At 43.4% G+C, this 144,179-nt stretch overlaps 3 protein-coding genes across 6 annotated transcripts; 1 reads left to right on the forward strand and 2 right to left on the reverse strand.

Moving 5' to 3' along the window:
- Window positions 1-16,334: 16,334 nt before the first annotated feature.
- On the reverse strand, window positions 16,335-64,503 carry gatad2ab (GATA zinc finger domain containing 2Ab). 4 transcript variants are annotated; one of them, XM_080734806.1, is made up of 12 exons: window positions 64,373-64,503; window positions 49,156-49,275; window positions 38,338-38,646; window positions 27,719-27,842; window positions 26,622-26,753; window positions 24,540-24,611; window positions 24,110-24,226; window positions 23,646-23,846; window positions 22,940-23,183; window positions 21,321-21,760; window positions 20,745-20,979; window positions 16,335-19,246 (listed from the first exon to the last, which is right to left on the reverse strand). In XM_080734806.1, the coding sequence occupies exons 2-12, from the start codon at window positions 49,260-49,262 to the stop codon at window positions 19,113-19,115; spliced, it is 2,115 nt and encodes a 704-aa protein (XP_080590932.1). In that variant the 5' UTR covers window positions 49,263-49,275; window positions 64,373-64,503; the 3' UTR covers window positions 16,335-19,112. The 4 variants fall into 4 exon arrangements, with proteins under 4 accessions (XP_080590932.1, XP_080590934.1, XP_080590933.1 ...); XM_080734808.1 differs by lacking the exon at window positions 49,156-49,275 and having other exon boundaries at window positions 64,373-64,502; XM_080734807.1 differs by lacking the exons at window positions 49,156-49,275; window positions 64,373-64,503 and adding an exon at window positions 63,356-63,459.
- Window positions 64,504-72,194: 7,691 nt separating this feature from the next.
- LOC308284588 (MAU2 chromatid cohesion factor homolog) lies at window positions 72,195-88,292 on the reverse strand. The gene is made up of 19 exons (XM_080725254.1): window positions 87,705-88,292; window positions 87,053-87,290; window positions 86,108-86,191; window positions 85,866-85,961; window positions 85,348-85,442; window positions 84,274-84,301; window positions 83,957-84,112; window positions 82,740-82,886; window positions 82,268-82,358; window positions 81,568-81,671; window positions 80,945-81,022; window positions 80,271-80,336; window positions 80,056-80,139; window positions 78,093-78,142; window positions 76,249-76,326; window positions 75,542-75,653; window positions 75,165-75,255; window positions 74,099-74,226; window positions 72,195-73,472 (listed from the first exon to the last, which is right to left on the reverse strand). Exons 2-19 carry the CDS (start codon window positions 87,284-87,286, stop codon window positions 73,398-73,400), a joined length of 1,797 nt encoding a protein of 598 aa, XP_080581380.1. The 5' UTR covers window positions 87,287-87,290; window positions 87,705-88,292; the 3' UTR covers window positions 72,195-73,397.
- Window positions 88,293-88,689: 397 nt separating this feature from the next.
- On the forward strand, window positions 88,690-118,662 carry LOC308293792 (mitochondrial coenzyme A transporter SLC25A42-like). Its single transcript, XM_080736422.1, has 8 exons — window positions 88,690-89,331; window positions 90,006-90,135; window positions 92,898-93,009; window positions 93,292-93,317; window positions 94,668-94,834; window positions 95,377-95,493; window positions 114,008-114,159; window positions 114,811-118,662. Exons 2-8 carry the CDS (start codon window positions 90,058-90,060, stop codon window positions 115,134-115,136), a joined length of 978 nt encoding a protein of 325 aa, XP_080592548.1. The 5' UTR covers window positions 88,690-89,331; window positions 90,006-90,057; the 3' UTR covers window positions 115,137-118,662.
- Window positions 118,663-144,179: the final 25,517 nt, after the last annotated feature.

Consider the following 144,179-nt stretch of genomic DNA (forward strand, 5'->3'; position numbering starts at 1 on the left):
TAGGGACATAGGGTGCTATATCTAAGAGAACTGTAAATAGTACAGTAGTCTATATAATTTTGAGAACATTTAGACTAGAGTATGCAGTTGTAAAGACAAATTTAGGTTAATTCTTATCTACAGTAGCTACTTTACTGTGAAGAAGATTGTATCTGCACTTTCTTGAAATCATTTCGCAGGTACAGTATAATCCATTTTATTCCGTTTATAATGTCAGACCATGCTGGTCTTTCGTAGCACACTTCAGTTTACAGGCCTGGTTGATGGGGATATTGTTTTATGAAGTCAACAAAAGGCAGCTGTCGTCTCTTAATAGGTTATTCTGATCTGTTGGTTCTATACTGTAGAGATCGATGTACAAAGAATCACCATCACCCATGATTAATTGCAATCCAATGATGATGATTCATTGCAAGCAATCCAATCATCCAAGAAATAGAATCGCACACTCCATCTCCCTTACAGGGTGACAAATATAAAATGCTGAGTGTGTGCGCACAGTGAAACAGAGCACGCTAAATATCAATGTTTATAAAATGTGTCCACCCATATCACCTTGCAGTTGACAAAGGTACTTCTGCTTTTCACCTTCCTCCTTCCCAACTGCACCTGTTAGATGTGTCTTTTGGCACATGGGGCAATGATGAGGCATTATAGGTTCTAATCTGATGATACATGTGCAGCAGCAAGTGATCAATCAAAGTACATCCAAACCTGGAAAATAAAATAAATAATAGGCTACTGCCTGAAATCAGAAAGAGAATTGCATAGGGGGAGGGGGGGACAGTAGTTTTTTTTTTTTACTTTTACTCTTTGTGGTTTAGAGAATTAGCATCCCTATTCTGGGTCAAACATTTGGAGAAAATATAAGATCACAATGCTTGTAGATTGTTGAAGACATTTGGTGTAGAGGGAAAAAAACTACTGGCCCAGCTATAGGCCTACTATACTCAAAAGGGTTTAAGAGATAAAAGACAGTTTCTTTTATGCATGTTGTACAACTGATGTCTAAAGAGTCTTACCAGCATGTACAGTCATGAATTGGATTCCTGGAAGTGATGGCTCAGGCTTAGCCAGGTGCACCAATGAACACAGTTGGTGTTGTTTGCGGATGCTCTCCTGGTGAAAACTCCTCGCTGTCAGGTGAAAAATAGCTGGTGACACAGGCCAACAGTGTAAACAAAATGGATGGTTACTTATGTGTAAATTAATTGTGACAGTGGGATGTGGGAAATGGTGTTTCTTTGATGGATACTGAATGATGATGTAATTGATGGGCAAACGCTAATTCAAAGTTGATTGAGAACACATGAATGAACAATCAATATTCCACACAGAGCTAAGATTCATGCTGCAGACACCAGGGGGCATTGCTGTATCCAATGTCACGGCTGTATTACAAACCATACCATTTCAAAGCTAAACAGTACACATTTATGAAAATATTTGAGGTGAGAAATTGTCTGTACATATTTGATCAGCACTACCTAGTGTGACAGTTTGCTTACACTTTCTATGAAGTCCCTGTATAAACATAATTCATTGCATTATAATCTGCTTATAAAAGTGTATACTAGTTATATCTGTAAGAACTCATATGTTGCTTTATAACAAAGGTCTTAACACAAACACATAAATAAGGTCAAGATCCTAATACCTCATTGCGACCGTAAGGTCGCAGTTTAGTATGAAAACCTCCACCGGCCGTCCGTCGGTCACACGTGCGGTCGACCGCACGTCACACGTGCGGTCGACGTGTGATGAGGTCACGATGAGTCATCTATGCCCAAATATAGATTTCTAGTAGTAATTGTTGGTCACTCTTGATGAGGCGAAATTATAGTATTGCGACCGTCAGGTCGCAGTTACTATCAAAACCTCCACCGGCTGCCTGTCAGTCTGTCTGTCTGTTAGTTAGTCTGACCGTCACGTCACACTTTTCCCCTACTCATATCTCCGGCACCGTTGCCCCTATCCATGCCAAACTTTGCACACACACTCCTTCTCCTCCTCATTTCTCACATGGCCCTCTTCTAGCGCCACCATCAGGCCGATTTTTGCTAAACACATTTTTGGACACTGCTCCTACAGATGTTGGCCTAAAATCACGCAAAGCCGTACACAGTATCTCTAAAATCATGTTACCAGTAAGACTCCCTAATCGGGAGATAAGCGACCGTTGGTCGCTTATCTCCACAAATAGGCCAAAAGTTTGTTTTACCAATTATCAAGACATACGGGCAGTTGACAGTTTGCCATGGTTACTCATTGACGTTGAATCTTGATGATGTGGCGTGATGTCATACAATACACAAACAAGCCCTACAGTATAAAGGGGCAATTCTTGCCAGGAAAGAAGCATTTCTTCGACTCAGACCTTATCGCCAGGGTTGGCTTATAGCAGCTGTCGGTAGGACCATATATGGATTCTGTTAGTGTGGATCTCCTAACAGGGCATCATCTGGGATACAATCCCTTTTATGCCCATATATGGAGATCCCTAACAGAATCCCTTTCATGCCCATATATGGAGATCCCTAACATAATCCCTTTCATGCCCATATATGGAGATCCCTAACAGCATCCCTTTTATGCCCATATATGGAGATCACTAACAGCTAACAGAATCCCTTTTATGCCCATATATGGAGATCCCTAACAGAATCCCTTTTATGCCCATATATGGAGATCCCTAACAGAATCCCTTTTATGCCCATATATGGAGATCCCTAACAGAATCCCTTTTATGCCCATATATGGAGATCCCTAACAGAATCCCTTTTATGCCCATATATGGAGATCCCTAACAGAATCCCTTGTATGCCCATATATGGAGATCCCTAACAGAATCCCTTTTATGCCCATATATGGAGATCCCTAACAGAATCCCTTTTATGCCCATATATTATGGAGAAATCCCTGCTCTGAGTATCTGACATCAGTGTGATGTCACCTGTTTATGCCCATATATGGATATCCCTGCTCTGCGTATCTGGTTGCTATGGTAAACAGTTGGTTGCTAGGGTAAAAAAACATGGTTGCTAGGGTAAACAGTTGGTTGCTAGGGTAAAACCATGGTTGCTAAGGTGGTTGCTAACGTACACTAACAAACCAGCAACAACGGTAGGTTCCGTACGGAACCATTGTTTACTTAGAGATGGAAGGATGACCTCCCACTTGGGTAATGTCGCCCCCTGGCGATCATTCAGAGAAACTACTTCAGCTCCCGTACTAACGTAGGTAGGAAGGGCCTGTCACTCAAACCGGAGTGACCCGCCTCCAGGCTATATAAGCCCCCGGAGGCGGAAGTAACATCCTCTTAATACCACTCTCTGCCACATTCAGTGAAACAGAGGGGCATTATGTGGGAGGTCATCCTTCCATCTCTAAGTAAACAATGGTTCCGTACGGAACCTACCGTTTACTGTCAAGATTCCAGGATGACCTCCCACTTGGGATTCTTAAACTCCCCTCTAAGCCACAACCTACTCTCATACCCCCACAAACCCCTCATACGGGTGAGCACAGCCCAAACGGGCGTGACCCATCACCCAGAAGGTCCCAGGCCCACCGGACCTGGGTGTGAAGGAATGAGAAAATAGAGAGAGACCCCGACAGACCGAAGTCCGCCTCATTCAACTAAATGAAAGGACAAGTCCGCCTTATAAGTAAGACACACTATATAAGGAAAACACAGGGTCCCCCCCAAAATACCCTAGGTGGCTACCTGCCCACCTATGGGAGGGGAAGATCCGACTCCTCTATGACGTAGAGGAGGCAGCAGCACCCAGAACCGAATGCGCTAGCGAAGAGGATTCGATATCCAGGTGATAGTAGGCTGCAAAGGTAGAAGGCGAAGACCAATTCGCCGAAACACAAATCTCCTGAACGGAGACTCCCTTTGCCAGAGCCCACGAAGTAGCCACACCCCTAGTGCTACGGGCTTTAAGTGCCGCCGGCACTTCCACTCCCGCACTAGAGTAAGCCAGCCTAATAGCATCCACAATCCACCTCGAAAGAGTGGGTCTAGACACCGGCTTTCTGACAAGAACATTGCCCATTTCCACGAAGAGCTGAGAAGAAGCTCTAGAACCAGCAGTCCTGTCACAGTAGGCCTTTAGCGCCCTGACCGGACAAAGGCAATTCAGCCGCTCATCCTCCACCGAGACAAACGGAGGAGGATGAAAAGCCAGAAGAACAACAGGCTCCTTAGGGACCACCATGTTCTTAGGAACAAACTTAAGATGAGGCTTGAGCAACACCTTGAGATCATTGTTCATAAACTGCATGCCCTCCGAAGACACTGAGAGAGCTTGCAGGTCACCAACTCTTTTGGCCGTGGCCAAAGCCAGCAAAAGAGCCGTCTTGAAACTCAAAAGTTTCAAAGACATCCCTACAAGCGGCTCAAAGGGAGCCCGACACAGGCCCCCCAGAACCACCTGCAGATCCCAAACTGGGAACAAAGACCTAGTCACCGGCCTCAAACGTACAACACCTTGCATGAACTTGATGACCTCCGGGACTTTAGAAGGTGCCTTGCCCGCCACCCCCAGGTGACAGGCATTAATAGCCGCCAAATACCCCCTAAGGGTAGAAAATGCCAGACCACTTTTCAAGCGGTTCTGCATAAATTCCAGAATTTCCTGGGCTGACGCCACATGAGCCACCACAGGTGGAACACGCGACTCACACCAGTCCTCAAAGGCATTCCACCTTCCATCATAAGACGCCCTCGTAGAGGGCGCCTTAGCACTCTGAATGGTAGCAACCACTTCAGAAGAAAAACCGGCTGCCAGCAGGTTTAACCTTTCACGTGCCAAACCCACAGGTCTAGGACCTGCGGGTCTTGGTGGAAGATCTCCCCCCTGGCCCGGCTCAACAAAGCCCTGCACTGAGGCAGCTGCCAGCCTGGTTCGCAAAGGAGAGGGGCGATCGCCGATCTCCACGTGCCCTTGTAGGGAGCCACCAGGAGCATCTCCAGACCGAACCTCCTGACTCTCTCCAGAGTGGGACGGATCATGTCGAAGGGGGGAAACGCGTACAGTAGACCTCTCGGCCACGTGTGCGCTAAGGCGTCCAACCCCAAGGGAGGACTGCCCTTCACCGCGAAGAACAACGGACACTTCGTATTCTCCGCTGACGCAAACAGGTCCGCCACTGGCTGACCGAACTTGCGAAAATCCGTCTCGCCACCCTGGGGTGGAGAGACCAATCCTCGTAGCGAGGACCTCCCCTGGACAGGAGATCTGCTCCGCTGTTGAGGAGACCCGGGACGTGTAAGGCCCTGATTGACTAGAGGCGCGACACGCACCAAACCGTCAGTTCTCGAGCCAGACGATCCAGTGGCAACGACGACAGGCCTCCTTGTTTGTTGACATAAAACATGGCCGTCGTATTGTCGGTCCTGACCAGAACGTGACAATGCAAAATCCAAGGCTCGAAATGCTTGAGCGCCCGGAGTATAGCCATCAACTCCAAATAGTTGATGTGACGACCCCTCATCTCCAGAGGCCAAAGCCCCTGCGCTGTGGGCCCCTCGAAAGTGGCTCCCCACCCACTGAGACTGGCGTCTGTCGTGATCGACATGTGGGAAACCACCTCGCCAATCGAGACTCCGCTGGTGAGGAACCCCTCCACCAGCCAAGGAGACAGGGCGATCGCGCAGGAAGGGGAAACCGTAACCTTCTTGTACTTCAAGGAGGGCGGGATCCCGAGGGATAACATCCATCGTTGAAAAGGTCTCATATGAGACCTGCCCAAACGCAACAGATGTACTGCGGAAGCCATCATTCCCGTCAGTACCATGCAACTCCTGTAAGTGACCACCTGGCCCACTTGAAAGGAGTCGAGACATTCCCGAAACCTGTCCACCCTCTCCTCTGAGAGACGGGCCGACATGTCGGACGAGTCCAGAAGGACCCCAATGAATGTAAGACGACGTGCTGGAGTCAGCATGCTCTTGCCGTGGTTGACTATGAAACCTAAGGCCTTCAGGTGAGCCAAAACCACTTGTGTGTGACGCGCCACTTCGTGGGCGGAGCTCGCTGAAATCATCCAAACGTCGATGTACGTCGCCAACCTGACGCCCTGCTGTCTCAGCGGGGCGATGGCTGCTTCGGTCACTTTCACGAAAACCCTCGGGCTCAGTGACAGACCGAAAGGGAGTACTGTATACTCGTACAGGTGACCCCGAAGGCGAACCGTAGGAAATTCCTGTGTGGGGGATAAACCTGAACGTGCTGATAAGCATCCTTCAGATCCACTGAACAGTGGAAATCCCCTTGCCTGACCGACCGTAACATGGTGGGTACAGTTAGCATCCTGAAAACGTATTTCTTCAGGTACACGTTTAGTGCCTTTAGGTCCAGGATGGGACGTAGCCCCCCCCCTTTTTGTGCACCAGGAAATAACGGCTCCAAAATCCCATGCGGGATTGGGTCCTGTCCAGCTCCACTATAGCACCCTTGCTTAGCAAGGAGCTGATCTCTTCTCTCAAAAGATTTGCTTTTAAACCACGCGCCCTGGCATAAATAACCCTGCTCGAAAGCGGGGGTATGTCTGCGAACTGTAACCTGTAACCCCTGGTTATCGTTCGAAATACCCAATGGCTCGGGTTGCATAACTTCCACTGGCGCGCGCAGCGTGCTAGCGTGTTTTGAGAGAGAGAAACCCCACCACTGTGCTTCCGTGACGGCGGAGCTATTTGGCGACTGGACCGGAAGCGGGAGACCTGCGTATCCGTATCCGGAACGACCGGATGCGGAGCGCAAGGGTTCAATAGGCCGCATGGCGGAAACACCTTCTGGTTGTACCGCTTGACTAGCGGAGCTATTTTGCGGCGGGACTGGAAGCGGGGAGCGAGCGAATCCGTATCCGGTGTCACCGGAAGCGTTCGCACTTCGCTCGATAGAGAGACAGGAAGAACAAAGCGATTCGACTGATAAACAGACTCGCCCACAACTAAAGCATTCTCCCCTGACAGGAGAGGAACTTTTACGTTTAATACCTGCTCTAAGGCCTTTATGCTTGTCCCTTGACTCGGGCTCATAGTAGGCCGACAGAATTTCTGACTCAAAGTTAAATTCATAGCATTGCTCACGCGAGGGAAAGCCCACTCGCGCGCATGAGGAACCACATAATTGTTTGACGTTAACATTACTGGTTGCTGATAAAACCTGTGATTGATTAAGGAGTCCTGACGGGACTTCATCATTCTTACAGGAGGCATGCATAAAGGAGTCATATTGTCGACGCGAGGGATATTCCACTCGCGCGCATGAGGAACCACATAATTGTTTGACATTAACATTACTGGTTGCTGATAAAACCTGTGATTGATTAACGAGTCCTGACAGGACTTCATCATTACTACAGGAGGCATGCATTTATCTTAGCCCCTGTCCTAAGGCCTTTATGTTTGTCCCTTGACGAGGGCTCATTAGTAGGCCGGCAGAATTTTGTGACTCATTGTTAATTCATTGCATTGACCACGCGATGGATATTCTCCTCGCGTGTAAGGGGAACCATCTAAATGTTTGACATAACATTACTGGTTGCTGATAAAACCTGTGATTGACTACAGAGTCCTGACAGGACTACATCAATTTTACAGGAGGCATGCAAGATGGAGTCGTCTGTGCAATAGAGTTGGACAGAAACAGACTTGTTCTTTCAACAGATTTATCTGGGACACAAGCGGCATATACATTGACATTCTCATTTTCATTTCCCCGACGCGGGGAAGGCCTTTATGTTTGTCCCTTGACGAGGGCTCATTAGTAGGCCGGCAGAATTTTGTGACTCATTGTTAATTCATTGCATTAACCACGCGAGGGATATTCTCCTCGCGTGTAAGGGGAACCATCTAAATGTTTGACATAACATTACTGGTTGCTGACAAAACCTGTGATTGACAAAGGAGTCCTGACAGGACTACATCAATTTTACAGGAGGCATGCAAGATGGAGTCGTCTGCGCAATAGAGTTGGACAGAAACAGACTTTGTTCTTTCAACAGATTTATCTGGGACACAAGAGGCATATTCATTGACATTCTCATTTTTATTTCCCCGACGCGGGGAAAATAAACGTCCTCGTTTGGGGGGAGGGGAACCGGGTGACACCACGGACCCCTGCCCCAACACAATCCCCCTCTACAATGTCCGCAACTAAAGCATTCTCCCCTGACAGGGGAGGAACTTTTACGTTTAATACCTGCGCTATGGCCTTCATGCTTGTCCCGTGACGAGGGCTCATAGTAGGCCGACAGAATTAGTGACTCATCGTTAAATTCATTGCATTGTTCACGCGAGGGATATTCCCCTCGCGTGTAAGAGGAACCATATAAATGTTTGACATTAACAATACTGGTTGCTGATAAAACCCGTGATTGATTAAAAAGTCCTGACAGGACTTCAACACTTTTACAGGAGTCATGCAAGATGGAGTCATCTGTGCTAGTGCAATAGAGTTGGACAGAAACAGACTTTGTTCTTTCAACAGATCTATCTGGGACACAGGAGGCATATACATCGACATTCTCATTTTCATTTCCCCGACGCGGGGTACAGAAAATAAACGTCGTGCCCACCACTCTATACTGGGGTCTGACAGAACCCAGAAAAGATTGTGCTTGTGTAACTTCCATGAGGATTGTAGCGCTTTAGTGAATCCAACATCTCCGTTGCAGAAAACCAACGTCCTCTGCCATCGCTCCACCCGCTCCACCCGCCTGACTGGCGGGTGGAGGGGCAGTTGAAGTGCTGGCGCCGCATGGGCCTTACCTTTCACTGTAAAGACAGGGCGAGAGCCATCCTCCTCCGCCATGTCCTCCTCCTTCTCGTCCTCAGAGTATCCTGAGTACGAACCCTAGCTCTGACTGGAGCTCAGGTCCGATTCGCGCCTGAAGGATCGGACTGTTTTGCTAAAGTTCACGTCGAAGGGGACGTCCCCGACGGTCACATCACAACGCTACTCTTTAGGCACCGCGCCCGTAGGAGAAATGGTCACCGGAGGGATATTGTTAGACTTCTTAGTCACCTTCCTCGCGGTAACTCCGCCAGACCCGCCAGCTCCAGTGACAGTGGAGCTAGCTGCGGTCGGCTGCACGGCAGGCGGTGTCTCACGTCGCTTGGCGCCATCTTGACCAAGGCGCGCTGCTGAACAAGCGGTGCCCCGGACGGCAGCGCCGCACCTTGACTATCGGTGCGGGCCGCCTGGGGCGGACAGCCTGGGCTGTAGGATCCAGAGCGTTAAGCCCTCCTGGTGGAGCGCAGGCTCCGAGGCCTGCCCTAGCCAGGTGGAACCGATGTACCATAGCGAAGCAGTGTAGTTAACGTTAACAAGGAAGCTGTCGAGCAACGAGCTAACGGCTAATGCTAGGCCAAACTTGGTACAGGCAGAAACATACATTCCCTCGGCAGAATGCAAGAGGGTTCATAGCGAAGCAGTGTAGCTAACGTTAACAAAGGAAGCTGACGAGCTAACAAGCTAACGGCTAAAGCTAGGCCACGCTTGATTCGGGCAGGGCCTGAACAAGCGGTAAGCAGTGTAGCTAACGTTAACAAAGAGCAGACGAGCTAACAAGCTAACGGCTAATGCTATGCCACGCTTGGTTCGGGCAGAGGCCTGAACAAGCGGTAAACTTCTTTGTTAAAGCAGTAGAAAACCGTCGGTTTAAGACGGGACAAGAATAAATATTCTTAGGTACGGGTTAATTCAACACTCGCCGGTGGGCGACTCCAATGCCACCGCTTTAGGCTAATGCGCGAAGAATAATAATACAAAGGCTGAGTTTCAACTTATCTGAATGTGATATCGCAGAGAGTGAAAAGAGGATGTTACTTCCGCCTCCGGGGGCTTATATAGCCTGGAGGCGGGTCACTCCGGTTTGAGTGACAGGCCCTTCCTACCTACGTTAGTACGGGAGCTGAAGTAGTTTCTCTGAATGATCGCCAGGGGGCGACATTACCCAAGTGGGAGGTCATCCTGGAATCTTGACAGTAAACAGACTGTTGCCAACAGCAACGTACACAAAGGTTTGTGTACACATGTGGTGTGATGTCATACTGATGCGGAGATATGAGCAGGGCAAAGGTGTGACGTGTGACCGACGGACGGACGGACGGACGGACGGCCGGTGGAGGTTTTCATAGTAAACTGCTCCCTGACGGTCGCAATCAACATAGGATATGTAGGGAGCAGCTACTACACTGTACAAGCTGAAGGTCACAGCTGCCAGCAGAAGAGTGGGCCTTTGATTTACGTTTCACACAGCTTAGTAGAGGATATCAAATGTTTTAGCCAATTATGCCGACAGTCAGGAAGAGGGAGTCAGTCTTGTCTTATGTACTCAACTCAACTCAACTCAACTTTATTTATATAGCACATTTACATGACAAGTCAACCAAAGTGCTGTACAGGTTAAAACAAAAGCAACATTGCAGTATCATACAAAACAGCAAGACAAGCATGCAGTAGGAAAATAAAAATAAAAATAAAATTACAACAAACAGACATTTAGCAGCAATAAGGGAAATCAAGTGTCACTAAAAGCCAGGGAGAAAAAATATGTTTTTAACAGGGATTTAAAAATAGCTATTGATTGGGCGGCTCTGATATGTATGGGCAAATTGTTCCAGAGCCTAGGGGCTGCCGCTGCAAAGGCCCGATCGCCCCTTGTTACTCTGTTCGTGGGTAACTCCGACAACAGCAGCTGGTCGGCCGACCTTAAAGCTCTGGCTGGGGAGTAGTTAGAGATGAGATCAGCGAGTGAAGGGGGTGCCATCCCATTCCTAATTTTAAAAGCATACATTAAAATCTTAAAATCTATTCGGTAGCGGACAGGAAGCCAGTGGAGCGAAGCTAGGACTGGGGTAATATGGTCGCGCTTCTTTTTGCCGGTAAGGAGGCGTGCTGCTGCATTCTGGATCAACTGTAGGCGTCTGAGTTGTGATTGATCTATACCGGCATACAGAGAGTTACAGTAGTCCAATCTCGATGAAATAAATGCATGGATGACCTTCTCAAGGTCATTACGGGATAGGTATGGTTTAATCTTTGCTAATAATCTCAGATGAAAGAAGCTAGTTTTGACGACAGAGCTGACCTGTTTATCTAATTTAAAGGCTGTGTCCAAGATGACCCCAAGGTTTTTTACAGAGGTGCGTATGTAGGGACTAAGGGGTCCTAGGATGGCAGGGGCCGGGATTGAAGAATCTAAACCAAAGGTGATGATTTCGGTTTTACTGTCATTGAGATTGAGAAAATTTGAAGCCATCCAGGATTTGATATCTGCCAGGCAGTTTTGCAGTAGCTGTAGTGGGTTATAGACTGTATTTTTGTGTTGTGACTTAAGAGGCAGGTAAATTTGAATATCGTCTGCGAAGCAGTGAAATGATATATTATGCCTAGTTATAATTTCTCCTAGGGGAAGAATATACAGTGAAAATAGAATGGGGCCCAGGATCGAGCCCTGGGGGACCCCACAGGTGAGAGGGGCTATATTGGAAGAAAACTCCCCGAGCTTCACGGAAAAGCTCCTATTGGTTAGGTAGGACTTGAACCATTGTAGGGCGGTACCAGTAATGCCTACTCTGTGTTCGAGGCGAGATAATAAGATATTGTGGTCGACCGTGTCAAACGCGGCCGTCAGATCGAGAAGCACCAGAACAGCTGGGATACCGTCGTCCACAGTTAAAAGGAGATCGTTTAAAACTCTTAAAAGTGCCGTCTCCGTGCTGTGGCCTGGTTTAAAACCGGACTGAAATTTCTCTTGGATACCATGGGTGGTTAAAAACTGTTGCAACTGTGCATAAACAGTTTTTTCGAGGACCTTAGACAAAAAAGGCAACTGTGAGATAGGTCTAAAATTTGATAAAACCGAGGGGTCCAGACTTTTTCTTTTTATTAAGGGCTGCACCACAGCATGTTTGAAGGCAGCTGGAACGCAACCTGTGATAAGGCATTTATTAATTAATGCTAAAATTGTAGGGCCAACAGAGCTAAAAACATCTTTGAGAAGGCGAGAAGGAATACAGTCGGATGGACAATTAGTAGGACGTAGGTGACTGACTATGTCCGACAGTGCGGAGAGGGAAATAGGATTAAAATTAGTAAGAGGTGCATGACATAGGGAAGGAGCATGGGAAAGCGTTGCAGGCGTAGGAGCTGACCTAAGGGTTGCAATTTTATCGATAAAAAATGTTAAAAAACGCTCACAGAGGGTGGTTGATGGCACAACGGATGATGTAGTGCAGGGATTAATTAGGGAATTAAATACATTAAACAGAACCTGGGGTTTATGGCAATTTGTTGACACTATGGTGGAAATGTGTTCGGTTTTTGCACGTTTGACCGCTTCCTGATAATCAGTAAGACAGCCCCGTAGGATCTCTAAAGAGACATGCAGTTTATCTTTTTGCCACTTTCTCTCTGCTTGCCTACAAGCTTGTCTAAGAGCTCGAGTTGTATCATTGAGCCATGGCTCATAAAGTGCCTTAATGCGTGTAGTTCTGAGAGGAGCAACAGAGTTCAAAATATCAGTACACGTAAGGTTAAAACTGGTAATTATTGTTTCTGCACTGAGATCACCAATGTCATTAAGAATGTGCATCGGTGAATCATTAAAAATGGCGGAGAATCGTGATGGAGTTGAGGAGTTGATTGCACGTGAACGGCGTGTGGGAGCAGATGAGATAGGCTCTGCACATGGAATTGAAACCGTGAATAAGACAGGAATATGATCAGAAATGGTTGAAGAAATAGGGGACAGTGTAATGGGGGAAACAGAAAGTCCATAGGACAAAACAAGGTCCAATGTATGGCCCTTTATGTGAGTCGGAACATTGACAGACTGAGTGAGATTAAAACCATCCAAAAGATTTAAAAAATCCTTGACTAAGGGTTTAGACTCGCAGCATACATGCACGTTAAAATCACCAGACAGAAGTATGTAATCATATTTCACCATGATTCCAGAGAGAAAGTCATTAAAATCATTGATGAAGTCCTTGTTATATTTAGTAGGCCTATGTATGTGTAAATGTGTGTGACTGTTAACAACATCGTTTCTTCTGAGGTCAAGGTTTGCTGATCTTTTGAGTTTCAATTCCGCTATAAACTCTTAAAGGAGTAGGTCACCCCCAAAATGACTTTTTTTCTATTGATTAGTCACGCCATGGAGACTAGAGTTCAATAATATTTTTTTAAGACAAAAATGTGTTAACAATAAATTTACCCCCATTCGTTCCAGATGGCATCCGGAATCAATGGGGGTTAAATTTACTCAAATCAAATTTCTGTCTTAGGAATGTGACAAAAGGGGCGCCCGCTGGCCACATGGTGCATACCACATACTAGGCTATGATGCCTGCTGGTGTCGCCGGTTCGATTCCCGATCCGGACGACCTTTGCCACATGTCATTCCCCATCTCTCTCCCCATTTCCTGTCAGTCTACTGTCCTATCAATAAAGGCATAAAAAGCCCCAAAACAAATCTTTAAAAAAAAAAGGAATGTGACAAAAAACAAAAAATATTATTGAACTCTACTCTCCATGGCGTGACTAAGCAATAGAAAAAAAGGCATTTTGGGGGTGAACTACTCCTGTATACGTAGGACTAAGGAATGCCAAGAAATGAATGGAGAAATTGATATAGGCCTATATGTTCACTGATCACAAGTGACAACTTTGATAAGTTCCTGTGTAGGTCCTATAGGATTTTCTGATACTAGTGCAGGCGTTTCGGGCAGTATTTTGATGTAATCGTGCACTTTATGAAAGAAGCATGAAATTTGGCACACAGTTAGAACATGCCATATGGAACATTTCTGGCTATAGGGGCATCGCAGATTTGTCTTGGGAAACTTGTGGGAGCCAATTAAAGTTGGGCTCTCATAGACTTTACTATACAGTAAAATAATACAAAAAATAAATATGCTTTAAGTAGCATGTAAGGGGTCAAACTAGGTGTTTTTCATGATTCTGAATCCAATGCAAACATTTGTTTTACAGGAAAAACATTCCTTGGGCTAAAAACGGACACCATAAAAGTGATAAAACTATGGTTTATTGATGAGTCATCACTTTTCACAGTTTTTTGGCGTCCGTTTCTCGGAAAGGAATGTTTTTCGTGCAAAACAAATGCCTGCATTGGATTCAGAATCCCGAACAACACCTGGTTTGACCCCTCACATGCTACTTAAAGCATGTTTATTTTTTGTATTATTTTACTATATAGTAAAGTCTATGAGAGCCCAACTTTAATTGGCTCCCACAAGTTTCCCAAGACAAATCTGCGATGCCCCTATAGCCAAAAATGTTCCATATGGCATGTTCTTACTGTGTGCCAAATTTCATGCTTCTTTCATAAAGTGCACGATTCTTGCCTGAAACACTATACGGTCTCGTATCAGAAAATCCTCCGGAGGGCAGTAGTGGTCTTCTTTACTTGAGTTGTTGTCAAATCAGTAGTTTATGACCACATTATCTGACTGTATATATGCACTATTTTACATGACAGGTTTGCAGTCTTTGGTGTACAAACTCTAGCCTCATAGCTACTTTCAATGTATTGTAATGCAGCACAATTAACTGACCTGACAGTGTGCAAAGGATCCAGGAAGTCAACGTGGACGTTGATTAACCACATGTTGACTGTGAGAGTGTGAGCTATTTTCACAAGATATTTTGGCTTCGGGTACAAGCGGCCGAAATGAGTTTTCTCAGAAGGGTGGCTGGTATCTCCCTAGGGTGAGAAGTTCAGTCACCCGAGAGAGACTTGGAGTAGAACCGCTGCTCCTTCACTTGGAAAGGAGTCAGCTTAGGTGGTTCGGGCATCTAGTACGGATGCCCCCCTGAGCGCCTTCCTAGGAAGGTCCTCGATGCACGTCCCACTGGGAGGAGACCCCGTGGCAGACCTAAGACCAGATGGAAGGATTATATCTCCAGACTGGCCTGGGAACGCCTCGGTATACTCCCAGAGGGAGTGGAGGAAGTTGCGCAGGATAAGGAAATCTGGAAGTCTCAGTTGGAACTGTTACCCCCGCGACCGATTCCGGATAAGCGGTTGAAGATGGATGGATGGATGGATGGATGGACATCACCAAAATTGCAAATAATCCCCTTTTTGCTGATAATCTACCGTTCTGCAGAATCAACATTCAACGGGTGGGATTACTTTGGCATGAAAAAGCAATTGATAGGGCTAGCATTTACCCTGTTGATTGGTTAATGTGGGCAGCCACATAGACATAAAAGGGCAAATTCAATGTTATATCCTGTGCAGGTACCATGTTACCAATGATACCAATACTGAGGCTCTGATCCAGTGTAGCAGAGCTTTTCCATTTAGCCAACATGCACAATAGCAGCACCCTTATTCTGTCTGTTTACCTGAATGGAACACACCATTAAATAGTAGCTATAATTGCCAACACGTGCAGGATGTAACATTACCCTATTAATTTGTCAATATGGCTGCAGTGAAAAAGTTATACTGTGCACAATATTTTGCATGTGTTGTTCTTCTTGTTCAGTGGGAAAGTATGTGTATTAATTTATAGCAACGATTGGAATGGAAAAATCAAAAGCACAAGCTATGTGCCCCCGATGGCCTACTTGTCTAGGCACATATACATAGGCTTTGTGTAGCCTGCAGCGGGTCGCTGGTTCGATTCTCAAGCCAATCCAGGTTTGCTGCGTCTCTCTCCGTCTCTATCCCCATTGCCTGTCCATCTACTGTCTGTCAATAAAGGCATAGAAAGCCCCAAAACATATTGGAAAAAAGGGCACAAGCTATGTTTAAATCAAGTAGTTGGAAACAGCCCAATTGTCCTATCGTAACCATTAGTTTACAACTGGATCAATGTTAGAACTAAGATTTGCAACGGTCCGAGCACTTAAAGATATAGTAGTTAGCCTCTGAAATTGAGCCAAGAAATGTAAGTTATATTGGCATTGATATACTGTATAGAGTCCAAAGTGTCAAATCATGTCCATTATCCAACATCTGAATACTGGACAAAAACTACTTGCACTGTTAAGACGTTCTAGACACCATTGTAATAGACATTTTGAAATTCCACTGGTTTTCAGTTCAAACAGTGAGGTTTTATTTACTTCCAACATCGATGACAGAGCAATGAGATGAATTAATGAATTGGAAGATAATAAAAATGGGGGCTTAAATGTATTGTGTGTCAAAACTTTAGCCCTGGCTTGCAGAGGTTGATCTTGCATGTGACGGGGAGCTGTGATCTCCCCTGTGACTCAGAAACAAAGTCAATGTTAGGAAATGGAAAGCAATGCATGTGGAGCAGATACAAGTAAGGGGTTAGAATTAGTTTTATTATTATTACTTGATAGAGCAGAAAAAAACCCAAAAAACAAACATTTCTTGTACACTTTCTTTTTCAACAGGGTTGCAAATTGCATTTGACAGTGCTGGCACCCCAAGAAAACGGAATGGTGTTCTCGTTGTCAGACAGCAGCAACAGGCAGTAGTCAGAAAAGCACAGGGTTACATTAAGCAGGGCACGGGCACTGTAGGCTTGCAGACAATGTGCAATACACAGATCATCTGGAATATTGCAGATACCACTTTCATAAAGAAAGACTTAACTAGTGCACAGATGGCTGAATTCATCCGATCTCCGTTCACATAACACATATTTTTATTGAGAATTGTACACTGCTGCACCGTCCTCAATGTAACCCTGGTTTATTGAGAGATAAACCACAGGACGTGAAATAATATATATAGACCTACAGTGTGTCATGTCCTAGCACAAAGCCTAATCGGCTCTCCACACCAAGCACTTTAACTATAAACATATTGTTTTAAAAATGGCTCCAACTCCACACTACAACTATAACGTAAGTATAGTGTAGCGTATGGTGCTTTTTGTGAATGGCCCTTAATGCTACAGGCACTGCAGACAAGTAGGGCCCCAGTTCTTTGTGAAATTGTATCCGTTACAACATAAGGAATGGGACATTGGGAGACAAGACCCCAGGGTTTCTGGTCATAAAATAATGGGTGATGATGATCAGCTCGATTGTTTGAATGTAAAAGGAGATGGAATATAGCTTGGTGCAATTAAAAACAAACTGCAGACACCTTCCATACTGACAATGTCCCCTGTCAGTACAATTAATGGCCGGATCTGAAATTTGGACGATGATCACACAACTCCAGATGTTCTCGGCGGAACAATGCCTGTGTAAGAACATGATTTACAACACAAATTAAATGCACTGCTTTTTGTTTTATAATTACCAATTCATTTTACTTGTGTTCCTGCTTTTCTTTGTGAGAAAGTCAGTGTAGTGTGAAAGTGGTTGAGAGTACAGCAACTGAACATCCTCTATGACACCTGAACAAGACGACAATACTCTGTTCTAAAAAATAATAATAATGGAAGTTCTGTAGGCATAGAGTATGTCACTGCTATATATTAGAGATTTTATTTTCACCACTAGCTTATCCTGTGCTGCTGCTTATAGAACCACAGCTTACGTGAAACGGCATAGATAGCTCATTTTAAGGATCGGACATAAATCATACACACTTCAATGTAAAAGAAAGACTAATAAATCCATGTCATTTGTTGCTATAGGGGGGTTTTTGCATAACTACATTCTGAAAGCTGTCCAGCTTCTTTTAGACCAATTAAAGGGTGCTTAGGAACAACTGGACACACAGGAAAAACAAAGTCTAAAGTGAAGAAGATCCATTCAAACTCAGGGCATAAGCGTATATCTTAACTAACGTGACCCTATAAATAAACCCAGAGACAGAGTTTGTCTATAGAAGAAAAATAATGCACCACAACCTATGACTAAAAGCAAATCAATGTCATAAAATATGACATTACTTACACCCTCTCCGTTTAGCATGAATTCATCTTTATATCCAGAGAGGGTTCAAATAAAACTAGAAGCCTTCTAGTAGAAGGGATTCCATTTGGGCTCCACTAGTTCTTTGGAAGGTTTTAACAATATTCAAGAAGAATACTCCTCCAAACATATGGCCGTGTTTTATCTTTTTTTTTTCTTTTTCTTTTTTACATTAGTCAGTGAAACCATAATCTGTATTTTAACTTCATCTTAGAAAACTCTTTAAAACTAGGCTAAAACACGTAACCCAGCAGATGTAAAACCACCTCAACAGTAACATTAGCCTTTCAATTCAGGCCTCAACAAGAGGCCACTTCCAAAATATCAGGGAGCACAATATCTCAACACAGTATATGACTTACAGAAGAAAGAAGACAAAAAATTCTAACATTCAGCCATACAAAATGACCCGACACACCAAGTCTGCTTCTCAACTACACACCATAGGTTAAGGAGAAGAGGCCATCTGTGTGCGGATAGAGAATATTCTTTTTTTTTTCTTTTTTCTTTTTACAGTCATTTGATTATATTCATTTTTGCAAAGCTGAAGCAAGTTCTTAGTATTTCGTGGATGGTCCTCAAAGCTCCACCACAATCCCTGCCATGAGGTCTTAAGTTAAGTTCGGTCCTGCCACCGTTTTGGGCCTGAGTCCAAGCCATCTCAGACTGGAGAGGAGTAGGAAGTAAGGCGAATCATTCACGGTGTGTATGTGTGATAGTGACCCTCTGACTGTCTGAACCAGAGACAGGGAAGGGCAGTGACCCTGCAACAACTCTTGGTGCAAACAGAGTTAAACTGACATACTGGGAGGGAAAGGAAGGAGTGGCGACACTAGTGAGGTCTGAGAATGTACTATTATGTGTCCATGTTCAAGCCTTCCAGTTACCCTCAGTCCTTAGGACAATACAGTAATCCTTGTATCCCAGAGGCCCGAGTTGTCTCAATATGTCTCCATATCGGGATGAAAGGCTCAGAAGAAGAAATTAAAAAGAAAGATGGTGGCGGAAAGAGCAAGGGGAGAGGTGGTGGAGAGACTTTCTTTCTCCTTTTCTTTCTTTCTTTTAAATCATTGGTCAAAAAGTCGATCCTCCCCAGCATAGTTTTTGGCAGGATGCAGTGTCCGTTAGGTTGATAATGAGAATGACTATTATTGATATCATTAATAATGGGAGGGGTGATGATGGTTAATGGTGGGAGTAAGGAAGCATGTTGTATTATTTCCATGTGTTGGCTGTCTGGGAGATGGAGCGGGAAGGAATCATGTCCAGCAGGTACTCTCGTTGACGCTCCACAGCGGAGGTGGTCTTGTGCGCAGACAGGCTGGGATTCACGTAGGCCATGGTCACACCTGACAGAGAGAAGCACATTAGACGGTCAAAACCTTGAAGATCTACGTTATAAGCTCTCTATTTAACACTTCTGCTGCCTCTTACTTTGAAGGGATGAATTTTCCTTGGTGCCGCGCCGCTTCCTCCATAGGCCGCCGCTATTATTTTTGAAGGACCGGGCGGGGTTGTTTTTGCGCCGATGGATTATCACTTTACTTCAACGTTTACGTCATCTAGTCAAATGACAGTGTGTCTCTATGAAAGTGTCATGGCCGCGCCCAGCCGAGTGCAGTTTGTACTGTAAACCAGCAGCGTTGAGATCAAAATGTATTTCTTTGAGTAAATGAAGTCTCTTTATGGGTCTCTCAATGGATTTGCTATGGAGGAGCTTTACGTCACGTGCACGCCCAACGTGCGTTGTAAACAAATCGCGGACATTACCGATGCAAACTGGACCGGAGCGACGTACAGTAAGTAATAATACTTTTAATGTATTTACAGTAACAGTGACGAGGTGACCCGTCAACGGCGTCATGGTATTAACCCTTTCGTTGATGAGCCGAGATGTCAACGGCAGCAGATGTGTTAACAGTGACAGAGATTCATTCTAAAAGGGCCGTTTCACAGTGATATGAAAAATAAAATACTATATGAACATTCACCCAAAAAATAGGGGGCAATTTTAAAACCTTTCACCTGTTGGACAGGCTGTTTGCATGATTGCAGATAAAAAAAGCTCCCAACGGTGGGGGGACCATACACCTAGATGTAGTTTCCCAGATGTCAAGTGTGTTTGTATAGCCCTTAATCACAGTTACAAACAGGTTTGCAGGCCCAAACTGAAGGAAACAAAACAACATCCCAGAAGAGCTTACAGAAGAGAACCCAAACTAAGATGACTAGCGTACACAAGACTGAGATAGTGATAGCATTTGTATAGGTGAGATAATAGCAATCACTCATAAATTGCAATGGCTCCGATTAACTATGTGTTGCCACAGAAAGCTAGTTTCGGACCATATGCACATTCACAAGAGATCATAGAAGACGAACATGTGTTCATTATAAAAAATATATGTGCATTTCTTCCCTGCAAAGAAACCGTATATGGTGTGAAAAAAAAATGAATTGGTGGTACACCACTACAACTGACAAACATCACTGTTTAAAGGACAATAGAAAATAGATGGTGGAGAGAGACAGTGTTGTCCGGTCTGATTTGAAGTCTATAAAAAGATGTCACCCCAGAATAAAAGACGCTGTTACCTCTCCCGACTTCTGAGTTTAGGACATGAAAAATAAAGACGTACAATCTGAAACTATAGGGATACTGACGTAAGAAAGAGCAAGGATTGGTGAACGAGAGGTGACTGTGAAAAAGGAAGGCAAAAGGAAGCCACCTTAAGGTACTGTGAGAGGAAGCGACAGACAGGCCCATGAGGGAGACGGAAGGAGTGAACTGGTGGCGGAGTGGAAGAGTGTTCTCAGGCTATAGCCCTGGTCTCAACATTTATCTACCTGTGTTCCCGCCGCTCTGCTTCCTCCAGGCGGCCATGTTGGCCTGGTTACTGCTGCTGGTGGCGCTGACCATTGCCCCCTGCTGCAGCGGGCGTGCCGCGGCATGCTTACCTGGCCTGCTGACCAGCCCGGCCGCCGACACGGCGCTCTGCAGCTGGGAGGAGGAGGAGAAGGAGTGGGCCGTACCACGAGAGCTCACCACAGACTGGATGCTACGGGACAGCTGACCGGGACTCTGGAGGGTGGGAGGGAGAGAGAGAGAAAGGGACAGGAAATTAAGTCCCTTAAATCAGTGGTTCTCAACCTTTCCAGGCCGCGACCCTCAAAATAATCATATTTTAACTGGGGACGGGAGACACCCCCCCCCACACACACACACACACACACCCTGAGAGTTGAGGCATTACATTTTGTATAACACGGTTCTATTGTGAAAATAGCCGATCTACATGCTCACAGAGCATGTTTTCACAATTTCTTCCTCTAATATTTGACAAGTTGGCCAATGTTTAATTTGTCATTTTAGAGGTATTAAAAAGTTCTTAAATTGTCACTTTAGAAATTAGCAGCACTCACCTGTTTGATTGTGGAGTGGTGGCGAGAAACGGGCGTTCCTCTATGCTGCTGTTGCTGCTGCTGCTGCTGCTGCTGCATGGCAGCCCTGACTTGTTTGTACTGCTGGGAGACCAGCGCATGCTGCTCGCTCTTGGACAAAGAGGGGGAGGAGGTGGTTTTGGAGACGGAAGGGGATGAAGAGGCGGCCTCTCTAGCCTGTTGGAGGATGCGCTGCTCGATCTCCTGCTCCTGTTGGAGGGCCTTGACAAAGGCTGCCTTCAGCCTATTGGTGTGCTCGGCTTTCAGGGCTTTCTTCTGATTGGACGACATGCACTGGTCACAGAGGATGGACCCGGCCTTCTCTTGTCGCCAGCGGGAGGTAAAGTCTGTCTTACACTGAGCGCAGGTGTGGGGCTCTTTGGGGAGAGTGCTGGCCAATGCCGCAGCCAGGCCCACATTACCTGTGTGATAAGAAAAGTGGCTCAGTTGTAAAGCAGCTTAAACTCAAGATTCCATTAGAGCATAGGTATTCAACACAGGGTCCTCAGAGTTACTACAGGGGGGCCACCAAATCTTGTGGGGGGGGGGGAGCATTTGTGGAAAATAGCCGAATAGCTGACCAGCTATTTTAGGCAAAGAGATTTGGTGTACACTGTACACTGAAAAATAGCTACAGAGCCAAAGCTAAGGTTTACTATGTATTGAAGGTTTACACGCCAACATAAATCCTACATATTAATAGAAAAGATAATGTGTAAACAAATTAACATGAATTTAATGTGTAAACAAATACATAATAATTTAATGTGTAATCAAATAAACATTAATTTAATGTGTAATCAAATAAACTGAATTTAACACAACACTGATGATAGAGCTGTCAAGTATACAGTATAGCCAAGTTTAATCTGTAACACAGCGTTGAGACGATACAATATCTCCACGATAGGCCTTTTCAGAGGTATCGTATATCGTTATACAATTGAGGGAGCCTTGGTAAAAAAATCCTGTTTAATCGTTAACTCATCTAGTGCCATTCCCGAGATATCTCGTGAAATGTACTCGAGTATCTGTAGTGCCATTCACGAGATATCTCGGGAAAAGTAATATATTACTGTAACGGCGAGTACATTACCGAGAAGAATGGCCGGCGGTCCGGAGACGAAATCCGTCGCTGATTTCGCATCATCACGGCTCCACGAGCACAAAATAGTCCCATCCATAACATTGAGGTGGACGGGGGATCTCATCTTTAATGTCCATTATCTCAAAACTACACTTTAGAAGCTAGGATGGAGGCAGATGCTCGCTTATGTTACACAGTTATAAAAGCTCCCGGTCGGCCATTACACAACTCCACGTGGACACGGATCGGTTCCGGCGCACGACCCGATGACGTCAGACCGGAAGTGATTGCGCTGTGGACTTCTGGCCTTCAAAATAAGATAACGGCGGTGATGCCAGCCTGAAGGTGGCATCGTGGACTTTATAATCCGTTAATTTCATGGGCACTAAATGAGTTAATACAGAGATTCATTGCAGAATTCAATTTAAACCTAATTTTGCTGAAGACAGTACTTTCGAATATTTACTACAACCCGGGGCGGGCAGTTTGTTAAGAGTGAAGGGGCTCTACCCACCTCTGCCGTGAATCTCCAGCAGTTTCTGTACCACCTCTTCCAGCCCCAACAAGTAGATGAACTCATTATTGGCTGCCGATGGGAGGAAGTTAAACTCTGGGGCAGACGGTTTGGGAGGAGGGATTTCCAGCAGGGTCTTCTCCAGCTGTTTACGCAGAGCCAGTTTGGCAGCTGCCTGCCGTGCGGCCGGCGACTCATTGGAGTTGGACGACACTGGCGAGCCCTTTAGGTTGGTTGGAGAGGCCTGGACAAAAAGCACACGTAATGTTTTTCTAATCTGGTTATACAGACAAAAGGAGGGGGATTCACAACTTGTATAGGGGGCTTTATTATTGCAAATGCAGTACCAAATCATGCAAGGGTTGCCCTGGAAAACAAACATTAACTAACAGGGAAACAGCTGTTAGCAGAACAGCTAGTCTACAAAAAGCACCAGAGTTTCTTTTAATAGATTATTAGGAGTAATATTATCGTTTTAACTCTGCTGGTGGTGTAAACATTTCACCGGATGTTTCCAAGGGTTTCACATCAAAACAACGTGTCCGAATAACCTAAAATGAACAGAGCCTATTCAGACATAGTGGATACAGAAAGCGAGCTGCAGCGCACAGGTGGCATTGGCCAGACTAATGGTCTTCAATGAAGACCATGGTTATGGTTAGCAATGAAAATGGTGTTCCACAAGGGTACTGGGTTGTGTTCTCACCTGGGGGATGTTAACCATGACATTGGTGTTGGCCACATTAGCCACCCTGATGAGACCCTGCTGGATGATCCTCTGGCCCTGCACCTGGACATTGGGCACAGAGGCCCTGGGAGCCAGCAGCAGGGGCGGAGGGCCAGAGCCACTGTGCTGCTGTTGATGCTGGCGCAGACTGGCAATCTGCTGAGGTGTCACCGCAATGGGCTGACAAAGAAGCAAAAGCAAGATGAGAGAGCAGTGGTAAAAAGGGCAGGGAGATGAACAGATCAAGTCAGCTTTATTTCATTGGTATAATTCAACTGTATGTAACAAAAAGTTTAACTTTCTGTAATCAATGAGCATTATCCAAAGATGGTATGAAAGGCTAAACATTCAAGTGGAATTGGAATACAAATAAAGAAAATCAGACATTATTATTACAATTGCCTTGTAACAATTATCATCAGTCATCATCAGCTGACACCAACCTGTGCACCTCTGACCAGGGGAGGCATGATAACCTGGGAGGTCTGTTTGGACGGGACATGCTGCCCACCCCGCACCAACGGTGGAGGGATCACTGTGCCTGAGCTACGACCGGACACCTGAAAACATAACATCACATTACTTCTAAAACAATAAACGCATTCTCCAAGCTGATGCAACAAAAAACTCTAAGTAGCAAGTTATTACACCTCGATTTCTCTCCTCTTGTGTTATTAAAGAGGCATATTCAGGTCAGAAAGGAAGACACAGGTACCCATGCCTGTGTATACTAAACCAGCACACAACTTCATCCATGGTTTTACTTGAATACCACAACTAGAGAATCTACCACTGAATATTGTAGCTAAAATAGACCCGTGTGGGAGAGTTTGCAGAGACAATAAGCAGCTGTAGTGGTAAGTAGGTGTTCACCTGGAGGGGTCCTTTGCCTGGTGTGATGCTACCTCTTACCAGAGGAGGAGGAGTAGCCACAGAGCCAGTCGACTGGAAACAAGAAAACAAATATGAAGCGTGAACAACACTCAGGGGTTGTTCGCTGCCAAAACATTTCACAGAGGCTTAAACAATCAAACTAAATCAACAGTGGAACTTGGGGCAGGTGGTACCCCCTTACGGCTAAATACAGAAACGTCATCACAAGGCCCAAACAAATAAAAGTAAGACAGGCCTCATACCAGGATGAGTCACCTTACCACGCAAAGCGGTACACGGTATCTCTAAAGTCATGTCATCAACATGGATCTGTCCCATTTCCCATATTCCCTCCTAATTGGCTACTATTGCCTTCTAAAGTTTGTGTATGCAACCTGAAGGTCGCTATCTCCCGACTAGTCTAAAGTACCATGCATAGTAATACATAAGGACCGCAAGTCTACACTAGAAACGGAGGGGGAGAGTGATTTAATCCGTTAGCTCCGTAGGTCTGTCCGTTTTTGTCTCTGTACGTAACCTTACGGACAACACGCAACCAGACGGATTAAAACCGATAAAAACGTACGTACGCATGAACTACCCGTGGCGAACTTTTGTCAACCGTGGTAGTAGTGAGGAAAATTACTTATAAGACAGCGGTTCTGAAACAATATGTCCCAACAATAAATATATTTTAGCAAGAAACGGGACAAAAGGAACGTCATTGCAACCACTGGCGAAGAGGACGTCTCGACTCCTCACAGGCTCAAACGGCTATATTGGCATGAGAAAACATACACACAAACGCGCGCGCACACACACTCACACCTCCAACAGTGAGACGGGTGCAGTGCACTGTTTTGTTATTATTAATCAGTCCGGGTGGTTAAATCTGTACCCTCGCGGAGTTGCATTTACAGCGATAATGTTGCCGACAGACAGCAGCTGCAGAACCAGTCCAGACTGTTACCAAACATCACGTCGGTCGTCGGGTCAAGAAATTCTGTGGTTCTACATATTTTGGCTAAATAAAAATGCTTCGGTTTACACGTGTGTGCTGTGCAGAACCACCTCCATGTGGCGTGCGGCCCAAACGGGAGCAGAATTGGAGCGGAGAGCGGTCGGTAGGGGTGGGCGATATGGAAAAAGACAATATCACGATATTTTCTCAAGCTGTATCACGATACACGATTTCATCACGATTCTTTTTCATGTTGTTTTTTTTGTGGTTATTTTTCAAGTTACTTGACAAAAACTAGACTCTCTGGGTTCCTTTTGGGATGTCTAAATTGAACTTTACAAGTATGTAACTGACAGTATACAAATGAATGGTAAATGGTAAATGGTGCATTTATATAGCGCTTTTTATCCAAAGCGCTTTACATAGATTGTGCATTACATTCACCCATTCACTCACACATTCATACACCGGTGGCGGAGGAAACCAATGCAGGTCCCCAACCTACTCACCGGGAGCAATTAGGGGTTCAGAGTCTTGCTCAAGGACTCTTCGACATTAACTCAGGGGGAGCCCGGATTCGAACTGGGAACCCTTCGGGAACCCTTCGTTCTCTAATAACGGTTTCTCTACCCCTGAGTTATGCCGCCCCTGTAAAACCAAATGGACCCGTAAGGGTCCATTTGGTTTCATTTGTATACTGTCAGAGTTAAGTGGAGACCTTGACATTTTAAAGTTTGAGAACTACTGATTTAGACAAAAATTAGGTTTAAATTGAATTCTGCAATGAATCTCTGTATTAACGATTAAACATGATTTTTTTTACAAGGCTCCCTCAATTGTATCACGATATATAAGATACCTCTGAAAAGGCCTATCGTGGAGACATTGTATTGTCTCAACGATAACTATCACCACATCGCCCACCCCTAGCGGTCGACACGTAAATAACGTAGAGAGGAACTATGCATGTCGACGGATCTACCGTACGTACTCTCTCGCCCAAAACCGTACACAAAATCAAGCATACGTAACTATAAACGCCCGGCCCTTTACTGGTCTAGAATCAGTCCTTAACAGGTATAATCAAACTCCTACCCTGTTCTGTGCGTGTCTGCATGTACCTTCTGTACGGCGCTGTCCTTCTGGATCTGGCTCTGTCGGAGTTTCTTCAGCAGCACCAGCTTGGCCTCTTGCAGTCTCAGCTCCTCCTTAAGCTGTTTGATAATGCGCTCCCTCTCCTCAGGACTGCTCTTCTGCACACGTACACGCATGTACACGCACGCACACACACACACACACACACACACACACACACACACACACACACGCACACACACACACACACACACACACACACAGAGACAGAGGATGTTCAGATTCCCTGGGGCTGTCCGATTTATCCAAGGTGTTGGGAATATCTTTATGGATTTCTCCCTCCGACAGCACGGTTGCACCATTTTACAATGTGGTGTCTATCAGACACACGTGAAGTTCAGAATCAACTGTCGTATCACGTGATTACAGGTCTAAGAGTGGGTGAGATTCTTTTTTTGTGCAAGCTCTCAATATTTGCAGCTACAAAGAAGTGTTAGAATAGAGAAGGAAAATAACAAAATAAACATGTCACGGTGAAACTGAATTCTTATTGATGGAGCCGGTTGACCTTTTAGTAACAGACTGATACATCAAAGTTCATAAGTAGCCATTGTGTCGCCAAACACCAAGGACGCATTCATCCTGATAATAACGTCAGCTCATACAAATGTGCACGTAAAGAAGAATGCTAATGTTTAAGTAACCTTTTAACAAGCAACACATGTCTGACACAATGGGTTGACATCTCAATTATGAGGCTGTGATGAGATAAACCTAAGGTTAACTGTCATTTATGCTGTTTAACATGTTGCCTTGTACAGAAAAGGTTAACAATAGCAAAACAAGATGATAGAAACCATCTACATTTTGCCTGTGTGGTGGCAGATTAATGTGGCATTTCCCATGTACTGATGCAGTCAACAAAACACCAGTATTTATTTTGAGCACTTAATTGCGAGTGTGGCAGACATTTTTGTAGTTATTCTGCTTCTGCATTTTAGATCACAACACCCATCATCAAACAAGGCTTGGGATAACACCTTTTTGATGTATAAGAGTTATGACTGATGTGTATGGTCGTGTTTAGATCAATGTGCGTTTTGTATACATTCAACGGTCTTACCATAAGTTTATCTGTGTCAGTCTTCACGAAGCAGTGCCCATTCATAAGCGGACTGGAAGGTTCGTTGTCCGACAGCACAATCACATCGTCTGGTGACGGGGGCTGCCGTTCTCTTTTCACGTCACTGAGGAGAAACAAACCAAAATCATTAATATTATCATTACGAGCTTCACTAAGATGCGACTTCAAAGTGTGCATACTCCTATGCAGCAACTTGTAGCTTTGTACTTTGTCCAGTAGATGGCGTTAGATAAACATTTCTGTACCATCTTGGGACAGATGCAGAATGGGACACATGAGGAGGGCAGATCTAAAGAGATCAATAGTGCTGTAATGGCGGCGTGGGGAGTGAGAGCCTCACTACCGTGCTTCTCCCCCTTATCTTCAGCAAAGGGCAACGCAGACGGCCCTCCCACTCCCTCTTCTCCGCTACAGATAGCAAGATCATAGTCACGGACTGCGTGCGAGACAAGGCCAAAGGGGAGTTGCTCTTTAAAGGGTAGTTGTGAAGACACGTACAAATCCTTGATAAAAATCAAGACTGGTAGCTTTCCAGTGTGGTTTTCCTACAGTTTGAGGAGACCGAGGGGGACGTGGCAAACTATATGCATCCTCATTATGTGTAGAGGAGTTGTGTTGGAGATTCTATAAGTGGTGGTGAAAAGACAGAAGTGTGTTCGCTTCCACCAGAGTTCTTGTAAAAAGTAGAATCCTAAGGATTAGAAATGGTTGTATAGATGGTGGAGAGGGATGGGTTAGGTAGGCTATGGTAGCATTTCATAGGAAATAGTCATTTCAGAGGTGTAAAAGATAAAGGTATGTTTCGCTGGGTTCAGGGGGTTCATGGCTGCATGCCTGCTGGGTTCAGTGGGTTCGTGACGTGCATGTATGTTGGGAGTCGTTATGTATGCGTGCATTTAGCAACATGGAGCCGTTATGTAATTGTCCAGGGCCTGTTAAGCCAGGGGCGTCGGAACTCTGCTTAAGGCCTAGTCTGACTACCACCCAGGCAGGGCCTCCACCCCTCCCCTCCCAGAGAAGGACCTTTAGGGCCTAGTGGGATCGGCTCAGCCTGGGCCTCGGTTCTTCCCTCCCTCCCGGCGGCTGACACCAGAGCCACAGAGCAGAGTGGAGCACGAGTCCGCAGGACACACTGGAGAGAGAGGGTGACAGGGTGGGGGAGGGGAATACATGGCCAGGAGCCAACCTATTGTGTACACATTCACTCGTTCACCCACTGAGTCCGTCACCACTTTGCCCCCCCCCCCTCCTCCTCCTCCTCCCCTGCTTCCCGCCTCTCTCACTCTCTCACCTTTTATTCCCTTAACTTGCTCACTCACTCAATTCTTCACCCTCCTCCTTCAACCACCATAAGCACCGTCCTCCTCGCTCACTCATCTTTTGCTATACTCTCCTCCCACATAATATATACAAACACGCCGTTATGTGACTCGTGAAGAGGATAGAACAGGGAAAAACAAACATGAAGGTTGGACTCTACTGGCATGCTGAAATCAGCATTACTATCAAACCGACGACACAAGTGATACTTAACCGATGTTAGTTAACATAATACTTTATATGATGCCAAACATAACACGTTCAACCTAAAAGTTTTAGATATGGTAAGCACAAATCCCAATAAACTTTGAGAGGCACAATGTTGTTTTCCATAATTCTGGTAAAATGCCACTGATCTACGACAGACGACATTTAAGCTACAACTTCCTAGACCAGGGGTCTTCAACGTTTTCAGGCCGTGGACCCCTTAGTTGAGAGAGAGATGAAGCAGGGACCCCCCCCCCCCCCCCACAACAACAGAATGTCCCTGATGCTCAGTTTCTCACTCAAATGTAGGCAGAGAAATATGCCTGCTAAACCACTTCAAATGGTTTAAAACCAATACTCTCTTTATGTACAGTATTTAGTGATTCTTCAGCTATGAGCAGATGTACCATTACAAATTATACATTACACTGATCAGTGGGAAGCAGGCTACTTTGACAGGCACACAGACATCAGCGAGCATAATGCTCCCTCATGCCGATATTCGGGGGACAACAGTTTAATATGAAGTTGTCAGAGAAAATGTTGCGGTCACTCTGGGTACGAGGGTTAAAACATGTATTGGCCACCCACACCATAAACCAGGGGTTCCCAAACGTTTTTGTCTCAGGGCACCCCATAAATATTTTCTTAATCCGAGGCACCCCTACATTATAATTTTCATTCCCAGCACCTTATATTTATAGCATATCGTCGTTGTCGGGTGGAAACCTTGTATGGCCAGAACCTTTCGTTTTGTATTTATCATCTATAAAATGTACTAAACTAGTGAAAACAGCAGATCTACAAGCACACAACGCCTCGCGCGCCTCGCTGTGTGCTTGTAGATCGGCTGTTTTCACTGGTTTTGTGCGACAGTCTTGTATGATGAAGCAGGGCAAAAGAAGTACACATTTGAAACTTGGAGATACGAGGTTTCTACCTGACAGTGACGATATCTTAGTGATTATGTTGCGAGGAAAACGTTGAGATAATAGCCATTTTGGTTAGAACTGACTGAAAATAACTTTGTACGTCAAGTTTAAAATGATACTAAATATAAGTGTCCAAATAAATTCCAAATATTATGAAATTATCTCGCGGCACCCCTGGACTGCTGTCACGGCACCCCAGGGTGCCCAGTCACCCACTTTGAAAACCCCTGCCATAAACAATGACACAGTTAGAAGCAACTGTACAATTAGGCTAATAATTCTCTAACAAAGAGGATAAACTGACCACATTTGACCTGAGCCTAGATGTCCCAGCAGCACTCAATATACCTTTTTCTCTCCTAAACTGTTATTGATGTTAACTCCTTTGCTGCATTTTAAAAATGGCTGCCAAAGTCCCTGGATGCCACAAGTCTCCATAGACTTCCATGTAATTCATAGTGCACGGATCACGCCCATGCACCACGTGAGTGAGTGCACGCACAGCTTTCAAATAAAAAAATCTGCTTGGAAAGCCGTTGAGGCATTCATGAGATAGCAGCCATTATGTTTTCTTCAAATGTAAACAAACATGGCTGCCATGTTTGAAAGATGGGGTTGGTATGGGGGTCAAACATGCAATTTCATGATCGCGATCATGCCTAGTAGACAAAAAGAGGTCAAAAAAGATGTTTAAAAAAAAAAAAAGGAAAAAAACTGACGAAAACGAAATAAAAACGAAATAAAAACTAAGCTGTGATGACTAAAACTAAGACTAAATATATTGACAATTCGTCAACAAAATAAAAACTAGACTAAAAAATTAGGGAGGGACTAGTGGAAAAGACTAGTGGTTTTATGTTGCTCTCAGGTATTGCATGCTGAAAATAGCATATCTACAAGCTATGAGCTTGTAGATCTGCTATTTTCAGCAGACAACCAAGTGTAAAATCAGTCATTACAATGCCATCAAGGCCTGCCAAAATACATTTTAGCTGACTAAATCAACTGTAGATTTAGTCGCCTAAAATCTTATATTTAGTCGACTAAAATTAGACTAAAACTAAAACTTTTCGGGTGACTAAATTATGACTAAAACTAAATGACATTTTATTCAAAAGACTGACTAAAACTACATCAAAATTTGCTGTGTCAAAAACAACACTGCTTTCAGGGGTCCAACAACTGAGAGGCACTAGCCTTCCATTGAGACGTGGTGTGTTCTACTGCTCAGCTGACAGCAGCTTATACAACTAAGTATCACAACAACACGCACCAGCCTGGTTATGTAAGGTCCAGTGTTTCTGCACGCCTCAAACTCCAAGTTCAAAGCGTCACATTGACTAATACAGTAATGATGAATTAGACATCAGAGTGGGGCGGCAGTGGCTCAGGGGTAGAGTGGCCGGATGAGAACCGCAAGGTTCCCGTGATTCCCCCAGAGTTAAGTGTCCTTGAGCAAGACTCTGAACCCCTAATTGCTCACAATGTGGTGCCTTGCATGGTTTCCTCTGCCATCGATGTATTAATGTGTGTGTGAATGGGTAAATGTAAATGCACAATCTATGTAAAGCGCTTTGGATAAAAAGTGCTGTATAAAAATGCACCATTTACCACAATTTATACAATGGCTACTCAATTAATGTGTGTGTGAATGGGTAAATGTAAATGCACATAAAGCGATTTGGATAAAAAGTGCTATATAAAAATGCACCATTTACCATTTTATACAATGGCTACTCAACTCAAGAAACAGTGCAGACATTCTTTTCAAAGCCACCGGCGATGAGGGACTGGACTGCTTAAACTTTGGCCAATATTTGATAATCTCGTTATGTAGCGTTTGATTCAGGCTGCATTATTGCCCCCCTAAAAATTATACATTTGCTGCATGAGACCAAATGACCCCTCCCAATTTACCAGGAATAAAAATTCTCAGTGTAATTTTCTCCAAACCGTCCCTTCACTCATTTGATCATTTAATTTAGCTTTTTAATTTTGTTTTCTGTGAACTAAAACCCAGGACGTTAATGAAACCTCACTGCCGATATTTAACATGTAACACCACGTGTGTCTAATTTGGCACAGTGAAATGGTTAGGTTAGGGATGTGACACTAAAAATGTCATGTCACAATTATTGTGGCCCAAATCAAGATAAAGAAAATATGCTTAAAACTCCACACAATGCTTTGCGATGCATGCTTGTAGATCTGCTATAGAGACCCAAGTACAGAGCCAGTGTATATCACAATATCACGATTAATGATAATCAACACAATATTATTGTGCGTGTTTTTTATCATGACAAACAATAATGATATTGTCCCATCCACAGGTTACGCTTAACCAAAACCATGCCCATTTAGTCAGGGAAAATTAGCAGAATACCTGTCAAATCTGGGAATAAATTCCTTACCAAACAATTTCTTCACCAATGTGTTGGTAAAGGTGTCTAGTAACACATCTAACAAAGATTGAAATTCAACATCCCTAGCAAAATATTTGACAGCTACGGTAATTCTGGGTCTCATTCACTTACTATACACTGTACTATAAGGGAAAAAAATCACTCCCAAAGATTTGCTTTAAGTGGGATGTGAGGGGTCTAACTAGGTGTTTTTAATTATTCTGAATCCATTGCAAGCATTTGTTTTGCACGAAAAACATTCCTTGGGCCAAAAATGGACCCCATACACCTTGTGAAAAGTGATGACTCATCACTAAACCATAGTTTTTTTGCGTCTGATTTTGGCCCAATGAATGTTTTTCGTGCAAAACAAATGCTTGCAATGGATTCAGAATAATTAGAAACACCTAGTTAGACCCCTAACATGCTACTCAAAGCATATTTTTGGAGTGATTTTTTTCCTTTATAGTACAGTGTATAGTAAGCTGTCAAATATTTTGCTAGGGATGTTGAATTTCAATCTTTGTTAGATATGTTACTACTACTAGACACCTTTATGAACACATTGGTGAAGAAATTGTTTGGTAAGGAATTTATTCCCAGGGTTTTATTAAAATTCCCTGACTAATTATAAAGAAGTTGAATAGAAGATTGAAGGTTGTACGATGCTACAAGAACCATCTAGAGTGTACACAATTGTACTGTGCAGTACCGTGAAAAACGAGAGCGGGTAGTGGAAAACATAGACTTGAGGTGGAAAAAGGGGGATCAGTTCCAGCGTTGCCATGTCTGCTTATTATAAGCGACTTGGGGCTTTTTTCCTCTGTAAAGTTTCTTGTAAACACTGGTAGTGGCAGGTTGTGTTTTTTGGGCTTATTTTTAAAGTACAGTTGCTTATTTGGGTGTCCAACTTCTTTTTAAAGTTTAAAAGCTAAATTAATATGCATTTGCCTACAAACCCCCATCTGAAAAAAATAGGGACCCCATGTAAGATCTTTGAATTTAAAAGGTTTCAAAAATACAGATCTACAAGCTCACAACATGTCCCATCCTGAGCTTCTAGATCTGCTAGTTTAAAATAGCTGGTGTAATACAGTAGGTCGTGCTCATTTGGCCTAATCGCTTCTTGGGGACTCGTTTTCGTAGACTACACCAAGGGTCTTCAACAGGGGTCCAGGACCCCTTGGGGAGGTCCTCAGAGTTACTACAGGGGGTCCTCCAAATCTTTGTGTGGTAGAAATGTGTTTTTTTTTCTACTTTTTTATATTATCCACTGAACCCCTATAGCGTCCATATTCTGAGAACTTTAGCCAAAAATAGCAGATCTACAAGCTCACAACGCCTCGCTTTGGTGTAGAGGGGAAAAAGAGCAGACTAAGTGCAGCGTGAAAGGTCAAGATATTTAAGTATTGACGGTTCAAGTGGTTAATTATCTGAAAACACAAGTTGACATGATTCCAAAATACACTGATGATTGTGCTGTCAAACAATGAAACTATGGAATCTATGAAAAGGTTGTATGGGGGTCCCTGCTGCTTCATCCCGCTCTCAACTAAGGGGTCCTTGGCCTGAAAACGTTGAAGACCCCTGGACTACACTGATCAGTTCCACGAGCCCATCTCTCTCCATGTCCAGTGTGCAGTGTGCATACAGTGCACTCATTGATTAACTTGCCGCCATGTTAACCGCCACAGGCAGCATGTGGTTGTTTCGGCTAGTGTTGTATGGGAGTTACCGTCTGGGTTAAGTTATCCCCTTTGGCCAAACTAGACTTTTTAAAGCTGCAATCTGTAAGCTTTATGGTCCTACCCGGGATTCAAACCTGGGCTTCCCACTGAGAGACCAATCATCTCTCATTCAAGATTCAAGATTAATTTATTTGGTCCCGAAGGAAATTTGTCTTGGACATGCAGGCTGCTACATAACATACAACAGGACAAGACAGACAGAAAGTAAATTACAACGAATAGTGCACAACACACAGTGCTGACATACAGGTCAAGTGCATACATTACAAAACTAGAGTCATCACACCTTACTAACGGCCTGAGTTTAGCAGATTAACGGATATGGGAATGAATGAGTATTTGTATCTGTTCAGATGTCTTTTCTTGTTTTTAACTGGGACTCTATAACGTCTACCCGAGGGTAGCAGTTCGTATTCTGCATGCAGAACGAGAGGGGTCAGCAATTATTCTCTTAGCTTTCTTAACTACACTTTCCTCAAATATTGCTTGAAGGGTGGGGTGCTCCCTCACACCCATCACCTTCAATGCAATCCGAGCTAGTCTTATTAATCTGTGCTTTTGACCTCACAGTCAAATTACCAAACCACACACAAATTGTATAACGGAAAATACTCATGCAAGAGGCAATCCCCCCACTTGGCCAGGGAGGATATTGTGCGTCTGAGCTTCATACAGTACTACTTACAAACCAGTAGGTGCCCTACCCAACATCAGGGTCTACATTTCACAATGGAAGTACTAGGGAGACCAACCATAGATCTACTAAGGTATATTGTATTAAACATACTATACGATACAGAACAGATTGGTTAAAATACATTTGTATTCATTAAAATGAGTTCCGGATTGTGGCTTTAACTGTGTAATTGAATTTTGTCTAAAACAGCTTCACAAGAACAATGTTCACTTCAGGGATGTTAAAATGTGTTGCTGAAAAGACAGACTGTTGATACTTAGTGTAACTGTATTATGTATTTTTGTGTAATGGGCTATTCAAAACATTCAGCATGAGCATAATGATATAATTTGCACAAAAAGTAGGCAAAAGTAATCTAAAAAGTTCCTTTTCTCTGCAGGTAATCCTGTAATATAAATTATGAAGGCAGTAATCTTGTAACTTTAAATATTATTACTATTATTATTAATATTATTTTTTTTACCATGTTGTCAGTTTAAAGCAATGTCTAGACCAGGGGTTCCCAAACTTTTTTGTCTCAGGGCACCCCATAAATATTTCTTTTATCCGAGGCACCCTACATTATAATTTTCACTCCCAGCACCTTATATTTATAGCATATTGTTGTTGTCGGGTGGAAACCTTGTATGTCCAAAACCGTTCGTTTTGTATTTGCATCTATAAAATGTACTAAACTAGTGAAAACAGCAGATCTACAAGCACACAACGTGCTTGTAGATCGGCTGTTTTCACTAGTTTTGTGCGACGGTCTTGTATGATGAAGCAGGGCAAAAGACGTACACATTTGAAACTTGGAGATACAAGGTTTCTGCCCGACAGTGACGATATTTTAGTGATTATGTTGAGGAAAACGTTGAGATAATAGCCATTTTGGTTAGAACTGACTGAAAATAACTTTGTACTTCAAGTTTAAAATTATACTAAATGATATTTTTTCAAGTGTAAATTCCAAATATTATCGAAAGATCTCGCGGCACCCCTGGACTGCCATCGCGGCACCCCAAGGTGCCCCGTCACCCACTTTGAAAACCCCTGGTCTAGACAGCAAGCGTCTGAGATGCATGTTGTCCTTGTGTAACCTGCATTATATGTATTGTGTATCACTTTCTATGCAAAATATATGAACAATCATCAATATACCTGATAAATATATGTATTATTTCTAGTATAAAGCCTACATGGAGAACCCATCGACACTCTGCAGTTGGTCGTTTTGCCAACAACATTCCTCGTAAGAGTTAGTAAGCAACATGGAGCAGGTTACAAAGGAGCAAAGGTCACACCTGGGCAAACTTGCGACATATCAACATGAAATCAAACCGATCCACACACGTCTGAGTCATCTCCCTCCTTCCATCACCACAGTGTATGTGTACAAACCTTCACTCTCCCAAACACGTCACATGACATCACACATATTTCCGTGTGGTCATGTGACACACCCACCGATCATGCCCGCCCCTCCCTCCTCCGACTGCTCCTTCCAAACGTGGAAACCATGGAAACAGCTAGTTGGAACCAGTTTGTGACACATAGCCTTCATTTTGTGGTAAGTGTGAGTCTGGGAGGCCAAGTTCAGGTGCTGCTGAGAAAATGAAACTCAGGCCTCTGGAGCCAAAGTTCTCTAAATGGGGCAGTGACAACTACCGCCAACCACACACTGATTTCCTGTACAACTCCTCCGTCAGACCACTACTAGCTAGAGCAGTGGTTCTCAACTTTTTGAGGTCGCGAACCCCAAAATAATCATATTTGAACTGGGGACCCCAGAGTGGAGGCATTACATTTTGAATAACAAGGTTCTATTGTGAAAATAGCAGATCTACATGCTCACAAAGCCTCGCAACGCAAGACCGTTGTGAGCATGTAGATCGGCTATGTTCACAATTCATGCCTCTAATATTTGACAATTTGGCCAATGTTTAATTTGTCATTTTAGAGGTATTAAAAAGTCCTTAACTTATCACTTTAGAAATGTGCAGATACCCTTTATAGACCTAAACCTTCTGTTGGTTTATTTACTATATAGAGTGATAAAATAAATGTTGCACATTAAGTTAATCATCTGGGGACCACCCAAAATAATTTGGAGACCCCCCTGGGTGTTCCGACCCACACATTGAAAACCACTGAGCTAGAGCAATAATATGCATAGAAACACCAGTAGCATTAGCCGAATGCTACTGGTATTTTGAGACAACATCGGTACCACCAAGTATGCAGCCGATGTGTCACGATTCTTTATCACTTTCAATCTGGCCTCCCTAATTTGAGCATGCAAGCTTTCAACGCATTGTAATGAGACGCAGTGTGAGCATGTAGATCTGCTATTTTTAAAATATTTGAATGGGGAATACCCTGTAAGTGGTTTATACACTTTTATTTTATTCATTTTCACAAACATCACACACGCTCCACATCTGTTGTAAACTTACTTAGCCTACCTGAAGATCTTGTGCCCGCTATCCATAAATCTTCCCAGTACCAAGTTCTCAAATTCTGCCCAAACCCTTGGGGCGCCCGCTGGCCTACCGCTCCAGGTGCATACCACATAGGCTGGGTGTAGCCTGACAGCGTGTCGCTGGTTCAATTCCCGATCCCGACCAACCTTTGCTGCGTGTCACTCCCCATTTCCTGTCAGTCTACTGTCCTATCAATAAAGGCATAAAAGCCCAAAAAACATTGTTTAAATCTTTAAATTCTGCTCGAATCCGACACTACCTGAACCCAACCCTACGTTTTTGGGTCGGGCCAAGCCTCGGGTTCCAGAAACGTATTACCCCCACAAAAATAAAACGTCAACTGCCCCTAACAGCCTAGCGGTAAGTCCAGTTAGGGACGGGTCTTGATTTTCAGGCCCGTTGAGAACTCTACCCAAAACTCACAATTCAACTAGAGCCCAACCAAATAGCGTTGCTGCTACAGCACTTGTTGCATTCAGTTGACTTCAACAAGCTTGTTATCTCCTCCACCAGGCTGAACTAAGGTGGAGGTATTGTTTTTGCCCCCGTTTGCGTGTCACTGTGCATAATTTTGTTTGAGGGGCCAAAAAGCATTTTGGGGGGTGGGAACACCACAGTGTTAAGACTATACAGTTGCTAACTTTTCTTCAGATTTGTACTGAATGACTTCTTATTAAGAGAAAATGTTTCCCTGGTGTGTTCACAGTGAATGTGTGTGTCAAGCCATGCTGGCATATTTGAACATTGATTTCTGCATGAACATCCAAGGACAATCATTACAAACTGATGATGAACAGGTGAACACCTGGAGGGAAACCTCATCTCACCTCTTGTTGGTTTTGCTGAAGTCGACTGGCTCTTCTCTGGTCTGTACTTCCACCTTGATAGTGGCCTTCACCTCCCCGGTCTTCAGGATACTGGCTGCTACCTTAGCAGCCTGCTCACTCTTCACCATCACTCCCCCAGTTTCAGAGCCTACCAAGGACAGGGGCTCTGCCGAGTCGCCTTTCTCCAGCTTCACCCTCTTATTGTCCGACTCCTCCATGGACTCGGCAGGGTCCCCATGGTCCCTCTCCAGAGCCCGCTTCTGGCTGCGCGTCTGACGCACCGCCTCCTCCGACATGGCTGTGCTCTCCCTGGAGTAAGGCAAGAGGGAAATGGCGGGTTAAGGATGCATAACCATCTTAAAATATCTAAGCACACAGGATCTGTCACACCACACACTAGATCTAGTTTTATGGTCACTGCTGCAGAAAATATACACGAAACAAGATGCAAAGATTTTTTTTTTGTTCACTGGCCACAATCGCCATTCAACAGTAATACCCAACTTAATGTTTCAAGTCAAAGTAAAGTAAGCCTTGCCGAGCTATGAGGCCCATAGGGCAGTGGCCTATCTCCTGTTTCTGTAGCATGAGGCAGCTTAATGTACAAGTACACCCCCTGGACATGACGCTAGTATGTCGCAGGGACTTAACCCCCAATCCAACCCGTGATGCTGAGTGCCAACTGCCAAGCAGGGAGGCACTGGGTCCCATTTTACAGAGTCTTTGGTATGACCCGGCCGGGGATCGAACCCCAACCTCCCAGTCTCAGAGCGGACACTCTAACCACAAGGCCACTGAGTTGGTATGTTTCAAGTCAAAAGGCATCTCTAAATAATGCTCAGTAAAATAGACGGTGGCTTTCAGGGCAGAGAAACAATACAAGCTAAAGATTTTGGCCGGTGGTTTCCTACATTTGCATTATTATTTATGTGAAAACAAGCATAAAGAGTAAACAGCAGGCAACACTATAGAACACACACTGTTTCATTAAATGGGTAGGGCCAACAGTAAGAGGGACAACCCAGTGGTGTATAGGCCTCTCCTAGCTCCCTAGATGCTGACCTAAATCCTACTCATTACAGTAATAGCACAGGATGGAGAGACCCACTTAACTTGGTGGGAAACCTATTACACAGCAGAAAGATAGACCCAACAAAGTGCAAATATGCCGACCAAAATACACCAATGCAGGATTCATACAGTAGTTAAAGTAAAGAAAAGAGGCACCTCTGTATTAGGACACAGACAGAAATACTGTGTGTAGACTGTCACTTTAGTACACATTTAAATCCAAGTTTAGAGCTGTATGTCTTTGGGTGGTGGGGGTGATGGAAAGGGGGTGTACACGTCACCTTAGGTGTTTTTACTTGTATTTATTTGACAAATACAAAACTGATACATTTTGTATCAGTTCCTGCAACTTTAAGAACAAAAAAATGCATGAAAACAGACAGTTATGGAAGGAGGATTTGGGCTGAACGTGCCTCCCTGCGTGCACGAGCGCTCACACATCCCGTCTCACACACATGCATGTGTCGTGCACGCCACACACACACACACCATCTTGTATTTCTGATCCAGAGAGCTGACTCAAGGTCTTTTTAGTCCACACAGTCTGTGACATCACCACGCAGCTCCACATGACCCTTCCCAAGATTCCATGGGAGACACAAAGCACTTCCCTGAAAACCGGTTTAAACCGGTCTGCGGTTGAGCGAAGGCTGGGGCAGGTTTACCCCTGGAGAGACGGACTGGCAGAAGGGGACAGAAGAGGGGAAGGCGGCCGCGGCCACTTCAAACACACAGGGGGGAGGGAAAAAGAGCCATTGCTGCCGGACATTCCTAAGCATACCTTAAGAAGCATCACTGACATGACTAACTTCTGCCAGGTCAAGACCTGACACCACCTCAGTGATAATCCATCATCCAGTCATTCACAATTCACACATCATGATCCGTTTTGCTCATAAATGGAGATTTTCGCGCTTTAAAACATCTGTACTGCCATTCACGGGGTGGCAGTGGCTCAGGGGTAGAGTTGCCGTCTTACCCTAGGGCTTCACTAAAATGACGGCTTCGTGCCGGCGTCAGACGGCTTCAAAAAATTAACCGGGGCAAATTTGAGCGTCCGACGCTGACGTTGAGGTCGGCAGTGGAGCACCCTTCATTAATTAAAACGGGAGAGTTCCCAACGTTGACGCGACGATCGACGCGCCCGGTGGAGCCGGGGGGTTAGAACTCGGAGGGTTCACAAAGGGTTCTCAGTTCGATCTTGGGCTCCCAAGAGTTAGTGTCGAAGAGTCCTTGAGCAAAACTCTGAACCCCTAGTTGCTACCGGTGCAGCAGGTTGGTTGGTGCCTTGCATGGTTTCCTCCGCCATCGGTGTATGAATGTGTGTGAATGGGTAATGCACAATCTCTGCAAAGCGCCTTGGATAAAGGGACTATATAAATGCACCATTTACCCAGATGATCATTAAAGCTTGTCCGACTATTTCACTCACCATCAATCCATCCATAGAACAAAAACAAATATAGAGCCTGTTCTCCACCTCAGCATCTGCAATACGGCTGCAGTATTAACGTATCATCATCCCCGCGCATTCATTTAGCTTATGCCAAGATAATTTGTTTCAGAGGTCTTTGTAGGATTTGTAATGTTGTGGCAATAGCTAAAAACCATAGCCACGAGCTGGGTCAGGTGTTAGTGAGTGTGCACAAGGCCCCAGAGACACCCAGTGTGGTACATAACAAGGACAGAGGTGCCCTGCTGTACCATCCCTGAGCACAAAGGCCATCTATCTGAGTAGGATGACAGCGTGTGTGTGTGTGTGTGTGTGTGTGTGTGTGTGTGTGTGTGTGTGTGTGTGTGTGTGTGTGTGTGTGTGTGTGTGTGTGTCTGTCATTCATATGCGTAGATGATCCCCCGCATTGCACACAAAGCTCCTACTCGTTAAGATAGAAACCAGTTTGCACACTTATAGAACCAGGGCATTCCGCACTCACCAGTCTTGCAGTCTCATGTCATTACGGTGAGCACCACCAGCCTCAACAGTGACATGTGCAGCTTGTAGGGTTCACTACTAACTAGGGTTAGTTACTAGACTTGTGCCGATTGACAATGACATTGACAAACTCAGAGGATCGCAAACGCCACTTCCGTGGATACATTCCATGCAGTTTAATAGAATCAACATTTCACATGGTACACTGGTTTGATCAGGGTTTAACGCATCTCACTTAAACAATAATGTTAGATGCTCTGCACCATGGTTAGATGCTCCTCTTTTTTATTGCATTCAAATTGATCTTCATAATAAATAAATAAAATCATATTCATGAAGACGGTCAATTTGATTGAAATGCTGAATACAACAAACAAGTGGAGCATCTAACCCAGAGGTCAAGCCCCGCAGCAAGACATTTCTGGCCTGGCAGATTATTTTGAGATTATTATTATTTTTTTTATTTCTTTTCGTTTTTCATTTTACAATTAGCAGTGCAGTTTGCAGTTCTGATTTTTATTGGTCACGAGTCACGACTCACTCGAGTAAAAATCCCATTTTCTTTTCATACAATAAAAAAATATATATTTCAAAAGATTGAAAAAGAAACAAACAAATACCATGAATATAAATTCCCAAAAAATAAGATGATTATAATTAAGTAGACGTAGTGAAAATGGACGATCTACAAGCTAGGAACGTGGCACGAAGCGACGCGTTGTGCGCTTGTAGATCTGCTATTTTCACTAGTTTGCGTCGACCTGAAACGTTTGGAAACCACTTGTCTAGAGCCCGCCTACTGTATCCGGACATTCACACTGCCAGTCGATCACACGTACATTCACGCTCCGTTTTCCCCCCTAGACCGGATCCGCAATGTGCAAAGCGAATTGATTCCAGACAAGTCTGTCTGGACGGGTTAGCAAGATAATAAGTTAACGAGGCAAGACTACTATTCAAATGCACCATCTCACAAATATTGCAGGTAATCCTTTTCTTTTTCTCTGTTGAAGGTGAAATGCTCTCAGACTCAGACTTTAGATAAATTCATGCGATTCTCCATTTCTCCACACAGAAACACATCAATCAATTGATGTGTTTCTGCATAGATGCAGGCATTGTTATATTCTATATTTCACACGGTTATTATTGCGCATGTGCCACTCAGCAGACTGTAGGTGGCTCACTCCTCCTTAGATTAGTTAAAGTGGAAAAAACACCTGAGATGCATTGCAAATTCGTTGTAATTACTAAAACGTTTAGCGGTTATTCAATAAATAGATTTTAATCCTTCATCGTAGCAGGGCTTCTAGGGAACGTCTGCTGTCCATCTTTTAGTGCCGTGTTTATCCTCTTCAAATAGCACAGCATGTTTACAAGTTATACCAGTGACAAAGAAGATCAATAGCTCTCGCGCAGTGGTCCTGTGCTGTACCGTCGGTAATAGCACGTACCCATAGGGAAAATACGACAATATATCGCAGTATTGATTTCTTTTGCCCAATCCTGGTTAATATTCCTGATGCAACATACCAGAGTTGCAATGGTTGCCAGTTGCTCTCCTGGGATCACCTTGGGTAATCATCTCTATGAGGCATTTTCTTGTTTAGAGGACTACCTGTGCTTGTGTGCCTGTCTCTAGGCACATGGCTCCTGGTGTCCCGAGAGAGATGGCTGGGTATCATGAAGATCCAAGCTTCAATGTGCTGTATGCCCTGCTGCTAAGCAACAGTAGGTAGGAAACCACAGGGCTTGACATTAAGGCTTGTCCTGTTGTCCGGGACAAGTAATAAATCCTTCTGGACAAGCTCATTAAAAATGTACTTGTCCGTTGGACAAGTGGCTCTTGGTTTAACTTTTTCTGTGACGCTCCTAGCAGCTTTGTGCTGTATGCAGACTATGGACTGGCGATACTAAGGAGTGGAGGGTGGAGGGAGCAAGGGGGGTCGTTAGCAGTCCTTTTGTTATTTATTCTATAGAGTAACAAAGTCATGACGTCACTCGCTCATCCCCCGGTTCGCGGAATAATTTCTCTATGGAGAATAACATTGAGTCATCTCAAAATCGTCTCATATAAGCGGTCCAAAAATAAACAAACGGTCTCCGCAATAATGTCAGGGAGGCGGCTCTGTATGGTGTATGATAGCCAGTCACAAATATTTGATACAGTCTGTTTCTGGCGAAAATGTAACTAACATTAGCGTTTTCTCACCATCAGCTGATTCTTCATATCCATATGAGTCAAACCGCGGAGATCATTTGTTTATGTTTGGAACACAGTTCTTATATGGCGCGATATGAAAAAAAGTCTATGGGAATTCAAAATGGATGGAGGGGGGGGGGGGGGCGGGAACCAGGTAGGATGTGTAAATTACGTCAAACTTCAGTGATCTATTTCAGTCTGACTCCTATGCATGCAGAAAGAAATGACTGAAATGTCTAGTTTCTATCCAGACAAGTCAAGTGAATGGGAAATGTACGTATCCAAAGGACAAGTGCCTCAAAAGGTTAAAGGAGTAGTTCACCCCCAAAATGACTTTTTTTCTATTGATGTAGTCACGCCATGGAGAGTAGAGTTCAATAATATTTTTATTTTTTTGTCGTATTCTCAAGACAAAAATGTGATAACAATAAATTTACCCCCATCCGGAATCAATGGGGGTAAATTTACTCGAAGGAAATTTTTGTCTTAGGAATGTGACAAAAACCCAAAAATATTATTGAACTCTACTCTCCATGGCGTGACTAATCAATAGAAAAAAAAGTCATTTTGGGGGTGAACTACTCCTTTAATGTCAAGCCCTGAACCAAATAGAACTAGTGTGAGCTCAAAGGGAAAGACAGGGATGCATGCATCCGTCCTAAATTGGCCCATCACTCTCCATCTCACTTGGCCTTCCGTGAAGCACCAGCGCTCATTGGCATTGGCAATGGCGCCCATTTTCTAGTCATTGCCAAGGTCTGTGCAACATGCTGTACAATATGGAGCCATTCATAACCTCTGGGTTACTGTACATGTGAGCGGCTAACTCTGAACACTACATGGCAAGTGGAGATGGGAAGCATGCAGGAGAGATGAGGAGACCCAGCTGTAGAAGATATAATGGTTACATGGGAGCCTATCCAAGCCTGGCCACAGTGACACTTGAGAGGGATGGATGGCAGAAAGAAAAACATGGCATCAATACTTCAAGTTGTCAGTGGCTGAGATAAGTGTAGGAGAGACAGCTCAAGAGTATAGGTGATGGCAGGAGACTGAGGGGAGACAAGCAGAAAAAACACAGGTCCAGAGCACTCACATTGAAAACATTATGATAAAAGTGTGGAGCGTTTTCTCCTTGCCTAAAAATTGTCCTAACTGACTGTGTTTGTTGGATCACTGGCGCCAACAAGTGAGAAAGACTCTCAGGATTTAAATCCCCACTACTCAGTAGGCCTTCAGTTATAGTGAAACCTGCCCAGACAGCAAGATCAGGTAGCCTACTATGAAAGCAAACCAGGAATCCAGGATGTGTGCTCTGTGTGCAAGGGAGTCAAATAGTGGCATTCCATCCTGACTGCACCAATGTAGCTTCAACTCCATCCATCCAGACAGTGAAAGACTGACACACCAATCTCACTAATAATATGTTTGGCCTGTCCATCAGAACCTCCACAGGGAAAAGGGCTAGAAGGACCACATTATGTTGGGATTTCAGCAGTTCAGGAGTGACAGTTGTTCTACAATCAGTTCTGCATTTGAGATTATAATGAAAAAGATGGTGGAGGGGAGGGGAAACGCGACGTGACCCTGTGATCCTGGATCAGCAAGCTGTGCTCAACGAGGCTTGACCGGCCCTGAGCCCACTACTATCCATTTCAGAGCAACAAGCCCGCCAGTCTTGTCACATTACAGCTCTCTGATTCATGCTACACAAGCCCATCATCTCATGTGAGAGCAAGGCGACAATCATCTCCATTTCACATGAAGGGAGGTGTGCCACTTGTCAGGTTAGTGAAGAGGTGGCGCACAGCAAGTGGCAAAATGCATTAGGAGAGTTACATTGCTACACTGTAAAACCCTGAGTGCTGATTTAACTTTGGAACTAATGTACCTGAATGGACCAGTAGGGAGTTATAAATAGACACATTAACACTGAGGATACAACTAATATATACTCTTGAAACCAACCTTGGCACTGAATGTGAAACACAATAGCCTACACACTTCTCATCTTACTAGATAGCATTAGCTTGTCGGGTCCACGTCTACGCAACAGCCATTATCAGAAATTTACATCCACACATTTGCGTAATGCTGGAGTTACACGACAGAATTCATTGAATGAATAATCATGAAATCTCAAAGATGGATCACTGCTTTACATAAGAGAAGTGCAGAGAAAAGGGAACACAATCTTTGGATTACTGGTCTTTGCGTTCGCTCTCCAGAGACTACAGAGGAGGACTAGATGCATGTCCTCTCAGAATAATAAGACCTGAGGGCAGAACAGTTCTAGAGCTTGAACGAGCGTGTGGGGGTCTGAGGGGGCCTGGGGGGCACAGGGAACAGAAACAGAGATGGTGACGTGAGAGAGAGAGAAAGCAAGAGGGTTACATGTAAGAGGAAAAACAAAGGTCTTATGTCCATTACACACCTTCACATTCATGATGCAACACCATTTTCCTTTAGAATAAGCTTCCACTGTTCCAAATCATAATCAAAATAAAAACCATTTCATAGCAGGCTTTCTGTGAATCAATACATTAGCATTCCTTTGTGTGTATCGTACACTACAGGAACACTCGCATGGCCACGGTCAATGTGCCAATGAGCCTTCCATCTCATTCCCTTAAAGGAAGGGATGAACTTGACTAAATGCGATAGAAACATCCCCTGTATTGACGTCATAGTGTGTGTATTCCCAGAGTTTATATATTTAGGTCAATGTGTCAATTTAGCATTTTCAGTCAGACATCAACAGTGAATTGTAATTGAGACATAAATCGAGAAAGTAATGAATGGATGGATATTTGTGAACAAAGGACTGTATCACTAGATAAAGAGAAATGAGGAAATACGGATGCTCTGAGTGAGTGAGTGAGTGAGTGAGTGAGTGAGTGAGTGAGAGAGAGTGTGAGAGTGTGAGAGTGTGAGAGTGTGTGTGAGTGAGAGCCAGCGAGCGAGTCCAGAGCTAATCTAAACACCGCCAGCAGCAGGTAAAATAATTAGCGAGTACAAATTACATTTCATTTCAAAGTGGAACACATTTCAGTAAAGTTAGTCACCGTTTTTCAGGACAAATGGCATGGTCAAGCCCTGTATTCCCAACCAGTCCAGTGGTCTCATCATAGCCATAGTATAGTTGTTCATAGAGAAAAGTAGATCAATGGTCAAATATCATCCCTTTCGTACTAGCCTCTCATCTGCTGCACTGTAATTATCTCTCCACTGGGACTGGACGCAGGCTGCCAACGCATTAACAGCAATTATATCACAGGGAGGCAGTGGTGGAAAAAGTACTCAAATGTTTAGTTAAATTACTTAAGTAAAAGTATCAATACTAATACTGCAATGTAGAAAATCTAGACATATTCCGTTACAAGTAAAAGTCCAGAATTCAAAATGTACTTGAGTAAAAGTATGAAAGCATTGGCATCAAAATGTACTTAACTTAAACATACCAAAATAGTCATTATGTACAATGTCCCATTTCAAGTTTTCAAATGTAAAAATCTTTTGAAAATAGCAGATCTACAAGCTCCCAATGCGTAGCATCGCGCCGCATTGTGAGCTTGTAGATCGGCTATTCTCAAATGGCCGAAATGATATAGGGTTGAAGTGGTTGATGTATGTTTTGTGATAATAATCAAAATCTACAAAGTAACTAGTAACTAAGGTTTTCAAATAAATGTAGTGGATAAAAGTATAATATTTGGATCCGAGAAGTATTGGAGTAGATGTAGAAGTATTGGAAATTGGAAATACTCAAGTAAAGTACAAATACCTCAAAATGTAATACAGTACTTAAGTGAATGTACATAGTTACTTTACACCACTGCACGGAGGCATTTCAACAACATCCATTGGGTTCAATGAGAGAAGAAGCAACATGATTAGGGTGACCAGACGTCCCGTTTTACCCGGGACAGTCCCGTTTTCAAGCTGCGTGTCTCGGTGTCCCGACAAATATCTTTAAAACACTGATATGTCCCGCTTTTCAACATTCACTGCCTGTATGCAACCCTGAGGTGCGTTTGTGCGCGTGCACGAACGTTAGAGAATGGGTACGTGCGTGCGCGGTAACGTGCGCATTGATTTTAGGGTCCCAGTTTTAGGCAACAGTGTTTTGCGTCCCGGTTTGAGTGGCTGGAAATATGGTCACCCTAAACATGATGTCCAATAAAAGCAATAGAACTATGGATTATTTGCTGCCTAATAAAAAACAAAACAAGTAGGTGATGATGACCCCTTTGCTTATGTTGCTAATGCTCCCTGACAAAATTCCCTTCAGGAGAACAGAACAAAATGATGTTAAAATAAATAAGAACAACAATGATAATAAGTCCACCTGATTATTACATTAATAAAGGGCTATTCCTACTGCATTATTCAGAGTAGGCACAATGTAATCTCCTACAGAGAAATATGCACGCAATCAAATGAGGAAGACACTCATCCATTTCTTTTCCTTTGGGAGAACACACTACCTATTCCTAATCTGTGTTCACCATGCTGGGAGTGGGGGTGGGGAACCAGCTGACGAGGTGCCATGGTTGGGGGAGGGAACGGGGCGGAAAGAGCAGGAGCGTGGATTGGCGAACCATATCTCACTGTGCCCAACTGTAACATATTCTTCCTCCTCTTCTCTCTCACTCACTCGTTCACCCCCCTCCTTCCCTCTAGCCCTCCCTTGCTCACTCATTAACTCTGTCTCTTGGTTCTTTCTCTCTCCTCCTCCTTCTACCCTCACTCACTCATTCACCCCCTCCGCCCCCCCTCCCCCAGTTCTTCTTCTGCTGCCCAGGCCAGCCTAGAGACGGTGCCCCTACTGGTTGTGTGTGTCCTGAACGCCAAGGGTTAAGCCCCTGCCATTTTAACGCCACTGACAGATCAGACCATTAGGGTGTTACCTAACAAAATGGAAGCATTTAACCCTGAATCTGCCAGTCTGCCTCCGTGTCTGTGTGGCTCCACCTGGATTCCCCCTCAGCAACGTGACAACGACAACAGCAACAGCAAGCAAGCCCAGGAAGTGCAAGCCAGGCCAGTGCACGTGAGCACACAGGAATGCATAAATACACACGCACGCGCAGACGGTCACATAAAAACAGGCACATGCACAAGCACACACGCCAACATGCTTGTGCTCGCTCACGCATACTCGTCCACATGAACCAAACTAACATACAAAAGCACAGGGCCTTCCTCACACACTGACATTTTAAAACTTTAGTCGTCATCTTAGTAGATACAGATAAATTAAGTGCAGCTGACAGTTATATTGCACCATCATTTCCATGAACAAATTTAACTTCCCAAGTAGTAGTGTTATATTAAACTTTGGCAGAAGCGTTGGGTTGTATAACTAACTACTTGGGCCTGATATGACATCATGAGTCCAAATATTGTCAATCATCTATGCCAGTTACTTCTGCGCTGTCTGAGTGGGGAACACAGAACCGTGTTTTAGCCTCTCAGCCTTGACTGTCATTGCATGATGACACAGGTCTCAAAGTCACACAAAATGAATGAAAAGGAATTGGATTCCATCCTGCCAATTAATTTGGGGCACCGTGAAATGGGCGCATGTACTGTATGAATGTTACATTACCATTTGAAACTGAAAGAAGACAGCCAGAGCCAGATCGATCGGCCCTCAATGTCGGTGTAACATGAGTGACGAGGACAGGACAGTAATGTCCGTTTACCAGGGGGCATCAACCTGGCATCTCTATTTAGGGCAACAAATACAAGCGTCACGTGTTTAGTTCAGATTTCAGAAATAGTTCAGAAATAGGTTTAGTATATTAACGTTGTTTGTCATATCAGATCTGCCCTGAGCAACTTTTGTTTACAAAGCATAAAAGGCTAACTTTATTTACAAGTTATTTACAAGTGTGCAATGCCAAAAGAAAAAACTCAATTCAATTATTAATCAAAATTATTTGTATGACATTTAATGATCGATTCGTGACAGCTCTAGAAATTCAGTTTCAGCTTCACCCATTTGATGGCTGCTCAGATGATAATGATAAGCACTAAGGGAAGCCGTTACGGTAAAGTGTCTTGCTCAGGGACACACAGGCAAGCTGGGAGGTGAATCAGTGAGTGTCGGCAACCTTCTGATTACCAGACAGCCTCTCTACCCATTCAGCCCCAGTAGTCAAAATAGATGCAGGTGAAAGTAACTGACAATCATTCTGGGAAGATTCTGTTTTTGCATTCACTTGCTGAAAGTATGATTTTCTGTTACATGTGATTAAAAAATTGAGAGGAGGAAAAAAACAAATTATGTTCCTCGCTCACAGAATAAACAGATGATCATATTTGGATGTACAGCATGGCAAGCTACCTATAGAGTAATATTTATGTACACTCATCACTCCACCTACAACCCAAGTCGCAAAACCTGCCCTGCAGAAAGGCAAGCTCAGCTGTAATATTGGTTTTGTCTTTTTGTCTCAAAAAAATAATTGCATCACAATCGTTCTATTTATTTTTGTCTATTCAATGCATTTAACCTATTTAGAATCTTATACAGCCTAAGGTTCTAGCAAAGTTCAACGTAACTTTAAATAAACCATCATCAATTATAGACCTGTCTGATCTCTATATCAAAGTAAGGATGTTGGAAATATAGACTATTACAGGTTAAGAATAAATGAGAATTGGGGAAGTTTAACAGGCCTTTATCAAATGAAAACAAAATGACCCAAGCTTAAAGGGCAACTTCGCCGATTGTGAACCTCAAATGTGAGAACATGAAAGTGTGCAAGCTCACAAGATAAAGAATGGTGAACTTATGTCAGATTTTCACATCTTACTTGCAACAGAACGATAGCATTCAGGACGGCAAGTAGCCTTTTTAAAGATCATAATAAACTTTCTGTGTTTTTGACCCTCTAATCTCAAAATCATGGGATAGGCTTTCAACCATAATGTTTGCCTTGCAAGAAGTAAAGCAACAGCTAAACTTCTCCAACTGTCCTTGACAGGCATAATCTCCAATTTCAGCCAAATTGCTTCCAAATGCCTATCACACAAATCCTCTCAAACCAGGACTCCATACCCACAGACAGACCGGTGGGTCAGGAGGACACATGAAGACGACTATCAGATTACATTTCTTGGAATTGGACAGTAGCAGGAAGTGACCAGAAAAGCAGGGGGGGGGGGGTCCCAAACGGTGCAAAGGAGTACAATATTGATACAGTGTATCAAGACAAGATCATTGTGACTGCTGCTGAATAACACAACAAATGGGTCAGTCCCCTTACATTCTGGGTTGTGGCTTGTTAGAACTTTCATATAAGGCTTTCATAACCAGGTTTTTATCTAGGCCATACCATTATGCCCATGACCTCTTAAAGTATGGAAGAGCCCAAAAGAATTCAGTTGAAATTCCACACTGTCTCAATTAGACTGCACACATGATATGACAATACAGACTGCCGAGACTGTTGTTGTGGAAAGGATAGACTTGAATATATGACTGTTTCGCAGTTCTCCATGCTCACAGATGGCACTGATAATGTAAGTCAATATAAATGTGATGAAAGATTAAAATCTTCCAAAACTAAAAATGACAAAACAATGAACCTGAGCCTACACATCCTGGATGAGGTGTTGCCCATCATATCAGTGCCAGGGATGCAACTGTTCTGTTTAATATTGAACCATATGGTATGTAGCGCTTTTCTAAGTAGCCAAAGACGCTACTGTTGCTCTATCTGAATTTCTTTTTTGATGCTGCAATTTGTTTCAAGTGGATGCACTAAACAAGATTGTGCTGTATGTTCCAATACAGTCCATTGAATTGATTTATAAAGCAGATTTTACAAACAAGGTTTCCAAAGTGCTGCACAGGAAAAAATACATACATCAAGAAAATATGGTACGTAAGAAACTAAGCTAACTCCAAACAGTGACAATGACAATAAACATCTATAAAAACTGTGGAATAGAGAGACAGGATGGTGCAGTTCGCTGGGGAAAGCCATACTGAAAAGGCAGGTTTTGAAGGTTAGGAGGGTGGGGGCTTCTCTGAGAGTAATAATAATAATTTAGACCCTTTTGATCCTGCAGGGGAAATTCCGCTTTCAGCTTCACCCACCTTATTGCTGCCCAAGTGGTAAGACTCGAACCTGGGGCCCAGGCAGCCCCTCTACCCAAACAACACCATCAGATTAATGAATGAGAATATCATTAGCCTAAGCCTACTGCGTTGATGCGTAACTAAGGTGATGTCTGTGTTGTCCTCGAGTCTCAACTGGCTGTGGCATGAGCTCGTTCAAAAGTTTTGTCATTTTCCAACACAGGAGCTCAAGCAAAGTACTACTTGATAGCAGAGAGGGATTCTTCTTTTAAGCATAATACTAGCATAGGTAAAATGTTAAATATAAGCACAGACTAGTGGTATTAAGAATTTAAGACTATAGTTAAAGTGTGTGTGTGTGTGTGTGTGTGTGTGTGTGTGTGTGTGTGTGTGTGTGTGTGTGTGTGTGTGTGTGTGTGTGCGTGCGCGCACGTAATAGGAAAATAGCACTGATATGCCATGCATGTGTATCAACTACAATGCATGTTTGTCAAGTTGGCATTTCAGTCTGGAGCCTTAAGCCTCGAACAGAGTCGGGTCCGCGGTGGAAGGCTATCCACCGCGGTGTAGTGCGGTGTAGTCTTTTTGAGTCGTAAAACTACAACGTTAACGCTCAAAAAGACTACACCGCGGTGGATAGCCTTCCACCGCGGACCCGACTCTGTTCGAGGCTTTATGTGCCAGCGTATTCACACAAATACCAATTACTGTGGTATGTGATCAGTTATTCATTGAAATTTGAATGCAAATTAGCCTTGCTTCATGACAGATGTATTATTATTACTACACTTACCCTCTCAACTGCAAAGTTGAAAGTGAAAGGTGAATATATTATCCTCAAGTCAGAGTGTAATTAATGTACCTCATGAAAGTAATTACTCAATAAATATGGTACTCACTCAATAACCATTGTCACCTTTTTCTTAAAAGGGTCACCTCATTATAAACCATGTGGTGGACCAGGTCAACAGGTGGCCATTTCCCAAAGGAATACCGAACAAGACATATACAATGACATTATGGCCAGCAGATTCAAAGCCCTGAGTTGAAAGCAAGCAGTCTCATTAGCCAAATAATATTTACACAAAAAGAAAAGTTGTTATATAGTGAATACTATTTAGTTGGCTGTTGGACTTCAGGCCATAAACGTACATCACGATCTTGGAGAGGGTGTTAAAGGAGTAGTTCACCCCCAAAATGACTTTTTTTTCTATTGATTACTCATGCCGTGGAGGTTTGAGTTCAATAATAATTTTTTGTTTTTGTCGCGTTCCTAAGACAAAAAAAGTTAAAGCGTAAATTTACTCGCATAGATTCCGGATGGGGACCCAAATGCATTTGGGTCCCCATCCGGAACCAATGGGGGTGAATTTATTGTAATCAAATGTATTGTCTTAGGAATGCGACAAATACCCAAAAATAGTCTCCATGGCGTGAGTATGAGTAATCAATAGACAAAAAGTAATTATGGGGGTGAACTACTCCTTTAATGGTGCAGTGAAGAGCAGACTTTGAAGTATACTATGGGCCTCAACACACAGACAGATGCACTTCTTTTTATGGAGTACAGTTACAACCTTTACAGAGGTTAGACTCTCGGATCCAACTGCCTATTTAGTATTTATCCAAACGCATGTGTACAGAGTACAGACACACCTCCAATTATCTCAACACTGGTTAGCCTAACTGTAAACGTGGTGCACACATTTGAGTCAATATTAAGTCCAAAAGGGTAAACAAGAAATTGTTCAGTCAGTCAGTCAAACACAGAAATGGTTCAGTCAGTCAAACACTGGAGGCTTCCTCCCCTCTATACCTGAGAACAACAGCCTTAGGGTGGGATCCTGTTGACCTGCTCAACTACTAACAGTCGTCCTACTACCCTGCTATTAACAGAGTAGAGCTGGACTCAAAGCTATGTATTAGGGTTCAGAGGTACAGACATTGGTTTTTGAGTGGTGCAAACTAACTGCTAACCGCTCCTACGTTTGGCTTTGTGTGTATGCATTAGGCCTGGGGCGGTATCGACATTTTGTTACCGCGATTACCGTCTTCCCATTTACCGACGGTACTGCGGTAATTACCGCACCCCCGTATCTATTAATTAAGGTTCGGCGATAAGCCAAAATATTGCAATCATCTTCCCTAAAGTCGCCTCTCCACAGTGGAGAGGCGACACAGCCTGACCGCCCGAGTTATACTTCTCCGTACAGCACAGCGGGTATGGCTTTGAAAGGAGCAGATCTACAAGCTCACAACACATTGCATCCGCGACGCGTTCTGAGCTTTTAGATCTGCACTGTCGGGTTACCATAGTAACGTAGGCTAGCTAGTAGGCTTTTCAGACACAAACAGCTGTGTGAACAAACCAGAATAGGACGGGTAGTCAGATCGTGTACAGTGATTCTGTAAACTCACGTCACGTCGCAACTCTCAAATCCCAGTGATTGAGTGCTGCTATATACAGGTTTTAGTTACAAGACTTGACAGAAAAGGTTATAAAATCTCCGACGCGCCGCCGAACGGGCACAACGTGCGACGCGATGGAAAAAGTAAAATAGTTTCATTTTCGGTTTTAGTCCACGCGGCCCGCGCTCCGCCAGTAATCCGTATGAATAAAAAAAGATATGCCACAACACAAGGTATGTATTAACATCCTTGTGTCGTGTGGATTACAAAGAAAGTTTACGCTGCTCTGTACTCCTCTACGCAGGCAGCAGCAGTGACTGTCTGTGTCTCTGAGAGTGAGAGTGACGTATGTGGCTTCCAAACTGTGGTACACGGCCCAGAGCAGAGCGGCATGGAGCGCATGCGGTCCTCGCTTCTCCCCTGTTTTAAAACTCGCTTGTTTTCCAATAAAAAATAGACTTTTTTTTGTCTTTTTTTACCGCGGTAAGCACACTGACACCGCGGTAGACCTCGGTTTACCGCGGTACGGCGGTTACCGTGTCCAACCCTAGTATGCATGTGCACAAATCTCCATGTATGGAGTTGACGTCACGGACAGAACGGCCCATACAAGGAGATATATGCACGTGTGTCGTGTTTGATACCATGATCGCACTGCTCGCTTCGCAGTGTGGTTTTTGTATATTTAATTTGAGCCAAGGCGGGGCAGGTGGCCCATGCCCATGCACTGAGATCTCTGTCATTCTGTCTGTCCCTTTTTATGCCCATGTATGGAGATGCCTGGTGTCATCAATATGGCATCACTACTGACATCATAGACTGGCCTCAAAGTAATGAATGGGTACTCGGAACAATGGGTACAACGGATGTTGCATAAACAGGCATCCGTTCTATTCTCAATGGGCATGTTTCCCAACGGGCATCGGTGAAGTAGAGATAATGCCCAGGGCAATGAGCCAGGGTTTTCTCACCCAGTAAAAATGAGGTCCAACATTGAATGAGATACATTTTCCGGGACACAACCCCTATTTGTGTAAAACAGAGGTCTTCAACAGGTGGTCCCGGACCCCTAGGGGCCTAGGGGGTCCTCAGCGTTACTACAGGGGGGCCACCTTTGTGTGATATGATCATGTGTTTTACATTAATCACTTCAGCCCTAGCATCCCTATTCTTAGTGGAACATAATAACCCAAAAAATAGCCGATCTACAAGCTCACAACGCCTCGCAGCGCAAGGCGTTGTGAGCTTGTAGATCGGCTATGTTTTGTCACAGAGGTTTGGTGTAGAGGGAAAAGAGGAGCAGAGTAGGTATTGACAGTTCAAGTGCAGGTTAAATATATGAAAATACACATTAATCCAACCAACACAGATGATAGTGCTGCTGTCAAACAAGTCTAAACTGTATAAAAAAATCCATGAACATTTTAAATCTGCAACACAATGTTATACAACATGTAATGGGGGTCCCTGCTTCATCTCTCTCTCAGCTAAGGGGCCCTTGGCCTGAAAACATGGAAGACCCCTGGTGTAAAGTCAACGCCATTTTCTCCATCCGATAGCACTGGCAAGACGCTACTGTATATCTGCTCACTCTGTGGGTGTCTCAGCTGCTCACCTCAGGGTCAACAGGATAGCAGACTGCTCCCACATCAAACTGATGAACAAAATCAAATGTAGGGTAAGATTAACTGGAAAAGCTATGTAATTTTTTAAGTCAAATTGTTCTCACGTCACTTAAGTAGGCAAAAATATATACCGGTATGTATTAAGTTTACATACATTGCTGTTCTATATGCCCTTTCAAATAATGTCTTATGCATAAATGTAATTTAAGATGATGAAAATAAACTGAATACATGTGAATTTCATTCACCAAACCAACTGTTTACAAGTGAGACCATGTTGATATTTGGTATGGCCTTTATAATAAGGGTCCTTTTCCACCCACTGCTTCCTTCATAGAGCAGTGAGTGAAGCTTTCAATTTTGCATCTAATTTGACAATCAGGCATCTCTATGCTATGCCTACAATGCATGTCTCTATCTCAGACATTCTGAGTGGGTGAATGACTAAATTGATCTTATAACGAGGCATCCCAGTCACAGAAAGCATATCATTCACAGAGAGAATGTCTCATATTTATTAATCTACACAGTGATCCAGTGGCTTTATTCAGTGTCACACAGAAAGCTCACATATCTTCCCTGCCGACTCAAGCTTGCAATTAGGCTTCATCCCTTTAGTTTCAGACAAAAAGGCCAGATGCATGCTGGCAAATGTAGCCTTGCATTTGATTGGACTAAGTCAACCCTTACAGTCCCGCTGCCATTTCCTCTTACCTTCTTGACAATGATGGCATATACTGACAAGCCCCACCACAGGACATTTAACAACTAGCAGGCATTCACAGTCACAAATCAAACACACAAAATGTAGTATTTGAAAAGGTCACTTCCTTCCATCCATAGATACCCTTTTTTTTGTAGCTCCGCTCACCAGAGAGCTAGCTGTAAGGTTGAAAATGGACCCAACAATACGTTAAAAGTTGAAATTTGGGGTGAGCAACTATGTGAACAATTACAATGTCTCCATCCCCTTACAGAGAGATTGTTCCATCATGTCAATTACCATTCTATATTCAAATATATATTTGAATATTAAAAAATATATATTTGACTGTAAAATTAAATAAATATATATGCGTGGCAAGTTCTCGTAGGCCCTAGTGCGTGCCTGTACAAAGCAGCTGGTCCCGTGACATTGATTGATAGACTTCTTTATTGACATATTTGGAAGTACTAGTAAAAAAACACTTACAATAGTCAAAGAGATAAACACAAAAAAACGCGAAGGCTTATTTCCATTGTGGTTCTTTCAAAGATGGTTAAATACATATAGTAATATAAAAGTAACATGTCTAGATGTTACATTTAGGGCATATAGTTATGAATACAGGTCCTGCTATCATTCAGCCATCCTTTGTGTTAAGATTTAAAATTGTCCTTTGAGACCATGGATTTAAGACTTTTAGGAAGCCCATTCCACATGACAGCTGCTGAGCTGCTGCTGAGCTGCTGCTGGCATCGCTGTGCCAAGTGCCAACTGTCTGAGAAACAGCAATCTACAGCTTCAAGTCATGCCTCTTCGTTGCTATCCACAGACAAACCTCCAAACTCTGTACAATGTTGTACTGAATGTAAATCTAACGTCATAACTTTTAATCGATTCAAAATGATAACAGGTAAAGCTGACTTGAGCAATCCATTTGGTAATGATGGCTGGCATAGCAGGCTCAACTCCCAATCCAGAGGCATCTAGGCTCAATATAGCATAAAAAAAAATAAAAAAAAGGAAACGCGTCATGCCTCGACGCATTGTCAGCTTGTAGATCTGTTCTTTTTGTTCATGTGTCCATCCAGAGGTCCCTCCCCCTTAAAGCAGGCTGCTGTTAGTAGCGCAGCGGCAGTAGCAATCAATCAATGGACAGACAGACAGACAGACACATGAAGGAGTTGGTCCCTAAATAACAGAACAGCTGTAGCACACAGCTAAAAGGGTATTTGAGAAAACAAGTAATCACTGGAAACGGGCAATGACCGTTTGCACGGTAAAAGTAAAATCGTTTCAAATAGTTGATCAGCAGTAGTTCCCCTACAAGTTACTCACAAATCATAGATATTTTTCCAACACAGCCATCCACTACACTGAATGTCACATGATAGAACAGCAGCATAAAAACTAATACATATAGATGTATATCTACAGTATGTATCTATCCACCTATGAATATATATTATTACAATTATTAATAGGTGACCCCTTGGCATGGTCCAACATAGCGGGGGCCTGATTGCCCGAGATAAGGAGAGAAAAAAAAAACTCCAGTCAAGTGAAACCTGTCTTATCAGTTACAGGCTGCCACTGTCTGCCTATTCTGAACCTCTCTGCCTGAGGAGGGCTGTACACTGCGACCAAAATAAGTGTGTAAATTACCATTTCAGATGATTGCATTTGTGTGACTGATCATTAGCCTAATGGCCGTCCCTGCAGTGCTGATGCAATTCTGCACCATTGTAGATATTAACAATCAATCGACTATTTATTAAATGGATTAATTGCAGATAAAAAAAATACGGAAATCAATTTACCAATTGACTGAGCTTTCAGTGTTCCTGCGTTCTGGTTCCCAAAGGCACTCATCTACAAGAACTAGTACATACCTATCTGCCAGGACTATTCAGTGCATCAGCACTAATAACAGAAAAGGTTTTGTCAATAACATTGTTAATCCTCCAGACCTCCCAAATCACACTTTGTCACGACGGAACATTAAAAAGTTGCCAAAAGCAACTTAACTTAAAACTTAAAAAATGAAGTTGCCAAAAGCAGCACAGCAGTTAGAACATAGGGCAGATACAGAGGAAAAAGTAGACCAGTAAGACTCCCTAATCGGGAGATAAGCGACCGTCAGGTCGCAGCGTGATTTTAGGGCAAAATGTGTAGAAGCAGTGTCCAAAAATGTGGTTGAAAAAAATCGGCCTGATGGTGGCGCTGAGTGTAGACATAGTGTGTACCGATTTGTGTGATTTTAGGGCAAAATCTGTAGGAGCAGTGTCCAAAAATGTGTTTTAAAAAGTCGGCCTGAAGGTGGCGCTATATGGGACAGATCCATGTTGATGACATGAGTGTAGACATACTGTGTACCGATTTGAGTGATTTTAGGGCAAAAGATTGTAGGAGCAGTGTCCAAAAATGTGTTTTGCAAGAATCCGCCACATGGTGGCGCTAGAAGAGGGCCATGTGAGGTCTCCGCGCCGCCGAGGCGGACGAATAGGTACCGGCCCCGGCTCTCCCGGTCGCTCCTAGCCCGAGTTACGGCATTTTATGTGCGCTGCAGTGGCAGGGGGTCCTCCACTGGGGGCGCCACCACTTTTGCATCCGTTCTGGAGCACCAGGAGGCGGTGGTCCCCGGGAATTCCCCGTGAGCAGCCCCGTTGGGGTGGTGATTTGGTCATTTTTGCACATTTGGTCATTTTTTACATCTGGGGGTCCCTGGCGCTCCGGGAGTCCTTGGAGGTTGTAGTTTGGCAGGCAAGGAGTGTGTGCAAAATCTGGCATGGATCGGGGCAACGGTTGCGGAGATATGAGCAGGGCAAAAAAAAGTGTGACATGTGACGTGTGACAGACAGACTGACTGACTGACGGACGGACTCACAGTTTGTGGAGGTTTTGATAGTAACTGCGACCTAACGGTCGCAATAAGACAAGACAATGAAAGTCCTTTATATCCTCACAAGTACAATCCAAACCAATCAATAGCCCCTATGTGAAGCTAGGATCTTACTAGGAGTAGGATCTCCTTTTAGTTGACCTTGTAGTGTACCAGTGATTTGTACTGCCATGAAACTGTACTGTTTCCTATTCAACCTTCTAATAAATTCAAGCATATACCGGTAATAGGGGAAAATCTCTTAATTTTGAAAAATGAATTTCAGGCTACGATATAGCCATTGTCCAATTACCGTAAGTTTCACAGTTCAGTTGAAGTGCCTCACGTGCAATGGGCATGCCTTACGTCTAATCATACACACAGCTGCTGCTATACCACTTTCTCACCTTTGACAATAAGCCTCCCTGACCTACTACTAATCTTATGCACATACCGTACTGTAGCTGCTGGTCTTATGCTATGTGATGCCATCTTTTTTATGTTCTCTTTGACCTGCTTTTTTTCTATTTTTTCCACTTTTTGTTCCGCCCCACCCCCTCCAGAAATTATAGAGCTTACACAAAAACGAATTTGTGGAGCAGCCTGACAGAGGGTTTGACTCCCGATCCAGACGACCTTTGCTGTGTCACTGTCAGACATCTCTCTCTCTCTTTCCATTTCCTGTCAATCTACTGTAAAGTTACATCTCATTTGTTCAAGTTGCGTGCAATGATCAGGATCAAGTAGAAATGTTTATAAGGGGCAAGTCACTTGCCCTGCAGGGCAAGTAGGAAAAAGACTTAATGACGGACCTTGCACAGCACATCAGAGCTGTGACCTGCTGTTAACTTCTATGAATTAAAATACCACAGACAAGACAGTGATATGTCACACAGTCGAAAGTGTGCATTTAGCCTGTAGCTTCATGAGGCCTTGACTTGATAATAGGTCTTAATTCATGCTTGGTCGCGACCATTTCAACAATGGTTACTTTCAGTTAAATGTCACGATAAATAAGCCTTGACGATGGTACAATTTGGCAAGTTCCCCATGCATGAGTCTTAAGTATTGCCAATAAATGAAGCGTAGTTGTGAAATTACTGACACATCCTTGGTATCTGCATTTTCGGCTTGGGCTCATAGTATAATACAGACACTCACTGCAGAGGTGCCATTAAGATAATACATAGTCAGACGTGGATGGATGCAAACAATAACAACTACAACATACTCCTCTGTGGAGACCAGTGGCCTCTGCTCTGACTGTTAAATACAGATTTCAGTGTGAAGCATTATAGGTGAAAAGCATAAACTTATCCATGAAATATCTGGTTTCTCGGCTATTAAATACCAGGTGAATCAGGGTTAGGTCTGAAAGGTGTGTGAAATCTATATTTCTTTATTGAGCGGTGCTCCTGGAAGGAGCTATGCTCCAATATCTGTCTTTGTCCGGGCTCTGAAGCGTGGCCTACATCTGGCCTACATCTTCGCACAAAGTGCTCAAAGTTTGTTGTACGCCCAAAAAGAAATGTCCGAGCTCTGAAGTGTGGCCTACATCATGGCACAGACTTCCTGTGACCACTGCCTACAAATTTGGGCAATGTTTCAGAGCGATCACACTCACAGCCCTGTTGACTTCCTATAAGGAAAATAAAAGTTCAAAAAGCATAAACATAAATATCTGATATTGCTCCGGGCAGACACCCACAAACCCTCTCATAGACTGCTTGCCTTTTGCTGAGCCGTGCCATAAAAACAAAGTTTCATCACTGGTGCAGCAGCACCTACAGTAATTGGATCAAGTCAGTATCAATGCATGTCTGGCCACATCACTCTCAGGAGGAGTTTTCACAATCCAATATGGACTGAAGCTCCAATGGACATAAAGAAATAATGAAGCGACATGTGTCCCCCGTCACCGGCATAGGGTGTACACTACCTGCTTGGGCTCAATGGAGGGTAGTTGTTTGGAAGATAACATAGGAACACTGGTTAGGGCTAAAATACTATTAGTATATTAGATTTACAATAAAACGGTGGGTATTGTAATATTACTGAAAGGCTTAGATTAATGATGAAATTGAGTGATGATTATCCAGATCAGGGGTCTTCAAAAGAGGGTCCGGGACCTCTAGGGGGTCCTCAGAGTTACTACAGGGGGTCCTCCAAATCTTCCAATCCTTTTTATATTAACAACTTGAACCCTAGTGTCCATATGCTGAGAACTGTAGCCATAAATAGCAGATCTACAAGCTCACTATGCCTCGCGCTGCGAGGCGTTGAGAGCTTGTAGATCGGCTATTTTCAGCAAAGAGGTTTGGTGTAGAGGGGAAAAAGAGCAAACTAAGTACAGAATGAAAAGTCAAGTTTATTATGTATTGACGGTTCAAGTGGTTAAATATCTGAAAAGACAAATTTGACATGAATCCAAAATACATGATGATTGTGCTGTCAAATGATGAAACTATATGGAATCTCTGAAAAGGTTGTGGGGGTCCCTGGTTCATCTCTCTCTCAACTAAGGGGTCCTTGGCCTGAAAACGTTGAAGACCCCTGCACTAGATAAAATAAAATAAAAATACTTTATTGATCTCAAAGGAATTTCTAAAACTATTCCTTATATACAAATATATTTATGTTTCAAGAATTGAGTATTAGTTACTATGGTATAATTATCACTACCAAAACAATGATTTTATATTTTGGACAATGTAAACCGGTGGGCGCTTCTTTAGAGCAGCCTATGACTGAGTGAGGGTGGATGATAACCGCTGGCCCTGTCTGGGATATGTACGGTGCAAAGTCCTCACTCGTTCATTTACACACCGCTGTGGGAAACATAGCCGTCGTCCACCATTACGCCTCCATTAAAAAGGGCTTTTCATGGTTGAGCTGATCCGACCAAATTTCTGAGATCAAGGTCTCTCTCTCGCCAAGTCGCAGAGCATCCTTCTATGGTCAACGAGAAACAACTCGTTGTTTGCAATAACCCTAGACTAGACTAGGGTGTATTACAAAATCCGTGAACTTCTTGTGATGCAACTTCGTCATGAGTAACACTTCTTTCCAACCAGCATAAACAACAAGCTATCTTCTCATGCTAACTTGGCTTGCCATCAACAACCTGTCTAGTTATGTCTACTCGTTCGGCTAAAACAGCCTATGGAGCTAACGGACGCTATAGATAGGTAACAGCCACTGACAGTCCGTAATAACAACAACACAAAGAATTGCAAAAGCATGTCCACGAGTCTCCACGCCGCATGAGAAACAACATTCAGACAAGTTGCTATTATCATCATAAAGAGACCAATTAAATTGCGATACACAACAGACAATTAAACCAATGCCATATCGATGAGTCGCTTGGCTCGAGCGACGAGCTAGCTAAGTTAGCCGCAGTGGTGTAAAGTAACTAAGTACATTTACTTAAGTACTGTAATTGAGTACAGCTTTGAGGTACTTTTACTTTACTGGAGTATTTCCAATTATCAGCCTCCTTATTTCTACTCCACTACGTACATCTCAGAGACAAATCTTGTACTTTTACTCCACTACAATTATTTGAAAACGTGTTACAAGTTAGTAGTTTGTATATTTTGATTATTATTAGGCTACAGAACATACATTAACCACTTAATCCCTACATACATTCCGATCTACGAGCTCACGCATTGTCAGATTGTAGTTCGATCTGCTATTTTCAAAAGATTGTTATATAACATTTGAAAACTTGAAATGGGACATTCTGCACAATGAGTACTTTTACTTTTGGTACTTTAAGTACATTTTGAGGCTAATACTTTTACTCTCAAGTACATTTTGAATTCCGGACTTTGTACTTGTAACTGTATATTTCCACATTGCAGAATTGATACTTTTGCTTAAATAAAACACTTTTTCCCCCCCACCACCGGTGGTTATCCGGCTAACGGAGACACTCATCTCGCCGACAGAATGTCTGTCAGGATTCGCCCCCCACACACATCATCAGGACTTGATAATAATAGTAGCCTATACAAGCCGATTGTTTCGGCATCGGGTTTGTTAAATTTGTATATCAAAAGCAGTTCAACAAAACGTGAATTTCAATCTTACGTTTTTTGAAGCATCCCTCTGCGAGCAAAAGTTTTGAGTCGTTATATCATCATTTCTACCGTGATCCTGGAGACGGTTTATCCGTGGCAGCCTGTCAGTATCCATTCCACACACAGACAAACCACAACTTTGCACTAATAGGGCTGTCACGATTATTACATTTTAGATGACGATTCATAGTCACTCACTCAAATAATTGCCAATTTGTCATTTAACGATTTAATTGGGTTGACAATTACATTTCTGTTTTGGCTTGGAGGCTTTGAAGTTGCATATGGCAGATTGGCAGATATGACATAACCTAAATATACAAAGAAATGACTGACATGTTGACAACTTGGTAGTGGGAATAGCCGATCTACTAGCTCACTAGATCTGCTATTTCCACTATTTTTTGAAAATGTTTGAAAATATATAAGATTTTCAACATGGAAACGATTATGACGAAATAATTGCGATTAAACGATGATGTAATAATTGACAGGCCTAGTGTTTGTTTTGTGATAATAATCTAAATCTACAAAGTAAACTACTAATAACGTTTTCAAATAATTGCAGTGGCGTAAAAGTACAATCTGGATCCGAGATGTAGTCTGTGTGGAGTATAAGTACTGGAAAACTGGAAATACTCAAGTAAAGTACAAATACCTCAAAAGTACAGTACTTATAAGTAATTGTACTCAGAATACTCTCCACCACTGGCTGCCGACCCCTTCAACAATAAGTGTCACTCGACCAAAAAAAATGTCACATTTCCAACTTTAAGTTAAAAGTGTCGACGCGTCTCTCCGGCACAAACTTTTTTTTAAAGTTGAAAATACGTCATTGTTGTCGATAAACTGACCATAAGTATATGGATTAGCCTTTAATGTTAGCCATTAGCTACGCTGGCTAGCCTCTTGTAGCAGCGCTAACATCGACAGGGGGGAAACTTCCCCGTCGTCGTGTCTTAATTAAACCAAAATATCCCAAAGATAACGTTGGTTTAAAAGGCAGGTATTGAGTGTGTTGACTTACAGCGTGTAGGCGCAGCTTGACCGGGGTTCCCCTGAGTTTTTCCCCCAATTGTTTTGATGTGTTATTTTGCTAGCTACACCCGTAATTCGGTGTAAAAATCCCGGGGATCCCCTCTCGTCTGTCCACTGCCACTTCGGTTGCCAGATAATGAGCCACTAACACACATGCGGCGTCATGCTGCGTTCAATCCAACATCACAACTGGGAAGTTTCCGGTACAGGGCACAGGCTCACGATAGCCAATGTTGCGTTCTTTGAACTAGGAATTCTCATTAGAGGCGGCTCTGTCACTTTGACACTTTTCCACCATAAAAATTAATAGGAAAAAGTGAAGGCAATGAGATATTAAAGCCATGAATTGGATACAAAAATATTGTCTATTGTTTGTTTATAGGCAATGATTTCCACGTGGTCCAAAGCAGAAACATAAATGTATTTTCTAAAAATCATACCCAGTGTGAAGTGAGCAGTGCCTTAACGTCCCACAAAGCTTTGCCAATGCCAAGCTTTGCGGGACATAGCCTACGGATGGACATACAGACATTCACACAAAGCCAGATTTAGGACCAGTTAGAACCGCCAAAAATTGCCTAATGGTTAACCTGGGAATCTGGGATAGCTTCCAATTTCGTGTTTTTGATCCGGTCGGGAGCGGAAACCGTCTACGTCATTTTGTAGTCAAAACGGACTACACTTTGGCCGGAACTAACACACCGAAAACAGTTTTAACCCAAAACAATTCCCTGCGCTCAATGACATAATTTTAGGACCTACCCAATAAAAACCTTGATGCGGTGTAGTTTTCCTTGTTTTTTGAAAAGTTTGTTTGGTATAACCATCTTTTAGTCCAACTCGCAGTGACTGGCAAGACCACACTTCTCTAGCATTTAAATAGGGATTGGGGAAACAAACATCAAAACAAAGCGACGCCGCTTTTTCTGCTTGTTTCCGGTTTAGGTCACGCCTAGACCGGATCAGAGGGACCGTTGTAAACAAATACCAGGCTTTCCTCCGAGGTGGAAAGACTGGTGATGCAAGGTTACCTAATGGATGGGGGGGCCAGCCGGTGGACAATATGCACTGATGTCAGACACAAACAGAAACCATTGCTTATTACAACATGAATTTGTGCATGTGCCAGCCAGGGCTGACTATAGTGGCGTTTCCATAAAGCCGTTTAATGCGCATTAAGGCTTTTGCGCATAAATCTTTTTATGGAAACACTTAATTACTCAAACTTTCATTATTCGCAAAAACATTTATGCGCTTGGAGGAGGTGGATTTTGAGGCTTTATCGAAAAAACTAAATGCGCATTAGTGCAATGGAAATGGGGCAGCCAATAAAAGCGAAAAAATTATGACGTTCTGGTCCATCGTCCTCCAAGTTAATACTTTCACCTGCCGCTTAACGTCCATTGTATAGCGTTAGCCCACAAAACAAACCGGTTGTTACACACGTTCCCCCCGTTTTCACAACGTGCCAGCTGCAGCTCTTTACAGACTGTTGTGCAAAGACAACCTCCGACAGAGTCGGCTCATGCGACCGTCGCTAATTCGAATGACACCCGCAAATGGAAATAGGCTAAATTTGCTTTGTTTTAATGCGAATTTCTGATAATTCGCTTCCTATTTTAGAATAAGCTTTATGGAAACGCAACTACTGACTGTCACATGCTTAGAGGGTGCATCAGTCGGTCAGTGGACCACAGATCATCTATCTATAAATTAGGGAAAATCTATGTCTGTGTGTCTGCGTCTGTGTCTGCGCTGATGTCATCCAATGGTAAAACCCTTGAAAAATCCAATGGGAAAAATCCAATGGGAAACGTCTGTGTTTCTGCGCTGATGTCATCCAATGGGAAAACCCTTGAAAAAATAAAAATAAAACCTCGGTTCGAAGTGAAGCGGTGAACTTTTATTCTATGTGTTCTAGAGCTATGAACTCTGTGATCTATACATTCTTCCAATTCTGAATGAATGAATGATTTTATCTGGAGGGCCGAATTGTTATGTGAAGCTTGAGTATGGTCTCATTGGACATTTTTAATCATCCAATCATCAGACCGGGACGGACGTTACACACATATTCTGGACGTACGGGACAGATAAAACCTGTTCATTCTGGACTGGAATGACCATATATGGACATGAACAGGACACACATGTACGGGACAGATAAAACCTGTTCATTCTGCACTGGAATGACCATACAGTATATGGACATGAACGAGACACACAAAGCCACTCCTTGGAAGCGGCTTTCACCGCTTCAAAAAACACATGGTGACGTCATCCAATGGGAAAACCCTTGAAAAATCCAATGGGAAACGTCTGTGTGTCTGCGCTGACATCATCAAATGGGAAAACCCGTAGCCAATAAGAGAGGAGTAAAGGGTGACGTCATAATATCGAGGCATATATAAGGACCATTTATTGCAGCACTGCATTCTTTTACAGAGGAGAACTTGATGGATGTGGTTAGATCTGCGTTGGTTCTGGTGTGTAAAAATGTTTTGCTGGACGATCCATCTGAAAGGAACAAAGAGATGCTGGCACGCTGCGGTGGCAGTTGGACAGAAGGTGTTCTCTTTTGGAGGAGTCAGTGACAAAGACAGTGATCAGATTGGTGTGCACATCTTCAACACAGTGTCTTTGTGCTGGACAACTTTGCCCCTGGTGACGCCTGGAAGAGGAGAACGTCACCTTGAGGTTCCCTCCAGGGAGTGGGGCCACACAGCTGTGCTGATTGAAGATACTGTCTACCTCTGGGGAGGATATCCTTACTGTAATGTGCTTTATGCATTCGATGTCAACACCCGCAGATGGTTCAAACCACAGGTTTCAGGGACTGTTCCAGAGGGGAGGTACGACCACTCAGCCTGTGTCTTGGGGAAGGTCATGTATATCTATGGAGGATGGACCCAGAAGCAACCCACTAACGACATCTACAAGTTGGACACCACCACAATGGTCTGGTCTTTAGTTAACACCAGAGGCAGAGTTAGAGGCAGTGGCCCTCCTGCTTCATGGTGTCACTCTGCCACCATCATCGGGACAAAGATGTTTGTATTCAGGGGCTGGGGGGGTTCCTCGGGTCGGCACAACAACATCACCATCAGAGTGTTTGACACAGAGACCAACTGCTGGCCGAACACTTCTACACAGCTTCTTTCAGAAGGAAGTGAGTATCATTCAGCCTTTGCCTACAATGGAGAGCTGTATGTATTTGGTGGCTGGAAATATAGTCAGACTCAGTACGTCAATGATTTGTGGAAATTCAGTCCAGAGACCTTCTCCTGGAAGAAGTTTGAGACCAAGGGGAAAGGACCAGAAGGGAGGATTGGTATGTGCTGTTGCATGGTGGGAGATCGTCTCATCCTCTTTGGAGGAATCAACCTGTATGTCCTAGACTTGAGTCCTAGCCTGAAGACTTTATGTAAGCTAGCAGTTATTCAGTACGGTCTGGAGCAGTCAGAAGTCCCACACAACATCAGGTGGGAACTGGCAGCCATGAGTAACAAAAGAAGATGAGAAAATCACACCTAGTGTTCTGCTATTATTGGTGTTTTTTGTAAACACAAGATAGTTTTTCTAACAGATGAATTTATTACGACCATAGGTCGCAGTTTACTATCAGAACCGTCACAGCTTGTCCGTGTCTCTACGTCCGGACGTCTGGATGGACAGGTATACTGACCAATCACAGCCTGTCTTTTCCGGAACTTCAGTTCAATCCAAAGGAGCTTTGGCCTACCGAACGTCCCCTTCTGTGGCAAAAAATTGCCTATCCTTTTTGACGGACGCCCCAGAGCCAGAGTGGAGGCGTCTGCGTTTCTATGTCTATGCCACAGATGACACAAACGTAACATTCACTGATGTCACTCACAGTGGACAACATGCACTGATGTCAAACACAAACAGAAACCGTTGCCTAACAATGCAGGACGTTTGTTTGAGGAGCACATTGTCCCTTTTATGCCCATATATGGAGTTATTAAAAATATGGAGTCCAGGCCAGACTGTGACATCCGTACTTTCACTTCAAGTTGATGATATCAGAGTATTCCATATAAGGACCCCTGATGGTCGGTGAATAACATGCACTTATGTCAGCAGACACAAACCATTTCCTAACAACACAGGCCGCTGTTGAGGTGTGTGTCCCTTTTATGCCAGACACAACAGAAACCGTTGCCTAACAACACCGATCTGTGCATGTGGCCCCTGCGGGCCCTGGATCTGCCCTTAGGCTATATGTTAAACAACTAGAAATACTGTTCTCGCCTTTCAGGCGAGCCCACAATTAATAATAAAATTAAAAACGTAATTGAGAAGCAGTATACCAACCCCCTTCCAGAGAGTGGTGGATCCACAAGACAGAGAAGTGGCCGCTTTACTTCTTCAGGCTGTAGCGCTCGCTGACGAGCCCTTCTTCCAGGCCTGGCTCCACAAGATAGCTCTGGGCATCCTTCAACCACTTCATACTGCCTGCTATTTTTACTATATATTCATACTGTATTTGGAAGGTATATATATAGTTATTATGACCAAAGGTCACAGTTTATAATATTAAGTGAAATGGCCCATCATGTCTCCGTCCGTATGTCTGTCTGGACGTGTACGTTTTTTTACGGTCTATGGGTTTGCCGTTCTGACGTCACGCTCTGACATACTTTGTTACGGTCTAAGGGCTTGCCGCTCTGACATCACGCTCGGACGTCACTGTGATGTCTGGAGAACCACACTAACAGAATCCCTTTTATGCCCATATATGGAGATCCCTGATGTCATCAATATTAAGCCCATATCTAACAGGACTCCATATGGGAATGCCCATATACACTATGGGGGCCACATACCACACTAACAGAATCCATATATGGCCAAGACAGCCCATATCTGTGTGGCTGTTTCTACAGACAGGGATCTCCATGTATGGGCATAAAGGATTGTATGTATGATGTCAGATGTCATAGACGTCATAGGACTTTCACATAACGAATAACTGAGTAAGCATGTTTGGGCTCTCACAGCATAATATGTCCATATGCTGTACATGGATCTCCATATATGGGTACCAGGGGTCTCCAAATATGGGTAACTGGTCCGATATACATCACTGGCCAGATGGCCAAGACATGGTGCGACCTCGCCCTTAGCGCTTGTCCTGAGGCATCTTACTAGTATAGATGTATATCTTACTAGTATAGATGTATATCCTTGACCATGGAGATATGGTCGTCAAAAACTATATATCATTTTGTAGTCAGACCTCCAAACAGATTTATTGTCAATATGGGCAGTGCTGTAACAGATCCGAGACAAAAATAACGACTTAAGTATAATTCTACCACTTTCCTGTCAACAAGAAAGAGAAGAAAAATTAGTAAATAGTAAAAATATTAAAAAGATTCACGGGCGCTGGTGCCTTTTGGCACCAAAAGTTCTCCTCTGCCTAAAAAATGTCATACTGCATGCAGGGAGGCATTAGGTACCATTTTATAGTCTTTGGTATGACTAGACTGGGGATTGAACCCTGACCTCCTAATCTCAGGATGGATACTAACCACAAGGCCACTGGGATGGTGAAGTGTCCCCTAACTGCTCCCCCCTGAACACTCATCATAACCATCTGAGCAGCCCTCAGCTGGGTGCAGGGGTGGATTACCGCATGGGCATACCGGGTCCAGGCCAGGTGCCCAAGAACTCAGGGGGCCTCAAATTGCCAGTTATTAGCTTAGCTTTTTTTTTTTTTTTTATCAATTAGTCATTCATGTCAATCACAGTCCTACTGAAAAAGTTTAAGAATACCCTGAACACTGACATCACAGAACATAAACCATCATGATACCTTGTAGGTGCATGTTTATCCTGACAGTTTATCTATAAGACTTTAGAGGGGCGTGCAAAAACAGGTGCAAAACAGCAATGGAATCTGTAACATCCTCCTGGTGGCACCGTAATAGGCCAATGTAAAAAGCGTGCCATGTCTTCTTCTGCCTGTAACGGCAACCGGCCGCTGCACTCACGATCTGATGCTTTTTGTTCCAAAAAATGTGTTTTGCAAAAGTCGACCTGCTGATGGCGCTATAATAGGCCAATGTGAAAAGGGTGGCATTTGTTCCTCGACCCCCAGTGGGAAAGTGCGTGCAAAATGTCATGGAAATTGCACGCTGCGTTCATGATTTGAGGGATTTTGTTCAAAACTGACCAATCCTGCAAAATTTGGAAGCCAATGTTAGCCAATTAGGGTGGAATATGAAATATCGGACAGATCCGTCTTGATCTCAAAAGTATAGAGATACTGTGTACTGATCTGCGTGATTTTTGGATAGTCTTGAAAGAGTAATATAAAAATCAAACCTCGGTTCGAAGTGAAGCAGTGAATCTGAGTATACAATTGTCTAGAGCTACAGAATTCTGAATTCTGAATGATTATCTGGAGGGGCCGGATTGTCATGTGAAGCTTGACCAATCCTCATTTTTAGGGACATTTTTAATCATCCAATCATCAGACCGGGACGGACACTACACACATATTCTGGACGTACGGGACAGATAAAACCTGTTCATTCTGGACTGAAATGACCATATATGGACATGGGGGACACACATGGGACACACATTTACGGACAGATAAAACCTGTTAATTCTGGACTGAAATGACCATATATGGACATGGGGACACACATTTACGGACAGATAAAACCTGTTAATTCTGGACTGAAATGACCATATATGGTCGGGGGACACACAAAGCCACTCCTTGGAAGCGGCTTTCACCGCTTATTTTTTTTTTTACATAAGTCAGCCTCCTGGTGGCGCTATAAAAAAAAGAATTTGGTCCAATTTGTACAACCTCAACAGTACTGCACCTCCTACCTCCTCCAAATAGACCTACATTCTTTTTCCTTTGTTACATCAGATCATGTATTGGTCAAATCAAACAATTAAAAGAATGAGAAGTTTAACATTTTGAAAATATGGATTTCCACAACAATCCTCTTAAATGGGGAGGCAGGCTAATGAACTATGAACATAGGGAAAGTCCGGAATGCTCACATGCATTAACTCAGTCTGGTCAGGTAGTGGTTAGTGAATATACAGTGGATTGTATGCGCGATACCATTACATTTGGCTTTGACATGCAAACTAAATAATGTAATACCACAGCTATTTTTCTATAATAAGAATGAAATGATTTGGTAACCAATCTAGACACAGCAACATTGTAGCAATAGATATTTACAGTTCACCTTGCCTAACACCATGAGACCCCACTGACAGATTGATGTTGCGAGTCCATTTTTCTAGTGTTCTCTCTGAAACCTTATATAGGTTGAGTGTGGTTATAGAAATTGCCAGCACTCATGGACATGTCCTTCATGTACCTTGTATTTAAAAGGCAGTAAACACCCAACATATGCATTTCAGAACAAAGCCTAAAGGCTTTGCCTCTTGTTGTAGTCATTGCTGCCTGTTTGCCTATTCAGATACTACTGAACAAAATAGTCTTGCAAATCCTGCCGGTAAATTAATCTTCCTAGACTGTGCACCTGGTAAGACACAACTAAGTTTTAGTTGTGCACACTCCCTCATAATTTACTTATGTTTTGTTATTTTTATATTTTGTACTACAGGCAAAAATAGTGCCACGCAATATATTTATTCACAAACATTCTGTATTAATATTTCCCTATTTAAATAAACATGCTCAGAGATGTTTACATCACCGTTTTCTAATTAGTATAATGATAATCTCTCTAGTATAAAAATACTTTAGTCATCACATATGGTCATCCATATATTTTTTTTATTGAAATGAGGCAAATAACAAAATAACAGCATATTAACAGAAGGTTCACACCGTGTAATTAAAAAATATATATATTGGAAAATTGTTGAACACAATGTAAGTGATAAAAACATAGTAACTGGATAGAATATGCCAGTATTCAAGCTTAAACTGTGTCCTTACACTTACAGTGTGGCTTAAATACCAATCACTGAGCTTGATTCCTACATAGGATAGCTAAAAATACCTTTCACACTTTACTAAACTGACTTTATAAAATGTCACTGTACAATAAAGGTTTAGCAAGTCGCAAATCTATACATGTAAAGAAAGACATTTAACTAGTTAAGACAAAAGTTTTACAAAATAAATTTCACTTTTGTGTATCTGAAATCTGTAAAACCGAATGTGTTGATAGGAATTAATATATTGTAGAACTCTAAAAATTATTATACATGAGTTGTAATGTGTATTTAAGGGGCACATTGGCTCTCTCACAGTGGCCATAATATAAAGAATATAAATATAAGTTCATAGTAATAGATAACTCAACAGAGACATCTTCTGTTTCCTTGAAGAACTGCACGTAATGTACCAGTATGTGTGTGAAAATAAAGTCATATTTCCAACACATCAAATGCTGACCATGTGCAAGTCATTATTTTGTAAGGGTGAAATCCTATAGCAAAATGGGTTATCAAAAATGGTATCAGTCAACATCAGTAACATCATGCATGAAGAAAAACTGAAATCATTCAGAGAAAAGCCAACATGTAAAATATTTACCAATTGTTAAAAAAATATCAACATGAATAAATTAATTATATGACGGCTACAATTTTTTCTACTGTCCATCTAACTGCACCATATATTTTCCAATAAAAGGAAAGAAACCCAGTCCACAATTCTCAAAGTCTGACGCAAAGGAGCCCTTGAATGTGTTGCATGTCCCTCGCCATTCCAATCGACTGTCTGCCCCTTCACAAAATAAGCATTAATGGACAACTGAGATGATGGAATAGGCGTAGAACAGTTGTGACGATTATTTTAGAATAATTCGGAAATGATCAGCAAGCCATCTTGAGAAGCCTAAAATATAAAGTGTTTGCCTGAACTATGTTAAGATCCTTTGATTGAATCCTTTCAGGTCCAGATAGCAGGTTATTAGGCATCCATCTGTGTAGTGTTTAAGGTACCAGCTAGGGTTCGTGCACGAGGCAGAAGTATCCCCTCATAGCAGGCTGGCAAGGCTGGTGGTAGGGCCGTTCTGGGCTTGAAACTGGACAGGAGGAGGGCCGTCTGTCCACTGTAACACAGAGCAATATACGACATTAATTTACCAATTAAGACCTGAGGCCGATTCTACAAAATGTGTCTTCTAAATCCTTCTAAGGCTTTTGAAAAACTTTACGGTTCTATGATCAGGGGTTCTCAAACCTTTCCATGTCAAGGACCCCCAGAATAATACGTATTTGGCCGTGGAACCCCATCCCAAAATATTTTGTTCCAGGGACCCCCCCAGAAGCAAACATTTTGAGTTACAAAAGTTCGCTTATATACTGTGTGTGTGTGTGTGTGTGTGTGTGTGTGTGTGTGTGTGTGTGTGTGTGAGTGATATATTTATTTATATATATATATATATATATATATATATATATATATATATATATATATATAAATATATGATTTTTCATGATCTACAAGCTCATAGCGCTTGTATATCTGCTATTTTTGAATAGCTTAAGTATAAAGTAATGGCTAAAGTGGTTAAAATCTAAAGTGACACAGATGCTTTACAGGTCTAAATCTTTTTAAGCATAAAAAAAAGACCAAGCGAAAAATTCAGCCAGCCAGTCTGACTATCGAGTGAGAAAAGAAAAGGGTAAGCAACAATAACTAATACAATGGAAAGGAAGCAAGTCTTGTCCATACACTGATGAGGTTGTGCTCTGGGAGGCTGCAGGCAGCGATGTGGTCTTGCAGCAGCTGCTGAGAAAAGTTCTGGTGCATCTGAGCTGCTTCATGAGCATCCATGTTGTTCCCCAGGGCCTTGTTCAAATCTGTGCAGACAAAAAACGGTTAGTTAAAATCATCTAAAGCAAGGGTCTTCAACAGGGGGTCCGGGACCCCTAGGGGGTCCACAGAGTTACTACAGGGGGGCCTAAAACTCTTTGTGTGATAGAATCTTTTTTTCTCCTCAACCACTTGAACCCTAGTGTCTATATTCGGAGAACTTTAGCCGAAAATAGCCGATCTACGGGTGTTGTGAGACCAAGTACAGAGTGAAAGGTCAAATTTACTAAGTATCGACGATTTAAGTGGTTAAATATCTGAAAACACAAATTGACATGAATCCAAAATACACTGATGATTGTGCTGTCAAACGATTAAACTATATGGAATCTATGAAACGGTTGTGGGGGTCCCTGCTTCATCTCTCTCTGTTAAGGGGTCCTGGGCCTGTAAACGTTGAAGACCCCTGATCTAAAGCCAATTTCTCTTGATAAGATTCAGTGGTGGAAAACATGAATTTGTTGCAAAAAAATAGTAACTGAACGACATTTCCAAGTGCTGGTCATTTGTTTTTTTCGATAGAGACAAGCCAGTGTTACACAACTGAGAAAGATGTAAACAATTCACCCTTTGTCAAGTCCCGCCCGTTGTGCCGCCCCTCTTCGCACCCATTGGTTTCTGTGTCTTGGTGGGACAAAAGTGCTTCCTCTCCATCCACTACCATTGACATTTAGTTGCTTCGTATTGTTATTCTATGTATTCAATTCACATTTTAATCTTGGTATCAGTAAAAAGGAGCCTCTCAGTGGCAGTATAGTGACAGGGCAAAAATTATGTTTTATCAAATTCAACATAAAAAAGGTGGAACCAGGGCGGGACAAGGCAGAAAGAGCCTGCTGATTGGTCAGTCAGGGACCAACCAGAAGGCTAACAAAGGGTGAATTAGTGAGTTAGAAGTGGGAGAAATAAGGGGTTAATAGTTCACCTTTCAGCAGTGCTGAGGACCACAGCTGGACGGACATGTCAGGTATTTTACTGGCCAGCTGCATAGCTGGAACAACCATGTTGTTGCTTTCCTGGATAGAAGACAACGTATCTTATCAGGGGGGGGGACATAGTAGAGAACATCACAGATGCAATAAATATGCTGTTGCAAATCGGAAGGTAAAAAATAAATCATCAAATAAAAACAGTATGAATGCAAATCCTGCCAACTTAGTTGAAAGGGTTGATTGAAGTCAATAACAGAACGGTTCTTTAATTGTTTGACATTGTATCAATTCTGGTGCCAGAGGTCACCAGAAGTTTATAGGCGAGCCAATGAATGTAAAAGAAACGGTGTATAATTGTATTTAGTCTTACTCTGTGGTTCCCCAGAACATAGAAGATATGACCCAACAGAACCAGGGAGCAGGCAGTCAGTCTGTTTAGGTCCTCTGCATTGGACATCTTCAGTGTTTCTCTCAGGAACCGTCTGCAACAGAAGCAGGATGCGATTCGGGCTGTCACAATTATTACATAATCGTCTAATCGCGATTATTTGACATAATCGCGATTATTTTTCATAATCGTTTCCATGTTGAAAAATGTTCATATATATATTTTTTTATGTAAAAAATAGTGGAAATAGCAGATCTACAAGCTCACAACATCGCGACGCGTTGTGAGCTTGTAGATCGGCTATTTCCACTATCAATGTTCTTTTTTAAGTATAGTTAAATAAGTTGTCAAATATGTCAGTAATTTCTTTGTATATTTAGGTTATGTGTAATATCTACCATGTGCAACTTCAAAGCCTAAAAGCCAAACATAAATGTCAAAGACACAATTAAATCGTTAATCGCAATTATTTGAGTGACAAATAATCGTCATGTAAAATGTCATAATCGTGACAGCAATAGATACGATACAGAAAAATCCAAGAAAATTGGGTGCATTCAGCAATCAGCATGTTGGCTACAGTAACTATTTATTGATTGCCGTTTTAAATGGAGGATTTAAATTGAACAAATTTAGAGTCTTTTGTTTGCGTGAGAGGAACAATAATACAGGATGTGGCAAGTCCATACTTGGCCTCGTTGTAGCGCCCTTGGAAGAACGACAGGAGTCCTCTGATATAGAAGGCCGCAGCACGGAGACAGTGGGAGCTTGGATGGAAAACACAAGACAGGTCAAACTTGCATTGCACATTTGTTAATGTTAACAAAGCATGCATGATAGGCTGTCAACAAATATTCCAAATTCAAACATATAGTCAAATATTAAAATAGAAACCAAGAAAAAATACGGTTTGAATAATAAAAAATCTACCTCACTTGCTATCGAAAATGCCCTGGGCCACAGAAGTGGGTATTCAACCCACCAACTTTATTTGTGCAGACTAGGGGTCCAACATAAAACAATTCCCTATACCATAAGCAGGGTTCGAGTTATGTGGGGGCCAGTGGGGGCTTAGCCCCCATAGATAAGGTCTGGGACCCCATAGTCAAAAACGCCTATGGGGTTTTTTTTTCTTTTTTTTCTCCCCTGCGCTCTCTGGCTCTCATCAACACAAACGTAACCTCTCAGTGGCATGTAGGTGCTATTTGGCTACTATTTTCCAGGACAATTTCAAAATAAACATGTTAAATGATCGATTGTATAGATGAAAAAAATAAAATAAAGACTCTTGTTTTGAAATGCGCTTCTGTGCAGAGAGGAAATGGCTTTCATAGGACGAGCCTTTAACGTTCGTCCACTCTGTCGTCAGTGCGTATCTTGCGCCCTGATGGACTCGTGGTGAAATTAACAACACACAGGCATAAAGGAATATAACAGAACACCAAGACAAGACCATGTAGGCTATAAAGGCATTAAACATCGTCCTGCTCGTCTCTGTCAACAATTGGTGAGTGAGTCGTGGCTAAATAGAGTTGGAGTAATGATGGATGCTATGCTGCTAGCTAACACTGTTTTGGCTAGCGTTGTGGACACATTGTATGGGTCCTGAAAATAGCAGATCTAGAAGTTCACAACGCAGCGCGAAGCGACTCCTTGTGAGCTTGTAGATCGGCTATTTTCACTTCTACTTGGGTTTAGTTTCTCTTGGTTCACGGGCTAAAACGTTTGGGAAGCAATACCATAATGCTTGCTGTAGTAGAACAGTGGTATAAAATTAAGTAGATAACTGAAAAGCTTTTGGAACTGAATGATTATATGATACTGGTGTTGTCTGTCTGTTGGAGTGTTGGTACCAAGAATTCCATCTACTATAACTATATAGACTATCTTGCTGGCTGGTGCATGTGGAAAGGGGCAAAGGGAAAGTGTAGTGTGCCGTTCCCGATTGTTTAGCAAAAAAAAACCTGCGGAAACCCGAATAAAATGCGATAAAAAAAATTTCGTGCACGCGCGTGAATGTAGGGCCCCCATAGTTCTGGGAGTATAACTCGAACACTGACCATAAGAACATCAGCTATTACAAGAGAGTCATGTACCAGTGTATTACCTAATCTTATTGAAAATGAGCCTATAGGTAAGATATAAAATAGGAATCATTCATTTGAGTTCGCAAGAGAGCATTGTTTCTCAGCACAAACTACAATGCTGGATATTTAGATAAGCATAATTTTTGGCCACTTTTGACATGCCTGACTATGCAGCCTCCATGCATCCAAGCATTTCAGACAACGTTACAAAATGTGCTATGAATAAACTGGTTGTGCCACCAGGATACCTTGCTTGGTGAGATAAAATGTTTAACGCACACTGGTGTTGTGCAAAGAAGATTGAAGATCGTACTGTATCATGTATGCTCGTCTAAGTATCTGCCAACAGAGATCTGAATGTATCGCGTTGTTAGTATGTCAGAAATAATGGAAGAAAATGACACACTGACAAATAAAACGTGCATGACATGCTCTATTAACTTTACCTGACTGGGAAGTTGTGGTCTGGGTTTATTCTCTCTAGGAGACTGTAGAGCTGGAAAACAAATAGGGGGGAAAATGTGCACCTTAAGTTAGATTCATAAAATATTGTTAACACCATTTTCTTTGTGGGTAAATGCCAGAATTGACAATATCCACATGTAGGGCTGTCACGATATGACATTTTACATGACGATTAATTGACGCTCAAATAATTGCGATTAACGATTTAGTTGTGTTTTTGTCGTTGACAATTACATTTCTGTTTGGCTTGTAGGCTTTGAAGTTGCACATGGCAGATTTGACACATAACCTAAATATACAAAGAAATGACTGACATATTTGACAACGTTATACTTAAAAAAGAACATTGATAGTGGAAATAGCCGATCTACAAGCTCGTGAGCTTGTAGATCGGCTATTTCCACTATTTTTTTTTACTTTAAAAAAACAATATCAACATGGAAACGATTATGACGATTATGAAAAATAATCGCGATTATACGATTATGTAATAATTGTGACAGCCCTATCCACATGCCCTTTCACCCGCACACTCACCACCATCCCATTACCTGTATACACACACCCTTCCCTCACATGCTGCCACACCACAGTAGCCATGTCAGCCCACCAAGTGCAGGTGGAAAGAAAAATGCTGTCAGGTTACAAGTGAACTTGACATGTGATTAATACATTTCTACAATGCATGTCCGAAATGGCTACGATATACAACAATTCTCCAAGTTGTAATCCTAAATTTTGAATGAACAGAGTGCTTTAAAGCGGCCGACTGGCTTGCTGTGGCGCTGCGCAACTGTGAGGTCTGTGAATTTACTGTGACAGCTACATAAATCCCAATGCATGAATGAATGGAACATTGTAAGCGCTTTGAGTTTGCAACTTGCTTAGAAAAGCGCTATAAAAATGCAATCCATTATAAATCCGAAATAATTCCATGGTACGTTTTTGCTGCTGACAAAAACTGAATGTTTTGTCGACATAAACCAATGACTGGTCAAAGACCTTTCTGTTAAGGCCAAAATACATCTCGGCTGACTTGCTTTTGATTAAATGTGCAATACAATGCCATGCCTAGACTTTTAAAATGAATCAGTGCCTTGATAATGTAATTAACTAAAAATGAAGGACCCAGAGTTCACTCTTTATTACCTAGATCAAGCAAGTTTCAAGCCTCTGCAAGTTGATTTTCATACTGTACTGAAATGAATGGAAACCAATGGCTTCCTGGAAGGTAAGAAAAACATTCAAAATCTAAAAAGAAAATGATAATGTGCTTCGAAAACATTGTCAGAAGTTATGTAAAGTATACATAACCAACTAATTTAAATGTATTTAGATTATTTTTTGTTTACATTTTCATCAGTCTTCTGTGGTAATCTGCAAGTAATTTCTTAAATATGGATTTACATTGGGATGGGACGACAAGTGATATTATCGTATATTGTGATAAAAACACTCCACACAATAATCGTATCATGGAGATTTAATTTATCGTGATATCGTCCTCCGTCATGCACTGGGTTCAATTCACCCTTTATTTGCTGAGCTGCATATCCGGGTTTAATCCCTCTAGAATTGGTAAAGGTACTTATAATATACGTACTTGACAGTCTTTTTTCACTATCAAATGTCTCTGCCAAAAAAATAGCCGATCTACAAGCTCACAACGCGGCGCAACACACACCACGTTGTGAGCTTGTAGATCGGTTATTTTTTGGCAAATGATAATGGATTTTGATTATCACGATAATATCGTAAATCGCGATTTCTTTTGTCACAATAATCGTGATATGAAATTTTTCATATCGTCCCATCCCTACTTTACATCAAATAAAATTAACTGGAAGAAATTTGTATTCATGTGCATTAACTATTAATGTCCATTCACATGTTACTACGAAATTATTTTACTGTGTGGCTGTGAGTCAGTGGTAGCAGACCAACCTCCTGATTTCGGTTTCCTTCTCTGATATAGACGCTCGCCAAGTTGGTTACAATAAACGTCCAAAGTTCTTGGTGTGTCGTGAGCTGGAACACAAATACCAATGTATGAACACACACATGCAGATACAAAAAATAATCCTTCATCAAAAACGTCATAATGTATGAAATAAACGCGGAAATCCCTGTCAGTTGAAGAGACCCAACAAGACACTCACCCGTAAAGCCGTGGTAAACTGTGCCTCTGCGTTGTCCATACAGTTTACTGAGATACAATACAGACCCTAGAAATTGGACGTGTGGAAGATAATATAATGTTATTTATGTTGATCTTTCTAGTACTTCAGTATTTCTGCGTACTGTAGATGCCCGATTAGGGCTGTCACGATTAGGACATTTTAATTGTGTATTTGACAATTACATTTCTGTTTGGCTTTTATGCTTTGAAGTTGCACCTGGCAATTATGACACATAACTTAAATATACAAAGAATTTACTGACATATTTGACAACTTCATACTTAAAAATGAACATTGATAGTGGAAATAGCCGATCTACAAGCTCACAACTTGTGAGCTTGTAGATCGGCTATTTCCACTTCTTTTTGAAAGTGTTTGAAACTACAGTATATTCTCAACATAGAAACGATTATGACGATTATGGAAAATGATTACAATTACCTCAAATAATTGCGATTAGACGATTATGTAATAATTGTGACAGCCCTCTGCCCGATTCATGTGTAACGAGAAACTGCCGTTTTTTTTTTTTTGCCTCATGGCGTTTATAAACATCCTGTCAAATGCATGCAACAGCACACATGCGCATACATACAGACGTACACATGGACATGCCGCGTAATCTGCGCTATTGGTACGTTCAAAGTACTCACTAGCAGAGTGTGAAGCTGAGAAGCATGGTTGGTGAATAAACGGGGAGACTGCTGGCACAACTGGCACACTTGGGAGATCTAGAGATGAAAGGGACAAAACTTCAGAAATGTTTTCAAGTTTCCTGCTATTCCTGCATTTTTATTCATTGTTAACATGATGGAAGAAAAGCGGTTTGGTTGAAGTCATATAGATCTATTTGGTTCCATTTGTACACCGACGTCTGGGTCAAATGAACAATGAGGATTTTACCATGTAAACTACAGGCTGCACACACAGATATGGAGATAACTTAATAATAATAACCAGTAAGACTCCCTAATATGGAGATAATCGACCGTCAGGTCGCATACACAAACTTTAGAAGGCAATCGTAGTCAATCAGGAGGGGATATGGGAAATGGGACAGATCCATGTTGATGACAATGACTTTAGAGATACTGTGTACCGCTTTGTGAGATCTTTTGGCGAAATCTGTAGGAGCAGTGTCCAAAAATGGGTTTTGCAAAGATCTGCCTCATGGTGGCGCTAGAAGAGGGCCATGTGAGACATGAGGGCTGGAGGTTGTGGTTTGCCAGCCAAGGAGTGTGTGTGTGCAAAACGAAGATGGATAGTGGTAATGTACCTCTTGTAATGCCGTAGCCTTGTGACCGGTGACTAGTCGACACATGATGATGTGCTCCAGTAGAATGACTTGGAAGGTGGACAGGATGGGGCTGCAGTCCAACACTAGAACAGCAGGAATGATGTGCTCAAAGCTTATGTGAAGGGTGTCAAATGGAGATCATTTAAGCTCTAAATCAGGGGGGGCCACATTAAGAAAATATTAAAAACACCCAAGGGCCGACTACATCTCCTGAAAAAATGTATCTGTCGGACCATAACAAAGTCACATATTATTCATCGTAATTATAATATTTTATTTAAATATCAACCTCGATATTTAATATCAATGGTCTTTGTCAGATGGCTGCTCTGAACAAAACACAAATAACTTTACCAAATGTAACAAGACGTGCAAGGTAATAAATACAACAAAATAGGCTTTCTTTGACACCTTCAGAATGAGACAACGGGCAATAAGGAATCCTGACAAAAATACCATAAAATATTTTAGTTTGGCAGTGCTGACGGGCCGCTTACAGTACAATTTAGGAATGAAGCCGCAGGCCATATCAAATATATAAAATATTGGGCTTCATTTGGCCCCGGGCCGCACTTTGGACATCCCTGCTCTAAATCAACAGCTCCAACGTTCAAGCCTCTTAAATAAAATAAAGAAATCATAAGGAGATAATCACTGAAACAAATTCAATGCAACTCACTTTTTAGTTTCTCAAGCTGCATGAGGGCCTTGTCTGTGTACTTCTGTGCCTTCTCCAAATAGCCAGCTTGCATTGAGTGCATGACTGTCACCTGTAGAAGAGTAAAATACATTTAGTAATGACAGCCATATGGCAGAGTACTGCCTAATTTATACACCGTCATATGATGGTATTGCATGCGGAAAATTGCAGATCTACAAGCTTCACAAGCTTCATGTGTCATGTTGTGTTGTGAGGTTAGTTGACACCATCGTATGACAAAGCATAATGCAGGTTTTCTTGTCCAAACTAATAATCCAACTCCTTGTGAAGCTTTAAGTAAAGAAACAAAATCCTTTCTTTCGGGGCACACCAGCAGTACAGAATAGTAAAGAGGGATTAACAGGTATACAAGGGCACACGTGAATAGGAAACCGGGATTACCAGGCAGGCATACAAGGACACACATGAATGAATATGAGGTTCTGATTACCAGGTATACGAGGACACACATGTGCTCCTTAGGGAGCCAGTGGAAGAGGTCTGCAGGGTTGCTGGGCAGGATCTCGTCGTCGTGGAGCGTAGAGATGGTCTGAATGCACTGCTGCAGCTGCTTCAGACATGGCTTCACACTCTTCACCTGACAACACACACACACACACACACACACACGCACACGCACACACACACACACACACACACACACACACACACACACACACACACACACACAGAGGACGGGAAATTATCATAACACACTTGTTCAAATACAGTTATGGAATACAGAATGTAAACAAACAGATACAATATATTGTGTGTTGCTTGTATACAAATATACTGCACATATCGTCACTGTCGGGCAGAAAACTTGTATCTCCAAGTTTCAAATTTGTAATTTTTTTCGCAAAGTAAAGCCCTGCTTCATCATACAAGGCCGTCGCACAAAAGTAGTGAAAACAGCTGATCTACAAGCACACAACGCCTTGCGGCGCGAGGCGTTGTGTGCTTGTAGATCGGCTGTTTTCACTAGTTTAAATCATTTTAAAAATGATAAATACAAAACAAACGGTTTTGGACATACAAGGTTTCCACCCGACGACGACGATATGCAATAGAATCGTGGCATTGTATGTCAGGTATTATGTCCCTGTTGAATTGTCACTATAAGCCAATTCTTCCTTAATTCCCTGTCCTTAACACATTCTCCACCAGAGCTTTTTTTCTATAAATGTCTGTAATTACTGTACTGTATTACATTTACAGTTTCTGGCAGATGGGATGAAAAAAGGAAAGTCTTAGAACATGTCCATGGCCCTCTTGCAGTTGAGAGAAAAATTAAATCAACCCCAGTAGTAATCCATTTGAAGATTCACACACACAAACACAAACAGCACATGAATGGACACTGTAGCCATAGATTAGTGAACAGCACCATCTAGTGGATGAAAACGGCAGGACTACTGGTGGTCTTGTCTTTGTTGGGGAATGTGTTAAGGCAGTGGTTCTCAACCTTTTCAGGCCGTGACCCGCAAAATAATTATATTTTAACTGGGGACCCACCCACCCCGACGAGCACAGAGTTGATGCATTACATTTTGTATAACACGGTTCTATTGTGAAAATAGCAGATCTACATGCTCACAACGTAACAGAAAGGTTAGGAACCCCTGGTCCCCTGTTGTAATGAAACAATCAGTTTGGATTAATTACCTGCCCAGCATCCAGGTAGTGTGAGACCTGTAGGACTAGGAAGAAGACCCTGAGGGACTCCTTCTGGATGGGGTTTCCCTGCCAGTTGTCCACGATGGTTCCACACAACGTGAGCAGAGGGTGCACTTCACCCAGCTTCCTCTCCATCAGGAGCAGCTGTAAACAAGAACTAGAATTATTACTTGCTAAAAGTGTTTAGTTGTTGTATTGGCATTGTATTACACTATCCATGGGCATTCACAGTTAAGAATGCATTGATTGCCCTAACAATGCATGCTCAACACTACTTCACTGCCCAAACTTTATAGGTTACTCACCATTCCTTTACTGAGGAGAAACAATGCCCTGTTGAAACAGAGGAGAAATTAACAACATTATCCATGTAAGCAACCGTCCTCTACATTAATAGCCTGCACTAGTCACGCATTTGTGAAAATTAAGACAATGTATGAAATGATAGCTGGAAGTCTTCCATTTGACCCAATCCCTGTCAAATGTATTACGTAAATGTTACGTAAAAATCTGAAGAATGCGGCACAGACAGACATACACAATGCAGGAGGCATGAAACACACAACAGATGCTAGAGAGACAACTAGTGTTCCAAGAATAAAAAATAAGAATAAGCAAGAAGTCAGATAAAAAGAAGTGAGACGCTTTAAGGGCGAGAAGCGACCGTCAGGTCGCGCTGAAACAACAGAGCTTCTAAACAGCATGTTATAGAACAGCGACAGGAGAGACACAGCAGACTGAAAATCAGCGACGCGACGCGGTGAGTGACTGTTACACCAAATGTGTTACTTTTTGTGACCTTCCCCTGGAATGGGAGGAGGGGACTAAAGCCGATAGCTAACGAAATGTTGTGTATTAGCATGACTCACGGACATGAGCGTGTCGGACATGAGGTGGATGTTTTCATACCAAATGCTCCCTGAGGTCTAAGCAAGTAGTTTTAGAGACTCTTGTTTGGGACCAACGTGTGGAACTGACAGAGAGGCGACCTGGCGTTTCCCAAGGAACCTAAGCACAACGGTGGGGGCCAGTGGTGGGCAAGGAGGTAGGGAGTGCTTCGCTGTGTTCACTTGGAATGCGCGGAGGTGCCGAAAGTCGCAGGGCCGGGGGACGAACATTTACTATTCTGTCCATTTACTAACGGTACATAACTCGGTAACGGAGCAGGAGCGGCTCATGCGACCGTCGCAACGCTCCACGCGGCAACTCGCTCGCTCTGCAAAACAAGCGCTCCTCTCCCTTGCAGCCCCCCGCGCCCCCACTGTCGCGCTTAGGGTCATTGGGAAAAACGTGGACGCAACAGAGAGACAATCTCACTTCACATCTTTAAGACCTCTGCCATTAACAGAGCTAAAACAACAATCAATAATAAAAATCACCTGGTGTATTCTGAGCCCACCACCCTGGCATACTCTGCTCCAACCCCAAGTAGGTCACATGCTGATACCAGGTCTTTCTCCAGTGTATGAAGTTGCTGTAATAGACAGAGGATTTGAATTAAAGTAACGACAATGGTTCTGCTCTTTTGCTCTAGAGACTTAACTTAATCTAAAAAATATATAACTTCAATAATTCTTTCTATAAACTCAAGTGACACATTTTTGTCAAGAACATCAATTCATTTAAAATCCACTTAACTCCAGTGGATCGTACCCATGCTGTGCGTTAGTGACCAAAGCACTGCATGGGTACAAGGAAGTTCACTAAATGAGTAAATCAGTGCTCTAGTATAGGACGTATTTGCAAGAATTCTGGGAAGTGGAACACTAATAAAACATTTGTTGGTTGCTTCATGGGAGGCACAGGGACTAAATGCTCAGTCACTCATATGCTATGGAAATATTTATTTGTTTCACCTCCCAGAATCTCTTCACATAAATTAATTGTAGTTGCTTACCGCTAACTGGAACAGCAGCCTGCAGTGCCAATAAGGTGTTTGTTGTGAAATTTGTATGGCCTTGCGCAGAAGAGGCTTTGCAGAATCCACCAGATTCTGAAAATGAACAAACATTAAATTAAATATGAATCTAATCAGTATATGCAGGAAACACAATCAAAGTCAAAATCAACTACCCCTCAAGACATCAACAGTGTTAAGGGAAGCTCAGCTGTATGTGCAACATGTGCAGTCTGGTTTACCTGCTGACAAAAGAGTTCTGATAGAATACTGGCAGCCTCAAATTTGACATCTTCAAACTGTGGGAGCTGTTGTGATATGAACCACTGCAAAACAGAGAAGACAAGACACATTAGTTGCATTATATGTTATTGTCATTTTCTAGTTCTGTCAGCACCACTTTTTCCACAACTGCTTTACGTTTAGGCTAATGTTAGTTGAACAGCAGAAGTGAGAGACGGTATCTTTTGCAAACAGTTCTACAAAAAAAGCTAGCTGACTGTATTTTGCATCGAGATTCTCTCTGAAAATGTGGGAAAGCTAAAGGTTCCATCATTGATGTGGTTGTTTTTGTTCATGGCATATGTCAGTGCTTCTCAAAGTGGGGTCCGGGGACCCCCAGGAGTCCTTGAGGGAGTTCCAGGGGGAAATGGACCCTTACGTCTGTAAGTGTACAAATGGAATTTGACATTGGTTTTACTATACATTGCGGTCCCAGTGCCATTAAATGGGGGTCCGTAGCCATGTCAAACTGGGGGTCCTTGAAATTTCAAGATTTTTAGTACTTTTACTTTTGGTGCTTTAAGTATATTTTGAAGCCAATACTTTTACTCAAGTAACATTTTGAACACGGGCCTTTGAACACCTGTTACTTGAGTAAAACACGTGAGTGCTTCTATGTTCCATCATGTGGTTTGTTGTTGTTTGTGGCCTATGTCAGTAGTTCTCAAAGTGGAATCCACTTCCAGGGACTAGTCTGTAGGTTCCTTTATGGGGGTCTAAATGGACCCATGCAAGTCTGTAACTCTGGCAGTGTATAACATGGAGCCAAATGTTCATTTGGTTCCATTTGTACACTGCCAGAGTTAAGGGGAGACCTTGAAAGTTTGAGAACCACTGGCCTATGCTAGCCCCCTATAGCTCCATCCTCGCCGTTTCCCAGACACAGAGGCTCCCCGGTCCCTCACCGCTTTCTCCAGGTGGCTCCTGGCCAGATCGCTGTTCTTGGTGTGATGGTAGAGAACAGAGCCCAGCTGGAGGTGCGTCCTGGCCTCGATCCTCTGCGGGGGCTTGAACTGGAACACGGCCTGCAGACAGTGCACGCACAGCCTGATCTTGGGCGGACTGGACGTTCGGAAATGCTCCGCGAAGCCGAGGAGGGCGAGGTACCAGGGCTCCGGGGCCTCCACGTTGGACGCCATTTTCCTGCCCGCGATACAACAACAACAAGTTAGTTTTCACGGCGAGCTTCCAGGGCCAGGGGTTGCCAGACTCTCTGCGCACAACCCCCCAGCAGAGGTAGTCTGTCTTCGTTTATTGCAAACTTTCTTATTTACTTCATTCATTCAAAATTGGTTGAAAACTTTACTAGAAGTTTGCATTGGAAAAGGTACAGGACAGGACAGTTCACCGATACAAGGTCAACTAAAAGGATAAACACAAGAAGAAAGCTGTTAGGCTTGTTTGCATTGGGGTCCCAGTTTGTACTCAATCATACAACAGTATGACAGACAAATTAAACACAGTAGCCTACTATTAAGCAAAACATATCATCAAGACAGTATGAAAAAAATGCAACAATTTGTATTTACAGTAACCTTAGGATAGGCTTTGTCTAACCTTTATTTATTCTCGAAAGACATTGAGTTGCCCTCATTCAGTCATTTGCAGTGTCCTACAATTTTATTTTCACGTCAATGATAAAACAAACAAAACAGAAACTTTGCCTAGTGTGATACAAGACAAGTTTAAAAGCAGTTGCAGAGTGAAGGTCTGCAATCAAAGATTTAAATTGACTGTAAGTTTGTGGGAGAATCTTGAATTTAAGCTGTCGTGTAGGTTATTCCAAGTGGTTGGGGAGGCATGGGGCATTAAAACAAAAGGCTGTCTTGTCCTGAGTGTCTTCCCCAGTTCAGTGTTTGCTTTTGGGGACCTTTAGTGTGAGCCCACTGGAGCGTGTCCTATATGTTACAGGGTCTTCAACGTTTTCAGGCCAAGGACCCCATAGTTGAGAGAGAGAGAGAGAGAGAGATGAAGCAGGGACCCCCAAAACCTTTTCATAGATTCCATATAGTTTCATTGTTTGACAGCACAGCACAATCATCAGTGTATTTTGGATTCATGTCAATTTGTGTTTTCAGATATTTAACCACTTGAACCGTCAATATTTAATAAACGTGACCTTTCCCTCTGTACTTAGCCTGCTCATTTTCCTCCCTCTACACCAAACCTCTTTTCTAAAAGATCTACTATTTTTGGCTAAAGTTCTCAGAATTTGGACGCTAGGGTTCAAGAGGTTTATGTAAAAAAGGAGGAAAAAGTTTCTATCACACAAAAATTTGGAGGACCCCCTGCAGTAACTCTGAGGACCCCCTAGGGGTCCCGGACCCCCTATTGAAGACCCCTGTGTTACAGGATGCCAAGAGGATTCCAAGATGTTTTTGAGATTTTTTTGAAGGACTTGAAATCATGTCATAAAGGCAACTGCTAAGTGCTAATACCTAATAGGGAAAAAATACTGGAAAATCCTTTAGACAGCATCAATAACAGTTAATATTGATGCTGTCTAAAGTATTTTCCAGTATGTTTTCACATGTGCCCATTCTTCACGTGTAGGCCTACGTGAGAAAATGTATGTCGATACTGAATTTTCCAAGAAGAATAACAGTTTTGTGCTTTCATCGCCAACCACAACCTGGCAACCCGGTACTGTAGTCCTCCACGCGATAGTTCATAACAACTACATTTGCTCCTGGGTATTGTAGTCCAAAACAACAGAAGCCTACGTGCGCTCCTCCTCCTCGTTCTGTAGATGATAAGCCAAAAGCCATTGAAAGCCCAGACAAGCTGGAGCTGGTGGTGCGCAAAACCAGCCAGCAACTCCGTGAAGAATTCTTGCGTGGACGTCTAAATATAGGTCACCTTCCCCGTCGCAGCAGCAGTGGCATCTGTCGTTTTCAATCACCTTCAGAAAAACGTCAAAAAAGGAAACGTCAACATCGTGCAAGAGAGACGTGCAGCTCAGAGTCGTCTAGAAGGCTCTGGTCTGGTGCAGCCTAGAGAGGAGAACCCACAGGGAGAACCTATATGCAAACAGAGTGTGTTGTGTTGCGCAAGACAGACATTGACGAGCCTCCAGAAAACAAACAACTGTGGTATGCAAGGGCAAGCCACATCACTGCTGTTCAGTTGAATGAAGACTGCAAGATTGTAAACACTGTTGTTCAAGGCAAGCACGGAGAGAGAGGTGAGGAATAAGGATCGTCAAGAAAACAAAGAAAGAAACTAATGTTTATTATAGTGAATGTGATAGCCTACAACTAAAGGCCTCTTTGTGTGATTATCCTTTATATGCTGCATTGCTGTAAAGTAACTAAGTACATTTACTTATAAGTAGGCCTACTGTAAAAAAAAATGTTTAGGTATTTCTACATTATTTGAAATAGTTCCAATTTCCAATACTTTTACTTCTACTCCACTGCACCTCGGATCCAAATATTGTACTTTTCCTCCACATTTAAAACTTTAGATGGACTAGTTACTTTGTAGATTTGTATTATTATCGCAAGACATGCATTAATCACCTCAGCCCTATGCATTTCGTCCATTTGAAATAGCCGATCTGCTATTTGCTATTCTACATTATTGATACTTTTACTTTAGTAGAACATTTGAGTACTTTTTCCACCACTGCTCTTGTGTGATTATCCTTTCTATGCTGAGCAGTTGATTTATCTGCCTTAATTTGAGTGCGTTTTAAGTTGAGCAATTTGGATTAGGCTTATATCTGTCCTGTTTGTCAACTAAGTGCTTACAGTGTTTACAACAGAGCAAACAATGGTGTGCTAACCTGGCTGACACCACAAGACAGGCTGTTGAAACATTCTCTCTTCATTCTTTGTTCTGTTCCATGTTGTGCAGTGGTGGTTAGCTGGTTGTGTTTGACTGAATGAGTTAGCAGTCAAGGGCACATATGGCCCACCCCCACCAGAGAGAATTACCAGTACCTCCAGCCACCGTGCTGTCTCTGCCACCCCCCAGTCAAGCAAAAGTGAGTATATTTCTCTCATACACACAATGGTTCCTGTGTGAAATACTGAAATATTTAGATTTTCAATATGTTTATTTATACAGTTATTGTTACAAGTCACAATTATTTTATTGATAGTTATTGTTTGAACAATGCAAAGAATTTGTCTCGGTCAGGTTGGTGCATTGTGCCGAAGCAACAGCATATACACGTTTGAATTCAATAATTTACTCAGAGGGCTTACACAGAGGGCTAGCAGCATATTGTTGTTGTCGGGCAGAAACCATGTAGTGCATCTCTATTTTTCATCTTATTTATGTTCATAAATAAATGCACTACTTTATACTTCATTATGAGTTTTGCAATTGTTCACCAAATAGGAAGTCTTAAGTCTGTCTGTGGGTTTCATAATATATATTTAATTTAGTGAATGAAAAGTTGAAACGAGAGCTTGTGAATAATTCATTACTACATATCGTCTACTTGTGTGTGACGCTGTAGAATGGTAGGGCATTCATTTATGAAAAAAGAACACAAAAAGTTAAAAATATGGAGATCAGAGGTTTCTGCCAGACAGCGACGATATGATCCGTTTCCTGAAAAAGTCTTGGGCATACATACAAGGTTGACCGCCATCTTATGTGTTTTGACAACTGTCTGTCACTCAGTGAAGTACTTATAATGAGCACCAAGAATCATTAGTGAGGAGAAACGGGCAGCTTTGGTTAAAGCAGATTAGAAGGTTTTCTCAAGAACTATAGGGTCAAAGCTGACCTTTAGTCACTCTTAAAGGGTGAATGTTTGTTAAGGGTGAATGTGAATGATGACCGCAACAACTAAGGACTCTTGAATATTTCACAACTAATGACATTTAACTATTAATAATGAGTAATAATTGGTAAAACTAGGGCAGCAATAGCCTTGAAATTGGATACAGCACATACTGCTTGGTGTCATTAGATTGTTGGATGTCCCTGCCTGTTTGTTTTGGGGGATGGACATCTTGGCTTGGCGTTCTACTTGTCTCAAACTATGTCTAGCACCTAACCCAGCAAGCACCCTCTGCTGATGAGCATAATGGGCATAAAGCTCTGCTAATATATTGGGCGGTGTAAGCAGAATTCTTGCCTTTAAACACGCTTGCCCTCATTTTTCCCGCTGACCTCACTCCGACCGCCCGTATTGGGCGGTTCTTATATTATTGTAATTGTTTTACTGAGTATAGGCAAAGCTCTCTGTCTTCCGAGCAATCTTCGTTCCCACTCTCACCTATGGTCATGAAGTGTGGGTCATGACCGAAACTATAAGGTCTCGGGTACAAGTGGCTGGTATCTCCCTTAGAGATAGAGTGAGAAGTTCAATCACCCGAGAGAGACTTGGAGTAGAACCGCAGCTCCTTCACTTGGAAAGGAGTCAGCTCAGGTGGTTCGGGCATCTAGTACGGATGCCCCCCGAGCGTATAAGGTTAGAAATAAGTTTAGGGTTAGGCATAATTTTACTGAGGTTGAGATGACGAAAAGCATTAGGTTTTGGCACTGTTTTACTGAGCTTAAGGTTGAGAATAAGGTTAGGTTTGAGGCAACTGTGTTTTTCTGGTATTCTTGGGCCAACTTGAGGTCAATTTGTATTCGTGAGCATATGGCAGGGTGTTGCTGCAAAGGAGTACCCAGTGTGGTACTCTACCTCCACTGACACCGATCAATAACATAATAAGCTACATTACAGTATGTGCATAAATATAGAAATAGATACAATCCCAAATCATCCCTCCAGTCTTGGCAGCTGTGGAAATAAAAAAAAAGAAATGCCAATCATTACTTCGCTGTGGTCATGCACAAGCTGTCCTGAATAACGATAGTTGCGAAACACCATGTCTTTGAGATGTGTGTCAGTCTCTCTTATCAGATAATGGGCCTGTTTATTGGGTCCAACTAGCTATAAGGAAGAAGTCTCAGAGTCAGGTGGGAGCCATGTCATCAATTCTGGCACAAGCAGGGGTGTGTGACTGTACCTTTGGTGTCACGTGCGGAATATCCGCACGTGACACAGTACACCAGTGATTCTCAACCCTTTTCAATTCAAGGACCCCCAGTTTCATATGCATCAGGCCTCAGACCCCCATTTGATCCTGGGAGTTTGATAAGTCTGGGAGTGTACAAATGGAATCAAATGGAGCTGTGAGGGTCCATTTTGTTCCATTTGTACTCTCTCTGAGTTACAAACCTGTAATGATCTATTAATTTGGTTTCTAACTATCAATCATTTAGCCCTTGGAGAATGCCTTCAAGGTCCCCTGCCTGTCCTTTGACCCAACGTTGAGAACCATTGGTGCATATGAGTCCAGACTATGCTGCCCTATAATTAGAAACGTTGGAACTTGCTTTGAACCATGAATTGACAGAAGAGCTGATTAATGCAGTTGAATGGGTTGAAGTTGGTAATGTCGACATGCTAAAACAGGTCAAGTTCCACTGGCAGTGACATAAATTGCCTGTAGTACAGTTCATCTAACACTATACCAAAACACACACTTTTTAAATTATGCTCTCTGCTGTTTTATTTCTTGTATGTATGTGTGTGTGTGGATGTTTTTTGTCTTTTCTTATTTATTTTATTTTCAAGCTAGCAATACATTATTTACGATGACACTGTTTTGCAACAGACAGAGTATAAATAAGGCTTAGCCAGTTAAAATTAGGCTTGTGTTCAGTCCCATGGAATGATCCTAAGTATAGTAATACAATATGTGTCTGTCCTTGTGCCTTGTGTGTACGTACAAACAGGACTTTACGCAAAGATGGACAGTGTTGGATACCCTGCTGTGTGGTGCGTTTGCTGGAGCTGTGGCCAAAACGGTCATTGCTCCCCTGGATCGAACCAAGATCATTTTCCAAGGCAAGCACATGTCACTTTTTTGTCACATGTCACAACAGCACATTTTCCCCAACATAGAACCTGGCGACTGCAAATAGGATTTGTGTGAATTACAAGTGTATTTTGCACAGAACCTTGTTGAAAATGTATAACTCACTCATTTAACAGTCTTTACAGTGTCTGTAACAGGTGGAGTTTGCACTCACTGCTGTGATTGTTTTTGAGTACTTGCTAATCCTCTTAGTAGATGTTTAGCCTTGGGAAAGTATGTTGTTTAACACTTTCTCTCTTGTTCTGTCACAGTGTCCTCCAACAGGTTCTCTGCTAAGGTGAGTTTAGAGCTTATCAATACATCACAAATACTTCATTTAACCCTGATGTACTAACTAAACAGATACACAACAGTACACAATTTCAGGCTGTTCAATATGAACTTCTCTGTTTATTATCTTATATACTTATAATTTATAATTTAAGTATCAATAAGTACTGATAATGTGTCAGTCAGTCTATCAATCAATATTCCAACCAGCCGGGGTAAAACAAATAGAAAACAAATCTGCACACCAGACAATTCAAAGAAAGAAAATAAGTGAAATGTAAAAAAAAAAGACCCTTACTGCATCAAAAGTAATCAACAAACTATACTATTAAAAACAGGTCAAACATTGTCCAATTTGTCAAATAATACAAGAAAGAGGCAAACATTTTGAAAATGGCCAATCTTCACATTGTAAGCTTGTAGATCGGCTATTTTCAAGATATTCTGTGGAACTGAGAAGACATTCCAAGTGCTTGTCAGGGTGGGGGGTCCCCAGTTTAAATATGATTATTTTGGGGAACCAATGGTATATTGTACCACATTTTCATGGGAGCATTGCCTGGTGTACAGAACTCATTTGTTGTTTGTTTGTCTTTCCCCCCATGCGCTGTACAGCATCTGGTGTTTATAATTTGGACGTGCCTTCTTTTGTAACATTTCTGCAACTCGCCAGGGGTGGCGATGTGCTCCTTGTGAGCTGCGAGAATTTCTCTTGTCTAGACTCTAGTCTAGACTATCATATCTAAGAAATAAAGTAAAAGAGAAAATGCTGGAAGAGATGTCCAGATAACAATGAGATATTCACTCACTCACAGTGCCTTTCACACTAACTGTCTACTGATCATTGGGTGTGGTGCTTTTATTTTGATTATAATCAAATGGTCAAATAGGATAGGATATGTTAAGACACACATACTCCACATAAACACACACACACACACACAAAATCAGACACGCCCAGACACACAATACCATCAATAGTCCAACCTGCCCAACATACAGCCATTCAATTCCATTTCAATTCAAATGGCTTTATTGGCATGAGTAGACATACGTTTACATTGCCAAAGCAGAATTGTACACAATACAATACAGTCAAAACAAAATAAGTACAAGTGAAAGGAGTGAAACGGTTTTCATGTATCAAGGTTACATGCAGACAGTGCAGGGATGTATACAATGATTAGTAGTCTTTAAGGTGGTTGTGTTCCATTTGATATTCACTGACTCACTGTATTCTGGTCACTGGATACCCCCCACCCCCCATTTGATTGTGGTCATATTCTGCATATCCTTTTATTATGTCCATGAAAGCTAAGTGGCAATCTCTCCTTTCCCCCGACTTTATTGTCTTTAGGAAGCATTCCGGCTCATCTACTGTTCATACATGAAAGATGGCTTCCTGGGTCTGTGGAGGGGCAACTCTGCCACCATGGTGCGGGTCATGCCCTATGCTGCCATCCAGTTCTGCTCCCACGAAGAGTATAAAAAACTGCTGGGAAGCTACTACGGCTTCCAGGGAAAGTGAGTGGCGATTATAATAATAATATTAGTATTAATAAAGTGCAAGAATAATATTTATGCATGGGGCTGTCACGATTATGACATTTTACATGACTATGAATCGTCACTCAAATAATTGCGATTAACGATTTAATTGTGTTTTTGTTGTTGACAATTACATTTATTTTTGGCTTGTAGGCTTTGAAGTTGCACATTGTAGATATGACACACAGCCTAAATATACAAAGAAATGAAGGACATATTTGACAACTTTACACTTTAAAAAGAACATTGATAGTGGAAATAGCCGATCTACAAGCTCACAACGCGTCACAGTGATCTGCTATTTCCACTATTTCTTAAATGTTTGAACATATATAAAACTGTGACAGCCCTATTTATGCACAATATTACATTTTTGTCTCTCAGTACTAGTTTTTGTATTTGTTCTTTAAGATAAATGCTATATACTGTAAGTGCAAAATCACTCTGTGCTATGGTGTGTTATTATTAGTGTGTCAAGGGCACATGTGTTTACATGCTGTTCTGTGTGCCGATTCCAGAGCTCTGCCGCCTTTCCCCCGCTTCCTGGCAGGATCGCTAGCTGGCACCACAGCTGCAGCGCTAACATACCCTTTGGACATGGTGCGAGCCAGGATGGCAGTCACTGCCAGAGAAATGTAGGCACAAAATTACACAAACAACCCCCTCCCCCCTCCCCACATACAAACCCACATGTATACAAAATAGCACATTTAAAACAAAATAAAAATAAAGGTACAAAAAAGGAACAACAAGAAGAAATAAATATACTATATAGAAATTAAGTAGCTTTAAGAAATAATAGATCTAGACTGAGGTAGCTGTAGATAACCTACTGTATAACATCTCTGACACAGGTAATGGCAATGTTTCCATATAATCTAAATCTAAATACGGTGGCCAAATCTTAAATCTCACAAAAAAGTGTCAAACCCATTTCTCAGAAGATCAGTAATCTTCTGAAGAGAACACAACCTTTCATTTCTGAGAACGATCTCGCAAACAGGACGGGGGAGTCTGGACTTCCAAGTTATTGCAATACATTCCTAGCGCAACTCCAAGTGCAAAAACATCCACTGTTGCCTTTGTGTGGAATACTACAGAACACAGTACAATCCTCAGTGGCAGTTTATTGTAGGTCCATTTGACCAAATGGACTTGCAGGTCAATTTGGTTACATTTTAACACAGAATTAAACAAACACTGAGGATTTGACTGTGTACTGTTGGTGTTGTAGGTGATAAGAACACAAAGTCACAATCTGATCAAACAATCATTTTAAATGGATTTAGAGAAAGACATGAGTGGGTCACCACCAGAGATAAAGAAAGAACTGATTGTATTGGCGTTAATGTAACTGGCCCTTGATTGAGGGTGTGACAGACGCAGCAGGGACCCCCACAACCTCTTCATAGATTCCATATAGTTTCATTGTTTGACAGCACGATTGTAGGCTATAAGAGCTAATACTGTGTCCTAATACAGTATTTAAGAGCAATTATGCAGAATGAAGGGGTGATGTTCAAGAAGATATGATGATGATCATATGGTTCGTGAAAATCAACTCCTCTTCACACTCAATTAAGTGTGGGTTCTTTTAATGAAGTAGTAATGTTTCGGTTGCTTCACAAATCAATTCACAATATACAGTAATAAAGGAATGTCCAGATATGATTTTAAAATTATCTCATGTCAACTTATTTATTGAAAAATCATAAATGGTGTGCACAACATTTTTAAGCAAAACTTGCTGTCATGCGAGGAGAACATAGGATAACGTCTTAGAATCGTTTTAATCTACTTACAAATACGTAAGTGCATTAAAATGATTATCAGTCCAGCTAATTTAAGCGACTATACTGTGGTGTGTGAACCACGTGGGAGGTAATAAGATCGGTAGGTCAGACCTCTCCAAGATATGCTTTTAGATAAAAGTATATTAGATCTTAGACTACAGACGTTATTCTATATCCAACCAAGTGAGATATTATCAAAGCTTTATTGATTATATCGTAGATAGTCACTAGAAAAAGGTGGCGAGAATCGCGTGTCCCGTCATGGTTATTTTTCAAAAACTACAGCTTTGCGTTCAGCCTGTAGCAATTAATATCTCAAACTAGACGCGATCATGTGTCGCATGCTTGTTTAACATACAATTAATAACCATGAAAAGAGACCCATTCCTCGCAAAACAAAATATGTAAAACTTTGTAAAACGTTTAGAAACAGACTAACTAAATACTTTGCAAAGAAGAGTTCTATTGCAATATAACGCTCTCGTTCGGTACATTTAGAAGTTAGTTAGTTTTTACTCTGCTTTACAAGATTACAATGAACAAATAAAAGAGATAATACTGATTGATTACGTTCAGACTGGATGCTCGGTCATAGAAAAATAAAAGAAAGGAAATGAGAAGAGAAAGTAGCGTTACTGTATTGCTTAAGGCTAAGTCAATTCAAATGCTAAACCTTCGTCCCATATAAATGAGGGAATTCCCTATGTAAGCGAGTTATCCACAAAACCATTGTGCGACCACATTACAATGCATTTTGAATCAAAAGCTTACCGTGGGAACAGGGAAAATCAAAGAAATGAAAAATAAAACGAAAAAGCTGCTGAAACTGAATGTTGCTCTTACAGTGTATTTACAAAAAGGTGTAAAATGCTCATGTGATTATGTCTCTTACTCAAAAATGAGACGATCATGTCCTATGTTCGTTTGGCTCCAAAACGAACGCATGATCTCCATCAGTTAACAGTAGGCCTATATCACACAGGTCATCTGCCCTCCGTCTATGGGTTGCGCGGAGCTTGGTATATTTTGCGACCGTCTCGTCGCTATGGTCATCGGGAAGCCTACGTTATTTCGGGCACATAGAGCATATATGGAAAACACAATATTTTCAGACAAAGGAAAGAAGGCGTCGCTCTTCACTTGTTTTAGCGCCATCAGATAAGGTGTTTTCGTGTGTGTGGACTGGTGTGACATTTTGTTAATGTTCCGCTTAGTTGAAAAGTTCACGGGGGAGAAGTCTTCCCCCCCCTGGTGTTCTGGTCACACTCGTAAACACAGTCGTTTGAAGTGCAAGCGATGAGCTAGCCCTTTTGCCTGTCTCGGCCAAAGGTGGCTGCTTTCTGTTTATTCATGGGCAGGAAGGGGCAACCTCTGCGTAGTGTCCTTCCTCCCCCCCCTGCTGCTAGCACCGAATCTGCCGACACCAATTTCCATCGGAATGTGTGTGTCGGCACTTTCACCATTGAGCTATAGGCCAGCACCTCCGGCCTTGTCGCTACAGAATTCCCCCCTACTGAAACTCAGGGGGTTGTAGATCGTAGTATCCAACATCACCTGTGTTTCAGGTAATACGGCAGGTGTAGACGTTGTAGTAGACATCACCCGGTCATCAGGAAACAGGATAGGCGCGGACGTTGTAGGAGATGTCACCTGGTTGTAGAGCAGCATGCCAGGTGTACTCCTTGTGTGAGCATAAACGGAGCAGGTTCAGCAGTAGAGATGCTCTCCGGCCTCCAGCAGCTTAGGCGTGTGGGCCATAGAGACGGAAGGGAAAAAAAACAGAACAGGGCAAAACAAAACAGGGCACACCTTGTGCTCCCTCTCCACTGTCCTTAAGGTTCACAGCTATCAGTTCAAGATACATTGTCATGATAGTCGCACTCAATAATCTACATGCTTCACAACTAAGCATTGGAGCGTATGCCTCAAGGTGATAGTGACAGGGTGAAGGAGGAGAAAGATGAAAGAAAAGAACGTCCTATAGTTCTAGGTTGAGCATCAGTCGTGATATAGTGGCCATAAAACTATAAGGGGGCCCATAAATGATAAAAGTAAAAATAACAACTCAGGCGTAAAAGTTAGACCACGGAACACAGGGTATGATGAATCCTGGTAAGCTAAAATGGTCTGGCCTGAACACATACTCAAATCACACACTTAGAATATAAGATGGGGCAAGGCCCATTTGTTTTAAAGCATAAGGTGACTTCGTCCTATTCTAACGTGGTCCAATATTGGACCATGGCTCAGAGGTAGGTGCCCTACACTTTAGAGGTAGGAGGTTGATTGTCTTAGTCCAGGAAAACAACAAAATATCACAAAAAGGTATAAAAGTAAAGTTATAACCTCGCATGAAAATCCCAATCGACCCTAGCCGCAAAGCTTGTGGTAACATGGTGTACATTCACAGGGTTTCTCCGAAGAGAGAGGTAGTTATTAGGCGTTGCGTATAGGGACCGACTTTCCTAATGGGAGATCACAATAAATCTAAAAGATTTCCGATCTACGTGTTGGGTTCCTCTTTTATATAAAAAGTAAACAAAGGAAAACCCCAACAAAAAGTAAAAATTAACGATTACAATCATATGTCGACGGAGGCCGTCCCCGTTTGTCCAAAGGGGGAGGTATCTACTTTGAAACTAGAGCCCTAGTATCTAAGATTATTCGTCTTGTATAGGCAGGGTCCCACGGTCACCTTGAAATGGTGGGTGGAGGGGAGTGACTTCTGGGATCTCCATGACTACTGATGGTGATGCCTCACGACATTTAAATCGGGCGGCGACGTTGCACGAACGTCGATTGACGGCCGTTAGGCGCCTACCGAACAAGAATGCAGTGACGGCAGCGATAATATAGCCCAGCACCACTAGTAGGACTAGTAGGGAGTCGGAGGCCGACCAAGAGCCGGCAAGGGTGTATGGGTCGGAGTCCATTAGGACAGGTTTGGTTTCGAGGGCAGCATCGAGGGCGTTTAGCTCGATCTGCTGGGGTGCTCCCTCCAACTGTCTGAGGGTGTTCGAGTCTAGTTTGAGTTCATGTTCGTCGAAGAAAGAGGAAATCTCTAATTCGGTCGGAATGGTACCCTCGGGTAGATGGAATAGTGCCATTTCGCCTACGTGAAAGATGGCTCCCTTTGGGACATTGACCCAAAAGGTTTGAGATGGTAGGGCCACTGCATTGGAGGTATCATGTATGTCATATCGGATGGTACCCATCAGTTGGGGTGAACTGACAAGCCAACGATTTCCTACGATTTCTGCTTTGGTAGTCAGAACCTGGGCCCTTGATTTGGTCTGGGCCATACATCTGGACTTGTCTTGCATGGGTTTGAGTCCACAGATTCCGTTGGTGTTGTCTCGTGTAAAAGGTTTAGATGGGCATAAGTAATGTACGTCTTTAACTAGGGTGCACATTTTCAAATTGGGCGCTAAGTAAAGACTGGGAGTACTGTCGTGATATGCTACCACTTCGGGGGTAGTGATCCGGACATAGGTGTCATCATGCCACCCCCCTACGTTAACTACGTCCTTGAGACGATATACGTTTTGGTTGTCAATGATAGGGAGACTAAGGATGAAAGCTAGTTCGTTATGTTGGGCGTCTGCGGTAAGGAGAAGGGCGCCTCCTAAGGCATAGGCAAGGTGAGCCTGGTCAAGGGAGACGGGACCTCCTGTGGCCTGGCTCAGGATGTCTTGGACTAGGGACATAGGAACTAGATAAGCGGGAATCCTACCCTGGCTGAGAGCCTCTATGCATGCTTCAACCTCTCGTAACATGTCGTTCATTAACATCTGGGCTACTTGAATCGTTGTCAACTGATAATCCATCATGGTCTTAAGCATTCTGAATTGTTCGAAGGAACGATTGAACATCTGGCTGTAGGTATTTACAACAACAATGGTCTTTTTGAGGGTTTCTCCTATAGTTTGCATCTTATCACTTTGTACCTGGTATTGCGCTTTTATGTGGGTTTGCTCTGCTTGAAGTTGTTCCAGCAGAGTTCGATAGTGGTGTAAGGTGACTGTATTCATCCCTGAATTACCCAGACTAAAAATGGATCCAACCGCGGCCGCGGCAGACAGTAGGAGTCCTAGGAACCGTTTTTGGCGAACGGGGTGTGTTTTCAGTTCCTCTAGGGTCACCATGTTCTTCTGTATTTGTGCTATGATGTGGGATACCTCGGTTCCGCCATGTTTTATGATGTCATTTAAGTAATATGCTAAGTCGGAGGATATATCCTCGGCTAGGAAGGCTTGTTGCAGGTGGTGCATGTGTTTTCGGTATATGGCACTAGAGTCGAATTTGACAGCTACTGTCCTCGTGACGGTTCTGACATTTGTAATTAGTAGACCTGATTGGTCTTTGAGAACGATTCCCGCAGCGTCGGCTTCCGTGATATAATCGGCTTGGAATGTGGCCTCGGAAATCAGGGTCAGTAGTATATACACTCCTAGGGCTCTCATCATGAACTAGGGAGAAAAACAGAAGAAACAGAAAAGAAAACAAAACTTACTATACGCGTCATGCAAAGGATTTAAGAAAACGAAAATAAACACTTGTCTTATGATCATGTCCTAACCTAGACTCGTAAGATGTTATTTGAGGTCTTATTTTGAAAGGGTTGAAAATATGTCTACTATTAATGTTGAGATGGCCTGTTTTTTTTTACATGTGATTGAATCACTTCATCTGGCTTCGGGGAACACTGTGTGTTCGTTCTAATTCGCTTTACTGGTCTTTTAGTTAGTGATGCGCTGAGGGGTGTGCTTCTTGACTTGGTTTCGGTGCACCCACTTGAACTCTGGGTCACTTCGCGGCTTAGGGATTTTGATCTTGTAGGCCACGGGAGAGAGCTTGTCAACGATGGTGTATGGTCCTTTCCACTTGGGAAGGAACTTCTTGCTCAATTTCCCGGGACCCGGTCTGATTATCCTCGGTGGGTACGCAAAGATAAAATACCAGACCTGATCCCCTACTTGGAGCTCCACCTGAGACGCCTTGTGGTCGTAGTACGACTTCTGGGCATCAACACTTTTCTGCAGATGTTCTTGGGCAAAGGAGAAAGTGGTTCTGAGGTGGGCGTGCAGGTCCGTCAGGTATTGGTGAGTCGTGTAGGCTGTGGCCAAGTTCACGTTGCCTGTCTGGTACAGCAGATGTAGAGGTAGAGTCATTCGCCGGCCTGTCATCATTTCGAAAGGTGACACCCCCGTTGTTGCGTGAGGTGTTGCCCTAATGGCCATGAGGACCAGGGGCAATTTGACGTCCCAATCTTTCTGATTGGCAGAGACGTATTTTCGCAATATGGTCAGGACCGTACGGTTACATCTCTCAATTTGACCAGAACTCTCTGGGTGGTAGCTGATGTGGAGTTGGTTCTTCACACCTAATAACCGCCAGACCTCTTGCATCACTTCCGCAGTGAAATGAACACCTCTGTCTGAAGATGCCCGAGCACAAAGACCGAAACGACTGAAGACATGGTTTAGCAGGAGTATTGCCGTGGTTTCCGCGGTGTCGTTAGTCGCAGGTAGACATTCAATCCATTTCGTGAAGGCACACGTAATGGCTAAGAAGTATCGATTACCTCTAGACGAGACAGTCGTGGGGCCCACCCAATCCAGTTGGAGGTCGGACCACGGGAATGAAACACCTCTCCTTTGGAGGGGTGCTCTGTGGTTGGGGTTAGTCGGTTGGAACTGGCAACAGATCAAACACCCCTTCACGTAGTCTGTCACATCCTCGTACATTTTCGGCCAGTATGCCACCTGGCACAATTCCTCGTACGTCGCTTTGACACCTCTGTGTCCAGCGGTCGGTGCGTCGTGGGCGTACGCCAGCAGGACCCCCCTATGATGCTGAGGGATCACGAGCCGTGGCGAAGTGTATTCGTCAGCAGCATACAGCAGTAGACCATCCGACATGTGCAAGCGTTTACGCAGCAACAAGAGCTGAGCCAGATACTCAGTAGAGTTGGCATCGTCAAGCGGAATTGGGACAGGTACGACGCCACACAGGAGCGCAATGACATGAGCAAGTGCTGGGTCAGCCGCTTGAAGGGCCATCAAATCCGAGTCCGTTATTGCCGGAGCCAATGCAGAAGGCGGCGGTGCGGGAGCAGACGCCATGGGTGGGTTCTGCGTGGCGCGAGCGGCAGCCCGCGTCACCACGCAGACGTTAAGGGTGGGAATCGGACAGGGGTCGACAGGGACAAAGTCCCAAGGCAAACCTTGCTCAGCCCCCATCTTGGCGAGGGCGTCCGTTTCATCGTTGAAGGTTTTGTCAGGCCCTGGAAGGGTTGAGTGACCCCTAACCTTCTTCCAGTATATCTGCATATCCTGTGTGTTCACGATGTGATCACATGCAAGGATCAAGTCTTTATGCTTGACCGGTTTCCGACCTGCAGTCTGAAAGTCGTTCTTACGCCAGTTGGGCAAATGGCATGTGAAACTGAGTCGTGCGTAGTTCGAGTCAGTGCAAATCACCAAGTCCTTGATGTTGTGTTCAGACGCACATTGAAGTGCAATCAGTATGCTGGAAATCTCCGCGTATTGAGAGGTCTGATCACCGAGCTTGAAACACAAGGGTCCCGCAGGCTTGTTGCCTACCCACACCACCCCAACACCCGCACGGCGTGGGGGGGGTGTACTGAAAGAAGACCCGTCGACATAGACTGTCGACATATTTGTGCACACGTTCTCCTCGTAGTAGTGATGACGCGTCGGTGGGGGAGGCGTGACATTGTGTAGAATGACCTCGGGATCCACCGGATCTTGCGTGCAGTTCTGACACACAGCCAGGCCAGAGCCTAGGGGCATTTTATGGTTCTGGGCGTACTTGACCTCTATGTCGTGGCTCTGGAAAGCCATCAGCCATTTGGCGATGCGGGAGTTAGTCACTGCACCCTTCCGCAGGCGTTGGCTGTTCAGAAACATGACAGGCTGGTGGCACGTCTCGATAATGACCTTCTGTCCCCCCACGTAGTTGGAGAAATGTGTTACCGCCCACACCGTCGTGAACAGTGCTTTCTCGCAGTCCGAGAACTTTTGTTCGACTTCGTTCAGGCCTTTGGAAGCGTAGGCAACAACCCGCTTGTCCGCGTCGTACTTTTGGTACAGACCAGCTGACAGACATGTCGGGGAGAAACCCGCCTCCAGGTAGAAAACTCTGTTTGCATCTGGAAAAGCCAAACATGGTGCGGCGCATAGTGCACGCTTCAGCGTGTTCATGGATGTGGCTCGTGCCTCCGTCCATGCGAAAGGTACGTCCTTCCTAAGAAGTTCCGTAAGAGGGCGGGCTATCTCCGCGTAGCCATCGATGAATTGTCTGCTGTAGTTACAGACGCCCAAGAAACTGCGAAGTTCAGAAACCGTGGTAGGCGTTTTCAGATTCAGCATACCCTGGATTCTGCTCGACTGGGGTTCGACACCGTCGGGGCCCACTAAGAGCCCTACGTAGTCCACCTTTTTGCGCAACCACTGAGCTTTGGCCAGCACGATTTTCGCGCCGGCCGCGGACAATTGTCCAAGGACGTGGTCGATCTCGATCAGGTGGGACGGTATGTCCTTGCTTCTGATCAGGATGTCGTCCACGAAGATCACGTTGCCTCGGTCGGAGGCGTCAGGACATGCGCGGTTCAAGAAGATATTGAATTCCGCGGGCGAGTTGGCATATCCGAACGGTAACCTGTTAAAGGTGTATTGTCGGTTTGCGAAGGTGAACGCCAGTTTATGCTGGTCGTCTGGGTGTACCGGTAGGGTCCAAAAACCCGAGGCCACATCCAAAGTGGAGAACACCTTTGAATCTCTCACCTTGGGCAATTCCTGCTCTAGTTGGGCCATGGGCCACCGGGACAAAGCAACCTGTTTGTTCAGCTGCCGGTAATCGACGGTAATACGCCATTTCCCGTTAGATTTCTTCAGGACAGGCCAAAGGGGTGAGTTATAGGTACTATTGCAGTAGCGTACGATGCTTTTGTCCGTCATCGACTCCAAGGTCTGATGAACTTGTTCGTACGACGCAAGGGGAATCTTGTATTGACGCACGAAAGATGGCTTAGCGTTGGGGTCGGTCGGAATCCTCACCGTGTGAAGAGAAGTGAGACCACAATCCAGAGAATCTTTAGCGAAAACGCTGCCGTGCTTGTACAAGATACGCTTGAACTCGGCGATCACCGCGGGATCATCAGATGCGTCCGCCAACGGCATCATTTGCTGCAACTCTGCTGTGAACCCAACATAAGGTTCAGAAGAGTTTGGGGGCGGATCCATAGATGGCGTTGCGATGGTTTCACCCGGAGGGACCACTTCACCCAAGGTCAAGTCATAGATGACCATGTTGTCGTCATCCTGCATCTCAACCCTGCCAACTGATTCCTGGTCAATGGGTAATTGGGAGATAATGGATATCGCCCCCCTGGGCCGTGTCCGTACCAGATTCTCGCTCGTGCCGTCCGAGTGGAGGTTAGGTGGGAGCTTGCCAATAACCGGAATCGTTAGGTTGAAGTCGTAGAAGTCGGCACTGATCATCAGACCTAAACTTGAACCTCTATACAGAGTGACATCCAACTTCGAGTGATTCGTTACCAGCAGGAACGCTGTTCTACCCACCATCTCCAACAGTGGAGTAGTCTTACAGGACAAACCCTGAAGAGAGAACTCCGGGTCCGGTTGAAAGAAGACAAGGGAGTCAGCGAGTTCCTGCCCAGGTCTGATGTTCAACCTCACAGGGACATCGGACATGCGAGCAGGGATTACGGCCTTGCGTTCGGAGATTGCACCGCACACCTGGGGAATAGTTTGACCGGCCAGAATTTGACGGGTCGTAAGAGAAGTTTCGTCGACCACGATGGGCGCAAATGCCCAGAGAACGTTGTTGAGTATGTCTATCGTCACGGCCAGTCGGACTAATAGATCAGCACCCACAAATGCGTTCTGCGAGAGTCCCGGGACGACCAGGAAAGCGTGGTTCAAGACATGGCCTCCCCAAGACAAAGCAAGAGAGCAAACGCCAACGGCGCGGGTGGTAGTCGGTTGGGGCGTCCCCAAGGGGAAGCGCAAACTTTTCCTCTGCAGCGTGAGTGAGGAATTAGCCTCTTGGAGCAGGGCGAAGTTTTCCACACTAATGGCGGACCATTCCGACCACAAAGCGAGTGCCACATTGGTGCACAGTTTGCCCTCTAGAGTAATTCCTTCGGATATCTGGGGGCAAAATCTCTCTGGGTCCACTGAGATCTCCAGGGTGCACAGGAATGCCTGTCGTTGGCGAAGGAGTTCTTGATCACCGGGGGGTCTCGTGGGTTTGTCCATATCATGATCCTCTATCAGAGAAACGCACGCCGTTTCTTGATAAGGGGTAAGATCAAACGGGTCAGGCACTCGAAGTTCCGAAGAAATGGTCAAGCCATTTTCCCTCAGGTCAATGATGGGCTGGAGACGGTAAAGCAAGTCGCGACCCATAAGGAGGGGCACATTTTCCAGGACCGACACATAAATCGGATGTATCATTTCCATGGGTCCGATCTGTACGTGGCATAGAGCCACGTTCTCCAGCCTTGTGCTAGCATTGGCATAAGGGAGTATGTTGACGGGATGGTAACAGAGCTTGATTTCTCTGTTAGTGCGCCTCGCTTCGTTTTGTAAGATTCTGAAAAGGCTTCCAGACATTAGGGAGATATCCGCTGCGGTATCTATCAGGGCCTCGTGAGTGACGTTGCGTTCCAGCGTCACTGTCAAGAACAATTTCCTGTGAAGGCCTCGTTGCAAAACCTCAGTCAACAGCCGCCTAGGTCCCGGAGTCCTAAAGGTCTCTGGATCCGAAACAGCGGATAAGGGTCGTTGCTGGATGGTAAGAACGGTACAGCCTTCCTCCTCCGGTAATGTATCGACATTACTGGGATCGGGCCCACCGTGTGTGAGTCGCAGCACTTCAAAAGAGTTAGAAGTTTCTTCACCCACGGTGTATAGGACAGGAGGTGTGTCTGGGGGCGCATTTACGCCCAATGTCACCGTTTCTGTCAACTCCGGCCGGCTCTGTTCGATTGGGAAAGGTTTGTCACCGATACTTACCGTTAAACACATTACGTCCTTCTCGGGGTCTTTCTCTTTCTTACCTTGATCCTCATCGGATTTAGGCTTAGGCGTAGCCTTTTTGGTCCCCTTTTTCGGCCTCTTTCCGCGATTAAGCTTACCTGTTCTCACAGCCACGCTGCGAGCCTCTGCAAGTATTTTATTCAGTGTTGCCACGTCAATGCTTACTGAGTTGCTGTCGCTCTTCGGAGCTGGGCGCTCTTCTTTAGCGGGATGGGGCGAGAGGTTCCTTACCTTCAGTGACTTAGGTTCGTCTGACGGTACGTCATTGAAGCGAAGTTTACGATACGGGCTTTGGCTACGTTCCCGATAGCGGTTGTCTTGCGAGAAAGAGCGATCCCGTTCAGCCGAAGAAGATCGATTCCGATTCCATGAGGAGGTCGGTTTGTCTCTCCTGCGGTCTCGATCGCCGTCTTCTCGGCTTTTCTGAGAAGATTGCTCATCCTGTGAAAACTTGGGTTTAGGACGGTTGGAGTAACCACCTTCCAATTCCAAATCGAACATTTCCCTGTCAGGTCCGCTCGTAGGGCGTTCCCTCTCGAAAGCCATGCGGGCAAGGGCCTTGAGGTCATGAGCAGACGTTACTCTGGGCATTGTACCAAGCGGTATCTGCCTCCTCACGGCGGGTAGTAAATGGTCCATGAACAGAGTTTTAAACTCTACAGACTCCTCCAAACCCGGTTCGTTACGGTCTCCGAAGAAAGCCATTCTCATCCTCTCGTAGTACAGATTCACCGGTTCATTCTTTTTCTGATGAATCGCTACGGCGGCGCTGATTCCGCTCTGAACGCGATAATCCGTGTACTCCTCAATGAGCACACGTCGGAGAGTTTCCCAGTCATTGCGAACCCTCGCCGATTGACGTTTAATAAAATCGCGTACTTTCTGGGCGGACGTGTACCGGACCATTCTTAGTATGGTCCCTATATCGACTTGACCGTGCATATTGAGATGTTCCTCAATATCGTCCAAGTAAGACACCACTTGCAAAGAGTGCGGTGAGCCTGGGTCGAAAAAGATCTTCAAATGGGTCGCTGCCGAGATCAACTGTGGAGTGGGTATGGAAAGCACTCGGTCTTGTGTATTCGGACCGTAAGCTTGGCCAGGGGGCCATCCATCTCCACCGCGTGGGTGGCCTCGGGTCCTAGCATCGGGGTATACACCCTGATGTGCGTCGGCGGCAGTTGACCTGCCACTGAGACCTGGGCGATCCACCGGGGCGGTGCCTCCGTATTGATCAGTGTCCGGATGTCTGCCAGTGGCGGTCGACCTGCCACCTTGAATGGGGCCGTCAAAGTCTTGGGCATTGCGCCCATAAGACGAAGCGTTGCCGCCGTACGGATAAGGGTCCGGATTCACGAAAGTGACATTCGTCCTGTCGCCTCTAGTGGAGGGGTCCAGAACTGAGACATTACGTCTGAAAGATGAAATGTTGTCACCATGGGGAGAAATACTTGGATGCAAGTTAGTGACAGTCGATCTGCTACCTTGACCAGGAAGAAACGATGAGTCGGTGCCTTGACCGTCAGTAACGCGATCAGAGAGCCCTGACTGAGTGTGCGAGCGAGAAGATTGTCCCCTGTTCGGGGAGCTCTGTGCCGGAGGCAATTGATCCCCACGATTAAACTGTACCAAGTTTAGGTCGCCAGCCGGCAGGCTGCCAACGGGGGAGACGCTTAATGGTCCCGCTGTGCGGCCAGTCAAAACGTCTAATCTCAATTTCGTTACCTCAGCCCTTACCTTGACGGCTTCTTCTTGCCATTCAAAGCGAGATTTTTCCTTCGCTGCGATCACTTTGTCATACTCGATTCTCTCACTGTCAAAAGTAGCTATTGTGCGTTGCTGCCTTTGCATTTCGTGGTCTCTATTCTGTAATAAGGTTTTAAGCTCTTGTTTGTCCGTTACCACTCGTAAAAGCTTATCACTTAGCTCATCTTTTACAGTTGTTAGGCTAGTGATTTGCTTTACATAACTGATCCTTTGTTGGCTGTTTTGATCAGCCTCCTGACGGAGTCGCTCATTGTCAAGTTCCAAGGCTTGTATCGCTTGTGACTTGTCTTCGACTGGGGAATCAGAGCGTTCGCTCGGAGTACTCACCTCCACCACCTGGAGATCTTCGTTTTCCTGTTTCAGTTGCCTAACATTTCTCTTTGCTTCTCTGAGCTCGACCTCCATCAATTGGTATTTTGATTTAAGATCGGCCATTTCTGCCTGAGTGTTAGTTAGTTCGGTTCTTGCTTCTACAAGTTTGTTCTGAAAATGGGCAATTTGATCATCTTTCGTGGTATCAGTGGTTCTGTCACGGTTTTTCTCATCAATTAGCTGTTGTAAGGCCACGTCTTTTGCGGTTCTCTCCAATTCAAGGTCATGGGCTTGTGTTCTTATTGTTTTAACATCTAAAGCTCTTAACCAAGCTAAATTCCCGAGTAACAAGCCAGCACAATCAAGTCTGGCTTTACTACTTTTTGTTTTTAAAGCTTCATGATTCTTACCGATATCTTGGAGATTATCGTACATTTGAGGGTGTGAGTGACCTTCGTTTTCAGGAATCATGGAGTAGGGGATGTCAGTGTCTGTGACGATGTTCTTAACGAGACCCACAAAAGAATCCATTGTTGCTATAAATAGTTGAGGTTCAGTTCAACTATGTTAAATTGCAATGCCAGGGGTGTAAGTCTGAGGGCTTGGAATCAGATAAACAAAACCCAGGGGTTTTATATATGCGTTTGATTTGAAATTATCCTTTAATTCTCAATTAATGAAAGGGCCTAAACTTTCGTGTTTCATCCAAGGAGTGGTGTCCAAAATTGTAATCGTGCAGCTAAAGGCTGCTTACTTTAGTCCTATTAATTAAATTAATAAATGATATGACTGAAGGGATTTCAAGTGACACAAAAACTTTTTTTTATAAACAAAATTAATTGAAGTTTTTAAATTTTAATTAAAAAAACAATTATTCTTTAGTTGGATGACGCATAAAAGCTTCGAATCCTTAAGCTTCTCCAGTGAGAATGGTATTCCACAAATGTTGATGACAAAACACAACTTAATTAATTGCTTCTATGAATTAAGTTAGATTAAAGTAAATTAAACCAACCTATTTATCCAGTAGCTAGGACCCTGTTTGTTTGATCTTACTAAATCAGTTTTAGTAATCACTCAATCAGTGTGTCAGCCATAGAAAGTAGTCAGTCCTTTTATTTGTAGAATATCAAAATCACTCTGAAAAGGATAGGGGATTGGAATAATAAACAAAGAAAACGTTCTAGAAACACAGCTCAGTTTCACCTTGGTAGATTATAGATGTGTGGGCCTGTAACCATTAGTGAACTATAGTTAAAGTTGACTTAGGTTAAAATGCCGAAATGAGATCGCTATGACCGCAGAGGCGCTCTTATGAAAGAGTGGGCAAAAGGGCTTTAAAATACCTCGGGAGGTAGTAGTACTGGACTTCCCCCAGGAGAGGGAGACAGTAGTACTGAAAGAGGAGGTGCCCCTTTAGAGGAGGCGGACCGCGCACGTAAACGTGGGGCGGGCGGGGGTATTGCGTTTACCAGGGGGCGTGGGAAACCACACCCCGAATTCAAAATGGCGCTGGTTCAAGAAAACAGACTAGATCGGTCTATTCAGCTTGGAGCGTTTGAAAGACAGGCTTTAACGCACCCCGCGCATGCATGCACGCGCGCACGAGTATGCACACACACACACACACACACACACACACACACGGCCACGGAGCCAAAGCTACGTGTAGAGAGAAACTCTGATGTTTTTTTTAGAATTGTTGTGGGGTTTATTTTAAGGCACAACGTTCCTTTCACTTGCTTTTTAGCAGAGTATTTAGATACACGCTTTTCCTATTTAAAATAATTCCCCCCCCATACACAACGAATTGTTATGGGGATGCTGAAAGGAGAACACAATCCTAAAGATTCTCCTCTGTTGAAATACATAAAGGGCTACTGTTATTCAGTCAAAATTATTTGCCAGGCGAAAGACTCATTTCAAATTAATTAAAAATGAGAGGTCGCGAACATAACAGCCACTATGCTTAAACCAGGGTAAAAGTTTAAAATATAGCTAATATTATAATGGATTACCGCTGCTTTTCAGGTGCTTTCAACTCACCCCAAAGTTTGTATAATGTTCTGCGAATTATTCCAATTGTGGCCACAATTAAAAATCCTCACAGGACATAGATACGTTAGGAAGACAATGCTGCGTCTACCGCGCTTCGAATCCAAGTTATTTGATGACGGCCAGCGTCACAAATGATGTGATTCAAATGCGCAGTACGCACAACATTAATTACGTTATATTATGAATCAAAAATAAAACAACACCGAGACATCAACTTCATGTCCCATCTGGGGTGCCAATTCTGTAGGCTATAAGAGCTAATACTGTGTCCTAATACAGTATTTAAGAGCAATTATGCAGAATGAAGGGGTGATGTTCAAGAAGATATGATGATGATCATATGGTTCGTGAAAATCAACTCCTCTTCACACTCAATTAAGTGTGGGTTCTTTTAATGAAGTAGTAATGTTTCGGTTGCTTCACAAATCAATTCACAATATACAGTAATAAAGGAATGTCCAGATATGATTTTAAAATTATCTCATGTCAACTTATTTATTGAAAAATCATAAATGGTGTGCACAACATTTTTAAGCAAAACTTGCTGTCATGCGAGGAGAACATAGGATAACGTCTTAGAATCGTTTTAATCTACTTACAAATACGTAAGTGCATTAAAATGATTATCAGTCCAGCTAATTTAAGCGACTATACTGTGGTGTGTGAACCACGTGGGAGGTAATAAGATCGGTAGGTCAGACCTCTCCAAGATATGCTTTTAGATAAAAGTATATTAGATCTTAGACTACAGACGTTATTCTATATCCAACCAAGTGAGATATTATCAAAGCTTTATTGATTATATCGTAGATAGTCACTAGAAAAAGGTGGCGAGAATCGCGTGTCCCGTCATGGTTATTTTTCAAAAACTACAGCTTTGCGTTCAGCCTGTAGCAATTAATATCTCAAACTAGACGCGATCATGTGTCGCATGCTTGTTTAACATACAATTAATAACCATGAAAAGAGACCCATTCCTCGCAAAACAAAATATGTAAAACTTTGTAAAACGTTTAGAAACAGACTAACTAAATACTTTGCAAAGAAGAGTTCTATTGCAATATAACGCTCTCGTTCGGTACATTTAGAAGTTAGTTAGTTTTTACTCTGCTTTACAAGATTACAATGAACAAATAAAAGAGATAATACTGATTGATTACGTTCAGACTGGATGCTCGGTCATAGAAAAATAAAAGAAAGGAAATGAGAAGAGAAAGTAGCGTTACTGTATTGCTTAAGGCTAAGTCAATTCAAATGCTAAACCTTCGTCCCATATAAATGAGGGAATTCCCTATGTAAGCGAGTTATCCACAAAACCATTGTGCGACCACATTACAATGCATTTTGAATCAAAAGCTTACCGTGGGAACAGGGAAAATCAAAGAAATGAAAAATAAAACGAAAAAGCTGCTGAAACTGAATGTTGCTCTTACAGTGTATTTACAAAAAGGTGTAAAATGCTCATGTGATTATGTCTCTTACTCAAAAATGAGACGATCATGTCCTATGTTCGTTTGGCTCCAAAACGAACGCATGATCTCCATCAGTTAACAGTAGGCCTATATCACACAGGTCATCTGCCCTCCGTCTATGGGTTGCGCGGAGCTTGGTATATTTTGCGACCGTCTCGTCGCTATGGTCATCGGGAAGCCTACGTTATTTCGGGCACATAGAGCATATATGGAAAACACAATATTTTCAGACAAAGGAAAGAAGGCGTCGCTCTTCACTTGTTTTAGCGCCATCAGATAAGGTGTTTTCGTGTGTGTGGACTGGTGTGACATTTTGTTAATGTTCCGCTTAGTTGAAAAGTTCACGGGGGAGAAGTCTTCCCCCCCCTGGTGTTCTGGTCACACTCGTAAACACAGTCGTTTGAAGTGCAAGCGATGAGCTAGCCCTTTTGCCTGTCTCGGCCAAAGGTGGCTGCTTTCTGTTTATTCATGGGCAGGAAGGGGCAACCTCTGCGTAGTGTCCTTCCTCCCCCCCCTGCTGCTAGCACCGAATCTGCCGACACCAATTTCCATCGGAATGTGTGTGTCGGCACTTTCACCATTGAGCTATAGGCCAGCACCTCCGGCCTTGTCGCTACACGATCGATCATCAGTATATTTTGGATTCATGTCAATTTGTGTTCTCAGATATTTAACCACTTGAGCCGTCATTACATAATAAACTTGACCTTTCACTCTGTACTTAGTCTGCTCTTTTTCCCCTTTACACCAAAGCTCTTTGCCGAAAATAGCCGATCTACAAGCTCACGGGTCCATGCTCAAGCTCCCTCAGCCCTATGTTCCCTCAGCCTTATGTTCCCTCAGCCTTATGTTCCCTCAACCCTATGTTCCCTCAGCCTTATGTTCCCTCAGCCCTATGTTCCCTCAGCCCTATGTTCCCTCATCCCAAAATAGGACCCTATGTTCCCTCAGCCCTATGTTCCCTCAGACCAAAAATCTCAGTCCCCCATGGCATTGTTTCCGACGTCTCATTGTTCTGACGCCCCATTCGTCCGATGATTGTGAATGCTAACCTAGTGAATGCTAACCTGGTGAATGCTAACCTGCCGACGCTGTTGAATACTAACCTGGTGAATACTAACCTGGTGAATGCTGACCTGCCAACGCTGGTGTATGCTAATCCGTGAATTCTGACCTGCCGACACTGGTGAATGCTAACCTTTTGAATGCTGGTGAATGCTAACCTTGTGAATGCTGACCTGCCGATGCTGGTGAATGCTAACCTGGTGAATGTTAACCTGAAGAATGCTAACTCTTTATATGCCCATACATGGAGATCCCTGATGTCATCATTATTAAGGCCATATCTGTGAATGCATGGGTAACAGGGATCTCCATATATGGGTAACTGGTCCACATAGGGTTGAGGGAACATAGGGCTGAGGGAGCTTGAGGATGACCCCCAAGCGCACAACGCCTCGCAGCGCTTGTGAGCTTGTAGATCTGCTATTTTTGGCTAAAGTTCTCAGAATATGGACGCTAGGGTTCAAGTGGTTAATATAAAAAAGGAGAAAATCAGTCAAAGATTTGTAAGACCCCAGTAGTAACTCTGAGGACCCCCTAGGGGTCCCGGACCCCCTGTTGAAGACCCATGTTCTAAATAATGTATTTCCCCCACAGGTACAGTAATATCCTGCATGTATTTGTGCGAATCTCCCAAGAAGAGGGTGTGAAGACCCTTTACAGAGGCTTTGTCCCCACCATCCTGGGAGTGATTCCATATGCAGGCATCACATTCTTCACCTACGAGACCCTGAAAAAACTACACGCAGGTACAGTATGTTTGCACACAGTGTTGGTCTTGTGAAATGCCTTGAAATTTTTAATTCTTACTATACACCAGGGGGTTTTCAAACCTTTTTGACTCAGGGTACCCCTGTAAATAACCTTTTCATCCACGGCACCCTTGAGTTACACTGTTACTTTTTAGAATCTTACATCATATTGGAGAAATATCCGTTTCCATCAGAACTGACTGAAAATAACGTTATACTTGACGTTTAACCACTTAAACCCTATCATGCCTATTCCTGGGGGAAGGTTCACCAAAAATAGCCGATCTACAAGCTCACAACGCGTCACAACGTGACGCGTTGTGAGCTTGTAGATCTTCTATTTTTGGTGAAGAGAGTTGTCGTAGATGGAAAAATAACTCATCAAGTACAGTGCAAAGCATGTCCGTTTCATTAACATAGTGAAGTGATATTGATGAATTCCAAATATTATCAAATGATCTCGCGGCACCCCTGGACTGGCATCACGGCACCCCAGGGTGCCCCGTCACCCACTTTGAAAACCCCTGCTATAATCACCCCAAAGAGGAGATTATTCAATTGAACGATTGCAGGTATATCTTTAGTGATTGCAACTGATTGCCAATGTCTTCGCCTGTCCTCCTTTCTCCTGCCACCATTCTTTTCTAGACAAGACAAAGAGGTCCCAACCATACCCACACGAGCGACTGGCTTTTGGAGCGTGCGCCGGCCTGATTGGGCAGTCGGCTTCTTACCCGTTGGACGTGGTTCGCCGGCGTATGCAGACGGCCGGCGTCACTGGATCGTCCTGTGGCACGATTCTGTCCACTATGACTGAGATAGTGACAAAGGAGGGCATAATACGTGGACTCTACAAGGGCCTCAGTATGAACTGGATTAAGGGACCCGTTTGCGTGGGGGTCAGCTTCACTACGTTTGATCTCGCACACGACCTCCTGCACAAATTGCGCCAGATGGGCTTCTTCACCCACTGAAACCAGCAGAGGGCGCCAGAGGAACAGAAAACCCCATGTGAGCCCCTTGTGTCTTATCATATCAGTTGAGTCATTCATGGAGGGACGGTCACTGCAGGGGTGTTTTTGCTGCACTGTTTCTACAGCAGGGGTCTTCAACAGGGGGTCCTCCAAAGTTAACTACAGGGGGTCCTCCAAACCTTTGTGAGATGGAAATATGTTTCTCCTTTCTTTATATTAACCACTTGAACCCTAGCTTCCATATTCTGAGAACGTTAGCCAAAAATAGCAGATCTACAAGCTCGTAGATTGGCTATTTTCGGCAAAGAGGTTTGGTGTAGAGGGGGGAAAAAGAGCTGACTAAGTACAGAGTGAAAGGTCTAGTTTATTAACAATTTTGCTGCCATTTTAAACATAGCTGTAGTAAGCAGCTGCCAAATTGTCCTTACCTTTTAACGTGGGCACGCGCACGCATCGTGCACAATCTGTGCGCGACTCATCTAGTAGACGTGTAGACTCGGTGACAGCTTTCGAATAAAAAAACCCCCATTGAAATAGACATATCCGTTGCCACGCTGTATCCCTGCTTATCCGCCAGTGTTTACATGAAAAAACATTGAAAAAAGCCAGCTGTGCGCTATGGTAACACGTGGACACGTTCGCGCACAAAACGCACGATATGTGCGGGGATCATAATCCAGGCGTGTAGAGACTGGATCAAAGTTTCCAAACGCAAAAATCGGATCGAAAAACTAGCTTTCCATCGCCGAGTAGCTTCCTCTTCTGTTACAATGTAAACCAACGGAGGCGGGACTATGGCCCAGGCGCAGACCGGATACGGAAAGCTAGATCCGGTCCAGACCGGAAATGACCGGATACAGTTAGGGGGGCGGGCCTAAAGAGCCAGAATCAGCGAAAATCAGCGATAATACTTTTAATCCTTTCATAATGATTAAAGCTAATTAAACTTCCGGGATCGACGGGCATGGCACCGCGGTACAGCGGGAAATCTCCGGTTTCGACGGGGATCGCAGCGACGCAGAGTATGAGTTAAGTATTGATGGCTCAAGTTGTTAAATATCTGAAAACACAAATTGACATGAATGACATGAATTGACAAACAATGAAATGAGTCAAATGAGTCAAACAATGAAACTATATGGAATCTGGGGGTCCCTGCTTCATCTTTCTCTCAACTACGGGGTCTTTGGCCTGAAGACGTTGAAGACCCCTGTTCTACAGGATACATTGGACTGGGTGTGCATGGACAGTGGGGTCAGGGGTCTATAATATAGACCCCTGACATAGGGGTGGGCGATATGGAAAAATACAATATCACGATATTTTTCCAAGCTGTATCACCATACATGATTTTATCACGATTCTTTTTCGCGTTGGTTTTTATGGTTATTTTTCAAGTTACTTGACAAAAACTAGACTCTCTGGGTTCCTTTTGGGAGGTCTAAATTGAACTTTACAAGTATGTATAGTATACTGTCAGAGTTAAGTGGAGACCTTGACATTTTAAAGTTTGAGAACTGATGATTTAGACCAAAATGCAGGTTTAAATTGAATTCTACAATGATTCTCTGTATTAACGATTAAACAGGATTTTTATAAGGCTTCCCTCATTGTATCACGATGTATACGATACCTCTGAAAAGGCATATCGTGGAGACGTATCGTCTCAACGATAATTATCACCATATCGCCCACCCCTACCCTGACATTATGTTAAGTACACAGACGTACAGCTTCTGCAATGTCCATCAACACACAGCCGGGTTTCACACTAATCGTTGTGTGTACGGATGGAAAAAATAAGACTTTCAGACTGGCTTCAGATTGTTCAATGTTCAAGAGGCTCTTGACTTCAAACGAAGTCGCTTTAAAATAATCGTACACTTACACTAATTCAATTCATGGAAAGAGTAAAATGTGTGGATTCTGTGGAAGATGTCACAAATGGTTCCATGATCGATCCGGGAAGTTTCGTGTTGCGTTAGCCACTTAAAACTAACGTAAGTTGTTTTGAAATAACAGTGCAATTACACTAATTGAACCGATGAAAAGTGTAAATGTGGATTCTGCGCAAGATGTCAGAAATGTTTCCATGATAGATCCTGGACGTGTTGTGTTGCATCAACCACTTAAGCCGTTCTTTATACTTCGTACAATGGTGTTGCACGAAATTAACAAAGACACCCGATTCACTAGCTTATAATGCATTTCAGATGCAGAGCGATGGGTTGAGCTTAGTTGTAGATTGGCTATTTTCAAAACCTTTGTGTAGATCGGCTCTACATGCCCCAAATGGGGACACCAGGTTGAAAGTGGTTAATGAGTCAATGCACCTGCCTTTAGTGTAACTGTATGAGCAGCTGATCAAAAAGTGTATTATCATATATTGCCGCTTTTGATCTTTTTGATTATTATAATAGTCTAGTGAGCTTTTGGATTTAACATTTAGTCAGTAACCTGATGTATCTTTCTGTGAGAAACGGTGATCGCGCACTGCTCCCATTTTGCTTTATTGTATACGACGCACAAAGATGAATGAAAGGAAAGTGTTTTAATTTTCCATTTTGATCAAAGATGCCAAGGAGGAATGAATTGAAATGATTGTAGGTCAGGGATCTTGTGTCAGCAGGGCTGCGGAGGTACTGTTGTACAATATTAATCCAACATGTTTGTCTTATGTGTGTCCACTATTTGAGAAATGTACATGTCGGAGAGTTTGTATATATATTGAGATACGGTTTGTATTTCTCACTTCTATTGTTGTACCAGTGGTTCTCAACCTTTTCAGGCCGCGACCCCCGGCCCAAAATAATCATATTTTAACTGGGGACCACCCACCCTACAAGCACTAAGAGTTGAGCCATTACATTTTGTATAACACGGTTCTATTGTGAAAATAGCAGATCTACATGCTCACAACACCTCGCAACGCGAGGCATTGTGAGCATGTAGATCTGCTATTTTCAAAATTTCTGCCTCTAATATTTGACAATTTGGCCAATGTTTAATTTGTCATTTCAGAGGTATTAAAAAGTCCTTAAATTGACACTTTAGAAATGTGCAGATACCCTCTATCCACTTAAACTTTCTGTTAGTTTGTTTTTTTACTTTTGAGTGAGAAAACAATGTTTCACATTAAGTTAATCATCTGGGGTCTCCCCAAAATAATGTTGGGTCCCCTCTTTGGGTCCCGACCCACAGGTTGAGAACCACTGTTGTAGAGAGCATATCCATGATATTCATGATGTTTTTGCTTGCCGGGCACTGTCCACCTGAAGATCTTGACATGCCAAAGCTCTCACTTCAGCCATTCAAAGTATTAACAATCATGCTTTCAATGTCAATCTAAATGTCAAAATACAATATTTCTAATGACGGATCTGTTTGCTTTAATAGTGCTGCTTTAAGCAAATTGACAATTTGCTGTAATAAAGATGTTTTATCACTACATTCAACTGTGAATTAATTCGTCCACTTGAGGGAGCCAAGTGATCGCAAAGCGGTACAGCACCACATTATTGCTTGCTTTAGGACATGTAGTACAAATACAAACAAATTGACTTAAATGAAAAAAGTGTGTGTGTGTGTGTGTGTGCGCGCGTGCGCGTGCGTGCCTGTGCACGTATGTATGTATGTATGCTTGCATATATATAGATTATAGATATTGATTGATTGAATATTTTATTAGACAAAAATTAAGTGTATACAAGTATAGTCAGAACAAAAAAAATGTACAGTACAAGAACAGTTAAACTCCCTGCCTAAAAGATATCTCCTATTCTATCCTATATTAAAATACCAGGGTCCAAAATATAAAAGTAAAATACCGGTAAGCGTGGAGCTGTGTTTATTTCAAATGTGAACTTGAAGAAAATGTTTTTCTATTGATTACTCATGCTATAGAGACTTAAGTTCAGTTGCATTCCTAAGACAAAAATGTGATTATAGTAAATGTATCCCCATTGATTCCGTATGGGGACCCAAATGCATGGTACTGGATGGGGTAAGTTTACTATAATCATTTTTTTTGTCTTAGGAATGCGACAAAAACCCAAGAATATTATTGAACTCAGGTCTCCACGGCATGAGTAATCAATAGGGGGAAAAAAGTCATTTTAGGGGTGAACTACTCCTTTAAATAACATATGATCAGCTGTGATATAGAAATCAAGAAATGATTTAATGTTTGAATGCACTTGCTTGTTGAGCTCTACCTGTCCTGTCTGCTTATAGTGTCAGTAGATGGCAGCAGTGAGCAGCTGCTTGGGTCAAGCTCTGTGTGCAAGCAGAGCCATTATGCAGGTTAGTTAGGTCTCAGAACACCCCATGCCCTGAACTTGACCTCTGCTAGCTTCTCACCAGAGGCAGTTTTACTGCCATTTCCTTCACATTCCATCAACTTTCTATGCACTGTAATGACAGTCATTAACTTCATAATTCTACAAATGTGTTGTGTTTTTGGTGCATGTTTATTCATTGCTGAATGATTATTCATTTATTATAATACACACATGTATCGTTTTTATATCATTTTCTTTTAGGTACACTAACATTATGATCTCATTTTGACATTGTGACGAAGTAAGTATTCTCTATAACTTTCCTGTATGGCTGGCTATTACACATTTGGTTATGAAAACCCCAAACTAATAAATATGAGTATATCCCATACATTAACTTAAAATACAAATTCCCTCTGAATATTTAAATACATTCTTGTTCGAGCCATGAGCACCCATATACAGTATGTTTGACTCTGTTTTTAATTAATTAAAAAAAAGTGTTTGGTATAAAGGATTCTCACCAAAGCACATGAAATAAGAGAACAAGGCTTATTTTCTCATCCTGTTTCTGAATCCATGTCCGTTTCTGCGCATGAACTCTGAGATAAATAAATCAGTAGCAGTGCATGATACAGTGATGATCCAAATGTAACAGGATATAATGTGGTTACATTTGTGCATTCTCAGAGTTGTGGTACACACCCACCCACCCAATTCAATTCAATTCAATTCAAAGGAGCTTTATTGGCATGAGAAAACATGTTTACATTGCCAAAGCAAGTTTCAAAATATAATAAAAACAGTTGAAAATGGGGAACATATATACAGTTGGAGGGGGTACAGCATTGTGTAAACAGATTTTGTCGTTATGTAAAGTATATACTATATACAGGGTATGAAGCTTTTTGGAACAAATAGCATTTATTTTTCTCAATACGATTTCCATAGTATACAAAGAAAAGAAAAGGAAAAAAAAAGCCTCAAATTTAAAACTTGTTTGAAGGTAGCAGCTCTGTTTATACTGTATGTGCAGTAGGTCTGGATGCCATTCAATGGTTTGTAGTCCTTAGGGTGGTTGTGTTTCTAGCCTTCTTTTATCGCAACAGTTCACAAATCTTGCTGCTGTGTTCGCACATTGTTGTATTTCTCCCAGTAGGTATGGGAGTTACCACCACCACCACCAAGCCCTCTTTCTCAGCAGTGGTGGTGGTGAGGGTGTTAGCCTGTGACTTACTGACTGATGGAAGGATGGAGACACCGTGCCCTCTCTCTCTCTCTCTGCCTCCAACTGTCCCCGCGTCTCTCCTCCCCTCCCCTCCGCCCTTGACCTTGACTATGAATTGTGGGAGAGAGCCTTGGCTGCCACCCTACAGTGAGCAGCCACCCAGCCTGGTATATGCGACAATCCAAACAATACCATTGGGCAGAGGAGCGATAGCATGGGCGGAGGGGAGGGCGGGGGCCCCAAGAAGAGGAGGAGGAGGCAGGGGCGTCGCACCAAACGCTGGGCCCTGGGTACAAGGATTCACTGCGGGGGCCCCCATGAATGTTCTTCCTAGGGGGAGGAGGTTTAACCCATTTAGACTGGGAACGTGTTACTTTGTGCTTCAACTATTGAAAAATAGCAGATATACAAGCTCGCAGAGAGTGCCGCGCTGCGAGCTTGTAGATCTGCTATTTTTGAAAAATCGTGAAAAGTCTTTGAATATTTTGAAAAACCTATGTTTCCATGCCAGTGGTGCTCAATCCTTTTCATGTCAAGGACCCCCAAAATGATATGTATTTGGCCACGGACCCCCATCTCAAAATATTTAGTTCCAGGGACCCCCCCCCCCCCCCCCCCCCCCCCCAGAGGCAAAATCTGAGTTACAATTATGTTCGCTTAAAAAATACATATATTTGCACACATTTTCACGAGATAGCGCTGTGAGCTTGTATATCTGCTATTCTTCAATAGCTAAAGTATAAAATAATTCCAGGCCCCTCCACCTTGGGCCCTGGTAACTCAGTCCCACTTTTCCCCCCCTTGTGACGCCCCTGGGAGGAGAAGGAGGAGGAGGAGGAGGGGAAGGATGCTTCTTGAAGGCGCGGTTGCCATAGGTAACCTGGAACTGTGCCAAGAGCAGGGAGTAAGCCATTTGCATGTATTCAAATCTCGCATGAATAATTCACTTTGGAGTCCCTGCTGGAACAGCAGCAGACAATAGCCGTCCGCGCACACACACACACACACACACACACACACGCACACGCACACAAACAAATGTAGCCGTGTGCAAACGTACATGCACTCATGCACGCGCACACACACACACACACACACACACACACACAGCCATGCACAATCTGCACCCGATTCTGTGTGAGAAAGGTGAAGGAGGTTGTGCTGGGAGGCACACAGGAATATAATGGCTTGAATCAGGAATGAATGTGATTTGGATGCGTTGAGACAGAAGTCAACGTGATACAATTTTTTGCATGTGATAGTCCTATAGTCCAAGGCTCTCTCGAAACACCCTGTCCCGCATGGCCCAGGGTCCATTTCCCTCAAACACAATAGAACGCCACGTAACCAAGTTTAAGGGGTGCACACTGTTCTTTGACTTTGGGCTGATATTGTACACGGTGAAAATCCTTTGGGTCCTTTTTTTCACACACTCGCAGCGTTAAATGAACACTGGGTATTTTACTGTGTAGAGCTCGCCACATAGCATGGCTTAACAAAGGAAAACACACACACACACACACACACACACACACACACACACACACACACACACACACACACAAACAAACACACACGTATACTGTATATACACAGTATACAGAATGTACATAGCCTAATGTGTATATTACACACGCACACACACACACACACACACGTACGATTTGTATGTAAATATTTGTGCTGCATAGGAAGGGCCCCGTTGCTGTCATCTTGATGACAAACATGAAAGCGTCAGTATACCTGTGTGTGTCTATGGCAGCTTTCATAAATTCAACAGCATTAAAATGACTTGAGAGACATTATGGCTAACATAAACCCTTCCCGTAAAGGTTATCCTGTAAAGTGTTCCCAAAATTGAGCGAAAACAATATCAAATCACTCACAGGGGACAATAAAAGTCCTATTCGAGTGTCGCTGTATAACTCGGGCACGCGTGCACGTACACAAACTCCTCAATGTTCATTTGAACCATTTGTAACTGAGTGTACTACTAGGGATGGGACGATAAGCGATATTATCGTTTATCGTGACAAAAATCACTCGCGATAATCGTATCGTGGAGATTTAATTTATGGTGAAATCGTCCTCCGTCATGCACTGGGATCAATTAATTTTTTATTTTTTTTTGCTGAGCTGCATATCCGGTACCACTTAAACCCTCTATAATTGGTAAAAGGTACTTTTTTCACTCTTTATCAAATGTCTTTTGTCACAATAATCGTGATATGACATTTTCATATCGTCCCATCCCTATAGTGTCTACACAAATGTAACAACAGATCCATTGGGGGTACATTCTTCGTACACTCTCAGAGTCACATTAACACTGAGGAGTTTACAGTGTGTGTGTGTGTGTGTGTGTGCGTGCGTGCGTGCATGCGTGCGTGCGTGCGTGCGTGCGTGTGTACATAAGAGCCAGCATGGGGACGTCATCCTCCTGTCTCCTGTCCACCCTACCAATCTCATTCTCCCATAGCTCAGTCTTGTTAATTTTTATAAGATCCACCGTATTGCCACTTATCAGCTGGCAGCGCAGTAAGAGCTCTGGGGGTCAGTGCATTACGGAGCTGCTGGGCCCCCTCTCTTCCATTAGAGGGAGTGTTCAGGCTGCACCGGGCTTCACTCAATCAAATGCGGGCTCCTAACGGCGGCTTCAAGCGCAGATGAGGGCGGGTGGGCACACACGCACGCACGCACGCACACGCAAGCGAGGGCGCGCACATGCATGCGCGTGCACACAAATGCATGCACGTGCACACAAATGCATGCACGTGCACACAAATGCACACACACACACACACACACACAAATGGAAACTCTCACTCCCTGGTTGTGAAACTATACTACTGCACATAAATCTGAGCACATAAATCTGCGGCATGTACACGTCTGCAAATGCCTGCATTTGCACGCACGCACGCACGCACACACACACACACACACACACACACACACACACACACACACACACACACACACACACACACACACACACACAGTCTTAGCCACCATACTTCACTCATTCAAGCCTAGAGGGGTGAAACATTCATTTGCATATGAGTGTAAGTAGCATTAAGAAGAAAAAAAAATGTATAGGTGTATATGTGGTTGTTCCATGTATGGGTGACATTTTCACCGCCTGGCATTTCAACAAACTCCAGCGTAAATGAGATGTGGCTCCCAGGGTGTGGGGGGATCAGGTGAAACAGATGATAGGTGACTGGGGGAGATTATAGGAACAGACTAGCAGGGCCGGGGAGGAAGATCAATTTAACACAGGCCCTAAAATAGACATTTTTAAATGGAATCTGTGTTTGTGGGAACATGTCATATATACAGTACACGCATGTGAAAGATTGGAACTGAAATGAATATTACAGTCAGCCTGGGAATGAGTGTTAATTTAACCCGAGAGAATGGGAAGTGTCACACACACACACACGCACGCACACACACACACACACACACACGCGCGCGCGCGCGCGCGCGCACACACACACACACACACACATACACACAATTTAATACCAAATTGTTATGTACCCATTCATTTTAACTAAATTAATTCCACAATATCTAAAAAAAAATAGCCTACATAAATAAAAGACAGGCCTGGCTTGCACATTATCTGCCAGAAACTGAAACTGCATGTTATCTATCAAATCTGTGTTCTATGTTGGTGAACTGACTGCAAGAAGTTTACCCAGGCAGGGCCCATTATTTCAAAAATGAATAAAATATTATGTTCCAATATTATGCATTTTTCCTCCTGCCAACTATGAACCTAGCTGCTAAACCTAAGGTCGCCATCGGGGCAGCTGAATTCACTCTTCTGCTTTTACAGACCAAACACTGAGCGAGGGAAGGCATGAAAGCTTAATTCAAGAGCCCTTCTTCTGTAAGTTAGTTTTAAAAGCTTTTTCTGCTTAACGTTGCATTATTTGATATTTGAATACGTGTACATCGCAGAATTGGGGTGCCTACCTGCCTGCAAGTTTGCCATTTGCATCTGTTTACCTCCTACAGTAGACAGACAGACACACTGCATGCGAGTGCCAGTTGCGCATGCGCGTTTCAGCTATGGGTAGGCTGCTCTAGTGCTCTACTATTTTGTTTTCTATTTTGTAGATAAATAATACAAAATAAATAAGTACAAAACAACAGCAATAGTAATAATAATGATAATCACATAGCTCTTACATGGTGCAGCCTGTTTTCATGCCGTGATGTTCTTGAGTGGGGAAGTGGTGATATTTCTTTTATGGCATTTAGTTTTGGAATTATACATAATATAGGCTATACAGAACACTGTTGCATCCCCCTGTTATATATGTGAGCTAGGGCATTCACGAATAGTGATTTTTAGTATTCGAATTATTCGACCTCAAAGTATTCGAATAGTCGAATATTCGACAGGACTGGCCAAACTGACCAAACTGTCAAATATTAAGTAAGCAAGAGGCGAACATTGTGAAAATAGCCGATCTATATGCTCACAACGCCGATCTACATGCTCACAACGCCTCGCACTGCAAGGCGTATTTTCACAATATTTATCTGCGGAACCGAGTCACATTAAATATAATACCTAGAATTCCAAGTGCTTGTCAGGGTTCTTATGACTTCCTATCAAGCCCAGCTTTATAAACCATGAAGAAATACATATATTTTTAAAGAAAAAAACAAACAAACAAAAAAAAAAAACGAATATTCGACTTCGGTGAACAAAGTCGAACAGCGACTTTGATATTCGAATATTCGAATAGTCGAATATTTGGTGAATGCCCCTAATGTGAGCCCTCATAATAAGCAGGCTTCAATGAATACCGGCGTCCATTTATAAACATGCATGTAAATAAGTCTTCTTATAGAAGTATAGTCCAGGCTGGCGGGGGTGTGGTGGTGGTGGGGGGGGGACAGACTCAGAGGCCCTGTCAGACTCTGCATGAGAAAGGCTGGGTCCTGTGAACCCTCTGCTCCCTGTGTCCACATTGAATACCATGCCATGGTTAGCATGACAAACTGGTGCTCCAGGTTGCTAAAGCCCCCCCAGGCTTCCATGTCGCCAGGGGTGTCCCTGGGTACTTCAACTATTGAAAAATAGCAGATCTACAAGCTCACAGCGCGGCACCGAGTGCCGCGCTGCGAGCTTGTAGCTCTGCTATTTTTTGGAAAGATCGTGAAAACCTGTGCAAGTCCTTGCATATTTCAAATCCTTCTAAGGTTTTTTTTTTAAAACCTATGTTTCTATGTCAGTTTTGCTCAAACCTTTTCATGTCAAGGACCCCCAAAATGTATAACATTTAGTTCCAGGGGTGCCATGGCATTGGTCCGAAGGTTCAATCGTCCGAATGTTCATCAGTCCGAATTTGTTAAGAATACTATGCCTAACCCTAACCCTAACCTCAGTAACCCTAACTAAATTCGGACTAATGAACCTTCGGACAAATGAACCTTCGGACTTATGGGCAGTCCCCGTTCCAGGGACCCCCCAGAAGCAAAATTTGAGTTACAAATGTTCGCTTAAAAAATACATACATTCAAAGATGTGCGCACATTTTCACGACTTTTCAAAAATAGCAGATCTACAGCGTGTCACTCAGTGCCGCACTGTGAGCTTGTAGATCTGCTATTCTTCAATAGCTAAACTTTAGCTGCTAAAGTATGAAATCATTCCAGGCCCCTCCACCTTGGGCCCTAGTAACTCAGTCCCACTTTCCCCTTCCCCTTGTGATGCCCCTGCATGTTGCGACTCCCCCCAGCCCCCCCGTACCCTAAACTTGCTCCTCTGTGCAAACTCTGGACTGAGGTTGCTCTTTTTATTAGGTGTCTGGGGACCAGTGTGTGTGTGTGTGGGGGGGGGGGGCACCAAGTTCAGTGGATGCCAAGGAGATGACCTCTCCACAGTCCACTATGCATAACACACACACACACACACACACACACACACACACCCACGAAGAAAGGGAGAAAATTCCACCACAAGAAGAAAGGAGAGACAATTTGAAGTTTTCAGTCTCACCATTTTATTTTTGAATGATTCGGAGGTTAAGCATCATCAACTATAGCACTCAAGATGTGGTTCGTTTACCCAATCTAAAGTAGAAACATCCGTCTAAAGTCATAACATCAGTTTTGAAACCAGCAACTCATTGCATATGAATGATTTTTGTGTGGGTGTGTGTGGGTGTGTGTGGGTGTGTGTGTGTGAGTGTGTGTGCGTGCGTGCGTGCGTGCGTGCGTTCGTGCGTGCGTGCGTGTGTGCATGCCTGTGTGTGTCTTTTGTGCTTGCCATATCACTGGGCTAAATAGCTGTTTCCACAGCATTTGATGTGTACATTTGATGTAAGCAATCATTTTGAGTAAGTAATGTAAGTAAACTTCATTTTCTATTGAGTTCTTATTTATTTACATTTACCTTAACTCATAAGGACACCAGAATAGTTATTCCTATCATCATGGCACCGCATGCTTTGAACATTAAGCAGGATGTTATTTGTTAATTGCACAAGTAGGTGATTATACTCTTGCAGTGTCATCTAAAATCTCTCTGCTGTGCATGGTATAGCCCTCATCATAAACAACACACATTCACTGCAGAGAGCTCTAGGTGTGTAGAATATATTAGAATTATGAGGGACAATTAACATGATGGCTCTAAAGAATAAACAGTGAAGAAATTATACCATAGAATATTTTTATGTAAAACTAAATCAATGCACTTATGTATTCAAGTTCAATATCCTGTGTTAGGCTGTCAGCGCTTGATTCCACAGCAGTTGGAAGTGTGGTGAAATTAAATTAAATGAAATTAAGTGCCTGTTTGATTTCTCAAATTTGTGGAAAAATACTTGCAATAAATCTTGACAATAACACATTCACACACCGTAAAAAAGAGGGAATAAATGTATTATTGTGATTAATGAAGTGCAGTTTGAGCCAAATAGTTTTTACTCGTTACAACCAACAACAGGATCTTGTTACTGTAGCAGAAACATACTTGATATACTTGGGTAATTCGTTTCTCAATTTCCCAGCTTTATTAATTGAATATCTGTGTTCATTATGCATCTATTTGTCCTGAATGTTCACTGCTCAAAGCATCAGTGAGCAAGTTTGGCTAATCATTAACTTGCTGTAAAAAATTAATGTTTTCCAAACAAGCATTCATTATTCACACCAAACAAGACATTTTTGGAGCTGTGTGAAACACAGGCTCCCTATACGTGGCTGTGTGGGTCTGTCTGTCTGTCTGTGTGTGTGTCTGTGTGTATGTAGCCTGAACTTCCTAAACTTCGGCACGCTACTAGTCCCACAGTTTTGCCACCACACACTCGCGCCATATGTCAAATCGACCGGCTTACTCGGGAATCGTGGGCTAGTAACTTGCTAAGAGAAAGGTTCAATAGTTTAATTGATATTAATTTATTAGTGAATTAATTTTCCCCATTGACTTATAATGGGAATCGCAAAAACTCACATTCAATTATTTGTCTCTCGCAAACCATAGGGGCTAGAGTTTCAAGACTTGGAGAGGAGGTTCATAATGATTTCAAGGATTAAATAAAAAATAATTGTGTCATTTGGCCGCATGGTGGCGCCATAACACCCCACTTTACGTTTTGGCCTGTAACTCTTGAACCGTAGGTCGGAAAATTAAAAATATTTTTTCCCTGGATTCCTTGGGTCATGACACATCTCCCCATATAGGCCACGCCCATTTGCGCCATGATAGATTTTCCGCCATCTTGAATTTTCTCCAAAACACACTTTTTGCTCCTTTTCCTACATATTTTCTTCAAATGTCACAAAAATCGGTACACATGATCCACACACACACACACACACACACACACACACACACACACACACACACACACACACACACACACACACACACACACAGCTCCACTTCACACGGGTGTGATTTTTGGAGCTGTGTGAAGCACAGGCTCCCTATACGTGGCCGTGTGGGTCTGTCTGTGTGTCTGTCTGTGTGTCTGTCTGTGTGTCTGTATGTAGCCTGAACTTCCTAAACTTCGGCACGCTACTAGTCCCACAGTTTTGCCACCACACACTCGCGCCATATGTCAAATCGACCGGCTTACTCGGGAGTCGTGGGCTAGTAACTTGCTAAGAGAAAGGTTCAATAGTTTAATTGATATTAATTTATTAGTGAATTAATTTTCCCCATTGACTTATAATGGGAATCGCAAAAACTCACATTCAATTATTTGTCTCTCGCAAACCATAGGGGCTAGAGTTTCAAGACTTGGAGAGGAGGTTCATAATGATTTCAAGGATTAAATAAAAAATAATTGTGTCATTTGGCCGCATGGTGGCGCCATAACACCCCACTTTACGTTTTGGCCTGTAACTCTTGAACCGTAGGTCGGAAAATTAAAAATATTTTTTCCCTGGATTCCTTGGGTCATGACGCATCTCCCCATATAGGCCACGCCCATTTGCGCCATGATAGATTTTCCGCCATCTTGAATTTTCTCCAAAACACACTTTTTGCTCCTTTTCCTACATATTTTCTTCAAATGTCACAAAAATCGGTACACATGATCCACACACACACACACACACACACACACACACACACACACACACACACACACACACACACACACACACACACACACACAGCTCCACTTCACACGGGTGTGATTTTTCAAGAAGACCCACATTAACATTAGTGACATATGGCAAGATATCAGCCCCCTCCCCCCCACCAAACAAAACACCTTATGACTAATGTAAAATATATGTGAAAAAGCTCATTTTGAACATCATCATGTAACTGATATAATCTGGCAAGGTGTAGAAAAGGCAGCATGTTGAAAATGTTTTGGTAATTATTTCTAATAGCTTTAACGTTCATATACAATTCTTTTTGCAAAAACATCTATTCATTTCACAATTTATTTTCATTTTTTTTTTAAATTGAAGGGAAAATTAAATGAAATCCTTAATGAAAATCAAATCCTTAATTTTCACTACACCCATGGATAAAATATTTCTACATTCTTGATTTACAACAACAACAACAACAAAATCCAACAAACAGTCTTTCCTATGTTTTAGACTGCTAATGGGCATGACACAACCCGGCTTTGTTCCCATGCATCTGTTGTTCTGCAAAGGGCCTTTGTGCTGTAACTACTGGGGATGTTTTAGGGACTCCTATCTACAAATAAACAACCAGCCAGTCCGTTACCAATTAAAGGGCAATTAGCTGACCCCTGGGGCCATGGGTCAACAATGGGCTGCTTTTACAATTGCTTTTGTCAGGGAAGGCTCATAGTAAAACTCTCTTCAGTGTTAATTTAACTGTGCCAGTGTACGAATGTAACCAAGTGGACCTGTACACGTACACGTACACGTACACGTACACGTACACGTACACGTACACAAAGCAACAAATGGATCACAGGGCTTGATGTCCAGGACAAGTAATAAATCCTTCTGGACAAGCTTATTAAAAATGTACTTGTCCGGTGGACAAGTGGCTCTTGGTTTAACTTTTTCTGTGACGCTTCAGAGCTTTGTGCTGTATACAGACTATGGACTGCCCATACTATGGAGTGGAGGGTGGAGGGAGCAAGGGGGGTCGTTAGCAGTCCTTTTGTTTTTTATTCTAGTTCGATGGCTGATTCCTATGCATGCATTTAAAGAAATTACTGTGAAATGTCTCATTTTTATCTGTACAAGTGAAATGTCTCATTTTTATCTGTACAAGTGACTTTTGTGCCCAGACAAGTAATTGGGAAATATACTTGTCCCAAGGACAAGTGCCTCAAAAAGTTAATGTCATGCCCTGGATCATGTGCAAAGCAACACTGGCCTTGGATGGTAGAGCAGGGGTCTTCAATGTTTTCAGGCCAAGGACCCCTTAGTTGAGAGAGAGATGAAGCAGGGACCCCCACAACCCTTTTCATAGTTTCATTGTTTGACAGTACAATCATCAGTGTATTTTGGATTTGTGTCAATTTGTGTTATCAGATATTTAACCACTTGAACTGTCAATACTTAATAAACTTGACCTTTCACTCTGTACTAGTCTGCTCTTTTCCCCCTCTACACTTAACCTCTTTGCCAAAAATAGCCGATCTACAAGCTCACAACGCCTCGCAGTGCGAGGCGTTGTGAGCTTGTAGATCGGCAATTTTAACAAGTGGTTAATATAAAAAAGGAGAACCCTATCACACAAAGATTTGGAGGACCCCCTGTAGTAACTCTGAGGACCCCCTAGGGGTCCCGGATCCCCTGTTGAAGACCCCTGTGAAGACCCATGTTGTTGAGAGAAAGACAAGTCTCATACGTGAACATGCCTAAATATTTGATGAATTTATTTGGCTAACACAAATAACACAGTACATACATATTTATTATTTACTTACTTAATACATATTTCCATTCAAGTAAGCTAATCACGGAGTGCATTTGTGGGAAACAGCAGAATATCACAGTGAAAGTGAACGTGACATGATCCAACTTGCGAACAATTGCACTGTGACATTACATATAACGCCATATTTCCTGGGGAACATCCCGGGAGTGTACGTTTCACATACACAAGTCACATTCCTTTCCACATGTCTTCACAATAACCATCAGAACGGCACATAGCCCCTGGTAAGTCGCCATCGGAGGCACATTGCTGTACACAGGCTGCATGTGAGCTGATCCGTAACTCCATCTATAGGTGTTATGCTATCATTCCCACCATTAAAGAGGTTTTCCACCATCTGAGCAGATCACTTCAGGGATGCCTGGACAGATCACAATGACCCCTGCCTCGCCTCGCCTCGCAGGACACAGACAATGGGCCAGCTCTGATGGCACTGTGCTTTTTACTGTAGGGTAGGGTAGCGTGTGTGTGTGTGTGTGTGTGTGTGTGTGTGTGTGTGTGTGTGTGTGCTGTGTGTGTGTGTGTGTGTGTGTGTGTGTGTGTGTGTGTGTGTGTGTGTGTGTGTGTGTGTGTGTGTGTGTGTGTGTGTGTGTGTGTGTGTGTGTGTGTGAATGTATTGCGACTGTAGGTCGCATTTACTATGAAAACCTGCAGCTCATGTGCATCAGTCAGTCTCTCGGTCAGTCATGCCTCATGTCACGCTCCATATATGACCAAGACAAATGAATTTTGTCATTGTCCCTTTTATGCTCATATATGGAGATCCCCGATGTCATCAATATTAAGCCCATATCTGGGAATGCCCATATATGGACATATTGTGTCAGTCTCTGTTAATTCAGAATGCTATATAGAGTCTGGAACGGCAGCTCCCGAACGGCGAGTATCGGAAGTAGCCAGTGCTGCACTGAACTGTAGTCCCATTCGAAACATAACAGAAACACAATAGCTCAGACAGAGTCATTCGAGCGGCCTATTCTTGTTATGGGTGTATAGTTTAAGAAAACGTTTGAAAACATCATGGAGGTAACACCAATAACACCAGAGAAAGACGAAATAACGCCCCCAGAAATATTGAAAGGAGACATAACGCTTCCAGTAGGACATGTTATTGCTACTGCACCAAGGGAGCGGTTGCGTCACATCCGCTTTATCTCGCACTCATCGTTTCTATTTCCGTTTGCCAGACTGTTTGCCGGGAGCATTTGCCCAAATCGCGGAGGCAACAGTCTGGCCTCGCGAGACTACCCGGCGGGTACTTGGTGCCCATCAGCTATTTGCGTTTGTGTGTGTGTGTGTACATGTAAGTACAGTACTGTATATGGCCATGTAAGACGTGCTGTAGTGTATGATAACCACGGTTAAAGTTTTGTTTCCATTTTTGTTACATCTTGTGTATGGGTAGTTTGGGTACATAAGAGTTAAGGCTCATTTCCACCGGCAGCGATAACGATGACGATAACGATTTAAAAAAGTGGGGTTTCAATTGAAGTGGATCGGCAGCATCCACCCAACACCGATAAAGACAACGATAGCCGACAACTACATCGTTAGGATCAACAACGATGTGGTTAAGATCACAGCGATATGGAACTGGATCTCTGACAAACAGCTCGCGATGCGCACTGAGCGAGCGGCTGTTGTATTGACGCCTCTTCACATTGATGTCCGATAACTTTATCGGACATAAATGTCATAGGCATAATTATCGCTGTGATATTTTATGGCTATCGTCATCGTTATCACTGCCGGTGGGAATGAGCCTTTACACTATTTTGTGACATAATTCTTTGAACATACATGTCTTTGTATGGATGTGTAGTAAAGGGCGAGGTCGCTTCTCGCCCTTAGGGCATCTTACTGGTATGTGTGTGTGTGCGTGTCTATGATATCATCTGTCTGTTTGTGTGTGTGTGGGGGGGTGGGGTGGGTTACAGGGGTGGTCACTCCTGTAATCTCCCGTGTGGTGAGAAAGCGTCCAGTCCGTCCAGCCCCCCGTAAGGCTTGTCTTTCTCTCCCTGGGTGAGAGTGAGTGGGGGAATCTGGCACGGCCAGTAAGCATGTATATCAGGCCATCTCACGGCTGGCTGGACACTCCCTGGGTGGCCCGGCTATGGTCAATACAACACTGGTGACTGGACACACAGAATGGGATAATCTCCTGCTTTTCTTTCAGGGCCCAGGGTGTGGGCGCACACACACACATACACACACACACACACACACACACACAGGGGCGTCACAAGGGGGGGAATGTGGGACTCAGTTACTAGGGCCCAAGGTGGAGGGGCCCTAATTATGCTTTAGCTATTGAAAAATAGCAGATATACAAGCTCACAGCGCGGCACCGAGTGCCGCGCTGCGAGCTTGTACCGGTAGATCTGCTATTTTTGAAAAGTCGTAAAAATGTGTGCAAATCTTTCAATGTGTGGATTTCTTAAGCGAACATTTGTGACTCAAACTTTGCTTCTGGGGGGTCCCTGGAACTACATATTTTGAGATGGGGGTCCGTGGCCAAATAAATATCATTTTGGGGGTCCTTCACATGAAAAGGTTTGAGCACCACTGACATAGAAACATAGGTTTTTCAAAGACCTTTCGCGATATTCCAAAAATAGCAGATCTACGAGCTCGCAGCGCGGCACTCGGTGCCGTGCTGTGAGCTTGTGTATCTGCTATTTTTCAATAGTTAGAGCCTGCTGCACTAGTGAATTCTTGTACCCAGGGCCCAGAATTTGGTGCGACGCCCCTGCACACACACACACACACACACATACACACACACACACACACACACACACACACACACACACACACACACGAGCCCCATACACACACACACACACACACGCACGCACACACACACACACACACACACACACACACACTCTTTCTCTGTCTTTCTCAGACCCACACTTCCTTCAAAGCTGGCCATGACCATGGGGCGGCGGGGTTGTTGCTTGGCCCTAATTCCAGGTCAGGCCCAGTCAGGGGGAGACCGAGGGGTTGTGGAACCCAGAGCGAGGCGACAGTCGGGGGGACACAGGAGGGGGGGAACAGGGAGCCCATTTTCAGCCAGAGCACTGGAGCGCACTGGGGGCACCGGGGCATCGCCTCTATACCGGCTGCCAGGGTGTGTGCGTGCGTGTGTGTGTGTGTGTGTGTGTGTGTGTGTGTGTGTGTGTGTGTGTGTGTGTGTGTGTGTGTGTGTGTGTGTGTGTGTGCGTGTGTGAGTGTGAGTGTGTGTCAGAAGGTGGAAAAAGTACTAACATGTCTTACTTGAGTAAAAGTATAATTACTACAATATAGAAATACTCTGTCGGGGCCTTTTCCACCGGCAAAGAACCGGTTCGGGTTCTTTCTCCTGCCTATGGGATGGCAACTTTCTTGGAACCTTGTTCCATTCTTGCGAACGGGCCGTGAACCAACTTTTACGGTTCGGAACCAACTCGGTTCTCGGTGGAAAAGCTCACCTCTGGTTCATCCCATAGGCGGAAGAAAGAACCCGAACCGGTTCTTTGCCGGTGGAAAAGGCCCCTTGTGTGGCGGAGAGAGTCGCAGCCCCAGCCTGAAGCCTCAAAAGTCTAGTATCTGCCCTCGTTCCATACTATAGGGATATCCCTTTGGAGTAATGGTTAAGATATTGGACTTTCACGTGAGAGACTGGGGTTCGAGGCCGGATGGGGAGGTTTGGATTTTGGTGTTAGGGCACCCTTAGGGTCTCTCTAGGTCGTCCTCAGACGAGCCTTCCATCGTTGCTTCCAGTCACCCTTGGTTTGAAGGTGCCCTCAAACCAAAATACCTAGAGTGGAATCTGCCAATGCATTTCAATGAGAATGGAGCATTTTTTGCCAGTAGAGGATTTCTACTTTGGTGTGTGGGCACCCTTACAAGTAAAAGTCCGAAATTCAATATGTATTTGAGTAAAAGTACTAAAGTATTGGCATCATATAATGTACTTAAAGCTATACTGTGTAAGTTGCTCAACTAGTGGTCAGTTGCGTTATAGCAAACCGCGGTCGCGTCTGCTTTTTTCGGCCGTTTTTCCGGGCCTTCAGACCACCGCGTCCGCCTCGCCTCGCCGAGACCTATCCATAGAGGTCTTTCGTGTCCCTCTACGAGCCTCGGTTGGGGAGATACATGCTAGACTCCTAGCCCATTGTAAACACTGCAGTGTATTTCCTGAAGAGCTCGGCAGTGTATGATCTGGGCTTTGATTGGCCGGTAGGGAGACACGTGTACAGAATGATGCATTTTGCTGGGAAAAACAGCCCCGGTCACGGCCACCAGGGCTCAGTAGAACACATATAAAGAAAAGGCTTTGGGAGCTGAAATGAACAGAGTGAGTGTTCTAAAACTTTAGAGATTTAATAATTAGGACAATTTTAAGATTTGTTTTATTAAAAAAGTTACATAGTATAGCTTTAAAGTACCAAAAGTAAAAGTACAAATTGTTTGAAAATAGCAGATCCGCAACGCGTTGTGAGGATTAATGTATGTTTTATAATATAATCATTTATATCTGCAGAGTAACTAGTAACTAAAGTTTTCAAATAAATGTAGTGAAGTAAAAGTACAATATTCGGATCCGAGATGTAGTGGAGTAGAAGTGAAAGTGTTGGAAATTGGAAATACTCAAGTAAAGTACAAATACCTCAAAATTGTAGTTAAGTACAGTACTAAAAGTACTTTACATCACTGGTGGGTGTGTGTGTGTGTGCGTGTGTGTGTACGTGCGTGCGTGCGTGCGTGTCATTGTTCGGAGTTTTCTTCGGCTCCAGCAACTCGCTCGAACACCCCTGGTGTTCACGCACACAGGGACCTAATTGACACCACCAGATTTAGGCCACGAGGTTTAACTGTTTCCCTTCCAGCCCTTTAGCCATTTTGTTGGGGGATAATCATCACAAGCAAAGAGGATAGCATGCATAGCCTAGCTGCAGCTAGACATCCCCACACATTAAAACAAGGAGGGGATAGGGAAATAGAGTCACACACGCCCTACACACACCCTATCTTTTTTTGTTACCTCCTCCCACAAATTGCTTGTGGATGGGATAACCTCCAGACTCTATACTGCAGTTAGTTAGCTGCATATAGGCTGGCCCCAGGCTATAGCATGCAGGCCCCTCTAGGTTCTTCTATCACTGTCATCTTTCTGTTCTGCAACCGTACTAACAATGCACTTGTCGTTGTGTTGTAACCCTGGTATAACGTATAGCAGTCCTTACTGTTGTTTTTACTGTTGTTTTTAATTATATTTTGACACTTGCTTTGGCAATGTAAACATTTGTTTTCTCATGCCAATTAAAGCTCCTTTGAATTGAATTGGTAGCATATTTTGGCAGTGGTGTAAAGTAACTAAGTACATTTACTTAACTTAAATAACATTTTGAAGTATTTGTACTTTACTTGAGTATTTCCAATTTCCAATACTTTCACTTCTACTCCACTACATTTCGGATCCAAATATTGTACTTTTTACTCCACTATATTTATCTGAGAACTTTAGTCACTATTACATTCTGTAGATTTCGATTATTATACAAAACGTACATTAACCGCTTCAACCCACATTTTGGCCATTTGAAAATAGCCGGTCTACAAGCTCACAGTGCGTAGCGATTACAGAGTATTTCTGTATTGCAGTATTGATACTTTTACAATATACGTAAACATTTTGAGTACTTTTTCCACCACTGTATTTTGGTTTATACTGTATATACGGCCAGTCATCGCTGACAGGTTTAAAACTTGTATGTCCAAAACCATTACAAAACCATTACTCAGGAATCTTATTTTATTGTTGTTTGGGACACGATCAACACAATCCTGAGTTATTTTTTGTGTTCAATCAGTTTTTTGAGATATTTTAGTATTTCAGCATGTACTAGTGATGCGTTTTGCATCATATGATGCAAAACGCATCACTGATGATGCAAAATGCATCATGCTGAAATACTAAAATATCTAAAATCACAGACTGAACACAAAAAATAACTCAGGATTGTGTTGATCGTGTCCCAAACAACAATAAAATAAGATAGGGTTGTCCCAAAGGTGAAGTGTCCCTTTAATACTTTTCATTAGTTAAATATTTATAATACCCACAGTCAGACATTCAACTGTCTATTTTTATAGGTGTACAGAGAAAAAAGTGGTCCAGTCTATAGAGCACTGTTTCCCAAACAGTGGGACAGACATTTTCAATAAAAAAAAAAAGAAATCAAAGAAAAAGCAAAGAAATTCCATGAATTAGAAAACAAAGAAGTAGTGAAAATAGCAGATCTACAAGCTACGAGCTTGTAGATCTGCTGTTTTCACTAGTTTGCGTCCCGGGCAAACGTCTAATCTCTCTTGTGGGCCACAAGCTAAAAGGTTTGGGAACCAATGTGCTAGAGGGTTTAAGTGGATAAAATAAGACATTTGTTTATGAAAAAAAAAACACAAAAAGATTAATTATGGAGATGCAAGGTTTCTGCAGCGAAGATATGCTGGATTCACCCATGCTACCTCATAGAGGGAAATAAATGAACCACGGAAGCTTTCAAATTCCAAACATATTTCCATTTTATTAAATTGAAGACGAACATGAATATGAAATGTGCAACATTCATCGACTAATTTAATTCTTCTGTGCAATAAACGAGTTAATTATGATATGAAATAGGAGCGCACACACAATGCGTATACAGTACTGTATAATGTCCCAACATTTAAAAAGTGGGAAAGAAGAAAAAAAAAAAGCTGTGGAGTAATTCCTGTCAAAGAATTTTTCAGTCAAACACTTAAATGTAAATTGGGTAGTGAAAAGAAAGCTCTCCTGGGGCCTCCATCCAATTTCCTACCAAAAATTGGTCTCAAATATAATAATTCATATCTAATGAAACTAGTTCTGAAAAATATTACTTGGCAGCTCTAATTTTACACTTCAGACGGCTGAAATTGATTCAAATACTAAACTTACCTTGGCAAGGATCTCCTACTTACCTGTACGTGCACACACACACACACACACACACACACACACACACACACACACACACACACACACACACACACACACACACACACACACACACACACACACACACACACACACACACACACACACACACACGCAGCCACGCACGCACGCACGCACGCACACACCGGATGCCTGATCAACACATTCTAATGTGATCTTCTATGTTCTCTTCTTCCAGTGGAAGAGGTGATAATGATGGCCACTGATGATGTGCGTCATTTGGAAGATTTGGGGGTGAAGGGTTGAAGCTGGAATGTTGCTTTCTTTCTTCCATGGCGGTGGTAACATGGTCCATATCTGTGGAGATATAAGCAAGGGGAACATTAGCAAGAATCCAGACCACTAAGTAGCAAATGATTCAATTCAGATTCAATACTTTATTGCCATGTCAACAGAGTTGACTGGAACGTGTTACAGTGCAGCTCTTAAAATGTACACATAAACAGACAGTCAAACACGAGTAGAAAGCATACAAAAATATATTTAAAAAAATCATAATGAGAGGGACCGATTAGCACAGTCCAAGCCATACATGCTGTCAATATTTCACGTATGTGCATATACAGTATATACACATATACAGTGACAAAAAACACCTAGGAGTGGGGACTATTCTATTCTATTCTATTCTAATATGAAAGCATTCATAGTCAAATCCTATTTGAATTGACCCATTTGAGACAGAGGGGAAATAGGTCTGTCAACTACCTGAAATTAAGAAATGGACAGCCGCCCGGGCGTCCCTTATTTCCAAAAAATAAATAAGGGACGACCAGAAAAAGATGAAATCTCCCTGTACAGTTTTTGTATATTATGTTCACCACTTGAACCCTCTATAGCATCCATGTTCTGGAGGGAACACTAGAAAAAAATAGCTGATCCACAAGCTCACAGCGCGACGCATTGGCTATTTCTGGCAAAGAGATTTGGTAGTCCAAGTACATAGACAACTCAGGACACACATGTTTTAGTTTTCAAATAAGGGTTGACTCCGTATTTCAAGGCACGGTTGGCAACCCTAACTGCAGAGAGAGAGCGAGGCCAGTAGACTGATGACCAAAACCAAGCTGAGGAAGGCCTTATCAGTGATCAGTGTGTGTAGATCACAGCGCGCATGCGCTGTCCACACACAACACAGCCGTTTGTGACACTGGCTCCCCAGACACGCTGAAATGTTTGTGTTTGTGTGCGTGTGTGTGTGTGTGTGTGTGTGTGTGTGCCCGTGTGTGTGTGTATGTGTGTGTGCGTGCTTATGTGTGCGTCTATCAGCTGTCTGTATCAGTGGTGTGCGTGACCCCTATGCAAGCAGACAGTCATGGGTCAGGGGTCAGATTAGGGCTCTGTCTGGGTTTGCCAGGCCGACCCGGCGCCTGCAGCGCACGCACGCACACACACACACGCAAACACTCGCGCATACACGCTCGCGCACGTACGGGGGATGGGAAGTCCCCTACCAGACTAATATCACCTTGGGGAGTAGGATCCCAGACACACACACACACACACACACACACACACACACACACACACACACACACACACACACTGTCACAGACGTGGCTTCTGCTTGGTCATAAAATGAGGCTGGGGGCTGCATGCATTGCATGACGCAGAGGAGCAGCAGAGATGCTGAGTGTGAGAAGAAGACCATCTAATTATCCTCCCGTCCTGAGCAGGAGGAGAGAGGATGAGACAGGAGGAGGTCCTCCTGTGTGTGCGCTAGACGTTACAGCCCTGGAGGCAGTACAGCTAGCTAGCTAACGCTAGAGCTATACTCGACACCGCTATGATAGCACATGGAAGACCTATCATAGAATATATGTTAGATTCAGCAGTGGACTGGTTCACAACATTGGCTGCAGTAGGCCTATATGGTCGTTGTCGGGTGGAAACCTTGTATGTCCAAAACCGTTTGTTTTGTGTTTATCATTTTTAAAAATGATTTAAATTAGTGAAAACAGCTGATCTACAATCTACAATCTACATCTACAGCCGATCTGTAGATCTGCTGTTTTCACTACTTCTGTGCAACGGCCTTGTATGGTGAAGCAGGGCTTTACTTTGCGAATAAATGTACAAATTAGAAACTTGGAGATACGAGGTTTCTGCCCGACAGTGACGCTATTTAGGTTGCCGATGTTCACTTACAGTATACTAGGAAGTAGGAAATATAGGCCATGTTAGGAGCATTATTATACTTCTGAAAATGACATGTAGCATTTTGGTATACAGCTCAAGATGCTTCAAGAATACAATTTCAATGAATGTGATAGTTTGCAAGAGTGCAGGATCTAGCTTTTTCAATTTCCGTCCACTATCTTATTCTTCCTTCCTCTACACATATTTTGGACGTGCGAATGCATTTCCCTTTTTTTTCTTTTTTTCTTCAGAAACCTATTTCTGCAAGCCCACTATATATTTTTTGTTCGTAAGTATGCCACAGCACAATGCGTGTGTATCAAGCCAGAAGTGGAGAGAATTGAAAACAGATACCGGTATGTGGCTCCCACCAGGGGCGTCACAGGGGGTAGGAAAGTGGGACTGTGTTACTAGGGCCCAAGGTGGTGGAGGGGCCTTAATTATTTTATACTTTAGCTATTGAAAAATAGCAGATATACAAGCTCACAGCGTGGCACCGAGTGCCGCGCTGCGAGCTTGTAGATCTGCTATTTTTGAAAAAGTGTGGGAAAATGTGTGCAAATCGATGTATTTTTTAAGGGGGGGGGGGGGGTCCCTTGAACTCAATATTTTGAGATGGGGGTCCGTGGCCAAATACATACCATTTTGGGGGTCCTTCACATGAAAAGGTTTGAGCTCCACTGACATCGAAACATAGGTTTTTCAAAAAAAAAACTTAGAAGGATTTGAATTATTCAAAGATTTTCATGATTTTTCAAAAATAGCAGATCTACAAGCTCGCAGCGCGGCACTCGGTGCCGCGCTGTGAGCTTGTGCCGCGCTGTGAACATATCTGCTATTTTTCAATAGTTAAAGCACAGGGGCCCCACACAGTGAATCCTTGTACCCAGGGCCCAGAATTTGGTGCGACACCCCTGGCTCCCACACACACAACATGAACACACACCAGACACTGGCGAGGATCTCAGGTTAAAATCACAATCAAAGAGATGTGGGACCGTCGGATCTCTCAGCACAGAGTAAAACAGAAAAAAAGGTCAAAGCCGCGTGGAGCCAGTGAGCTGCGCACTTCCAGGGCATTGGAAACCTCCCAAATAAGCCAGAGTGTTAAGCCCACTAATCCCCCGTATTATTACAACATCTGTGGGGTCTGGAGAGGCTCTGCCAGTGATTAGCGAGACAGATGTAAACAATAACCTTCTCCTGAAGGAGGAGGCGGGAGAGGAAGAGGAGAGGAGAGGAGAGGAGAGGCAATATAAACCATGCATATTGTCGTTGTCGGGTGGAAACCTTGTATGTCCAAGACCGTTCGTTTTGTATTTATCATTTTAAAAATGAACAAAACTAGTGAAAATAGCAGATCTACAAGCACACAACACCTCGCACCGCGAGGTGTAGATCGGCTGTTTTCACTACTTTTGTGCGACAGCCTTGTATGATGAAGCAGGGCTTTACTTGGTGAAAAAACGTACAAACTTGAAACTTGGAGATACGAGGTTTCTGCCCGACAGTGACGATATGGGAGTGTGGGAGTGCCAGGGGGGCAGGGGGGGAGGGGGAGGAGGGTGAAACAAGTAGTCAGCAGAGACACGAGGGAGAGAGAGCTGAAATGTAGGGATGGAGGTATTGGCCATATTCACCCGGCAGCCATTTTGCCGTGACATCACACTCGTCCTACACCCTACGATGGAACTCAATAAAACAAGATGGAAATTGCGGGGGCAACCAAACTAACAAGTGTTTGACACACAGACGTGGGCATGGTTTAGCAGGACCTAGCTGTTCACTTTTCTGAACAACAAGGCTGGCATGCCGACAACGAGGCCTTGAGGCTTGCCAGTTATAACCACGCTGGGCAGCCGGTGACCTCGCGTGTCCACAAGCGTCTGAGATGCATATCGATAGGGTGGGAATCTGTTTTGAAATTGAATATAGTCACTGAATATTCATATGAAACATTATCTTTATTTTCTGAAACGCTGACATTCAATGTAGCTAGCTTAGCTTCTTAGCTTGATAAAATGACTCGAGCAAACAAGACTGCATTAGGCATGCTAGGGGCGGTCCCCAGGTGAAACATGTGGGTTTTAGAGAGTCCCACAGTCTGGGAGCTTTGAAGAGGTCACATTTACAAGTAGGCTACAATTTAGGTATTAGCAGACGGGATGTTTTCTGCAGGTGATTCAGTCTGTTGTATCGAATGGTGCGTTCGGAAATGCGCACCGGGTGTGGTTAGGATTAGGGGTTAGGGTTAGGTTTAGGCATAGTTTTACTGAGGTTAAGGTTAGGATTAGGGTTAGGTTTAGGCACTCACTACACTGAGCACACACCCGGTGTGCATTTCCGAACGCACCCTTTGATACACTCGGACTGAATTACCTGCAGAAAACACTCTCCCATTAGCAGACACTCTTTTCCAAAGCAACTTAAAATAGAAACGAACGGTACTGTAAATAATCGCATACATAGAATGACGAGTGAGCAGGGTAGCCTAGTGCCTCAAGAAGCCAGAATACCAGATAAACAAATGAACCTATAGCACCAGTCTACTCTAAACAACATGCCAGGTAAACAATGAACCTGGCATCTGTCTAAATAACATGCTAAGACCTAAATTACATCCTTAACAATTGTGGTCAAGAAAAACAAGACAACCTGAGATATGTCTGCATACTGTAGTAGCCATATCTTGGTCAGTAGCTAGCAACAACAGCGCCGGGAGAGAAGGTGGAAAGAATGCCGTAAAAAAAGATGTGATTCTATAGAATATGTAAGGAAGCTGGGGTGAGATATTGTTCTGTGTGTGTGTGTGTGTGTGTGTGTGTGCGTGCGTGCGTGCGTGCGTGCGTGCGTGCGTGCGTGCGTGCATGCGTGCGTGCGTGTGTGTGTGTGTGTGTGTGTGTGTGTGTGTGTGTGTGTGTGTGCGTGTGTGTGTGTGGATGGGGGTGTTATAGAAGGAGACAGCGTGAGTCTGCCAGGGAGAGACGAGCAGCAGACCCTGGGCCAGCCGTGCCCCAACCGGCTGACGAGACACCAGGGAGAGAGACCAGCCTAATTTATGCAGAGTTTAGCTGAGGGGCCGAGGGGTGTGGGGTGGGGGGTATGGGGGTCTGGAGGAGAGGGGACCCCCTCAAAAGCACACAGAGCTGGAAGGAGCGGTTATGGGTGCTGCTAGCATAGAGAGCATAGAGGTACCATGCATGGTGGGGGGATGGGATGGGGAGAGAGAGAGAGAGAGACAAGGAGGGGGCTCCCGGCTCAATTCAATGCAGGCTGTCCGTCTAACGTCCCATTAAGGTTTTGGGGTTGGGGCTGGGGGTGCGAGCGTGGACAGGAGGAGAGGGAGAGAGAGAGAGAGAGAGAGAGAGAGAGAGAGAGAGAGAGAGAGAGAGAGAGGGGGAAGAGAAGGGCAGACAGGGGTGTCGCTCCAAACTCTGGGCCCTGGGTACAAGGATTCACTGCGGGCCCCCCATGAATGTTCTTCATAGGGGGAGGAGGGGGTTTAACCCATTTAGACTGGGAACGCATTATCACGCATTATGTTGTGCTTTAGCTATTGAAAAATAGTGAATATGCAAGCTCACAGCGGCGCACCGAGTCCCCAAAATGACGTATTTGGCCGCGGACCGCCGGACCCCCATCTCAAAATATTTAGTTCCTGGGACCCCCCAGAATCAAAATTTGAGTTACAAAAGTTCACTTAAAAAATACATACATTCAAAGATTCAAAGAAAATAGCAGATCTACTGCGCGGCACTCGGTGCCGCGCTGTGAGCTTGTATATCTGCTATTTTTCAATAGCTAAAGCATGAAATAATTTAGGCCCCTCCACCTTGGGCCCTAGTAACTCAGTCCCACTTCCCCCTCTTGTGACGCCCCTGAGGGCAGATATAGGAGCAAGAGAGGAGCTTAACCCCCTCTCTTCACCAGCAGCAGCACCCCACTCTGC

Source organism: Nannobrachium achirus (genome assembly GCF_963921795.1).
Source record: "Nannobrachium achirus genome assembly, chromosome: 1".
NCBI lineage: Eukaryota > Metazoa > Chordata > Actinopteri > Myctophiformes > Myctophidae > Nannobrachium > Nannobrachium achirus.

Bases quoted from the DNA above. Each gene is read 5' to 3' on its own strand.
- gatad2ab (XM_080734806.1), bottom strand. From the start codon at position 49,262: ATGCCCCCTGGTAAACGGACATTACTGTCCTGTCCTCGTCACTCATGT. The intron at 38,647-49,155 runs GTAATGTAACAT...GCCTTACTCCAG, and splicing joins TCTTCTTTCAGTTTCAAATG to GGAGAGCACAGCCATGTCGG. The intron at 27,843-38,337 runs GTGAGATGAGGT...GTTTCTCCTCAG, and splicing joins TTCAGCAAAACCAACAAGAG to TGACGTGAAAAGAGAACGGC.
- LOC308284588 (XM_080725254.1), bottom strand. From the start codon at position 87,286: ATGGCGTCCAACGTGGAGGCCCCGGAGCCCTGGTACCTCGCCCTCCTC. The intron at 84,302-85,347 runs GTGATTTTTATT...CTGTTTCAACAG, and splicing joins GTGGGCTCAGAATACACCAG to GGCATTGTTTCTCCTCAGTA. The intron at 75,654-76,248 runs GTATGGACTTGC...CTTCTGTTGCAG, and splicing joins GGGCGCTACAACGAGGCCAA to ACGGTTCCTGAGAGAAACAC.
- LOC308293792 (XM_080736422.1), top strand. From the start codon at position 90,058: ATGGCCCACCCCCACCAGAGAGAATTACCAGTACCTCCAGCCACCGTG. The intron at 90,136-92,897 runs GTGAGTATATTT...ACGTACAAACAG, and splicing joins CACCCCCCAGTCAAGCAAAA to GACTTTACGCAAAGATGGAC. The intron at 114,160-114,810 runs GTACAGTATGTT...ATTCTTTTCTAG, and splicing joins CCTGAAAAAACTACACGCAG to ACAAGACAAAGAGGTCCCAA.